Below are 144,179 nucleotides of genomic sequence, written 5' to 3'. Positions count from 1 at the left end.
GCGGTGAAAAAAAGAAATAAAAAAGTTAAAAATAAAAAAAACCTGTATACTCACCTCTCCGGTCTTCTCCCGGCCGCGTCCTCTCTCCTCGTTGTCCCGCGGTGTACTTGCAGAACCTGCGGTGACGTCATTTAGTCAGTTGATGGTCACGCGACTGCTGACGTCAGCGGTCGGGTGATGGTCGCATGACCATCAGCTGACTAAATGACGTCACCGCAGGTCCTGCAAGTACACCGAGGGACGCCAAGGAGAGAGGACGCCGCCGGGAGGAGACTGGAGAGGTGAGTATACAGGTTTTTTTTATATTTTTAACGTTTTAATTATTTATTTTTTTTACTATAGACGCAGCATTTAAAGCATCTAAGTTGGTCACACAATATAAATCCATGCCAGTTGGCACATCAAATCTGCTACGTCTGTACATCAAATCTGCTACGTGGGCACATAGCCTAACTCCGAATGTGATGAACCTTGAATATAATCTTCTGCCATTTATCTAATAATGTTTTTTCTTATTTCAGCAGTGCCACTTATGTGTTGGATGCTTCCTTATTGTTGAAAAATTGGAGTGTGTAAGTTTATTGGTGCCATGACTAATCTGTATTCTTCAAAATTAATTCTTATTACTATTTTTTTCTCTTCTGGACTTATCTTTTTTTTGTATTGTAGGGTTTTAATATTCCCCATGTGATATTTTTGATATGATATGTCTATCATATGGTTACAGTGCCATGTGACGGTCATGATCAGTCTGATTATTATGATATACACTTTTTAGCCCCATATTGTATTTGGAACATGCCTGTTTCTATTTAATAAAGATTCTATATTAGTTGTTATAAATTTCTCTCTTATTTACTATTTACCTGCGGGGGCATAACTAACTTTTAGTCACAAGAGCACCATATTGACGCACCAGTATGCGCTATAGTAGGTGACATACCTGATACAGAACCTGGATGCATTTGCTACAACACCTTCATACACATCACAGTACACTTGTCACGTGGTACGCTGGAGTGTCTTTCTGGTCTTTTTTTTTCTCTTTTCTTTGCTGGGCCTGCGATTTTGCTTCCCTTGAGGGTGGATGCGGACACTCAGTAAGAGTGGCCTCATTTATATCAGCTGCATGTTATGGCTGACTTTTTGTAATTTTGGCTTGAGAAAGGCATATCATGGCCGAAATGTTGCTTGATTCATCTACCTCATTTGTAGCTACTGCCATATGCTTTTAAAGACAGAATAAAAGTTATATTTTATCCCTATGAGAAGTTCTCTGGTGCCTCGGATTTCCTTGGATTTTTGTCTCTCCCTTTAGCTCCAAGACACATCCACTCTAGTCAGCTTCCCCCAGCTGGCTGACTTAGGTGAACATCTAGCCTGGTTATAGTTAGAGCCAGCCAGTTGAAAATAATAAGGGCCTATATAGCTAGGATTTAACCATAGCCTACCTGGTTTTGCTGCACTATATATAACCATACATGGTCTGTCCACATTTACCACATGCATGAGCCTTTTTAAATTAATAAAAATCAAATTGCTAATGGGTTATTCCCAACATTAAAAGTTCTAACCTATCCACTTAATGGTTGAAAATGTATTGATCTCTGGGACCCCCAATAGTCCTTAGAACGGGTCTTTGATATGCACTGTAGAAATCGAGCAGTGGTCACATGTACACAGCACTGCTCCATCCATTGGGACTACAGGAAAAAGCCAAGTGCTGTACTAGGTTATTTCACATTCGCAGACACTGCTTATTTTATTTTTAGTCTGAGATGAAAAAAAGTTGGATGAAATCCAATTGCCTATAGTGGTGATTCTTTTGGCTACAATGAACAACCTCGTAGTAAAATCTTGGATAATGCCAGATCCTTGTGTAACAGAGGAAGGAATTTACATATGATAGATTTGATATTGTTAAATTGAAGACTATATTGCAATGACAAAACTGGTTTCATGGTTTTGTCAAATCTATTTTTGTTGTTAGTAATATGTCCTGTAATTAAATCGCTATGTTTTTGGTCTGAACTGTGTGTTCTTCTCTATCCAGCATCCAACGGGAATATCCCCTTTTTGGATAGCCTATTTCTGGATTCTCAAAGTTCCACAGTTTCTTTTGATTCTGGTGAATTCACCCACTGGGATCAATTTAATAATGTGCTTGGGGTGACTACTATGGGCATGCAAAATAGTGTTGCCCGAAATTGGTTTAATATGTGTGTCAGTAGAAATGATTTCATTATGTGCCCTTTAATTGCAAACCCCAAAATGAAATTTGTGATTTGTGTAATATGAATTCAGATTTGAGGTTATGATTATTAATGTACTTGATAAAATCTGGTATGGCAGAAACACCACCACTTCAAATGAAAAAAAGGTCGTCAATGTATCTGCCATACAAGACTAAGTGAGAAGAAAAAGGAATGTCAATAGAATAGAGGTTCTCCAATTCCCAAAATAACATCTCGACAATAATGTTCATCCAGGCCGAATGCGCTCCCAAGAAGCCAGTGAATACTGTGGGTATATATTCTTCAAACGATCTTTATTCCTAAAGTAAATACAACGCGTTTTGACAAGATTATGTCTTCCTCAGGTATATTCTCAGAAAATTTTAAGATACAACTGCTTCTTAAAGGAAGCAAAAGCACATTTTTGTGTGGGGGATGTGTTCCACACAAAGCAGACACACCCATTCCCTTAGACATCAGTAATACTATAAAATCCAGTTCATCAATCCACAAAAAGTCTTAAAAGTATAAAATATACTAGTTCATAACGCTTATGTTATGTTAAATACTTTGTTAAAAGATATGTAAATGAATATTGTCCAAACCTATAAAAATGAATGTCCCAAAAAGGAAAAAAAACAAACCACAATAAATACCTTACTTTTAAAACACTAGAAAACTACACTTATGAAAGCCTATTAAAAATATTTTTTATATATGAATATAAATATAAGACTTTTTTATTTCAGAATAACCTTTGCATGTTTTCTTATACACCTTCTATGATGTCATTCAGCCCGTCAGGGTACAACGTCCCTAGTCTAAATATACAGAAGGATTCTTTTCGGTTCAATCTTTCCAGATGATTTGAGCAATCAGCTGGTATTTGTTCGACTGGTGTCACAGTTATATGAAATTTTTTGTTATGTTTAAAGCATAAATGTCTAGATAGACTGTGCTTCAAGAATCCATTTTTTGCGTTGTGCCTGTGGCCATTCATATGTGTTCTGAGTGTCTGTGTGGTACGACCCACGTATTGAAGGCCACAGGTTCAAGTAATAACATATACTACAAAGTCGCTATCACAGGAAAGCCTTTGTGTAATTTGGATTCGTTCTCCTGTATTATTTGACAATATGGAGTCGGCATTATGATCGATAATTTTACAGCAGCAGCATTTTTTAATATGGCATTTAATGACTCCATTTTTATTATTAATATTAAGATTTTTTCTATGATCCATTTTTTGATGTCCCCCCTGACCAATTTGTTTTAGGTTGCTGGGGGCAATGATACCTTTTATAGTTTGTCCCCTTCGGAAAGTTATATTTGGCTTTTAGGGTAATATTTTTTTCAAATATACAACTCTTTTTATTAGGTACCAATATTTGTTCAAAATTTTTCGAATCTCTGTATTATTGCGATTATACGCTGTTACAAAATTATACCGCCATTTGTTATTTATCGATACACTTTCATTTTCACCTGTTTTATTTTCTTTATTTTTATTTTGGTTTTTAATCAGGCACTCATCCTGTGTTTTTTTCAAGTTTGCTGAATAAGCACTCATTACTAGTGTTGAGCCACCCCCGTAGTGTTCGGGTTCGGTTCGGTTCGTCGAACACCGGGATGTTCGAGGAACTGTTCGTCGAACTGTTCGTCGAACACCTTAGAACACCGTCGAACACCGTTAAAACCAATGGCAGGCAAACAAAAACACATAGAAACACATAGAAAACACCTTCAAAGGTGTCCAAAAGCTGACAAACTGCTCAGAAGACGCTTTCTTTAAAAAAGCCGGCCGGCAATTCAGCAGCGGCATACACCGGTACCCGACAATTTAGACAAGAAGGAATAGAGCCTCACACATAGATTAGATAGATAGAAACATGTCAGTCACATATATATGAAGTACAGTGACAGTGTTGCTTACTGTACTTGTCATTTAGTGTAAAGGATTTATTAAAAAATATAATAGTGTTTTCATGCACTGTCTCTTTAAAAAAGCCGGCCGGCAATTCAGCATCTGTACCTGACAATTTATAACAGACAGAATAGAGCTTCACACATAGATTAGATAGATAGAAACATGTCAGTCACATATATATGAAGTACAGTGACAGTGTTGCTTACTGTACTTGTCATTTAGTGTAAAGGATTTATTAAAAAAAATAATAATGTTTTCATGCACCGTCTCTTTAAAAAAGCCGGCCGGCAATTCAGCATCTGTACCCGACAATTTATAACAGACAGAATAGAGCTTCACACATAGATTAGATAGATAGAAACATGTCAGTCACATATATATGAAGTACAGTGATAGTGTTGGTTACTGTACTTGTCATTTAGTATTAAAATAAAGGATTTATTATTAAAAAAAAATTGGCGTGGGGTTCCCCTTAATTTTAGTCTCTAGCGGAGGTTAAGCAGACAGCTGGGGCAGATGTTTGAAGCCTGGGAAGGGGGTAATACCCACGGAGCTTCCCAGGCTACTAATATCAGCCCCCAGCTGAATACATAGCCTTTACTAGCTATTAAAATGGGGGACCCCCCCCAAAAAATGACGTGGGGTCCCCCCTAATTTAATAGCTAGCAAAGGCTAGGCAGACAGCTGGGGGCTGATATTAATAGCCCAGGAAGGGAGCCATGAATATTGGCCCCCTCCCAGGCTAGAAACACCAGCCGTCAGCTGCCCCAGAAATGGCGCATTCATAGGATGCGCCAATTCTGGCACTTAGCCTCGCTCTTCCACGCTGCCCTGTAGCGGTGGCAGGGGGTAATAGGGCTGGGGTTGATGTCAGCTTATAATGCCAGCTGACATCAAGCCCAGGTTAGTAATGGAGAGGCGTCTATAAGACACCCCCATTACTAACCCCATAGTCAAAGTTAAAAGAAAACACAAACACCCAGAATAAAGTCCTTTAATTGAAATAAAGACACAATCCTTTATTGTTCTAAATTAAACCATACTTACCATCACGCCCATTCCAGCTGAAGCCAACGATCTCCTGCAATAAAAGAAAAATAATAAAGCAACATCATCCTTACCTTTCCATGGTTCCCACGACAGCTTCAGCTCTGCTACATCGAGATGACAGGCTGGACCGCAGCAGAACGCTGCCATCCAGCCTGTCATCCCGCAGACACTGAGAAGCGCAGGCTTGCTTGCGCTCTGCAGTGTCTGGCTGTGACGGCATAAAGATGAGACGAGTTCATGTCCAATGAACTCGGCGCACCTCATGCACGTCACTGACAGCGTGGGAAAATTCTCACGCTGAAGCGCTGAGTGCAGGAGAATTCTCCCACGCTGTCAGTGACATGCATAAGGTGAGCTCATGTCCAATGAACTCAGCTCACCTCCTGCACGTCACTGACAGCGTGGGAGAATTCTCCTGCACTCAGCGCTTCAGCGTGAGAATTCTCCCACGCTGAAGCGCTGAGTGCAGGAGAATTTTCCCACGCTGTCAGTGACGTGCATAAGGTGAGCTCATGTCCAATGAACTCAGCTCACCTCCTGCACGTCACTGACAGCGTGGGAGAATTCTCCTGCACTCAGCGCTTCAGTGTGAGAATTCTCCCACGCTGAAGCGCTGAGTGCAGGAGAATTTTCCCACGCTGTCAGTGACGTGCATGAGGTGAGCCGAGTTCATTGGACATTAACTCGGCTCATCTGGATGCCCTCACAGAGAGACACTGTGGAGCGCAAGCAAGCCTGCGCTTCTCAGTGTCTGCGGGTTGACAGGCTGGATGGCAGCGTTCTGCTGCGGTCCAGCCTGTCATCTCGATGTAGCAGAGCTGAAGCTGTCATGGGAACCATGGAAAGGTAAGGATGATGTTGCTTTATTATTTTTCTTTTATTTCAGGAGATCGTTGGCTTCAGCTGGAATGGGCGTGACGGTAAGTATGGTTTAATTTAGAACAATAAAGAATTGTGTGTTTATTTCAATTAAAGGACTTTTTTCTGGGTGTTGTGTTTTTTTTAAATACTTTACTAGAAATTCATGGTGGTCATGTCTAATATTGGCGTGACCCCATGAATTTTGGGCTTAGGGCCAGCTGATAATGCCAAGCTGGCCCTAACCCCTTTATTACCCAGTGAGCCACCGCATCAGGGCCCTGGATGAGTTGGGTACAGCGCCAGAAGATGGCGCTTCTATGAACGCGCCATTTTCCGGGGTGGCTGCGGACTGCAATTTGCAGCGGGGGTGGCCCAGAAAGCTTGGGCCTCCCTGCGCTGCGGATTCCAGCCCCCAGCTGCCTAGTTGTACCTGGCTGGACACAAAAACAGGGCGAAGCCCCACGTCAATTTTCTTTAAATTATTTCATGAAATAATTAAGAAAAAAAGGGCTTCCCTATATTGTTGTGTCCGGCCAGGTACAAATAGGCAGCTGGTGGTTGGGGGCAGCCCGTTCCTGCCTGCTGCACCTGACTGGACACAAATATAGTGCGAAGCCCCACGTCAATTTTTTTTTAATTATTTCATGAATTTCATGAAATAATTAAAAAAAAAATACGTGGGGCTTCGCCCTATTTTTGTGTCCAGCCAGGTACAACTAGGCAGCTGGGGGCTGGAATCTGCAGTGCAGGGAGGCCCAAGCTTTCTGGGCCCCCCCCCCGCTGCAAATTGCAGTCCGCAGCCACCCCGGAAAATGGCGCGTTCATAGAAGCGCCATCTTCTGGCGCTGTACCCAACTCATCCAGGGCCCTGGTGCGGTGGCTCACTGGGTAATAAAGGGGTTAGGGCCAGCTTGGTATTATCAGCTGGCCCCAAGCCCAAAATTCATGGGGTCACGCCAGTATTAGACATGACCGCCATGAATTTCTAGTAAAGTATTTAAAAAAAACACAACACCCAGAATAAAGTCCTTTAATTGAAATAAACACACAATTCTTTATTGTTCTAAATTAAACTATACTTACCATCACGCCCATTCCAGCTGAAGCCAACGATCTCCTGCAATAAAAGAAAAATAATAAACCAACCTCATCCTTACCTTTCCATGGTTCCCACGACAGCTTCAGCTCTGCTACATCGAGATGACAGGCTGGACCGCAGCAGAACGCTGCCATCCAGCCTGTCATGCCGCAGACACTGAGAAGAGCAGGCATGCTTGCGCTCCTCAGTGTCTCGCTGTGACGGCATCCAGATGAGCCGAGGTCATGTCCAATGAACTCGGCTCACCTCATGCACGTCACTGACAGCGTGGGAAAATTCTCACGCTGAAGTGCTGAGTGCAGGAGAATTCTCCCACGCTGTAAGTGACGTGCATGAGGTGAGCCAAGTTCATTGGACATGACCTCGGCTCATCTTTATGCCGTCACAGAGAGACAATGTGGAGCGCAAGCAAGCCTGCTCTTCTCAGTGTCTGCGGGATGACAGGCTGGATGGCGGCGTTCTGCTGCGGTCCAGCCTGTCATCTCGATGTAGCAGAGCTGAAGCTGTCGTGGGAACCATGGAAAGGTAAGGATGAGGTTGCTTTATTATTTTATTTTTATTACAGGAGATCGTTGGCTTCAGCTGGAATGGGCGTGACGGTAAGTATGGTTTAATTTAGAACAATAAAGAATTGTGTCTTTATTTCAATTAAAGGACTTTATTCTGGGTGTTTGTGTTTTTTTTAACTTTGACTATGGGGTTAGTAATGGGGGTGTCTTATAGACGCCTCTCCATTACTAACCTGGGCTTGATGTCAGCTGGCATTATAAGCTGACATCAACCCCAGCCCTATTACCCCCTGCCACCGCACCAGGGCAGCGTGGAAGACCGAGGCTAAGTGACAGAATTGGCGCATCCTATGAATGCGCCATTTCTGGGGCGGCTGAAGGCTGGTGTTTCTAGCCTGGGAGGGGGCCAATATTCATGGCTCCCTTCCTGGGCTATTAATATCAGCCCCCAGCTGTCTGCCTAGCCTTTGCTAGCTATTAAAATTAGGGGGGACCCCAGGTCATTTTTTTGGGGGGGTCCCCCATTTTAATAGCTAGTAAAGGCTATGTATTCAGCTGGGGGCTGATATTAGTAGCCTGGGAAGCTCCGTGGGTATTACCCCCTTCCCAGGCTTCAAACATCTGCCCCAGCTGTCTGCTTAACCTCCGCTAGAGCCTAAAATTAAGGGGAACCCCACGCCAATTTTTTTAATAATAAATCCTTTATTTTAATACTAAATGACAAGTACAGTAACCAACACTATCACTGTACTTCATATATATGTGACTGACATGTTTCTATCTATCTAATCTATGTGTGAAGCTCTATTCTGTCTGTTATAAATTGTCGGGTACAGATGCTGAATTGCCGGCCGGCTTTTTTAAAGAGACGGTGCATGAAAACACTATTATTTTTTTTAATAAATCCTTTACACTAAATGACAAGTACAATAAGCAACACTGTCACTGTACTTCATATATATGTGACTGACATGTTTCTATCTATCTAATCTATGTGTGATTCTCTATTCCTTCTATTCTAAATTGTTGGGTACAGATGCTGAATTGCCAGCCGGCTTTTTTAAAGAGACGGTGCATGAAAACACTATTATTTTTTTTTGATAAATCCTTTACACTAAATGACAAGTACAGTAATCAACACTGTCACTGTACTTCATATATATGTGACTGACATGTTTCTATCTATCTAATCTATGTGTGATTTTCTATTCCTTCTATTCTAAATTGTCGGGTACCGCTGCTGAATTGCCGGCCGGCTTTTTTAAAGAGACGGTGCATGAAAACACTATTATTTTTTTTGATAAATCCTTTACGCTAAATGACAAGTACAGTAAGCAGCACTTTCACTGTACTTCGTATATATGTGGCTGACATGTTTATATCTATCTAATCTATGTATGAAGCTCTATTCTTTCGGTTCTAAATTGTCGGGTACCGGTGTATGCCGCTGCTGAATTGCCGGCTTTTCATGTTTCACTGTTGGCACTGTTCCCATCGATTTGGGCAATCACTGTAATGCCACAACCACCATGGCTGTGGCATTACAGTGAGTGGCAGACAATCCCTGCATGATTGGTGCTCTAAATAGCACCAGACATGCAGGACACGCTTTTGGTGCACGAACAGTTATCGAACATAACCTCGAACAGCCGAATTTTTTGCAAATCGTTCGGGTTCGTCGAACAACTCGAACACCGCCCAAAACAGCTCGAATTTGAGATTGGCGAACAGTTCTAGTCGAACACCGCTCATCTCTACTCATTACCAGTCTCTTTGGGTACTTTTTGTCCTTAAATCTATCAATAAGTATCTTCGATTCCTCTATATAGTCCTCTTTGGATGTGCTATTCTTTCTTATCCTGTGGAATTGGCTGAAAGGGATATTACATTTCCATTTCTTGTAATGTGCGCTGCGATAGTCTAAAAACCCATTTGTATCAGTTTTTTTTAAATGGGTTTTGCTAATAATTCTTTTATTGGCATGTGATAGCTCAAGATCCAGGAAATCAATTTTTTCCTTATTCACTTTCGCAGTGAAAGTTATACCCCACTTATTAGCATTCATTTTATCTATAAATTCTGCTGCTTTTTTCTCAGTACCTCTCCATATAATTACCAGTTCGTCTATACAGTGACGATATAGCACTACTGTTATGTTCTGCTACCAAAGCTAAGGAAAGAGAGGAGATCTTTCCCTACTATAGGACTCAGCTGAATCCCTACGATGTTACAGGGAACCTGATCCTGCGATCAGACCTGCTAAAGTCCTAATCTAGTCTGTACGGAGACCTATAGATGTGGGGAGGGAATCCCTACAAGTACTAAGGACTGGGAGGAATATGGGACACCTCCTAACAGAAATAGTAGCAGACAGACGAACAAACAAAATAGATAGAACATAGAGGTCCGTAGACCAAGCAAACTAACAGAGCTAGATACAGAGCACAGGCTAGCTAGAAAGTAGATATACAATGAAGTCCAGCAAAGCCAGAAGGGCGGAGCAGGATTAAATAGGCCAACAAGGTCATGTGACCAGCAAAGGAAAAAAAAACTAACAGCAAGGTTCTAACAACTACATGTGCACTGTATGGTCTTTGACAGATAGGCGATGAGGACTCAAATAGCCCCATAAATAGATTAGCGAAACTTGGGGCTACCCGAGTCCCCATCGCGGTCCCGAGCTGCTGCAGATACAACTGACCCTGAAAGGTGAACAAGTTGTGTTCCAATATAAACTTCAATCCAGCTAAAAGATTATTTTTTTTTTTTTTGTAATTCAGGCATATTTGTAATACCATTCAAATAGTGTGCTACGGCTTGCAATATGGAGGTGCCCGTGCAAGGTTGTTGCTTTGTGCTACTTACTTAAATTCAGCCCTCAGGTCCTCTACAAGTCAGTCCTGTCCGCCAGTCTGATCTTCAGTCCAGTCCACCAGTCTGACTACTATTCAGCCCAACAATCTGTCTACAGTCCAGTCCGCCAGTCTGTCTATGGGCTCTGCCCGTCTGCTTACCTGGAAGCACCTGCCTGTTACCTGCTGTGCCTGCCAGCCGGCTTTACCTGGAAGCACCTGCCTGTTACCTGCCGTGCCCGCCAGCCTGCTTACCTGGAAGCACCTGCCAGCTATCTGTTGTGCCCGTCTGCTTGCTTATCTGGAAGCACCTGCCTGTTACCTGCCGTGCCCGCTTGCCCGCTTACCTGGAAGCACCTGCCAGCTACCTGTTGTGCCCGCCAGCTTGCCTACCCGGAACACTCGCCTGACTATCAGCCTAATCAGCCTGCTTGTCTACCCGGACCACCCATCAGCCTGCCTGCCGAGCTCATCTGCTGTACCGGTCAGTTCCTGCCTTCTGACCCATGGGAGTCACCTGCTCTCATACAATGTCGGTCCCAGAGTGGCACCTGGTCCCTCTGCTCTGTTCCTCCCTGGTTCACGGAGTTGACTGAGCCACCGTGCGACCTTGGTCGGGCCGAGTAGATACTTAGTCATGCCCCTCTGGCCCCTCCTTGCACCGCAGCACAGAGGTTCCACCACCCGGATCCATAACAGTTTGCATGGGCCATGGAACCCGGTGGCCCCCAGGCCCCTTCGCTTTCTGACCTGTACCAGGAGGTTTCTCATCAGAGATCCCAACAGGAAACTATCCTGACCTACCTGCGGTCTGTCAACTCGAGCCTGGACACACTGTCTATTCCTCCTGTGTCCGCCTCGAGCCGAGCTGCACCCGCTCCGGCAGCGCCTCAGCCTATTAGTGCCATGGCATCCAGCTCTGGACCCCGGCTCTCTGCGCCTCCACATTTTGGTGGTGACCCCGTCTTATGTCGGGGTTTTCTGAACCAGTGCCCACTGCACTTTGAACTCCTGGCACATCAGTTTCCCTCCGACCGGGCCAAGGTGGCATTCATGATGTCTCACCTCACCAGGGAAGCATTGACATGGCTAAACCCTCTATGGGAGAGAAGGGATCTCCTGGTGTCCGATCTTCCGGCTTTCCTCTCTGCCTTCTAGAAGGTCTTCGATGAGCCTGGACGAAGGACTTCTACTGCCTCCTCACTGCTCCGTCTCCGCCAAGGGAGTCTCACCGTGGGCCAGTATGCCATACAGTTCTGTACCCTCGCATCTGAGCATGCCTGGAACACCGAGGCCCTGGTGTCTACCTTCTGGGAGGGTCTTTCCAGACGGATCAAGGACGAGCTAGCCGGCCTGGACATTCCTTCCACCCTGGACGACCTGGTGTCACTAGCTACCCGGATTGACATCCGTTACTTGGAACAAGTTAAGGAGAGAAGATTTCCTCGTCTTGCTCCTGTTTTCCAGAAACCTGCCTCGCAACCAGCAATTCCCCGGGCACGCTCGCTCGAACCCATGCAGGTTGACCAGACCAAGATGATCAAGTCTCGCCAAGAGACGCGCCGAGCCGAGGGGACCTGTTTCTATTGTGGCAGTAAGGAGCATCTGATCCGTTCCTGTCTGGTGAATCCGGGAAACTCCAGTGTCTAGGACCGCTCGGAGAGGTTGGCCTAGGTAAGAGTAAATCCTCTCCGTCCTTGACTTTATCCGTTTCTATCTCCAGTGGTGTGACCCGCTTCTTTAAGACTGCCCACCTGGATTCCGGATCAGCTGGGAATCTCATTTCTCAATCCCTTGTGGAGCAGTATCAGATTCCCATCAAACGTCTGGCCAAACCTTTGGGAATTGCTTCCGTGGATGAGAGACTCCTTCCGGTGACCATCTTGCTCGTCACAGAACCTGTAACCCTTCAGGTGGGAATGCTGCACTCAGAGAGGATCTCCTTCCATGTGCTATCCGGTCTCTATCACTCCCTTTTGCTAGGTCTACCCTGGCTACAGAAACATGAACCCGTCCTGAATTGGCGATCTGGTGAGGTGCTCCGTTGGGGGCAGGATTGCCATGAGACCTGCATGGTTCTCGTACGCCAGGCTTGACCTCTGTCTACTCCGGGTAATCTACCTCGTCTGCCGGCACCCTACTGGTCCTATGCGGACGTCTTCGACAAGAAGGAGGCTGAGACACTACCACCTCATAGGCCTTATGATTGCCCCATCAACCTGGTACCTGGTGCTTCTCCTCCCCGCGGGCGTATCTGACTCGCCCCCTGGGCCGTGGGGCACTCGGATCCGGGCAGTAGGGGAACGATGGGGGTAGTAGTGGCAACCCGGTTCCGTGGCTCAGGGTGGTCAGGCCAGTGGTAGTCTGCTAAGTGCTGTTGATAACGTCCGACTACGCCACCCGTGGATTTGCGGTCATTAGGAACCGCCGCTGCTGGGCAGACCGCTGGGGCTGATGGTGTATGCAGCTGAGGTGGTGTGACTCCCCACGGGAAGAGTGCAGCCCCAGGGCAGTGTAGTGGATGGTGGGAGTGATGGTGGTGAGAGTCCCAGTGCTGATAGTGCTGGAGGAGCAAGGAGCACACAGACAACAGGTTGCAGTCCAGGGTCTTTACTAAAACAGATAAACTGACCCACAAACAGTCCCGGCTAGGAGGGGACCTGGATGTCTGAGAGCAATTGGAAAATTGGCCCTGGTCAGGGTGAGGGTGTAGGCCTACCGTGCTTTCTGTGCTCCTTCTGGCTATCTCCTCCTTATAGGGTAACAGCCCACATTTCCGAGCTTTCCGTGTACTCTCGCCTGTATGGCCTGCGACGTGGGTTCCTTTCTGCTCCCGGCCTGGTACAGCTTTTCTGGTCCCTTCTGTTGTGGCAGGGCCTCCAGGCTTCTTAGGCCAAGGAATAAACAGTCCCCTGCGGACTGGTTATCTGCTGTAGGATGTGGAATCCTCACAGCCTCAGACACCAAAGTCTGGTAAATTGCGTTCTTTGTCTGCCAAGACAGGCTCACTTCGCCTCTTGTCTCTGGCTTGTGGCTCTTCTACTGCCACACTTCCTCTTAGGGTGCAATACAACTGTCCCTCTCTGCTCTGGGACACTTCTCAGTGCTGAGACAGGTCGTCCAGTTCTCTCTAACCCTGCCCCCAGTTCCAGCTTTTATAGGGGCAGCCTGCTCCCCCTACTGGCCTGTGACAGGAGGTACTGCATGCTAATGTTCCCCTGACTAGAGAACCTCCCCCTTGCTCTCAGACACAGCTTTATTATACTTGTGGCATCCAGGCCAGGGTGACACATTCCCCCCTAGTAAAATGTAGTACTCCGGGACAAAACAGCAAACAAAGACAATATACATAACCATAAAACATTAACAGACAGACGACGCACAGATTGAGTTCTTAAGGTCACAGTGTGGTCTGTGACCGGGTGTCCATATCACCAATACAACGGGGAGCCTTAACCAGGTGGGGGTCTGTCCTACCCCAAGTCCTTTACAGTCTTAGTTCATTCCTTGGCTAGGCTCCGAACGCAGTCCATACAAGGTCCCGGTTATAAAAAAGTCCATAACCTTTGAGTCCTTACGGTAACTGCAAGAAACTGAAACACAGAATTACCAAACATGCATGTAACTTTGCAAACATTTCAACATTTGGCAACAGGGTTATTTACAATTTTAGTGCACCCTATATTCTCCAGCGAGCGGGTATCTGTCCCTTTGTGCTCCTGGTTGACCTCCTTTACCCACTGTCTGGTGGTGGACTGACCTGGCTTTCCCCACTAGCATTAGGGGTACAGCTACCAGCTGGACATACAGGCAGGGCAGGCAGCCGTCTGCGGGTCCTTTGGCTTACCGCAGGCATGGCAGGCTCACTGTCAGCAGAGGTTTGACTCTCCTGGGCTGCTGGTACAGGCTCTTCTGCCTCTGGAACTGCTTGCTCCTCTTCACCTTCCGGCTCTGGTGCAGGTTGCTGCGCAGTCGGTTGCAGGACGGGTACCACTATGGCATCGTTTATTCGAGTCCAGGACTGAGGAAACTCTCCGAGAACGGTGCTGATCATTTCTTCCTTGTCCTCTGCGGGTTCAAGGTCACTCTGATCCTCTTCTGCACTACGGAGTTGCTCGGGGCACCTTTTGAGGTGGTCTCTGGAGACGGTACTAGTGGTTTCTCCTCCGTCCTTGGTGATCACGCACACCTTCGGGTTGTCGTGATCAGACTGCAGTACGGTGTAGGGTTCCCTTTCCCACTGGTCATCCAACTTATGTAGCCTTCTCTTCCGCTTCAGGACCTGCTCACCAGGTTCTAGGGGACCAGCAGGGGCGTGTTGGTTGAAGAGTCTTTCTTGCCGTTCTCTCACCTGGGCCAGGCTCCTCTCCACACTCTCCTGTACCTTCTTGTACTGCAGTTGCCTTTCCGTATCCCAGTCCGCATCCGGGGAGGTGTCCTCAGGCGTCAGGACTCCCATCTCCAGGTTTACGGGCAGCTTACTTGGTCTGGCTCGCATCAGGTAAGCCGGGGTGCAGTTGGTAGCATTCACCGGGATATGATTCTATAAGTCTATCAGGTCCGGCAGTTTTTCTGGCCACAGGCTGCGTTCCTCCAAGGGCAACGTCTTCAGGAGATCAATGACTATATTGTTCATTTTCTCACACATCGCGTTGGTTTGTGGATGGTAAGGTGTTGTCCGAATCTTCTTACAGCCTTAGAGGTTGCAGAACTCTTGGAAGATTTCAGCCTCGAACGCTGGACCCTGGTCTGTCAGGACCTGTTCCGGATACCCGTGTGGACGGCAGAAGTATTGCTGGAAGGCTCTGGCCGCTGTTTGGGCTGTCAAGTCCTTTACCGGGACCACCACTAGAAAACGGGAATAGCGGTCCACGATTGTCAGGGCATAGATGTATCCTGACCGGCTTGGAGCCAATTTGACGTGGTCCAGAGCTACCAGCTGAAGAGGCTGCGTGGTGACGATGGGCCTCAAGGGTATCTTCTGGCTATCACGGTCCTTCCTCCTTAGGTGACAAGGGCCACAGTATCTGCACCACTTCTCTACAGCCCCTCTCATGCCGACCCAAAAGAACCGTCCTCTTAGCAGGAACTCCAGTTTCTTCCAACCGAAGTGCCCCGCTCTGTCATGGTAAGCCCCCAGGACCATAGCTGCATCCCGCCTTGGGACCACGACTTGCCAGGTCTGCTCGTGCGTCCGGTGATTGACAATCCTTCTGCACAGCTTGCCTTCGTAGAGGAACAGCTTGCTCTTCTCTTTCCATAGCTGCTTGGCTTCCTCTGGAGCATCCGGATCTATGCGGGCATCTTCCTGGGTCAGCAGATCTTTCACCAGGCGGGTGGCAGGGTCACTATCTTGGGTCTCGGCCCAGCTGAGGTGAGGTAGGGGATTGATCATCACGGTTGTTAGATCCTCCTCCTTCACGCGGTGGGAGTATTGAGCGGCTCCATACCAGTGAAACGCGGGGAGTTCTACCTCCTCCAGCTCTTCTGGGTCTTCGTCACCTTCAGGTAAGTGGGGCATTCTTGATAGGGCGTCAGCGTTGGCATTGGTTTTGCCCGCCTGGTACTTGATCACGAAGTCATAGTTGGAGAGACGGGCCATCCACCGCTGTTCCAGGGCACCCAGTCTCGCATTGTCCAGATGTGTCAACGGGTTGTTGTCCGTGTACACGGTGAACTTTGCGGAGGCCAGGTAATGCTTGAAGCGTTCCGTTACGGCCCACACCACCGCCAAGAATTCTAGCTTGAAGGAGCAGAAATTCTCCGGGTTCCTCTCGGTGGGCCTCAGCTTCCGGCTGGCGTATGCGATCACCCTTTTTCTGCCCTGTTGGTTTTGGGACAGTACAGCTACCAGTCCCACATTACTGGCGTCTGTGTGGAGAATAAAAGGCTGGCCATAGTCAGGGTAGGCCAGGATCTCATCCCCCGTGAGGGCCATCTTCAACTGGCGGAAGGACTTCTCTTCCGGTTTATCCCACTTGAAGGGTGGCTTTTGACTTCTGGACTTACACTGTCCGATCAGGAGGTCCTGCATAGGAGCTGCCATCTTAGTGAACCCAGGGATGAACCTTTGGTAGTAGCCTACCAACCCGAGGAACTGTCTCACCTCTTTGATGTTCGAGGGGCTTGGCCAGCTCTTGATTGCCGTGACCTTGTCAGGGTCGGGGACCACTCCTTCCGCACTTACCACGTGCCCTAGGTACTGGACCTTCGGTTTCAACAGGTGGCACTTCGATGGTTTCACCTTCAGGCGGTAGCCTGCCAGGGCTTCGAACACCTCGGCCAGATGCTTTAGATGGTCCTCGTAGGTCTTTGAATAGACGATCACGTAGTCCAAGTAAAGGAGGACCGTCTCGAAGTTTCGGTGCCCTAGACAGCATTCCATCAGCCTCTGGAAGGTCCCTGGTGCGTTGCAGAGTCCGAAGGGCATACAGTTGAATTCACTCAGTCCCATCGGGGTGGTGAAGGCGGTCTTCTCCTTGTCAGCCTCTGCCACAGGAACCTGCCAGTACCCGCTAGTAAGGTCCAAAGTAGAAAAGAAGTTAGCTGATTTTAGTGCGGCTAAAGACTCCTCTATTCTAGGCAGCGGATATGCATCTTTGTCGGTGATACGGTTGATTTGTCTATAGTCCACGCACATTCTCATGGTGCCGTCTTTCTTTTTTACCAGAACCAGGGGGGCTGCCGAGGGGCTACAGCTATATCTAATGACCCCAGCTTCTTTCATTTCCTGCAGCATACCCTTGGCGTTCTGATAATGTGCAGGGGGTACAGGCCTGTGTCTCTCTTTTATTGGTGGGTGGCTCCCCGTGGGGATATGGTGATCTATCCCTTTTACTCTGCCGAAGTCTAGAGGGTGCTTACTAAAAATTCTCTCGTACTCCTGGACCACCCGGTAGACTCCTTGTTTTTGGTGGAGTCAGCACCCACATGGAGTTTCTGGCACCAGTCCTCCTTTTGTTTCTGGGAGCCATTACCCTCCGCCTGAGGAGATGGAGGCAAGGGTTCCATGGCCCTGATAGCTTTGTGTTCGACAACAAACAGTTTGGCAAGTGTAGCGTACCTGGGTAAGTGTACCTCCCTCTCCCCAATGTTGAGAATGCGAATGGGCACCCTCCCATGGTGGACATCAACCACCCCCCTGGCTGTCAAAATGGTGGGCCTGCTGTCTGAGTACACGGGTTCTACCATGGCTTGGTAGTCTCTACCTCTCAACCCGATTGCAGTCCGACACCAGATCATCATTTCACTTTTGGGAGGCATGGAAATGGGGAATGGGTCACTCAGTCTTACGCTACCGATCTCACCACCAGACAGTTCTACCTGCTGCCGTCTCATCAGGGCTTTTATCTCCTTGTTGAGGACTCTCTGTTGGCTGGAACTAGCATTCACCGCCACCTGTTGTAGAATTACAATTACCTCTGAAAGACAATTTTCAATCACGTTAGTACCCACAGTTATTTTAGGGTGACTTTCACGACGGTCAATGTCCACAATAATTACTCCCTGTGCCGGCAGTTCAACTTTACCAATCTTAATGGTCATCTCCTTGAACCCCATCTGTGGCACGGGTAAGCCATTACTGGCGATGATGCTCAAGTTACTGTCTGGATACCGTGTGATATCAGCATCAGTCCAATACTGCTTAAAAAGTACATAAGGGATAGTGGTTACTTGCGACCCAGTATCCAGCAAGGTGCTCATGGGGATACCGTCCAGCACCACGGGTAAAACCGGGCACCCCCCAACGTACTTATCACGCCAATTATAAGGGCCTGGTGATCTTATGCCTGGGGGTTGGCCCTCTGCTCCAGGTTGGACCCGTTTAAATTACAGTACCTGGAAATGTGTCCGGGCTGGTTGCATCGACCGCAAATGGGCTGTCCATCCTCTGCGTAGCGGTCTGTGGGCCTCCCTCGGAACGACGGGATCCTCCTCTGTCGACACCACGGGACATCCTTTGGACTTGAAATCCAATGGGGTCTCCCCGCGCAGGTTCGAATCCTGCCGACTATGCCAAATCTGACTCGCCCCCTGAGCCGGGGGGCACTCGGATCCGGGCAATAGGGGAACGATGGGGGTAGTAGTGGCAACCCGGTTCCGTGGCTCAGGGTGGTCAGGCCAGTGGTAGTCTGCTAAGTGCTGTTGATAACATCCGACTACGCCACCCGTGGATTTGCGGTCATTAGGAACCGCCGCTGCTGGGCTGACCGCTGGGGCTGATGGTGTATGCAGCTGAAGTGGTGTGACTCCCCACGGGAAGAGTGCAGCCCCAGGGCAGTGTAGTGGATGGTGGGAGTGATGGTGGTGAGAATCCCAGTGCTGATAGTGCTGGAGGAGCAAGGAGCACACAGACAACAGGTTGCAGTCCAGGGTCTTTACTAAAACAGATAAACTGACCCACAAACAGTCCCGGCTAGGAGGGGACCTGGATGTCTGAGAGCAATTGGGAAATTGGCCCTGGTCAGGGTGAGGGTGTAGGCCTACCGTGCTTTCTGTGCTCCTTCTGGCTATCTCCTCCTTATAGGGTAACAGCCCACGTTTCCGAGGTTTCTGTGTACTCTCGCCTGTATGGCCTGCGACGTGGGTTCCTTTCTGCTCTCGGCCTGGTACGGCTTTTCTGGTCCCTTCTGTTGTGGCAGGGCCTCCAGGCTTCTTAGGCCAAGGAATATACAGTCCCCTGCGGACTGGTTATCTGCTGTAGGATGTGGAATCCTCCCAGCCTCAGACACCAAAGTCTGGCAAATTGCGTTCTTTGTCTGCCAAGAAAGGCTCACTTCGCCTCTGGTCTCTGGCTTGTGGCTCTTCTACTGCCACACTTCCTCTTAGGGTGCAATACAACTGTCCCTCTCTGCTCTGGGACACTTCTCAGTGCTGAGACAGGTCGTCCAGTTCTCTCTAACCCTGCCCCCAGTTCCAGCTTTTATAGGGGCAGCCTGCTCCCCCTACTGGCCTGTGACAGGAGGTACTGCATGCTAATGTTCCCCTGACTAGAGAACCTCCCCCTTGCTCTCAGACACAGCTTTATTATACTTGTGGCATCCAGGCCAGGGTGACACATATCTACCCCTTGTCACTGGCTGAGACCCGGGCCATGTCTGAGTACATCGAGGAAAATCTTGCTAGGGGATTCATTTAGAAATCTACTTCCCCGGCTGGAGCAGGATTCTTCTTCGTTAAAAAGAAAGACGACTCGGTACGGCCATGTATCGATTACAGGGGGCTTAACCAAATTACCATCAATAATAAGTATCCCCTGCCTCTCATCTCGGAGCTGTTCGACCGCCTTAAAGGCGCGAGGGTCTTCACCAAGCTCAATCTACGTGGGGCATACAATTTGGTCCGGATCCGCCAGGGAGACGAGTGGAAGACGGCATTCAACACCCGGGACAGTCACTATAAATACCGCGTAATGCCCTTTGGTCTCTGTAATGCCCCTGCCGTCTTTCAGGAGCTAGTTAATGACATTTTCCGTGACCTCTTGTATTCTTGCGTAGTGGTATACCTGGACGATATCTTGGTCTTCTCTCCGGATCTGCCCTCACACCGGAGGAATGTTCGTCAGGTTCTGCTAAGGCTCCGGCAGAATCGTCTCTGCGCAATATTTGAAAAATGTCTCTTCGAGCAGACTTCCCTTCCGTTCCTGGGATATATTATCTCCAAGACTGGTCTTCGGATGGATCTCGAGAAGGTATCTGCCGTCTTAAAATGGCCCTGACCGGAGGGGTTGAAGGCGATTCAGCGATTCCTGGGCTTCGCAAATTATTACCGCCTCTTCATTCCTCATTTCTCCTCCCGGACTGCTTCCATCTCCACGCTCACCCGTAAGGGAGCAAATCCCAAGGAATGGACTTCCGAAGCGGAGGAGGCCTTCATCTCCCTAAAACAAGCCCTCTCTTCCGCCCCTATGCTGCACCGTCCGGATTGCAACAAACAGTTCTTCCTGGAGATTGATGAGAAATCCCCGTCCAGGAGAATGGCAACCTGTGGCTTCTTCTCCAAGTTCTTCTCCTCGTCCGAGTGCAACTACTCCATAGGAGATCGTGAGCTGCTTGCCATCAAATTGGCACTGGAGGAGTGGCGCTACCGGCTGGAAGGGGCTCTGCACCCGGTGATCATCTACACAGATCACAAAAACCTGGCCTATCTATAAAACGCCCAGACACTCAATCCGCGTCAGGCCCGGTTGTCTTTGTTCTTTGCCCAATTCTGCTTTTCTCTACATTACTGCCCTGCGGACAAGAACGTTAAAGCCGACGCTCTATCCCGCTCTTTCCTGTTCTCCAACCAAGAGGAGGAGCCTCTGCATATCATTGACCCCTCAAGAGTAATGACTGTGGCCCCGTTTGACCTGTCTCGCCTTCCACCCGGTAAGACTTTTGTAGCTGTTCCAGATAGTAAGAAGGTTCTTCTTTGGGGCCATTCGTCCAAACTAGCCGGCCATGCTGGCCAGAGGAAGACCTTTCTGCTCATCGCCCGGCATTACTGGTGGCCTTCGCTACGCAAGGATGTTGCGGATTTTGTCACGGCTTGATCCTCCTGCGCCCGTAACAAAGTTCCCAGGCATCTTCCCTCTGGCCGTCTCCTGCCTCTACCCGTACCTTCCGCTCCGTGGCAACACATTGCTATGGACTTTATTATGGATCTCCCTGTTTCTGCTGGTTGTACGGTCATTTGGGTGGTCGCTGACCGCTTTTCTAAAATGGCTCACTTCATCCCTCAGCCTGGTCTCCCGTCCGCATCTGTGCTGGCTAAGGACTTCATCCATCACATCTTTCGTCTCCACGGCCCACCCCTCCACATTGTGTCTGATCACGGAGTCCAGTTCACTTCGCACTTCTGGAAAACTACAGTACGTGTAAGCTGCTGGATGTCACCCTGGATTTCTCCTCTGCTTATCATCCTCAGTCCAATGGTCAAGTGGAACGTATCAACCAGGTCCTTACCAGCTTTCTCTGGCATTTTGTCAATGCTCACCATAACGATTGGGTTGAGATCCTACCATGGGCCGAGTTCTCCTATAACAACCATGAGAGTGAGTCTTCTTCCAAATCCCCGTTCTTTGTGGTCTACGGTCAACACCCCCGGATCCCGTTTCCCGTCTCCGCTTCTGTGGACAATCCTGCCGCGGAGTCTCTGGTCAGCGAATTTTCTACTATTTGGGAAGACACTAGATCTGCACTTCTTTAGTCCTCTGAACGGATGAAGAAACATGCCGATAAGAGACGTCTGGATCTGCCTCTATTCCATCCGGGAGACAGGGTCTGGCTCTCCTCCAAACATGTTCGGCTCAAAATACCATCTTATAAGTTGGGTCCGCGGTTCATCGCCCCTTTTGAGGTTCTCAAGCAAATCAATCCCGTGGCTTACAAGCTAAAACTCTCAGCCATCTTACGGATTCCCAACTCCTTCCACGTATCTCTCCTCAAACCAGTTGTTCTAAATTCTTTTTCTGACGATCCAGGTACCACTCCAGCTCCAGTCTCCGCTGAGGATGTCTATGAGGTAGAGAACATTTTGGCCACCAAAAGCTTTTTTCTGGTGGATTGGAAGGGGTTTGGCCCGGAGGAGAGGTCTTGGGAACCCAGGAAGAACATACATGCCCCTTTCTCCTTAAAGAATTTCTTGCTGGCCTGAAAAAGAGGGGGCGTAAAAGGGGGGGGTATTGTAGCATCGGCGTCTCTGCCCTCTGCCAGGCAGAGACGCCGCCCCCCTTACCGCCGTGGTTCTGCTCCGGCATCTTCCAGCCTCCCTGCAGCTGTTGCTGGTGCACATGACTCGCCCCCTGGGCCGTGGGGCACTCGGATCCGGGCAGTAGGGGAACGATGGGAGTAGTAGTGGCAACCAGGTTCCGTGGCTCAGGGTGGTCAGGCCAGTGGTAGTCCGTTATGCGCTGATGATTATGTCCGACTACGCCACCCGTGGATTTGCGGTCATTAGGAACCGCCGCTGCAAGGCAGACCGCTGGGGCTGATGATGTATGCAGCTGGGATGGTGTGACTCCCCACGGGAAGAGTGCGGCCCCAGGGCAGTGTAGTGGATGTTGGGAGTGATGGTAGTGGGAGTCCCCGTGCTGATAGTGCTGGAGGAGCAAGGAGCACGCAGACAACAAGTTGCAGTCCAGGGTCTTTACTAGAACAGGTAAATTGACCCACAAACAGTCCCAGCTAGGAGGGGACCTGGATGTCTGAGAGCAACGGGGAAATTGGCCCTGGTCAGGGTGAGGGTGTAGGCCTACCGTGCTTTCTGCGCTCCTTCTGGCTATCCCCTCGTTATAGGGTAACAGCCCACGTTTCCGAGCTTTCCGTGTATTCTCGCCTGTATGGCCTGCGACGTGGGTTCCTTTCTGCTCCCAGCCTTGTACGGCTTTACTGGTCCCTTCGGTTGTGGCAGGGCCTCCAGGCTTCTTAGGCCAAGGAATATACAGTCCCTTGCGGACTGGTTCTCTGCTGGGGGATGTGGAATCCTCCCAGCCTCAGACACCAAAGTCTGGTAAAGTAAGTCTTTTATCTGCCAAGACAGGCTTGCTTCGCCTCTTGTCTCTGGCTTGTGGCTCTACTCCTGCCACACTTCCTCTTAGGTGCAATACAACTGTCTGTCCCTGCTCTGCTCTGGGACAAGTCTCAGTCCTGAGACAGGCCTTCAAGTTCTCCCTAACCCTGCCCCCAGTACCAGCTTTTATAGGGGCAGCCTGCTCCCCCTACTGGCCTGAGACAGGAGGCATTGCATGCTAATGTTCACCTGACTAGAGAACCTCCCCCTTGCTCTCAGACACAGCTTTATTACATTTTGTGGCATTCAGGCCAGGGTGACACATTCCCCCCTAGTGAAATTTAGTACTCCGGGACTAAACAATAAACAAAGGCAATATGCATACCATAAAACATTAGTATACAAGTGACGCACAGATTGAGTCCTTAAGGTCACAGTGTGGTCTGTGACTGGGTGTCCATATCACCAATACAACGGGGAGCCTTAACCAGGTGGGGGTCTGTCCTACCCCAAGTCCTTCACAGTCTTAGTTCATTCCTTGGTTAGGCTCCGAACGCAGTCCATACAAGGTCCCGGTTATAAAAAGTCCATAACCTTTGAGTCCTTACGGTAGCTGCAAGAAACTGAAACACAGAATTACCAAACATGCATGTAACTTGGCAAACAATTCAACATTTGGCAACAGGGTCATTTACAATCTTAGCGCGCTCTATATTTTCCAGCGAGCGGGTATCTGCCCCTTTGTGCTCCTGGTTGATCTACTTAGCCCACTGTCTGGTGGTGGACCAACCTGGCTCTCCCCACTAGCGTTAGGGGTACAGCTACCAGATGGGTGTACAGGTAGGGCAGGCAGCTGTCTGCGGGTCCTTTGGCTCACCGCAGGCATGGCAGGCTCACTGTCAGGAGAGGGTTGACTCTCCTGGGCTGCTGGTACAGGCTCTTCTGCTTGTGGAACTGCTTGCTCCTCTTCACCTTCCGGCTCTGGTGCAGGTTGTTTCGCAGTTGATTGCAGGAAATGCAGGACAGGTACCACTATGGCATCATTTATGCGAGTCCAGGACTGAGGGAACTCTCCGAGAACGGTGCTGATCATTTCTTCCTTGTCCTCTGCGGGTTCAAGGTCACTCTGATCCTCTTCTGCACTACGGAGTTGCTCGGGGCACCTTTTGAGGTGGTCTCTGGAGACGGTACTAGTGGTTTCTCCTCCGTCCTTGGTGATTACGCACACCTTTGGGTTGTCGTGGTCAGACTGCAGTACGGTGTAGGGTTCCCTTTCCCACTGGTCGTCCAACTTATGTAGCCTTCTTTTTCGCTTTAGGACTTGCTCAACAGGTTCTAGGGGACCAGCAGGGGCGTGTTGATTGAAGAGTTTTTCTTGCCTCTCTCTCACCTGGGCCAGGCTCTTCTCCACACTCTCCTGCACCTTCTTGTACTGCAGTTGCCTTTCCGTATCCCAGTCCGCATCCGGGGAGGTGTCCTCAGGTATTAGGACTCCCATCTCCAGGTCTACGGGCAGCTTACCTGGTCTGGCTCGCATCAGGTAAGCCGGGGTGCAGTTTGTAGCATTCACCGGGATATTGTTGTATAGGTCTATCAGATCCGGCAGTTTTTCTGGTCACAGGCTGCGTTCCTCCAGGGGCAACGTCTTCAGGAGATCAATAACTATATTGTTCATTTTCTCACACATTCCGTTGGTTTGTGGGTGGTAAGGCGTTGTCCGAATCTTCTTACAGCCATAGAGGTTGCAGAACTCCGGGAAGATTTCAGCCTCGAACGCTGGACCCTGGTCTGTCAGGACCTGTTCCGGATACCCGTGTGGACGGCAGAAGTATTGTTGGAAGGTTCTGGCCGCTGTTTGGGCTGTCAAGTCCTTTACCGGGACCACCACTAGGAAGCGGGAATAGTGGTCCACGATTGTCAGGGCATAGATGTATCCTGACCGGCTGGGAGCCAATTTGACATGGTCCAGAGCTACCAGCTCAAGAGGCTGCGTGGTGACGATGGGCCTCAAGGGTGTCTTCTGGCTGGCACGGTCCTTCCTCCTTAGGTGACAAGGGCCACAGTCTCTACACCATTTTTCTACAGCTCCTCTCATGCCGACCCAAAAGAACCATCCTCTTAGCAGGAACTCCAGTTTTTTCCAACCGAAGTGCCCCGCTCTGTTATGGTAAGCCCCCAGGACCATAGCTGCATCCCGCCTTGGGACCACGACTTGCCAGGTAAGCTCGTGCGTCCGGTGGTTGACAATCCTTCTGCACAACTTGCCTTCGTAGAGGAACAGCTTGCTCTTCTCCTTCCATAGCTGCTTGGCTTCCTCTGGGGCATCCGGATCCATGCGGGCATCTTCCTGGGTCAACTTATCTTTCACCAGGCAGATGGCAGGGTCACTATCTTGGGTCTCGGCCCAGCTGTGGTGAGGTAGGGCATTGATCATCACGGTTGTTAGATCCTCCTCCTTCACGCGGTGGGAGTATTGAGCGGCTCCATACCGGTGAAACGCGGGGAGTTCTACCTCCTCCAGCTCTTCTGGGTCTTCGTCACCTTCAGGTAAGTGAGGCATTCTTGATAGGGCGTCCGCGTTGGCATTGGTTTTGCCTGCCCGGTACTTGATCACGAAGTCATAGTTGGAGAGACGGGCCATCCACCGCTGTTCCAGGGCACCCAGTCTTGCATTGTCCAGGTGTGTCAACGGGTTGTTGTCCGTGTACACGGTGAACTTTGCGGAGGCCAGGTAATGCTTGAAGCGTTCCGTCACGGCCCACACCACCGCCAAGAATTCTAGCTTGAAGGAGCTGTAATTCTCCGGGTTCCTCTCGGTGGGCCTCAGCTTCCGGCTGGCGTACGCGATCACCCTTTCTCTGCCCTGTTGGTTTTGGGACAGTAAGGCTCCCAGTCCCACATTACTGGCGTCCGTGTGGAGAATAAAAGGCTGGCCATAATCAGGGTAGGCCAGGATCTCATCCCCCGTGAGGGCCATCTTCAACTGGCGGAAGGACTCCTCTTCCGGTTTATCCCACTTGAAGGGTGGCTTTTGACTTCTGGACTTAGACTGTCCGATCAGGAGGTCCTGCATAGGAGCTGCCATCTTAGTGAACCCGGGGATGAACCTTCGGTAGTAGCCTACCAACCCGAGAAACTGTCTCACCTCTTTGATGTTCGAGGGGCTTGGCCAGCTCTTGATTGCCGTGACCTTGTCAGGGTCGGGGGCTACTCCTTCCGCACTTACCACGTGCCCTAGGTACTGGACCTTTGGTTTCAGCAGGTGACACTTCGATGGTTTCACCTTCAGGCAATAGCCTGCCAGGGCTTCGAACACCTCGGCCAGGTGCTTTAGATGGTCCTCGTAGGTCTTTGAATAGACGATCACGTCGTCCAGGTAAAGGAGGACCGTCTTGAAGTTTCGGTGCCCTAGACAGCATTCCATCAGCCGCTGGAAGGTCCCTGGTGCGTTGCAGAGCCCGAAGGGCATACAGTTGAACTCACTCAGTCCCATCGGGGTGGTGAAGGCGGTCTTCTTCTTGTCAGCCTCTGCCACAGGAACCTGCCAGTACCCGCTAGTAAGGTCCAAAGTAGAAAAGAAGATAGCTGATTTTAGTGCGGCTAAAGACTCCTCTATTCTAGGCAGCGGATATGCGTCTTTGTGGGTGATACGGTTGATTTGTCTATAGTCCACGCACATCCTCATGGTGCCGTCTTTCTTTTTGACCAGAACCAAGGGGGCTGCCCAGGGGCTACAGCTGTCTCTAATGACCCCAGCTTCTTTCATCTCTCTTAGCATGCCCTTTGCGTTCTGATAATGTGCAGGGGTACAGGTCTGTGCCTCTCTTTTATTGGTGGGTGGTTCCCTGTGGGGATGTGGTGTTCTATCCCTTTTACTCTGCCGAAGTCTAGCGGGTGCTTACTAAAGACTCTCTCGTACTCCTGTACCACCCGGTAGACTCCTTGCTTTTGGTGCAGGGGAGTGGAGTCGGCACCCACATGGAGTTTCTGGCACCAGTCCTCCTTTTGTTTCTGGGAGCCATTACCCTCCGCCTGTGGAGATGGAGGCAAGGGTTCCACGGCCCTGATAGCTTTGTGTTCGACAACAAACAGTTTGGCGAGTGTAGCGTACCTGGGTAAGTGTACTTCCCTCTCCCCAATGTTGAGGATGCGGACGGGCACCCTCCCATGACGGACATCAACCACCCCCAGGGCTGTCAAAATGGTGAGCCTGCTGTCTGAGTACACGGGTTCTACCATGGCTTGGTAGTCTCTACCTCTTAACCCGATTGCAGTCCGACACCAGATCATCATTTCACTTTTGGGAGGCATGGAAATGGGGAATGGGTCACTCAGTCTTACGCTACCGATCTCACCACCAGACAGTTCTACCTGCTGCCGTCTCATCAGGGCTTTTATCTCCTTGTTGAGGACTCTCTGTTGGCTGGAACTAGCATTCACCGCCACCTGTTGTAGAATTACAATTACCTCTGAAAGACAATTTTCAATTACGTTAGTACCCACAGTTATTTTAGGGTGACTTTCACGTCGGTCAATGTCCACAATAATTACTCCCTGTGCCGGTAGTTCAACTTTACAAATTTTTATGGTCATCTCCTTGAACCCCATCTGCGGCACGGGTAAGCCATTACTGGCGATGATGCTCAAGTTACTGTCTGGATACCGTGTGATATCAGCATCAGTCCAATACTGCTTAAAAAGTACATAAGGGATAGTGGTTACTTGCGACCCAGTATCCAGCAAGGCGCTCATGCGGATACCGTCCAGCACCACGGGTAAAACCGGGTGCCCCCCAACGTACTTATCACGCCAATTATAAGTGCCTGGTGATCTTATGCCTGGGGGTTGGCCCTCTGCCCCAGGTTGGACCCGTTTAAATTACAGTACCTGGAAATGTGTCCGAGCTGGTTGCATCAACGGCAAATGGGCTGTCCATCCTCTGCGTAGCGCTCTGTGGGCCTCCCTCGGAACGACGGGATCCTCCTCCGTCGACGCCACGGGACATCCTCTGGACTTGAAGCCAGCTCGATGGGTCTTGACGGGTCCACTTGTAACGCCTGGACGGTCCTGGTCAACGCCGCGACGCTCCTGGTCAGCTCCTGGACTTGGTAGTGCAGGTCTTTCGACGGGGCTTGGTTCAGGGCCTGTGCATCAGCCCCCACGGGGTCCATAGAGGTGGGCACCGCCTCCTGGTGGTAGGTGAGAGCAGGGCGCCGGGAGTTTATAGCGCCACTGGTTGCAGATTCACGGAGCACCCTTATGGCCCTGTCCTTAAATTGGGCAAAGGTCAGGTCGGGGTTCTGAAAGAACATGAGGCGCAGTTGGGCCCTGTGGGCGCTAGACAGCAGACCTTCTATGAATTGTTCTGTTAGCAGCTTATCCGTTTCCTGCACACTGCCAGGGTCAGTTTGTTGAATAGCCCTCAAGGCTTCCTGCAGATTTAGGGCATAGTCTCTGATGCTGTCCTGTGCCCGCTGCTTACATCCATAGAACCTCATTTTAATCTCAGCGGAGGTACGTGTGTCAAAGGTACCCCGCAGCCGGGCCAGAATACCCTTCACAGTCCTTTTCTCCTCAGTGGGCCATGATTTTACCTCCCTTTGGGCTGCGCCAGTTAACTGCCCTGTTAGTATGCTGACCTTCTGTTCCTCTGTCAGGGGGTAAACCTGGAACAAACTGTACAGCCTTTCCTTAAAGTCAGTTAGGGCATGGGGTTCCCCTGAGTACTTGGGCAGCCAGGCCGCTCCAGGGATGTAGGGCAGGGAAAATGGCATCACCGCTGCTGCAGCTGCGTTGGTGGTAGTGGGCGCCTCCGTGTCCGACATCTTCCTCCCCCCTAGTTAAGCGTGGCCTACCTTCCGACGATCCTCTTCTGTAGGCCGCGGCTCCGCTGCTGCTGCTCTGGACGAGGACCTTGCGTCGCGTCCTGGTGACGTCAGCGTCGCTCTCTCTCCCTTCCAGGACCTTGCGCAGCGTCGGTGCGTGGGGCGGAGCTTCGGGTCTCGTGCGGTTTGGACGTCCACGCCCCTCTTCTTCCCGCGCGGCGTCCTGAAGATGGCGTCCGATGGCGGGAAAACGGCTGAAGATGGCGGTAACCGATGGAAGATGGCGGGAGACGGCTGGAAATGGCGGGAAACGGCTCCGGACAGCGGGAAACCTCTTTTCAGGTAAGTGCAAAGTCTTTCTCAGGCACGCAATACCCGTTTGTGGCGGGTTGGTTGCAATCCTGCCGACTACGCCAAAGCTGACTCACCCCCTGGGCCGTGGGGCACTCGGATCCGGGCAGTAGGGGAACGATGGGAGTAGTAGTGGCAACCAGGTTCCGTGGCTCAGGGTGGTCAGGAAAGTGGTAGTCCGTTATGCGCTGATGATTATGTCCGACTACGCCACCCGTGGATTTGCGGTCATTAGGAACCGCCGCTGCAAGGCAGACCCCTGGGGCTGATGATGTATGCAGCTGGGATGGTGTGACTCCCCACGGGAAGAGTGCGGCCCCAGGGCAGTGTAGTGGATGTTGGGAGTGATGGTAGTAGGAGTCCCCGTGCTGATAGTGCTGGAGGAGCAAGGAGCACGCAGACAACAGGTTGCAGTCCAGGGTCTTTACTAGAACAGGTAAATTGACCCACAAATAGTCCCAGCTAGGAGGGGACCTGGATGTCTGAGAGCAACGGGGAAATTACCGTGCTTTCTGCGCTCCTTCTGGCTATCTCCTCGTTATAGGGTAACAGCCCATGTTTCCGAGCTTTCCGTGTATTCTCGCCTGCATGGCCTGCGACGTGGGTTCCTTTCTGCTCCCAGCCTTGTACGGCTTTACTGGTCCCTTCGGTTGTGGCAGGGCCTCCAGGCTTCTTAGGCCAAGGAATATACAGTCCCTTGCGGACTGGTTATCTGCTGGAGAATGTGGAATCCTCCCAGCCTCAGACACCAAAGTCTGGTAAAGTAAGTCTTTTATCTGCCAAGACAGGCTTGCTTCGCCTCTTGTCTCTGGCTTGTGGCTCTCCTCCTGCCACACTTCCTCTTAGGTGCAATACAACTGTCTGTCCCTGCTCTGCTCTGGGACAAGTCTCAGTCCTGAGACAGGCCTTCAAGTTCTCCCTAACCCTGCCCCCAGTACTAGCTTTTATAGGGGCAGCCTGCTCCCCCTACTGGCCTGAGACAGGAGGCATTGCATGCTAATGTTCACCTGACTAGAGAACCTCCCCCTTGCTCTCAGACACAGCTTTATTACATTTTGTGGCATCCAGGCCAGGGTGACACACACACAGCTTCCCTGGCTCTGTGCTTAGGGCGCGCGCGCTCCCTCCCTCTTAAAGGGGCCGCGCGCGCCGTCGTAAAAAGTCCCCGGCCAATGGCCAGAGGACTTTCCCTATAAAAGCCACCTCCTCCAATATGGAGGTGCCCGTGCAAGGTTGTTGCTTTGTCTTACTTACTTTGCTTCAGCCCTCAGGTCCTCTACAAGTCAATCCTGTCCGCCAGTCTGATCTTCAGTCCAGTCCACCAGTCTGACTACTATCCAGCCCAACAGTCTGTCTACAGTCCAGTCTGCCAGTCTGTCTATGGGCTCTGCCCATCTGCCTACCTGGAAGCACCTGCCTGTTACCTGTCGTGCCCGCCAGCCTGCTTACCTGGAAGCACCTGCCTGTTACCTGCCATGCCCGCCTGCCTGCTTACCTGCAAGCACCTGCCAGCTATCTGTTGTGCCTGCCTGCTTATCTGGAAGCACCTGTCTGTTACCTGCCGTGCCCGCTTGCCCGCTTACCTGGAAGCACCTGCCAGCTACCTGTTGTGCCCGCCAGCTTGCCTACCCGGACCACTTGCCTATCAGCCTAATCAGCCTGCTTGTCTACCCGGACCACCCGTCAGCCTGCCTGCCGAGCTCATCCGCTGTACCGGTCAGTTTCTGCCTTCTGACCCGTGGGAGTCACCTGCTCTCATACAAGGTCGGTCCCAGAGTGGCACCTGGTCCCTCTGCTCGGTTCCTCCCTAGTTCACGGAGTTGACTGAGCCACCGTGCGACCTTGGTCGGGCCGAGTAGATACTTAGTCACGCCCCTCTGGCCCCTCCTTGCACCGCAGCACAGAAGTTCCACCACCCGGATCCATAACAGCCGAGAATACAGAAATAGCATTTCAGGAGTATAAAGACCTAAATAAGACATGTAAAAAATATCAATCTAGCAAAGTTATCTACGGAGCAACAAATCACCAGCCACATTAAAATAAATCCCAAAAATGTTTACAATTTTATAAATACATCTATGCCCCCAAAAAAAACAGATGGTTTCGGCCCCTTAAAAGATGATATTAACAAGATAATTATAGAATACAAAGAAAAGGCTGAGATATTAAACAGGCACTTGCCTGTGCCTGAGCAAATTAAACATTGACAAATCCCCCGACCCAGATGGTATTCATCCACGGATACTGAGGGAATTGAGTTCAGCAAATGACAGACCGCTGTATCTCATATTCTTAGATTCTCTTGTAAATAGGAGTAGTGCCACAGGATTGGAGGATATGTAGCGCCCCGAGGGTTCGGTCGCTACAGAGATATTGCACCTCACCCAGAGGTGTGATATCCCACTCCCGGGTAAGGATGATGTGTGGACCGGGACTCAGTTAACTGCATGCATCACACACACCCCATTTCCGGGGGACAGCTCAACGGTGCTCCCATTAGTACAGTAATGCAGGCACGACAGACCATGTCGCTGGCTGGAGTGGGGAGGAAAACCCAGTGATGTAGGAGCAGGAGGGGACGGTTTCTGGGCATAGGTAGGAGCTCATTGGTTGCTTGTCACCTGAGCTCGCACACTAGGGGAAGTTAATATAAGGTGGGCACCATCTTAGTTCTGGGTTGAGTACAGTGCAGAGAGAGGAGAAGTTCAGCCAGAGAGGGCTGACAGGGAGCTGTGGCTCAGTCTGGGCCCAGCTCCACGAGGCAGGCCTAGGGTGAAGGCCGGAGCCAGAAGGAAGGAACAGAAACAGAAAGGAACAGAAACGGAAAGGAACAGCAAAGAAAGAGAAGTACCCAAAGTATAGAAGGGCCCAGAGACACGAAGGCAGAAGGAACCCTAAGGACCCAGGAGATTGCGGGTGACGGGTTGGCAGAACAGGGTACCGGATCCCAAGTTGGTGGAGGTGACTAATCCTTAACCAAGAACCGGTGGTCGTGATCATTTACTGGTGCGACCCCTCACTACACCTACTAGGAAGGCACACCACATAGGGTCTGGGAAGTGGACACCGAGTCCTCCCAGGAGAAGACCCGAGGCAGCTGGACAGAGGTAGTGTCACTGGTGGGGCACGGCTGACGAAAGGACAGAAGGGAGTCCTGTGCCACACTCCGGAAATACCTGGGGGTTGGCCGAGCCCCCTGCCTGGTGGACGCAGCACGGCTTGGACGGTCCTACCTGTGCACAAGTGACCTGGATGAGAACTGTGAGTAAAGAACATGAACTGCAACACCTTGTCTCTGTGCTTTCTCACCGCGTCAGCACTACTAGTACTGGGACCCCCCGCATCACAACCACCATCATCACTCTACACTGCCCTGAGGCTATACTCCTCCCGTGGGGAGTTGTACTACACTCTGCTGCACCCACAACACCAGCCTCAGCGGTCTGCCCTGCAGCGGCGGTTTATCCTGACCGCAATCCACGGGTGGCGTAGTCGGACATTAAACCACAAAAACCCCATAAATAGACTGCCACTGGTTTGACCACCCTGAGCCACGGGACCGGGTCGCCGCCACGGTGACTACAACCCCTAGCATCCCACAAAAGGCCCGGTTCCAGGTTCCCCACGCGGCCCAGTGGGCGCGTCAGATAGCCGATGTGATATCGATATTTGAGAAAGGTAAGAAGGTGGAACCAGGTAACTACCGTCCAGTAAGTCTGACATCAATAGTGTGCAAAGTTTTTGAGGGCATCATAAGAGATGACCAGCAGAGTTATATCACAGAGAATAATATAATGAATGATAATCAGCATGGATTCATGAAAAATAGGTTGTGTCTAACCAACATTTTGGGGTTCTATGCGGAGATAAGTGCAAGCCTGGATGTTGGTAACACGGCCGATGTGATTTATTTGGACTTTGCAAAGACATTTGATACTTTACCACATAGCATTCTTATACTGAAGCTACAGAAGCAAGGACTTGGGGGAACTATATGCAGATGGGTAAGGAATTGGCTAAATGATAGGAAACAAAGAGTCATTATAAATGGGACATAGTCAGCAGTGGGGAAAGCAGGGATCTGTGCTAGGACCGATTCTTTTTAACCTCTTTTTTAATGACCTTGGGGATGGGATTAAGAGTAAAGTGTCAGTCTTTGCTGATGACACCAAACTATGTAGGATATTAAAATCTGATTTTGACATCACTATATTGTAGAACGATCTGGATAAGATGACTGAATGGGCAAACACTTGGCAGTTGAGGTTTAATGTAGAGTAATGCACCTAGGACGGAGTAATCCTATTGCTGCATACACATTAAATGGGAGTATACTCGGGACTACAGAACAGGAGAAGGACTTGGGTATTCTGGTTACGAGTAAGCTGAGCAGCAGTACTCAATGTCAGGCAGCAGCCGCAAAAGCAAACAAGATTTTAGGATGTATAAAAAGAGAAATAAAATCCCGCAATCCCAATGGTGGCCAGGGGGCACTCATTACGGGTGGAAGAAAGGCAATTCCGGCACTTAAACAGGAAAGGGTTCTTTACAGTCAGAGCAGTCAGAATGTGTTATGCCGACCACAAGAGGTAGTGATGGCAGACACTATAACAGCCTTCAAAAGAGGGCTGGATGACTTCCTCTATACACAAAACGTTGTGGGATACAGTTAAACCTGTACAGCTTTTTGTAATCTGTCCTCCGATAATTCAGACATAATACAATATACACTGTGTGCAGAATTATTAGGCAAGTTGTATTTTAGAGGATTATTTTTATTATTGATCAACAACTATGTTCTCAATCAACCCAAAAGACTCATAAATATCCAAGCTGAATATTTTTGGAAGTTGGAGAGGGTTTTTTTTAGATTTGGCTATCTTAGGAGGATATCTGTTTGTGCAGGTAACTATTACTGTGCAGAATTATTAGGCAACTTAATAAAAACCAAATATAATCACATCTCACTTGTTTATTTTCACCAGGTAAACCGATATCAGTGCACAAAATTTAGAAATAAACATTTGTGACATGCAAAAACAAAAACAAAAAAAATTAGTGATCAATATAGCCACCTTTCTTTATGATGACACTCAACAGCCTTCCATCCATAGATTCTGTCAGTTGCTTGATCTGTTCCGAGAGGTGTACTGTTTTCCCTCCCTGTGGATCTCACATTTTGTGATGGACCACAGGTTCTCTATGGGGTTCAGATCAGGTGAACAAGGGGGCCATGTCATTATTTTTTCTTCTTTTAGACCTTTACTGGCCAGCCACGCTGTGGAGTAGTTGGATGCAAGTGATGGAGCATTGTCCTGCATGAAAATCATGTTTTTCTTGAACGATACCGACTTCTTCCTGTACTACTGCTTGAAGAAGTTGTCTTTCAGAAACTGGCAGTAGGTCTAGGAGTTGAACTTCACTCCATCCTCAACCCAAAAAGGTCCCACAAGTTCATCTTTGATGATACCAGCCCATACCAGTACCCCACCTCCACCTTGCTGGCGTCTGAGTCGGAGTGGAGCTCTCTGCCCTTTAATGATCCAGCCTCTGGCCCATCCATCTGGCCCATCAAGAGTCACTCTCATTTCATCAGTCCATAAAACCTTTGAAAAATCAGTCTTAAGATATTTCTTGGCCCATTCTTGACGTTTTATCTTATGTTTCTTGTTCAAAGGTGGTCGTTTTTCAGCCTTCCATACCTTGGCCATGTCCCTGAGTATCGCACACCTTGTGCTTTTTGATACTCCAGTAACGTTTCAGCTCTGAAATATGGCAAAACTGGTGGCGAATGGCATCTTGGAAGCTTCACGCTTGATTTTCCTCAATTCATGGGCAGTTATTTTGCGCCTTTTTTGGCCAACACGCTTCTTGAGACCCTGTTGGCTATTTGCCATGAAACGCTTGATTGTTCGGTGATCACGCTTCAAAAGTTTGGAAATTTCAAGACTGCTGCATCCCTCTGCAAGACATCTCACAATTTTGGACTTTTCAGAGCCCGTCAAATCTCTCTTCTGACCCATTTTGCCAAAGGAAAGGAAGTTGCCTAATAATTAAGCACACCTTATATAGGGTGTTGATTTCATTAGTCAACACCCCTCCTCATTACAGAGATGCACATCACCAGATTTACTTAATTGGTAGTTGGCTCTCAAGCCTATGCAGCTTGGAGTAGGACAACATGTATAAAAAGTGATCAAAATACTCATTTGCCTAATAATTCTGCACACAGTTGTGTGTGTATATATATATATATATATATATATATATATATATATAACAGGAATCGTACTTCAACCTATAATGCTTTTTATGCAAAGTCAAGAATTTGAATCCTTTATGCTGCATGAAAATGAAATTGATTACATTTTTAAAATCACCTAGTATCACCTATCTACATGGGGAGATGAATTCAGATGCTGGAGGGCAACTTTTCCCTATGATGACAACATTAGCCTCCTGTTGTCACTCACAGTGTAGGAAAGACAAAGTGCGACACAAAGGGATGAGGGGAAGGGAGCCCAGACACTAGGGAAAGGGGGAAGTGGAGACCTTCTAGGCTGATCTACAATCACCCTATCTACCCCTACCGTCCCTATATTGGCTCCTCAGCAATCGCAGCACAGGAACCTATCCCTGTATTTCCTTAGCGCTTGGACCTAGATAGGGTAGGGGGGATGAGCGCTAGTATATCCCCACCGACAACTAAAGACAGCAAGGGGAGACAGACACGGGTGAAGTAGCTTAGCTTGAGTCGACTTCAGAGAGATGGCACACATGTCCTCTTAGCACCAGAGAGGAAGTTAGAACTGCACCTGCTCCAAGCCTTCACAAGGGGTCATGTGAATATCACCTGCGCCTCCCTATTGCAGACTGAAAGTATTTAAACATCTAGGCCAGGGTGTTAATTAGCAAGAGGAAGGTAGCCGCTGGGTCCTAGAGTGAGACAGATTTAAGAAGGTGTCTGTAATGCCAAAGAGATCTCCTTCAACCCACTGCAGGGCGACTGTCTGTTACATCTGACACACCCATGACACCTGTGTAGTTGAAAAAATACCATTTAGATCTTTAGACAGAGATGTATACTTTGATATAAGCATGCCTGGCTGCACATGTAGCATGTTTGCCCCTGATCATTAAAGGGAATCTGTCACCAGGTTTTTGTCTGGTAATTTGAGAGCAGCATGATGTACGAGCAGGGAGACCCTGATTCCAGCGATGCGTCACTTACTGAGCAGCTTATCAGCTGTTTTATCAGCAGGAGATTATCACTAGAGAACTAGCACACCTGCTGTCAGGTAGTCAAGCATATTCATGATCTCTGTATAACACTGCCCCCTCCACTGATTGGCAGTTTTCTGCCTGTGTATGGTATACAGAGAAAGCTACCAATCAGTGGTGTGGGCAGGGTTATACAGGGCTCAGCATTCAGAGAGACCTAGTGGATCAGCAGCAGATAAATCAGGGATTTTATCAAAATGACAGCAAGCAGCCCAGTAAGTGACACATCACTGGAATCAGGGTCTCTGCCCCTACATCTTACTATTCTCAGATGGGGTAGAAAAAACCTGGTGACAATGATAGAGCCCTCAGATATTTATCACCTATTCTGTGGATAGGTAATAAACATCTTATGCAGCATCTTATTAAGAGTAAACTGAAGAAGATACATTCTGAAGTTGTACTCTAAATAATGTAAACATTTTCCAATATGCTCCAAATTCAGCAGATTGGCACTTGAATAGCTGAAGCTGCTCTCATGCAAAGTGATAGGAACTGCATATTCTCATTATATATTTGCATAGTCCTGGTTTAATATATGCAGAAATATCGCACAATTCCTGACTTTTTTTTGCTATAGGAATAAGTCAGAGTTCCTTGCTAGGATATATATAAGTGAGGCCTGACTTCTGTGAACCTGCATTACCTCCGTGACTTCTCCTTGTTGCCGTAGAACTGAAGAGAGAGCTTTAATAATTCACATGGCAATGATTCCGTCTAGTTGCCTGGCAACCAGTTTTTTTCGTAACCAATTGCAAGAAGGATCTTACGGGAAAAAGGATAAAGTATGCCTGCCTTCCAGACACATAAAGTTTTAGGCACATATTGTACATTAAGTCACTTTAGCTTGCTGTTTTTAGGTTTGTGTATTTTGTTGTTTTTTGTTTTTTGTTTTCATTCTGTAAATTTCTTTCTTTTCTTTTTATTTTACACAACAGAAAATCAATCAAAATCTTGTTTCAATTGAGCATATCTAGTTCTGCATGCTGGCAACCTGTTCACAAGGTTATTGTGCAATTTAATATGCTTCTAGTGTAGTATTTTACACCAGAATTCTCTGAAGTAAACAGATAAATACCTAATGTCATGGAGAAAATAAAATTCCATGATAAAAGCCTATCTACTGGCTAACACGGTACAAAGATATATATTTTGCAGAGTTGCTGAGCAGAGATGGAAAAGATCCCAGTCCAAAGAGCACTTCATTGCATTCAAAGGCTATCTGCACACTGTGCGGTTTTTCTGCGTTTTCACAGCGTTTTTTTCCACGCGGAAATGCACCAAAAACGCTAGGTAATCCGTGTGCCAGTTAATGCAATGCCAATCCTGAAGTGCTGTGCACATGATCTGGAATTTTCCTATCAGGATTGTCATTGCGTTTAAATCTGCAGCATGTCAATTCTTTGTGCATTTCTGCAGCGTTTTTCACCCATTGACTTGAATTGAGTCAGTCAAATCCGCAGCAAAAACGCAGGTATTAATATATTTGCGGATTTGCTGCTGATGTTTGCTGTGTATTTGACTGACTCAGTTCAAATCAGTGAGTCAAAAACGCAGCAAAACCGCACAAAGAATGGACCGCGGGAGACTACTCCTCCCATCCCTCTGACAATAGCGAGAGCAGGCGCAGCTGAGGGGAGAATTAGTCTCCTCAGCCGGCGTCTGTGCGCTGTGTTAAAAAGAAAAGTAAAAATAAATCAATATTAAAATAAAAACACCTTATTCTCACCTGTCCACCGTCCTTCTGATGTCCCACGGTGACCTGATCACCTGGCAGCCGGCAATACACTGATGGGAGCGTGATGGTTTCCAGCAGTGTACATCGCTGCGCTGCTGGGACTGATTTCCCCGGAGTTCATCAGCTGAAGATCAGCTGATCAGCTCCGGTGCCCTCACTTTACGGCATTGGTGTTGCGGGGGAATTTTCCCACGCAACACTGATGCAGTAAGTGAGGGCCCTGGAGCTGATCTTCAGCTGATGAACTCCGGTGACTTTCATCTCAGCAGTACAGCACTATACATTGACAGGAGTGATTACACTCCTGTCAGTGGATACAATGCTGTCTTCTACAACAGTCACATCAGTGATTGCTGATGTGCCTGCTGTAGAAGTGACACGGATCGCCATGGGACACTGGGATTACGTCATAATGGCAAACAGGTGAGGGATATAGTTGTTTTTTTATTTTTGGTTTCTTACAGGAGACGAGGGCTTTGGGGATTGGGCGTTATACACAGTATACTGTGTTTTTTACTTTTAAATAAAAGATTAAAACCATGCGGAATTTTATTTAAAATAAAGGACTTTATTGTGACCATGTCTTTTTTAAAAAAAAACATCAAAAACCTTACTACGGGCTTAGTAAAGGGGGCGTCTTATAGACGCCTCTGCATTACTAACTCCTGGGCTTCATTCATGTCAGCTGCCAATACAAGGCTGACATGAACCCCAACCCTATTACCCCACTTGCCACTGCTACATGGCAGTGGGAAGAGAGGAGGCTAAGCACCAGATTTGGCATATCTTATGTGTCATAGAAAATATTAAGAATCTCTCTCCCCATGATAATCTTCCCCCCTCCCTTATCGACCATTTGTCAGAGTAAAAGAAGCTCTCCATGCAAATCCCAGCACACACAGGAGAGGTGGCAAACTCACATGTCCATTCAAATTAACATATGAATGTATTTCCTGGTGGCACAGGCCTGTGATAAATATACACCTAGGTGAGGAGGATGCAGCTCCCAGCTTCAAAAAGAATTTTCTCTCACTCTCAGGGCATCCCCATTTGGTCAACAGAAATCTGCAGTCTCGCTGGCACCGACATGAAATATGGAATATCGGAAGTTCTATACTTCTGATAATAATGGGACACATATTTTTAGTGCCAGGGTCAGCTAAGGAACAATATGCACATTTTTCCGTAACTGTATGCCCCTCCGGTGAGCTATAATGCAAAAGTACACAGATAACCAACCGCAGTCACGTCATGTCTAGTGTCTAAAGAAAGGTAAATTCATAATAAAAAATATGGCATCACTCGCGAGCTCCTGCGATCAACCAGCAAAAAGTTATCGTGGAAGTTAGATATTTTAATAAAACCATGAAGGGTGGAGCCCCGCCAACGTGATGTCACCACAGGGGTGTGTGGGCAGGTCCCCCCCTTCGGCATAAAAGACCCAGCTGAAGATGGGTCCATACTCATTGCTGAGAGGTATATATTATATAAGCAACAGGTCCCGTTCGATAACGGTCAAATAAATTGGAGCGTCTCCCCTCCAGATAAACTGAATAGTCTCTGCGATCTGTATAGTAAGGTCTTCTATTAATCCTTTTTATTTTGTGTAATTGTATACCCTGTATTGTATTGTCTCCTTTTGTAAAGCCTTTTGGATATTTTTCATAAACACTGACTCCCTTTTGGATTAAATATAAAATTTAATAGTCCTGTTTCTTTTGTTCTGTAATCATGCCCTCCCCGAAGCCATATGCTACCAGAAAGCAGGCGTCCGATCAGGCCTGTATAGTATTTCAAATCTGATCAGTGGTGGCAACGAATAATATTAATTGGGTTATCATGAGGCTATGAGTGATAGTACGAGGCATATACACATATTCCATGCATTGGAAGGTGGTGTATATGCCATACACTCACTGCTAGCTTGCCGATAACTACTTAGTGAGAACAGCCTGCAGCCTCCTATATTGATCGTCGGCCAATCGTGCAATTGTCCGGAGGATAGGGGGCAGCAGAGAGCTGTTTGCTCAAGAGATCACAGTGGGTGGTCTCTGTGAGTAATCGGGATCCTGTTAATCCCTGACATTATGGAGAGCTGATATTATTAGCCGCAGAGGGGGCCAGTATCCATGGCCCCTTCCCTGGCTATTAACATCAGCCCACAGCTGTCTGTTCAGCCTTTGTTGGTTAGATTTTATAGGGGGACCCTATGTCAATTTTTTTCTGGAGTCCCCCTGTAATCTAGCCAGTAAAGGCTAAGCAAACAGCTGTGGGCTGTTATTTATAGCCAGGGAACATTTTTGGCTAATGGCCCCTTCCCCGGCTACTAATATCAGCTCCCAGCGGTTGGCTTTCCCTCTACTGGTTATGAAAATGAAGCGGGAGCCCACGCCATTTTTTTAATATTAGTCTATGTGCCTACGATCCAGACGTAGCAGCGCTTTGGACACAGCATATTTTTGCTGCGTCCAAAACGCTGTGTCCTATTGAACACAGGTAAATGCGCATGTGTTCACTGAACCATGCAGATTTACTGCATTCAATACATTCTAGTGGTCAAATTTTTGTTGCAGAGACTAGCGACTCCGCAAGAGAATTTGACATGCTGCGATCCTGAAAGACGTGCCGCATGTCAGCGTCCTTGGGTTATCCGCAGCCTCAGATGCACGCATAGTGGACATGGAAATCCCATCCACTATGCTGTAACATCTGGCCACTGTGCGTTTGACACTGCATAAATATGCAGCTTCAAACCCGCAGCGGCTCTTGATCGTGGGCAGTTGCCTATACTCACCCACCGCATGTCAATTTCAGTACAGACCAGACATTCAGCGTCTCCCACTCACACACCACCTCCTCACCTCACCCCTTATCTGTAGGTGTCCGGCAAGGTTCAGTCCTAGGGCCCCTGCTCTTCTCCATTTACACCTTCGGCCTGGGACAGCTCATAGAGTCCTACGGCTTTCAGTATCACCTCTATGCTGATGACCCACAGATCTACTTCTCTGGACCTGATATCATCTCCCAACGATCCAGAATCCCACAATGTCTGTCCGCTATTTCATCCTTCCTTTTTGCTAGATTTCTAAAACTTAACATGGACAAGACAGAATTCATCATCTTTCCCCCACCTCACTCAGCCCTCCTAACAGATCTATCAATTAAAGTAAATGGCTGCTCACTCTCCCAAGTCCCACAAGCTCGCTGCCTCGGGGTAACCCTGGACTCTAATCTCTCCTTCAAACCACATATCCAAGCACTTTCCACTTCCTGCCAACTCTAACTCAAAAATATTTCCCAGATCCGTACATTCCTTACTCAAGAATAGAGATGAGCGTTGTTCTACTCGAACTGTTCGCCAATCTCAAATTCGAGCTGTTTTGGACGGTGTTCGAGCCGTTCGGCGAACACGAACAATTTGAGAAAAATTCGGCTGTTCGAGGTTATGTTCGATAACTGTTCGTGCACCAAAATCATAACTGGATTTTTTCTCAGTAATGATGAAAATTAATGTTAATACGCAGTTTGAGTGTACAGCGGGGTGGGGGGAGGGGCAGGGGATGGATCTCTGCAGGAACAATGAAGATCTCCATTTTTTTTTTCTCTTTCCCGCATTTACAGTGGGGAGGTGCAGTCTGTCAGCCTATCAGCAGCGCACACACGGAGCAAAGTGCTTTTTTTCACACAAGCAAGGGCATGTGTCATTGGCAGTGTATGTCACATGTCCTTGCCCTATAAGACCAAGCCATTTTCCCCGTCGCCACCATTTTCTCACTGCTGCAGCTGCGTGTTAGACGGCACCGCTGTTGCTGTGTGCGCTATACCTTGTTAATTTCAAGCCAATTTTTGCACAAATCTACAGATAGCTTGGGAGTAGGGAATAGTTGTGATTGCAGTCCTTTTAAGGACTAGGTTACAGCATTTCCTACGACTTTTATCAGGCAGGTCTGTGCTCTTAAATAGATAGATTGTGGGAGTAAAGACTAATTGTAATTGCAGTCCTTTTCAGGACTAGGTTACATCAGTTCCTATCAGTTTTTGCCAGGCAGGTCTGTGCCAGTGCTGTGCAAGTTTTTTTCACAGCATTTGGCTGAATCTAGCAAAGCTAATCCTTTTTGGCCTATTGCAGAGTGTGTTAGTCAGTGGAGTAGCCTATCTGTGTTGCAAGATATACCACCTGTGTATAGAATACCAATTTTTTTACTGCACCTAGTGAAGTAAAATCTTTTGGGCATAGCATCATTCTATTAGTTCATCTATACTGACCTCCATCAGGTTGCAAATTGAATATAATTTTTTTCTGCATCTAGCTCTGAAAAAATATTGGGCTTCTAGCTGTGTGTGGGACTTGTTGTATTAGTCCATCTATACTGACCTCCATCAGGTTGCAAACTGAATATATTTTTTTCTGCATCTACCTCTGAAAAAATATTGGGCTTCTAGCTGTGTGTGGGACTTGTTCTATTAATCCATCTATACAGACCTCCATCAGGTTGCAAATTAAAAATAATTTTTATCTGCATCTACAGTACCTCTGAAAAAATATTTGGGCTTCTAGCTGTGTGTGGGACTTGTTCTATTAGTCCATCTATACTGACCTCCATCAGGTTGCAAATTGAATATAACTTTTATCTGCATCTAGCTCTGAAAAAATATTTGGCCTTCTAGCAGTGTGTGGGACTTTCTCTATTAGTCCATCTATACTGACCTCCATCAGGTTGCAAATTAAAAATAATTTTTATCTGCATCTACCTCTGAAAAAATATTTGGGCTTCTAGCTGTGTGTGGGACTTGTTCTATTAATCCATCTATACAGACCTCCATCAGGTTGCAAACTGAGTATATTTTTTTCTGCATCTACCTCTGAAAAAATATTGGGCTTCTAGCTGTGTGTGGGACTTGTTGTATTAGTCCATCTATACTGACCTCCATCAGGTTGCAAACTGAATATATTTTTTTCTGCATCTACCTCTGAAAAAATATTGGGCTTCTAGCTGTGTGTGGGACTTGTTCTATTAATCCATCTATACAAACCTCCATCAGGTTGCAAACTGAATATATTTTTTTCTGCATCTACCTCTGAAAAAATATGTGGCCTTCTAGCAGTGTGTGGGACTTTCTCTATTAGTCCATCTATACTGACCTCCATCAGGTTGCAAACTGAATATAATTTTTTTCTGCATCTAGCTCTGAAAAAATATTTGGCCTTCTAGCAGTGTGTGGGACTTTCTCTATTAGTCCATCTATACTGACCTCCATCAGGTTGCAAACTGAATATAATTTTTTTCTGCATCTAGCTCTGAAAAAATATTTGGCCTTCTAGCAGTGTGTGGGACTTTCTCTATTAGTCCATCTATACTGACCTTCATCAGGTTGCAAATTAAAAATAATTTTTATCTGCATCTACAGTACCTCTGAAAAAATATTTGGCCTTCTAGCAGTGTGTGGGACTTTCTCTATTAGTCCATCTATACTGACCTCCATCAGGTTGCAAATTGAATATAATTTTTATCTGCATCTAGCTCTGAAAAAATATTTGGCCTTCTAGCAGTGTGTGGGACTTTCTCTATTAGTCCATCTATACTGAACTCCATCAGGTTGCAAATTAAAAATAATTTTTATCTGCATCTACCTCTAAAAAAATATTTGGGCTTCTAGCTGTGTGTGGGACTTGTTCTATTAGTCCATCTATACTGACCTCCATCAGGTTGCAAATTGAATATAATTTTTATCTGCATCTAGCTCTGAAAAAATATTTGGCCTTCTAGCAGTGTGTGGGACTTTCTCTATTAGTCCATCTATACTGACCTCCATCAGGTTGCAAATTAAAAATAATTTTTATCTGCATCTACCTCTGAAAAAATATTTGGGCTTCTAGCTGTGTGTGGGACTTGTTCTATTAATCCATCTATACAGACCTCCATCAGGTTGCAAACTGAATATATTTTTTTCTGCATCTACCTCTGAAAAAATATTGGGCTTCTAGCTGTGTGTGGGACTTGTTGTATTAGTCCATCTATACTGACCTCCATCAGGTTGCAAACTGAATATATTTTTTTCTGCATCGACCTCTGAAAAAATATTGGGCTTCTAGCTATGTGTGGGACTTGTTCTATTAATCCATCTATACAGACCTCCATCAGGTTGCAAACTGAATATATTTTTTTCTGCATCTACCTCTGAAAAAATATGTGGCCTTCTAGCAGTGTGTGGGACTTTCTCTATTAGTCCATCTATACTGACCTCCATCAGGTTGCAAATTCAAAATAATTTTTTGTCTGCATCTAGCTCTGAAAAAATATTGGGCTTCTAGCTGTGTGTGGGACTTGTTGTATTAGTCCATCTATACTGACCTCCATCAGGTTGCAAACTGAATATATTTTTTTCTGCATCTACCTCTGAAAAAATATTGGGCTTCTAGCTGTGTGTGGGACTTGTTCTATTAATCCATCTATACAGACCTCCATCAGGTTGCAAACTGAATATATTTTTTTCTGCATCTACCTCTGAAAAAATATTGGGCTTCTAGCTGTGTGTGGGACTTGTTCTATTAATCCATCTATACCAGGGGTCTCAAACACGCGGCCCGCGGGCCGCATGCGGCCCCTCAGGCTGCTTTATGCGGCCCGCAGGCATAGACCCCTTGACGATCCCGACCTGGTCCAGGAGGAGCCGCCGACAGCAGCGCAGCATTGCCGCACAGAGACTGTTTCCCAGCACTGCATTTCCAATGCCAGCCGCCGGCCAATCAGAGGCCAGCAGCTGATATCTGCGTGTCGGCGCAGCGAGTATGACGTCATTGCCATATGCAGATGTCAGCTGCTGGCCTCTGATTGGCCGGCGGCTGACATTGAAAATGCTGTGCTGGGAGACAGTCTCTGTGCGGCAATGCAGCGCTGCTGTCGGCGGCTCCTCTTGGACCAGGTCGGGATCGTCAAGGGGTCGGACTCTGTGGTGCCTGCGGGCCACATCTGCAGGAAGGCCGCCGAGGGAACGGAGGACAGGTGAGAATCATCTTTTTTTTTTTCTATTTTATGTGTGTGAAGAACAGGGGGCACATAGCCACAAGATGGGGACCTGGATGGGGCACATAGCCACAAGAGGGGACCTGGATGGGGCACATAGCCACAAGAGGGGACCTGGATGGGGCACATAGCCACAAGATGGGGACCTGGATGGGACACATAGCCACAAGATGGGGACCTGGATGGGGCACATAGCCACAAGAGGGGACCTGGATGGGGCACATAGCCACAAGATGGGGACCTGGATGGGGCACATAGCCACAAGATGGGGACCTGGATGGGGCACATAGCCACAGGATGGGGACCTGGATGGGGCACAGAGCCTCAGGATGTGGACCTGGATGGGGCACAGAGCCTCAAGATGTGGACCTGGATGGGGCACAGAGCCACAAGATGGGGACCAGAGCCACAACATGGGGACCTGGATGGGGCACATAGCCACAAGATTGTTAGAACCTTGCTCTTAGGTTTTTTCCTTTGCTGGTCACATGACCTTGCTGGCCTATTTAATCCTGCTCCACCCTTCTGTCTTTGCTGGACTTCATTGTATAACTACTTTCTAGCTAGCCTGTGCTCTGTATCTAACTCTGTTAGTTTGCTTGGTCTACGGACCTCAGTGTTCTATATATTTTGTTTGTTTGTCTGTCTGCTACTATTTCTGTTAGGAGGTGTCCCATTTTCCTCCCAGTCCTTAGTACTTGTAGGGATTCCTTCCCCACATCTATAGGTCTCCGTACAGACTAGCTTAGGACTTTAGCAGGTCTGATCGCAGGATCAGGTCCCCTGTTACATCGTAGGGATAAAGCTGAGTTCTATCGTAGGGACAGATCTCCTCTCTTTCCTTAGCTCTGGTAGCAGAACATAACAGTAAGTCCAGCCTGCAAATTCTCTAAGGAAAGATTTTTCTGTTCCATCATGGTGTCGGTTCAGGATTTGGCTCATCGCCTGCAGGGACTCTCTCTGGAGGTGGCCGAGCTCCGTCAGCACGTGAGTAACTGTCCTGGAGCACATTTCTTGGAGCCTAAGGTATGTTTGCCGGATTTATTTTTTGGTGAACACCGAGAATTTTTTTCATTTAAAAATGCTTGCTTATTGTATTTTCGTTTGAGACCCAAGTCCTCTGGGGATGAATCCCAGCGCATAGGGTTCATAATGTCACTTTTGCGCAAAGAGCCTCAGGAGTGGGCCTTTTCTTTGCAACCTAGTGATACATGCTTCAGATCAGTGGATAGTTTTTTTTCTGCTTTGGGGCTATTATATGATGATCCTGACCGTGTCTCATCAGCTAAGACTGAGTTGAGACGTTTGAGACAGGGATCAGGTAATGTGGAAAAATATTGTACTCATTTCCGTCGATGGTCTACTCAAACAGGGTGGAACGATTCTGCTCTGAAAAGTCTATTTCTTGCTGGGCTCAATGAAAGGGTTAAAGACCTGCTAATTGCTTATCCTACACCTGAAGATTTGCAACAGGCTATGCAATTAGCTATACGGGTGGATAGGAGACTGCGTGCAAGGGTTAATGAGAGCAAATCCTCTGCTATGTCAGTTTCTGGTTATGAGAATGTGTGTACTAACAGTGGTGAACCGATGGAGATTGGATCGGTGGCACCTCGCTCTCAAGTAAAAGACCGTAGATTTTTTGAAGGCTTGTGTTTCTATTGCGGAAAATCTGGTCATTTGATTAAAGGCTGTGAGCTTCGTATGAAGAAAGAAAAAAAAATGGTCAGTCATGCCCGTATTGCCTGTTTAAATTCCAAGGGTGTATTTTTAGCTGCTTCCACGATTGCTCAGGAAAAATTAATGGAATTTCGGGTGTTTGTCGATTGTGGGTCTACTCTGAATGTAATTGATGGGGGATTCTTGGAAAGACTCAATTTAAAACCCGAACCTTTATCATCCCCCATTGCTGTGGTTTCTGTGGATGGTTCCCCTTTGAAGAATATTACTCTCAAGGTCTGTGAATTTCCTCTCACTATTAATGGTGTTCACCATGAGAAATTGGATTTGGTAGTTTTGAATAACTTGCCTTCTCCAGTAATATTGGGATTGCCCTGGTTAAAATTTCACAATCCTGTACTGGATTGGTCTACCAGTGAAATTAAATCCTGGAGCCATAAATGTTATGACAAGTGTTGTAACGGGCGTATTGCAGCTTTGGATAGGGGAGAATTGCCTGTTCCTATTCAGGATTTTTGGAGAGTTTTTTCTGAGAAGGAATCGCAGGTTTTGCCTCCCCATAGAGACTATGATTGTTCTATTGAATTTGTCCCTGGAGCGACTCTTCCTAAAAGTCGTTTATTTAACCTTACTATTCCTGAGAGGAAGGCTTTGGAGGAATACATACAGACAAGTTTGGCCGCCGGTCACATTAGGCCTTCTAAGTCTTCTGTGGCGGTTGGATTTTTTTTTGTAAAAAAAAAGGACGGCGGTTTACGTCCTTGTCTGGATTTTCGTGAGATTAACAAAATTACTGTACGCAATCCCTACCCACTGCCATTGATTCCTGATTTATTTAACCAGTTAATGGGGGCCAAGTGGTTCTCTAAAATTGACCTTAAGGGGGCATACAATCTGTTGCGCATGAAGGAGGGTGACGAATGGAAGACTGCTTTTAACACTCCTGTGGGTCATTTTGAGAATCTGGTTATGCCTTTTGGTCTTACTAATGCTCCTGCATTTTTTCAGAATCTTATTAATGACATCCTTAGACCTTTGATCGGCAAAAATGTGGTTGTGTATTTGGATGACATTTTGATTTATTCGCCGGATCTGGAGTCTCATTGGCGGAGCGTACGTGAGGTATTACAGTTGTTAATGGACAATTCGCTTTTTGCTAAGCTGGAGAAATGTGAGTTCGCTGTACAGAGAATTAGTTTTTTGGGTTACATTATCTCCAGCGAAGGTTTTGAGATGGACCCGGTTAAAGTTCAAGCTGTACAGGAATGGCCTAGGCCTATTGGTTTGAAATCGATACAGAGGTTTTTAGGTTTCGCCAATTATTACAGAAAATTCATAAAAAAATTTTCTAGTATTGTCAAACCTCTGACCGATCTCACCAGGAAAGGTGCTGATGCGGTTCAGTGGTCTTCTGAGGCCATTGAAGCTTTTGTGTATCTCAAGGAGAGGTTCACCTCTGCTCCCATCCTTATGCAGCCTGATGTGACTAAGCCGTTTTTGGTTGAGGTTGATGCTTCCTCTGTGGGGGTTGGCGCAGTATTGTCTCAGGATAACGGGGATGGATTACATCCCTGTGCCTTTTTTTCAAAAAAATTTTCGGAGACTGAACTGAATTACAATATTGGTAATCGGGAATTATTGGCTATTAAAGTCGCATTTGAACACTGGCGCCACTTCTTGGAAGGTGCGGAATTTCCCGTTCAGGTTCTTACGGATCATAAAAATCTGATATATCTTGATGCTGCCAAGCGCCTGAATGCCCGTCAGGCTAGGTGGGCACTGTTTTTCTCGCGGTTTAATTTCTCCGTTACTTACATCCCTGGTACTAAGAATGTTAAGGCGGATGCCTTGTCTCGCAGTTTTTCTCCCATAGTCGGTGCTGAGAAAGAGGAGAACGTTTTACAAGAAGGTGTTGTGATAGCTGCTTTGGACTCCGTTTTGGAAGATGAGATTCTTAAAGCACAGGAGAATGCCCCATCTAACACTCCTCATGGGAGGTTGTTTGTGCCTGGGACCTTTAGGAGAGATTTGTTTGTTGAGTGTCACGAATCTCGGTTGGCAGGTCATCCCGGAATCTCTGAGACCAAGAGACTGGTGGGTCGCAGTTCTTGGTGGCCTGGATGGCAGAAGGAAGTCATTAAGTGGGTGCGTCAATGTACTATATGTGCTAGATCTAAGTCCTCACATACTCCTGCTGCGGGGTTGCTTTGTCCTTTGGAGGTTCCCAGTGCTCCTTGGACACATTTGGCTATGGACTTTATAACTGACCTTCCCCCCTCTGAGGGTTTTACTGTCATCTGGGTGGTCGTGGACCGTTTTAGCAAGATGTGTCACTTGGTTCCCTTCGTCAAACTGCCCTGCGCTAAAACTCTCGCTAAGGCCTTTGTCAAGGAAATTGTCAGACTTCATGGCGTTCCTACTGACATTGTTTCTGATAGGGGTCCTCAGTTCGTGGCTCGTTTTTGGCGTGCCTTTTGTGACAGGTTGGGAGTTCATTTATCGTTCTCGTCCGGATATCATCCTGAATCTAATGGCCAGACAGAAAGGAAAAACCAGGATGTTGAGCAGTTCTTGCGTTGTTTTGTGGCAGACAATCAAGAGGGGTGGTCTGAGTTTCTGCCACTTGCTGAATTTGCTCTGAACAATCATACATCTTCTTCTGCTGGTTGTTCGCCTTTTTTTTGTTGTTCTGGGAGACATCCGTCGTTTGGGTCGTTCTTCAAGTTGGGATCTGCCGTGCCTGAGGAGGAGAATTTTTCCGGTGATTTGGAGAGAGTTTGGACGGATGTGCGTGGTAATCTTCAGGAGGCCAACAGAAAATCTAAAGACTACTTTAATAGGAAACGACAGGAGGTTTTGTTCGCTGTTGGTGACATGGTTTGGTTGTCCTCTAGGAATCTGCGGTTGAGGATTCCTTCTAAGAAATTGGGTCCCAAGTTTGTAGGGCCCTTTAAGGTGCTTCAGGTTGTCAACCAATCTGCTGTTAGGTTGGAGGTTCCTACCTCCTGGAGAATTAATCCGGTATTTCATGTATCTCTGTTAAAAAAAGCTGTTGTGTCGGATGGTGACGCCTCTGCCTCTGTTCCTCCGGTGGTGGAGGACGGGGAATATGAAATTTCTCGCATCCTTAACTCTAGACGGTATAGAGGTAGTTTGCAGTATCTTGTGGCCTGGAAAGGTTTCGGACCCGAGGATAACTCTTGGGTGAGGTCAGATGATGTTTCCGCGTCCAGACTTATCAGAGCGTTTCACAGGAGATTTCCTGATAAGCCTGGTCCTAGGGGATCCGGAGGATCCTCTTAGAAGGGGGGGTACTGTTAGAACCTTGCTCTTAGGTTTTTTCCTTTGCTGGTCACATGACCTTGTTGGCCTATTTAATCCTGCTCCGCCCTTCTGGCTTTGCTGGACTTCATTGTATAACTACTTTCTAGCTAGCCTGTGCTCTGTATCTAACTCTGTTAGTTTGCTTGGTCTACGGACCTCAGTGTTCTATATATTTTGTTTGTTTGTCTGTCTGCTACTATTTCTGTTAGGAGGTGTCCCATTTTCCTCCCAGTCCTTAGTACTTGTAGGGATTCCTTCCCCACATCTATAGGTCTCCGTACAGACTAGCTTAGGACTTTAGCAGGTCTGATCGCAGGATCAGGTCCCCTGTTACATCGTAGGGATAAAGCTGAGTTCTATCGTAGGGACAGATCTCCTCTCTTTCCTTAGCTCTGGTAGCAGAACATAACAAAGATGGGGACCTGGATGGGGCACATAGCCACAGGATGGGGACCTGGATGGGGCACATAGCCACAAGAGGGGACCTGGATGGGGCACATAGCCACAAGATGGGGACCTGGATGGGGCACATAGCCACAAGATGGGGACCTGGATGGGGCACATAGCCACAGGATGTGGACCTGGATGGGGCACAGAGCCTCAAGATGTGGACCTGGATGGGGCACATAGCCACAAGATGGGGACCTGGATGGGGCACATTGCCACAAGATGGGGACCAGAGCCACAAGATGGGGACCTGGATGGGGACCAGAGCCACAAGATGGGGACCTGGATGGGGCACATAGCTACAGGATGGGGACCTGGATGGGGCACATAGCCACAAGAGGGGACCTGGATGGGGCACATAGCCACAAGATGGGGACCTGGATGGGGCACAGAGCCACAAGATGGGGACCTGGATGGGGCACAGAGCCACAAGATGGGGACCTGGATGGGGCACAGAGCCACAAGATGGGGACCTGGATGGGGCACAGAGCCACAAGATGGGGACCAGAGCCACAAGATGGGGACCTGGATGGGGAACATTGCCACAGGATGGGGACCTGGATGGGGCACATAGCCCCAAGATGGGGACCTGGATGAGGCACATTAGTACAAGATGGGCACCAGGATGGGGAACGTTGCTACAGGATGGGGACCTGGATGGGGCACATAGCCACAGGATGGGGACCTGGATGGGGCACATTAGTACAAGATGGGGACTTGGATGGGGAACATTACTACAAGATGTTTTCCATTATTACTATATGATGCTAATTGTAAGACAATATTACTGTATGTGGCCAATTGGGGGAAATAAAATTGTAAAAAAAATAAAAAATAAAATAAAGCATGAAAAAATATTGGGCACTAAAAATGCTGTTTTATATGTAAACTAAAGTAAACATAAAAAAGTGCACGTTTATTATCGCCACATCCATAACGACCCAAGCCATAAAAAAATAAACACGGCAAAAATGTTCAAAAGGTGTATACAAAAAAAATGGTATCACTAAAAATGTCACATTGAACAAAGAATGCGGCCCCCCAAATTCAAATTTTTTTCCATGTGCGGCCCATATACCCAGCCGAGTTTGAGACCCCTGATCTATACAGACCTCCATCAGGTTGCAAACTGAATATATTTTTTTCTGCATCTACCTCTGAAAAAATATTGGGCTTCTAGCTGTGTGTGGGACTTGTTGTATTAGTCCATCTATACTGACCTCCATCAGGTTGCAAACTGAATATATTTTTTCTGCATCTACCTCTGAAAAAATATTGGGCCTTCTAGCAGTGTGTGGGACTTTCTCTATTAGTCCATCTATACTGACCTCCATCAGGTTGCAAATTCAAAATAATTTTTTGTCTGCATCTAGCTCTGAAAAAATATTGGGCTTCTAGCTGTGTGTGGGACTTGTTGTATTAGTCCATCAATACTGACCTCCATCAGGTTGCAAATTAAAAATAATTTTTATCTGCATCTACAGTACCTCTGAAAAAATATTTGGGCTTCTAGCTGTGTGTGGGACTTGTTCTATTAGTCCATCTATACTGACCTCCATCAGGTTGCAAATTGAATATAATTTTTATCTGCATCTAGCTCTGAAAAAATATTTGGCCTTCTAGCAGTGTGTGGGACTTTCTCTATTAGTCCATCTATACTGACCTCCATCAGGTTGCAAATTGAATATAATTTTTATCTGCATCTAGCTCTGAAAAAATATTTGGGCTTCTAGCAGTGTGTGGGACTCATTGTATTAGGCCATCTATACCAAGCTCCACCAGCTTTGAAATTAATAATAATTTTTAGCTGCATCTAGCCCTGAAAATAATTTTTCCCAATAGTGGTAGCAATAGAAATATGGGGCGTGCGCCTGGCTAACAAAAATATACGCTTCATAACACAAAACACCAGCCTAGCGCACTGCATTAATAAGATGGCATCATCGTCTCTCCCAGTGCTAGGCCTACTACGCAGGCTAGTATTCCTGTGCCTAAAACACAATGTATGGGTCCGCGCTAGCCACTATGCTGAGGGGTATAAAGCTGCTGCTAACGCTTTATAACAATTCAATTGGCAGATTTTCACAGAGCTCTTCCACAACGCCCACCCATCGGGCAACAGTTGCCCACCCTCCCTATGGGATCTAGTGGCGAATAGTTGATGCCATTAATCAGAGCGTCAGTTGCCCCGTCAACGTGGCAAGCATACGGTAAGGCATGGGAAGAGTGGACACGACTAGTAGCAGGCAGACGGGTTGACCAATGTGAACAAGCCAGATCACAAGTCACCATAGAATTTCTTCACCAGCTAATGATGAGGGGCATATCAGGGGCGTCAGCGCAGCGGTGTCTGACCGGAGTAGCATTTCACTTCCAACTACTGAATTGGGGAGATGTGACAAAGATTCATCATCAGACAATCCATAAAAGGGTGGAAAAGGGGTCAGCCAAGTCAGGAATGTAGACGTCCCGTCCCGTGTCACTAAAACTGATTTCTCACATCTTATCCCTAACACCATTAACATGACACTCACAATTTGAAGCAACACTAATGTCTACTGCATTTGTGATCGCCTTCTTCGGGGCGCTATGTATAAGCGAATTAGTCCCTCAATCCAAAATTACCACCAGTGGACGCTTATTACACCAGGAAGTAGTCATAGCCAATAATGCAATACGTGTACGCATACACCAATCGAAAACGGTTCCAGCGGGCAGGGGTACTTGGGTACTTCTACAACCCACAAACGGTACACTGAGTCGGGTAACAATAGTAAAAACATATCTAACCATCAGATCACAAAGTAATTTCTTCGTATCACACATTGATGGAACGCCATTATCAAGATACCTGTTCCAAGCTATATTTAATAAATGCATAACATCGGCAGGGAACCACCCCAAAGATTACGGGACACACTCATTCCGCATAGGTGCGGCCACGGAAGCAGCAAGAGCAGGACTGTCAGAAACGGAAGTTCAGAGGATAGGGAGATGGCGATCCACGTGTTTGGCGAGATACATAAGACCGGACTTGTTATCCTAACGTGGTTTGTTTCTTTTACAGGTGACGCTAAGCCAACAGTGTGAGTGATAGGCCACTCGTATATATATTGGGCACAAAAAAGGGCGAAAGTCCGCCCAGGCGGGAGAAAATTAGAGTTTCATAACACATATTTCAACTGGAGAGGTATTAGAGGCCTGCTATGGCCACAGGTACTAATGGAGGTAATCAAGGTAGGGAGAGAGGCAAGAGGTCCGGTCATCTTAGTTATACAGGCCGGGGGAAACAACCTAGGTCATCACAAGAGAGCATAACTAATGGCAATAATGAAACTAGACACTGAGCGCTTCAGAGAATTTTTCACAAAATTAGCTATAGTATGGTCAGAGATTGTGCCGATAGCGGTATGGCAAGGTGCGCGAGACATCACGGCCATCGAATGGACAAGGCGGGTAATAAATATTCGGATGGCAAAATTTAGAAGAGACAGAGGCGGTGTAGTGATACGACACCGACAACTGGAAGGAGATAAAGCAGGCCTCATACGGCCGGACGGTGTTCACTTAATAGATATTGGACTGGACATATTCCTGTCAGGACTCCAGGACGGAGTGGAACAAGCGTTAAGAGTGATGGGTGGGGGTCAGAGTCCTGCATACGAGTACGCTGGATCCTCCGTGGCCTGGAAATAGAAAGGACATGTTGGAGAGTTACACTTGTTGGCCAACTTGCCGGAGTGGGGACCCAGGGCATGCTGCAACAAGCTGAATTATTTTAGAAATAAAATGCCTTTCTAATGGAATGAGTATAAAGAGTTAATAAAGCTGTGACCGATCCTCACCCATCCAGTTGTAAGAGTTACATTATTGGGTTGTCCATGAAAGGGGGGCGGTAGGGGGGCTGAGCATCTGGGTTTGGTTGGGGGTCCCCACAGTCTGCCTAGGCTAGATTAATTTAAAAATTCTTATTAGATACACAGGCGGTGCAGCTTGCTTCGCAGCTGGGCTACTACGCCCAAAGTATTGCCTAGGCTAGATGCAGTTAAAAATTCTACGCTGACTAGCAGACACTGAAGATTTGGAGCAGACCTCTGAGTAAACAGCTCTTCAGACTCAACCATCTGTGTTACCCCAAGCCATAGTGTATGTAGTTTCTTACAGTTAAAAGGGGGGGGTGCGACCCAACCCACCTGGAATTGACGATGCCAACGTCACGTAAGACACAGCAAGGGGACTCCCAAAATTGTGGCACAGACACCACTTAACCCTAGAAAGCATACCTGTGGCCTTGCAGGCCCGCCCAGTTAATTGTTTTCTATTTTCTGCAAGATTGCTTTAGTTAGAATTTTGAAACTCTAGGTATTCTTCATGTATATAGTTGTTTGTCATTTGAGTTTGAGTTATTCCATGTTATTTGCACACGGGCCTAAAGGGCCCCAGGTATGTGAAAGTGTAGATTTTTATGGTCATGCGTTCTAGGGTTAAGTGGCATCAATTGCCCCACTGTTGCTTAAAACGGTTGGTGAGGTGATTTTACCAAATCCCCAAGCTTTTAGTCTCCCAAGGATGACACAGGGGTAGAAATGTCCTTGCGAATCCATGATTTGATCATCTTTATGAACGTGAGTCTGTCTACATTCTCAGTGGACAGCCGCGTGCGCTTATCTGTCAGCACACCACCAGCAGCGCTGAACACACGTTCAGAGAGAACGCTGGCTGCATGGCATGACAAGATCTCCAAGGCGTGAGTGGCGAGCTCAGGCGATTTTTCAAGATTGGAATACCAAAATGAGCAAGGGTCCAGTGACACAGTCATGGCTTCGATGTTCACTTGGAGATTCTCCTGTACCATCCTCTCTAGGCATTGACTATGTGTCAGACTTCTTGTCTCCTGTGGCCTTGCAAAGGATGGTCTAAAAAAGTGGTGAAACGATTCCACAAAATTGCTGTTACCAGCAGATACTGTGTTACTGTTACTGTTTGAGTGATGAAGACTCGACAGTCCCACCGTTGGCAAGTTAGAACTGTGAGATTCACTACGTGCACCACTGGTGTTTTGTGGAAAAGCACATGTAAGATTCTGCAACAGATACTCCAGCATTCGTCAATACCTTTTTATGGCAGGAATTATTTCGGCAAATATACTTTTGTACCGGGGATCTAAGAGTGTGGCAACCCAGTAGTCGGGATTACTTCGAATTCTGACAATCCGGGGGTCATGTTGCAGGTAGTGCAGCAAGAAGGCACTCATGTGTCTTGCGCATCCAGAAGGACCAAGTCCTTGTTGTGTTGGTAGCGAGGTAAGACTCATGCTTCCTTCCTCTGCCCTCTCCCTCCAACCTCGCACAACAAAAATGTGATCAAGGTCTCCCTCATCTGATGAGTCTTCCATGCCCATTGCCACCTTCCTCAACAGTTTGGCTGCTACCATGCGCCCTGGTTAATCCCTCTCCCCCACCCTCCCATGCCTGCCGCCTTGGTGCTGCCAACCGTCTGGACCTTGGAGATGTTATCCCTTCCGCATACGACTCCTCCTCTACTTCCTCCACCTCCTCTTGTCCCACCACCTGACTCCGAATTCTGTTTAACATGTGCTCCAGCATGTAAATCACCGTAATAGTCATGCTGATAATGGCATCGTCAGCACTAAACATCTTCGTCGCCATTTCAAGACTGTGCAGAAGGGTGCATAGGTCCCTGATCTGAGACCACTCCTCCAGCGTGATTTGCCCCACCTCTGGATCTCGTTGGCCCAGGCTATACGTCAGAACGTATTGCACCAGGGCTTGTCGGTGCTGCCACAGTCGCTGCAACATGTGCAGAGTTGAATTCCACCGTGTCGGCACATCGCATTTCAGCCGGTGAACTGGCAGGCCCAACGACTTCTGTAGAGATGTAAGTCGTTGAACTGCGGGATGCGAACGGCGGAAGTGAGCACACAGCGACCGTGCACTCTGCAGAAGGCCATCTAGTCCGGGATAGTGGGCTAAAAATTGCTGGACAACCAGGTTCAACACGTGAGCCATACAAGGCACGTGTGTGACATTGCCCCGGCGAAGTGCCGCACCCAGGTTTGCAGCATTGTCGCACATGGCCTTCCCTGGTTGCAGGTCCAGTGGAGACAACCTTTCATGAAACTGGGTCTCCAGAGCTGACCAAAACTCCTCAGCTGTGTGACTCACATTTCCCAGACATTTCAAAGTAAACACTGATGCGTTGAGCCCTGCTGCCAGCATAGTAAGGAGGTGTGCAGGATTCCTTCTGCGCAGTTAGAAAGCAGGTGGCATTACCAGACAGGCTTTGGGTGCAGGTGGAGGACCGAGAGGAGGTTGAGGAGGCAGAAGCAGTGGAGGAAGTTTGAGATAAAGAGGATTAACACACAACTCGTGGGGACGGTAAGACTTGGACAGCAGCCCCTTGTCCTGCTGTTGACGCGCCCCTGGGCCTGTGTCGCGCTGCGTTGCGCACGCGGGAGCTTACCCGGAGCCGGATCTGTTGAGGGTTGTAGTCTCGTGGCGGTGATCCGGTCCGTGCCCAGGGAGTCAGACTAAGTGGCGCTGTTTTAGCGGTAGATGTTGGACGACTACGCCACCCATTGAGTGCAGCCAGGGAGCTGCTGCTGCAGGGCAGACCGCTGAGGCCGGTGGTAGGATTGTGCAGCGTGATAGTATAACCCCCAACGGGAGGGGTATGGCCTCAGGGCAGCCGACGTGGATGATGGGGGTAGCAGGAACCACTCGGAGACGGTACTGTGTAGTTCAGGGTCTTTACTGGTGACAAAGATAGACCCTCCCGGAGTACTGGCTAGCGATTGGGGCCTGGTCAGTCCTTGAGCAGATGGGATCTCCCCTGGCCAGGCGGAGTTGTAGGCCTCCCAAACTAACGATACTCTTCTGGCTACCTTGCTAGAGGCGGGTATAAGTAGCCCACGTCCCTGAGTGTACCGTGTGGTGCTCACCCGTATGGCCGGTGACTCGGGGCCTTCGGGTTTCTGGGCCAGAGGACCTGCAATCCCCTGCCGGTCGGTTTCTGCTGCTGGATAGGAGTTAGTCCCCACAGCCTCGGACTCCGGGTCCGGTGATAACTTCTCAGTCAGGGCGAGCTCTGCAGCTGCCAGCCCCTGACTCCTTGTAACACTGCTCCCACAGAGCTCCTGTTGTTTCTTCCTATATTTGCTTCTTTTCTCTGCTTCTTCTCTACTCACTCACCCTGCCTCAGCCCTAGGGTTATATAGGGGAAGTTCTTCCCCTCCCAGGACTGGGCAGGAGGTGTGGCATGCATAGGATCCCTGACCAAGAGACCTCCCACCTGCTCTCAGACATAACATTGCTGTTACTGTGGAAAACCAGACCCCTGGGGTGCCACATTCCCCCCTAGTGAAATTTAGTACTCCGGGACTAAACATATTTTAGAAAAACATAACAAGATATAACAATAACAATAAAGAAACACATAAAGGTGGTCACGGCATGTCCGTAACCGGGTGCAGTCTTTGAAGAAAGCAAGGTATCCATTTCACCAAAACAGGGAGACGTAACCAGGTAGGGGTCTGTCCTGCCCCGAGTCCTTAACAGTCTTTAGTCCGTCCTGGGTTACGCTCCAACTATGTACAAAGGATTCCCGGTAAATCCACCAAGGACTCCTAAAAATAACTAGAAACACATAATTATACACAAGCAACAATAAACAGGTAACCACAAATAAAACAATTTATACACTTCAAATCCTCCAACGTGCGGGTAACTGGCCCCTAGTGGCCCTAGTGGACCTACGGAGCTGACTGTCTGGCCCTGAACTACAGGGTGTAGGAGCTGTTAAGGGTAAACTGGGCAGCGGTCTACGGGCCCTTTGGCTCACTAGGGATATGGCAGGCTCACTGCAAGCAGAGGGTTGATCCTCCTGGTCTGCTGGTGTGGGGTCTTCTGCCTCCTGGACCGGCTGTTCTTCCAGCTCTACCTGTTGCTCCGTAGGTGCTTGGGATGCTGGTTGGAGGAAGGTGAGTACGGGTACCACAACTGCACCATTGACTTGAGTCCAAGACCGAGGGAAGTCTCCGAGCACAGTATTAACCATGTCTTCCCTTTCCTCTACGGGTCGAGGGTCTTCTTGTTCCTCTTCAGGGTTCCGTAGCTGTTCGGGACACTTCTTCAGGTGATCCCGGGATACAATGGTTGTGGTTTCCCCTCCATCTTTACTGATGGTACAGACCTTTGGGTTGTCGTGGCTTGAGGGCAGTACGGTGTACGGGTCCTTCTCCCACTGGTCGTCCAACTTGTGGAGCCGTCTTTTTCTCTTCAAGACCTGCTCTCCGGGTACCAGGGGAACAGCGGGAGCATACTGGTTGTAAGTTTTCTCTTGTCTTTCCCTAGCCTGACAGAGACTTCGCTCCACGCTCTCCTGTACTCTCCGGTACTGCTGCTGCCTCTCTGTGTCCCAGTCTGCTTCTGGTGAAGTGTCCTCAGGTGTCAGGACTCCCATTTCCAGGTCAACAGGTAACTTACCAGGTCTCGCCCTCATTAGGTAAGCCGGGGTACAGTTGGTGGAACCTACCGGGATGTGGTTGTATAGGTCCACCAGATCGGGCAGCTTCTCAGGCCACAGACTGCGTTCTTCCAGGGGCAACGTTTTCAGAAGATCCATTACCACCTGGTTCATTTTCTCACAAAGTCCATTAGTTTGCGGATGATAGGGTGTCGTCCTTATCTTCCGGCAGCCATACAGAGTGCAGAATTCTTGGAAGACCTCCGCTTCAAAGGCAGGTCCCTGGTCTGTCAACACTTGGTCCGGGTACCCGTGTGGACGGCAGAAATGCTGCTGGAAGGCTCTCGCTGCTGTTCGAGCTGTTAAGTCCTTGGCGGGGACGACAACCAAGAACCGGGAGTAGTGATCCACGATGGTTAGTGTGTAGACGTAGCCACTTCTGCTTGGGGTCAGTTTTACACGATCCAAGGCTACCAGTTCCAACGGCTGCCGGGTGACGATGGACTGCAGGGGAGTCTTCTGGCTGGCACGGTCCTTCCTTCTTAGGTTGCACGGGCCACAGTCTCTGCACCACCTCTCGATGGTTCCCCTCATGCCTACCCAGTGGAACCGCTCGCGCAGCAGGAACTCCAGCTTCTTCCATCCGAAGTGTCCAGCCCCGTCGTGGTATGCCTCCATCACCATGGCTGCGTCTCTTCGTGGCACCACTACTTGCCAGATTAGTTCATGCGTCCGGGAGTTAACCATTCTGCGGCACAACTTCCCCTTATAAAGGAACAGTCGACTCTTCTCAGCCCACAGTTGCTTGGCTTCCTCCGGAGCGTCTGGGTCAAGGCGAGCCTCTGGCCGAGTCAGCATCTCCTTCACCAGTCGGACGGCAGGGTCACTGTCTTGCGTTTCCTCCCAGTTGTAGTGAGGCAAGGGGTTAAACGTAGCGGCTTGCTTACTCCTTACCCGGTGGGAATACTGGATAGTCCCATGCCGGTGGAACGCAGGGAGTTCGACTTCTTCCAGTCCCTCTGGATCTTCTCCTACGTCCGGTAGGTTTGGCATCCTGGACAGGGCGTCCGCGTTGGTATTGGAGCGTCCTGCCCGGTATTTGATTGTGAACTCGTAGTTGGACAGATGGGCCATCCATCTCTGCTCTAGGGCACCGAGTCTTGCTGTGTCCAGGTGTGTCAACGGGTTGTTATCCGTGTACACGACGAACCAGGAAGAAGCGAGGTAGTGCTTAAAGCGTTCGGTGACTGCCCACACCACTGCCAGGAACTCTAGCTTAAATGAGCTGTAATTCTCAGGGTTTCTCTCGGTGGGTCGCAGTTTTCGGCTGGCGTAAGCGATTACTCGTTCTTTCCCCTGCTGGATCTGGGACAGCACGGCTCCTAGCCCGATGTTACTTGCGTCGGTGTAGAGGATAAAGGGCTGGCTGTAATCCGGGTACGCCAGGATTTCATCCCCCGTGAGGGCCATCTTCAGCTGGCGGAAGGACTCCTCTTCCAACTTCTCCCATCTGAAGGGCGGCTTCTGGTTCTTGGCCTTCCGGGACTGGCCTATCAGGAGGTCCTGCATAGGAGCTGCCTTTTTGGTGAAACCGGGGATGAACCTGCGGTAGTAGCCTACCAACCCGAGGAACTGCCGCACTTCCTTTACACTGGAGGGACTTGGCCATTCCTTAATTGCGGTGATCTTATCAGGGTCGGGAGCCACTCCGTCAGCGCTCACCACGTGTCCCAGGTACTGCACCTTTGGTTTCAGGAGGTGACACTTGGAGGGTTTCACCTTTAGGCCGTAGCTTGCCAGAGCTTCGAACACTTCCGCCAGGTGTTTCAGGTGGTCCTCATAAGTCTTAGAATATACGATGACATCGTCCAGGTACAACAGGACCGTCTCGAAGTTTCTATGGCCCAGGCAGCACTCCATTAATCGTTGGAAGGTTCCTGGTGCGTTGCAGAGTCCGAACGGCATGCAGGTAAACTCGCTAAGTCCCATCGGGGTGGTGAATGCGGTCTTCTCCCGGTCAGCCTCTGCTACAGGAACCTGCCAGTACCCACTAGTGAGATCCAAGGTAGAGAAGAAGTTAGCAGATCTTAAAGCAGCCAAAGACTCCTCTATCCTTGGTAAGGGGTACGCATCCTTGTGTGTGATACGGTTGATTTTCCGGTAATCTACACACATCCTCATGGTGTTGTCTTTCTTTTTGACTAAGACTAGTGGAGCTGCCCAGGGGCTACAGCTATCCCTGATCACCCCAGCCTCCTTCATGTCTCTAAGCATCCCCTTGGCGTGTTGGTAGTGTGCAGGGGGTACGGGTCGATACCTCTCTTTTATGGGAGGATGGTCTCCCGTGGGGATGTGGTGTTCTACCCCCTTGACTCGCCCGAAGTCTAACGGGTGTTTACTAAACACTCTCTCGTACTCTTGAACCACCCGATAGACTCCCTGTTTCTGATGTGAGGGAGTGGAGTCAGTACCCAAATGTAGTTGCTGACACCAGTCCTCCATTGTTTTCTTAGAGCCGTTACCTTCCTCCGGGTGAGATGGAGGCAAGGGTTCCACAGATTGTATAGCATTTTGGTTAATGGTATATAATTTGGCTAGCGTGGAATACCGGGGCAGGTACACTTCCCTCTTCCCGATATTGATTATGCGAACGGGCACCCTCCCATGGCGTACATTAACCACCCCCCGTGCTGTCAAGATGGTGGGCCTACTGTCTGAGTAAACTGGTTCTACCATTGCCTGGTAATCTCTACCTCTCAGACCAATAGCTGCCCGGCACCAAATCATCATTTTACTTTTTGGGGGCATGGCAATAGGAAAAGGGTCACACATTCTCACGCTACCAATCTCACCGCCGGAGAGTTCCACCTGTTGCCGTCGCATCAGTGCCCGGATCTCTTTTTGGAGCACTCGCTGCTCGCCGGAGCTGGCGTTCTTGGCAACCTGCTGTAAAAGGAAAATCACCTCTGCAAGACAATTTTCATTTACATTAGTTCCTAGAGTTATCTTTGGGTGACTCTCGTGTTTGTCAATGTCTACAATGATCAGTCCCTGTGCTGCCAGTTCAACTCTACCAATTTTAATGGTCACCTCTTTAAATCCGATCTGTGGCACGGGCTGACCATTGCTGGCGATGATACTCAAGTCGTCGTCAGGGTAGCGGGTAATATCCGAGTCATTCCAGTACTGCTTGAAGAGCACGTACGGGATGGTGGTGACCTGTGACCCGGTGTCCAGTAGGGCACTCATAGGAATGCCATCCAGTACCACAGGCAAGACTGGACGTCCTCCCACATATTTGTCGCGCCAGTTTGATGAGCCTGATGATCTTTTTCCTAGGGGTTGGCCCTCTACCCTAGGTTGTGCCAGTTTAAAGGACAGTACCTTGCCATATGTCCGGGTTGATTACAGCGGCGGCAGATGGGTCGTCCGTCCTTGTTGTATCGGTCGCTGGGTCTTCCTCTGGCCGGTGGGGTCCTCCTTGGTCGACGCCATGGGATGTCCTCCTGGATCTTCCCTGGAGTGGAAACCTGTAAAGACTGCACAGTTCGGGTTAGCGCAGCAACGCTTTTAGCTAGCTCTTGGACCTGATGGTGCAGGTCTGGAGCCGAGTCATTGTTCAAAGCCTGCGCATCAGCTCCCACAGGCCCTGCCGACAAGGGCGCCGCCTCCTGGTGGTAGGTGGTAGTGGGGCGTCTGTGGGTCACAACGCCACCTGGTGCCGGTTCTCGGAGCACCCGGATGGCTCTGTCCTTGAACTGTGCAAATCCCAGATGAGGGTCCTGTAAGGCCATTGCCCGCAACTGGGTTCGGTGGGCATTGCAATATAAACCCTCTATAAATTGTTCAGTTAACAGCCTGTCCTCGTCTCCCACGCCGTCAGGGTCGGTCTGCTTAATGGCTCTCAGGGCCTCTTGTAGGTTCAGGGCACAGTCCCTTATACTCTCATGTGCCCGCTGTTTGCACCCATAGAATCTAAGCTTGATCTCGGCTGAGGTGCGGGTATCAAAGGTGTCCCTCAGCCGGGTTAGTATCCCTGCGACAGTCCTCCCCCCAGGTGGCCAGGACTTTACCTCCCTTTGGGCTGCCCCGGTTAATTGGGCCACCAGGATGCTTACTTTTTGCTCTTCTGTGAGGGGGTACACCTGGAAGAGGCTATCCAGTTTTTCTCTAAAGTCCTGCAGGGTATGTGACTCCCCTGAGTACTGGGGTAGCCAGGCTGCCCCCGGGATATAGGGCATGGTGAAAGGCATGACCGCAACAGCGGTGGCGCTGGCGGGGGTTGGAGCGGTGAAGCTCTCCTCCGTATCCGACATCCTTCTCCCCCCTAGTGGACCGTGGCCTACCTTGCGATGATCCTCTTCCGTAGGCCGCGGCTCCGCAGTGGATCGTCAGGGTTGAGGACCTTCCGTCGCGCTCCTGTGACGTCGGCGTCTGCTGGGCTCCTTCCAGGACCTTACGCAACGTCCGGACGTGAGGCGGGGCTTCAGTTCTCGCGCGTTTTCGGAGTCCACGCCCCTCTTCTTCCCGCGCGGCGTCCTCAAGATGGCGTCCAATGGCGGGAAAACTCCACGGATGGCGGGAAGAAGGCCGAAGATGGCGCCGGATGGCGGGAAAACTCCACCGATGGCGGGAAGAAAGCGGAAGATGGCGCCGGACGGCGGGAATCTTCACCACGGGTAAGTTTTCACAGTCTTTTTCAGGCACGCAGTACCCGGTGGTTGCGGGCACGAGATCCTGCCGACTACGCCAAAAGTTGACGCTCCCCTGGGCCTGTGTCGCGCTGTGTTGCGCACGCGGGAGCTTACCCGGAGCCGGATCTGTTTAGGGTTGTAGTCTCGTGGCGGTGATCCGGTCCGTGCCCAGGGAGTCAGACTAAGTGGCGCTGTTTTAGCGGTAGATGTTGGACGACTACGCCACCCGTTGAGTGCAGCCAGGGAGCTGCTGCTGCAGGGCAGACCGCTGAGGCCGGTGGTAGGATTGTGCAGCGTGATAGTATAACCCCCAACGGGAGGGGTATGGCCTCAGGGCAGCCGACGTGGATGATGGGGGTAGCAGGAACCACTCGGAGACGGTACTGTGTAGTTCAGGGTCTTTACTGGTGACAAAGATAGACCCTCCCGGAGTACTGGCTAGCGATTGGGGCCTGGTCAGTCCTTGAGCAGATGGGATCTCCCCTGGCCAGGCGGAGTTGTAGGCCTCCCAAACTAACGATACTCTTCTGGCTACCTTGCTAGAGGCGGGTATAAGTAGCCCACGTCCCTGAGTGTACCGTGTGGTGCTCACCCGTATGGCCGGTGACTCGGGGCCTTCGGGTTTCTGGGCCAGAGGACCTGCAATCCCCTGCCGGTCGGTTTCTGCTGCTGGATAGGAGTTAGTCCCCACAGCCTCGGACTCCGGGTCCGGTGATAACTTCTCAGTCAGGGCGAGCTCTGCAGCTGCCAGCCCCTGACTCCTTGTAACACTGCTCCCACAGAGCTCCTGTTGTTTCTTCCTATATTTGCTTCTTTTCTCTGCTTCTTCTCTACTCACTCACCCTGCCTCAGCCCTAGGTTTATATAGGGGAAGTTCTTCCCCTCCCAGGACTGGGCAGGAGGTGTGGCATGCATAGGATCCCTGACCAAGAGACCTCCCACCTGCTCTCAGACATAACATTGCTGTTACTGTGGAAAACCAGACCCCTGGGGTGCCACACTGTCACCATAGTTACCCAGTGCCCAGTCAGCGACATGTAACGCCCCTGTCCATGCCTTCTCGTCCAAGTGTCTGTGGTGAAGTGCACCCTGTCACACACAGAGTTTCTCAAAGAAGCGGTGATGTTGTGTGCGACATGCTAGTGGAGCACAGGCACACCTTTCTTTGAGAAGTAGTGCCGACTGGGCATCTGGTACTGGGGCACTGTGACGGACATAAGGTCTTGAAAATCCTCTGTGTCCTCCAGGTGGAAAGGCAGCATTTCTGTAGCCAACAGTTTGCAGATGGTGAAATTCAACCTCTTAGCTTTCTCATGGCTAGGAGGAAATGGTCTTTTACTTTTCCACATCTGAGGGACCGAGGGCTGGCTGTTGTGCTTAGACGGTGTTGAGTAGGGTGTCCCCGGCAACTGCCGGTCTGTGAGGAAGATGCAGGCGGACATGTTAGGTTGCCTTGATCCAAAGGTGGTGCTCTCGATGTCGGAGAGCGCTCAACACTAGCAGGTGTTTCCACTTCCCAATGAACTGACGACCTGCCAATCACACTGGCTGTTGCGGGTAAAGAGGTGGCAGGTCTGCGTCCAAAAACATGTGTGACTGCTGTCCCCCCAGTCACAGAGGATGAAGAGGCTGCGGATGCACAAGATGGGGCAGACGGTGGTTGGCCCAGCCGGCTAGGCCGCATTGTAGCACAGTGAGCTTCCCACTGCAACTTATGCTTCATATCCATGTGACGGTACATGCATGAAGTACTCAAACTATGTATTTTTTGGCCTCTACTTAGCTTTTGCTGACAAATATTACAGATAACACGAGTTGGGTCATCCTTATCGATCTGAATAAATGCCCAGGCTATGCAAGGCTTAGAGCCCATGTGACCTGAAGAGCCACTACGACTTGTGGTCAGAGGCAGAGTTGTGGTTGAGGATGCAGTTGTTGACGTGCTTCCAGTACTCCGTCTCTGTTCAGGAAGGCGCAACCTAACCTCGTCGTCAATAGCATCTGTGATGCCCCGCTGCGCGTGGTATCACAGATCCTACAAGAGTGCATTGATGGAATCCTCCACAAGAGGCCCCCATAAACATTCACACATCTCCACCTTCCACCTCAGACCAGCAGAGGAAGCCCGTTAGGGATATAAATAGGGAAGGTGGAGCTAGGCAGTTCAGTTCCTCTGAAGAGTTCCTGCAGTAGAGAAGCCTAAGAGAGGTCAGTCTGCAGTGGAGCTCAGTCTAGTCTAGAGAACGCAGTTAATAGTTCAGCAGTGGAGCACGAGGCTCCTGCTTGCTAGATTCAGGGAGCCCAGATAGAGCTTAAGGTGTGCCGGTGCCGTAAGATCAGTGAAGCACGGCAAGCTGCCGTTAGTGTGTATAGCCTAGTGAGGGCCCGAGTAGGCCGAAGGCGAGTGGCGAGTTAGTACATAAGGGGCAGAGGAGCTTAACCAGCTCACCCCGAAGCATTTACCGGACACAGGATCCGAGCTTACCAGTATCTCTATGACCCAGTAAGGCATAACCGGAATCCCTGGAGAACTACAAGTCCCAGGATCGCTAAGGTGCTGATATGTAACAGAGCCAGGAGACGCTTAGGCCCCGCATACTGGGAGCGTGAACTCCAAGAGAAGGCCCTACCACAAGGTCAGCCAGCGCAGGACAGAGACAAAGTTAGGCCTAGCTCCAGGCAGGTCAGAAACTTACTACGCAGAGGCAAGAAACAGGAGGCCCTACACCCACTCATTGGGGAAGATCCTGATATGCACCCTTCACCCTACAGTGCTCCGGGATGTGCCTGAATTTCCACCAGTAAAAGGTACTGAAGTGACTACCGTGTCCGTTCCCGTTCTTGCTCTGACCCAGCTGGGTCTCGCCTGTCCTGCATTCCCCCTGCATACGCTGCCCTGAGACCTAGCTCCACCTGTGGGGAGCTATACCATCGAGCTGCCTTATCACCGGCCTCAGTGGACTGCTGCAGCGCTGGTGCTTGTCACCAGATACCACAGGTGGCGTCATGAACTCTTATAAAATTAACAATTATCCACCCTTTTAAAGAGACCCCAGGGTACGGGCCAGGGAGCCGACCACCGCGACATCCCCAAGGCCAGGCAAATGCCCGGGTACCGAGTCATCCCCATCCCCAGGGCTAGTCACATCCTCCTCCACCTCCTCTGCTGATCTCATCAACTGTCTGACTGTGGGTTGACAGTAAGTGGGATCTCCAACCTCGTCATCATCACCCTGTGTGTTATCACACCCGAAGCCCTCAGAGCCAACCTCTTCCTGCCCTGACCGAAAAGTCAAGTTGTCGCTCCAATCAGGTATTTGAGTCTCATCATCGTCTTCATCATTGTCTCCACCAACAGGAGTTACAGTTTTGGAACAAGGGTCTACATTATGCTCAGAACCTTCTTCATCTGGTCCTGGATCCAACTTATAAAGATTCTGGGCATCGGATCAGATCATTTCCTCATCTGGATTAACAGAAGCTCTGGAGCAGACCTCCGTTTCCCAGGCTATAGTATGAGTAAACAGCTGGGCAGACTCAGCCATCTGTGTTACCCCATACTCAGACGGACAGCTGGAGACTTGGGAGCTGTGAGGAAGCAAGTGCGATTGGGGTGACACCTCTGAGGACTGGAGTATTTGTGATGTTGAAATTGAGGTGATGGAGAGCCCACTTGAAGGAGCACTTGATATCCGTTGAAGCACCTGCTGTTTTTGTGCCTCATCTAGAATTTGTAGCGATGGGCGTGTCCGTAAGAATGGGATCGTATCACATTGTCCACGAAAAGAAGTCGACATCTTAGTTTGGCTGGAAGATGGTCTTTCTTCTGCAGATGTTACTCCCCCCCCCCACCGTGGGGGGCCTCGACCCACCGGCGGACAGGCACCAGTATTGGGATAGGGGGGCTGGCCGTCAGGGTCCACCGCGGCTCTGGCACAAACCCGGCGACACAGAGGTGGCACAGGCAGGAACGGACTGGCCGTGTCGGCTTCTCACTTTTTGGATTTTAGAAGGGCATGACATGCCTATATCGGTGTCTCCCCCTCCTTTTACTCCTCCACCTCTTTTCTTTTCACATGACTATATGTACTTGTCACTTTTCCATGTGTTAGTTGTGTCTTCTGAGCAGTTTGTCAGCTTTTGGACACCTTTGAAGGTGTTTTCTATGTGTTTCTATGTGTTTTTGTTTGCCTGCCATTGGTTTTAACGGTGTTCGAAGGTGTTCGACGAACAGTTCGATGAACAGTTCGGCGAACACACGGGTGTTCGACGAACCGAACCGAACTCGAACACTACGGGGGTGGCTCAACACTACTCAAGAATCGGCAAAAACCATAGTCCATGCCCTCATCATCTCCTGCCTCGCCTACTGCAACCTTCTGCTCTGTGGCCTCCCTTCTAAGACTCTAGCACACCTGCAATCTATTCTAAACTCTCCTACCCGACTAATTAATCTGTCCCCCCACTATTCCCTGGCCTCTCCCCTCTGTTAATTCCTTCACTGGCTCCCCATCGCCCAGAGACTCCAGTTCAAAACCCTAACCATGGCATACAAAGCAATCCACAACCTGTCTCCTCAATACATCTGTAACCCAGTCTCCCAGTACTTACCAACACGCAACCTCTGATGCTCACAAGATCTCCTTCTCTACTCCCCTCTTATCTCCTTTTCCCACAATCACATACAAGATTTCTCCTGTGCATCCCCCCCCACTCTGGAACTCTCTACCCCAACATATCAGACTCTTGCCTACCATGGAAATCTTCAAAAGGAATCTGAAAAAGTACCTCTTCCGACAAGCCTACAACCTACATTAACCACCGCTCCACCGGTATGACCAGCTCTACCCTCAGCTACTGTATCCCCACCCATCCCTTGTAGATTGTGTGCCTTTGTGGGAAGGGTCTTCTCTCCTCCTGTACCAGTCGGTGACTTGTATTGTTCAAGATTATTGCACTTGTTTTTTACTATGTATACCCCTTTTCACATGTAAAGCGCCATGGAATAAATAATAATAATAATTTTTCCTGTTAGAAAAGAGCTTACACTCGGCCGGCTGTCTTCAAATTTCATTTTGTGCAGCTGACTTCCTCCGTTGGAATTAGGTAATTATGGAAACAAACGTCTGATGGTTAATGGATGTGAGGCCCTGCTTTTCCAAATGTGAAGTAGATTTACGATCGAGATAAGAATTTTAGAAACGTAAAGAACTGGGATCCTTTGTCTGCTTACTAGAAAATTAAGAAGGGAGGTTTGCATGAACTGTGTCGATCCAATAGATAGAGAAATCATATTTTTGGAAACGTGAAGAAGTGGCTAATGCAAAGCATCGTTTCAAGTCGCTGAGCGATGATCAGAATCCTTTCAATTGAATTCGGACTTGATAGACGAGGCTACACCTGGCATATCTGGTCCCTATGTAAAGATAAAATCATGATACAAAATATGACGTCAATATCGAGCAAATGCAACTCTCCGGAGCAAAGATCTAGTCCATTTAGGGAATCTCATCATTTTCTGAAACTGAAAAGTCCAACCCTGTAAGGAGTCATGAAGGGGAGGTGTGTGGGTGTAACTTTGAAGCTAATAAAAGGCAAATGCAACTTTTTTGGTTGTCAGTAAGTGGAGGCACAGTTCACTATAGGTGCTGTCCATTTTTCCCTGGAGAGCCTCCCTCCATAAATCGAAAGCCATTGCTGTGACGACAGGTTTAGTAAGTTTCTTTGGTTTATCCTTTTATTTTATGTAACTGTATATGCGGTATTGTTTTGTCCCCTTTGTAAAATATTTTGTATATTTTTTATAAACACTGCCTATTGTTCTGGATTAAATATAAAATTTAATAGTTCTGTTCCTTTTGTTCTGTAAACTGAACCCGAAACCATACGCTACCAGAATCTGAACCAGGCATCCAGTCAGCTTGTATAAAACCTGACTGGTGGTGGCAGCTAATAATCTTTCTTGGGTTATCGTGAAGTTAGCAGTGATCATACAGGGGTATATACATATATTCCCTGTGTTGGAATCCGAAGGTGTATATACCATACTCTCACTGTTAGTTTTCCAATAATTGGACTGTTAATGCAAACAGCCTGTGGCCTCCTACATTAATTGACAGCCAATTGTGCAATTCTCTGGACAATAGGAGGCAGCAGAGAGCTGTTTGACACACAGATCACAGCGGGTGGTTCTGCGTGACCTTCCTGGCCTATGATAATCGTGACACCTAGTATCATGTTTACATACTGTAAAAGTGACCTCAGTACATAGAGAATGTATGAGTGAGTGTGTGTGTTATAGGCAGCCAACAGGGAAGATACTGGATGGAGTGTATATCTCTCCCAGAAAGTTAAGCTGGGCAAGCTATTAAAAGCCGGGTAGTACTGGTTGGTGCAGCAGCTTATCTGCTGAGCCGTTCTATCTATGGTAGTTCTGGGCTGGTTTTTATTGGAGTGATCAATAGGATTTGGCAGTGGGAATCATCACTCCCACTCCCGCTCCAGTACGGGTAGTACTGGAGGCTTAGCCAGCTCAGCTGAGAAAGGTTGTCTCATTACAGACACAGAAAAGCCTGAAGGGAAAAGCTTCCAGACTGAGGAGAGGTGTTCCTGAGGAGGAAACGCACAGCGGTTAAATGTGCTAAATCCTGAGTTGCTGAAAAGCCAAGTCCATATATATTCTTGGTAGCGTGAGTCAGAGGTATGGTATGTTAGTTAGCACCTAGCCGGGCAACTTTTTGTTGTTTTTTGGTTGCTTTATTGTTTTGCATTTTGGCTGAAAATAAAAGCCCCACATTTTCTTTATATAGACTATTGCAGTCTATATCACTACCATGCTGCCCTGCAACGCCTCTAGCGCGTCACATACATACATATATACACTGCTCAAAAAAATAAAGGGAACACTTAAACAACAAAATATAACTCCAAGTAAATCAAACTTCTGTGAAATCAAACTGTCCACTTAGGAAGCAACACTGATTGTCAATCAATTTCACATGCTGTTGTGCAAATGGAATAGACAATAGAGGGAAATTATTGGCAATTATCAAGACCCACTCAATAAAGGAGTGATTCTGCAGGTGGGGACCACAGACCACATCTCAGTACCAATGCTTTCTGGCTGATGTTTTGGTCACTTTTGAATGTTGGTTGTCCTTTCACATTCGTGGCAGCATGAGACGGACTCTACAACCCACAGAAGTTGCTCAGGTAGTGCAGCTCATCCAGGATGGCACATCAATGCGAGCTGTGTCAAGAAGGTTTGCTGTGTCTGTCAGAGTAGTGTCCAGAGGCTGGAGGCACTACCAGGAGACAGGCCAGTACACCAGGAGACGTGGAGGGGGCTGTAGGAGGGCAACAACCCAGCTGCAGGACCAATACCCCCGCCTTTGTGCAAGGAGGAACAGGAGGAACACTGCCAGAGCCCTGCAAAATGACCTCCAGCAGGCAACAAATGTGCATGTGTCTGCACAAATGGTTAGGAACTGACTCCATGACAGTGGTATGAGGGCCCGACGTCTACAGATGGGGGTTGTGCTCACAGCCCAACACCGTGCAGGACGCTTGGCATTTGCCACAGAACACCAGGATTGGCAAAGTCGCCACTGGCACCCTGTGCTCTTCACAGATGAAAGCAGGTTCACACTGAGCACATGTGACAGAGTCTGCAGACGCCGTGGAGAGCGATCTGCTGCCTGAAACATCCTTCAGCATGACCGGTTTGGCAGTGGGTCAGTAATGGTGTGGGGTGGCATTTCTTTGGACGGCCGCACAGCCCTCCATGTGCTCGCCAGAGGTAGCCTGACTGCCATGAGGTACCGAGATGAGATCCTCAGACCCCTTGTGAGACCATATGCTGGTGCGGTTGGCCCTGGGTTCCTCCTAATGCAGGACAATGCCAAACATCATGTGGCTGGAGTGTGTCAGCAGTTCCTGCAAGATGAAGGCATTGAAGCTATGGACTGGCCCGCCCGTTCCCCAGACCTGAATCAGATTGTGCACATCTGGGACATCATGTCTCGCTCCATCCACCAACGTCACGTTGCACTACAGACTGTCCAGGAGTTGGCGGATGCTTTAGTCCAGGTCTGGGAGGAGATCCCACAGGAGACCATCCGCAACCTCATCAGGAGCATGCCCAGGTGTTGTAGGGAGGTCATACAGGCACGTGGAGGCCACACACAATACTGAGCCTCGTTTTAAGGACATTACATCAAAGTTGGATCAGCCTGTAGTGTGTTTTTCCACTTTAATTTTGGGGGTGACTCCAAATCCAGGCCTCCATTGGTTAATAAATTTGATTTCCATTGATGATTTTTGTGTGATTTTGTTGTCAGCACATTCAACTTTGTACAGAACAAAGTATTCAATGAGAATATTTAATTCATTCAGATCTAGGATGTGTTATTTGAGTGTTCCTTTTATTTTTTTGAGCAGTGTATTATCGAGGAGTAGATCACACTCCTGGGGACCCATGGTGTAATGAGATCCTAGATCAACTGAAAACCCCCATAGCCTTTGTATGGTTGTTGGTGGAAAGATGCTTCAGCCTTGGCAGCCATCTCAGCTTGTGTGTTCTCTATGAGATAGCTGTCATCAGACATCTCTGCCAGTGACTTATCTCTGGGAGAACTAAGCAATCGACAGTCCAAAATCAGACATTTCCTCTGACAATCAGGACGCCGCGTCCATACACATTAGAATGTCGGCAGAAGCAATCAATATCAGAAGGTGCGGCCAACATTACTCTAATGTGTATGGGGGATTTACTCATTGTGCAGACCAAGCAGACTATACACATTAGGGCACATGCAGACAACTGTATTTTCAGTCCAAGTGTGATCCTACAAAACATCAGATCGCACATGGACCAATGTTCTTTTATGGGGTTGTGCACATAGAATAAGTTGCAGTATGTACGATTTGCATCCGGAATTGGATCACACTCAGCCATGCAAGTCAATGGGTCAGTCATAAAAATTGGACCGCACTTGGATGACATATGAGCGCAGTCCGCTATTCACAGACTAACAGAATGGCGAAGATGTAGAATTTTTTTTCCCATCTTCTCCACATCCGACAAAATTGGATCACTCTACGATCACACTCTGGTCAACCTCTAATCAGAGTGCGATTAGCATAATTGGCCCGATTTTCATGGATGAGAGAAAATTTGACTTGTGATCCTAGACTAAAGCTGGACTGCTGATATTGCTGAGCCTTACTGTACGTGGAAGAGTCGCCGGAGATGGCAGTCAGCCAAGTGATCGTCCAGTCAACAACTCTATAATGTATATGTTTACTTTAGATATCAATACTTTCTCTCTCTTCAAAAGGTTTTATCTCCTGCAGTCTCTCTATTTTTTTCTCCCCACTGTCCAAAAATATATTCAAATACTGATACCTGGCATATGTCAATATAGGGTTTCTCGGTCTTAGACCACAGCCCCACTATCAGTATTTGGTCAGTATTCGGTCAGTATTTTTTCTCAGGAGTGGGAGCCAAAACCAGGTGAGGAACAATCAGAGAAAAGATATAATAGAAACAAGTCACCAATTCAGCATTTATCACCCACTCCTGGTTTTGGCTCCCACTCCTGAGAAAAAATACTGACCAAATACTGATAGTGGGGCCGTTGTCTTAGAATCACAGATTTATCTGCTGCAAATCTAGCAGAGCTGGGAATGCTGGGCTGTGTATAACCCCACCCACACCACTGGTTAGCAGCTCTCTGTGTACACTGTAAAGCTGCTAATCAGTGCTGGGGGCGTGGTGGGACAACTAGGCAGCTTGTCCTCTAGTGATGATCTGCTGCTTATAAAATACTGATTGTATTGAAACAGGAAAACACAGACTAGTCGCTAGAATCATGGCTAGAATTTGCCATTTAATGACATTTTATAATGTTCTGAGATATTTCAAGACCCCAGAGCATAATAAACAAAGAGTAAAGAATAAGGGCCACACAGATGTGGATATTATAAATATTTTTTTACTCCTTTCTGCCCCTAAAAAAAATCCAGTAAAATGCAAGCCAGATGCTATTTTGTGGGATTCGACTAAATAGAATAACAAAAATTCAGAATTCAAAACTGGTGAATTTTTCAATTTTTTTGTGAAATTCGAAGTGAATCAAATTCACTTCAGATCTACTTGCTCATGTCTGCTCTTTTTTTCTACATCAGAATATGTAGCATTGCACTAAATGGGAACATTAGAACATAGCTTTTCATGGATAAATATTGATAAAACCTGGTCATATACAGTAGACTGACATTAACAAAATCCACCTTGTGTGTCAAAAATGGGACACCAAATACAACTTTGGAACGGGATGCCCATTTATTAATGAGCCTAGAGATATATAATGCAGGGACTGTCGTTATCACATTTGAATAACCAGGGATAAGCACCCTCATTTCACCCAACCACAAGAAAGAAAGTCACATGTTTATTAGTTGCATCCGTAGGGGTACAAAATAGTATATAGTCCCATGTAGGACTGGATTTAGAAGCACAATGGATTCAGATGGTATCAACATGGACATAGTAGAGCCCAAATGAGTTAAATGATCGTATGAGAGTACAAACAAAGAGAACATCCGGAGGGAGTTCACAGACCCAGCATCATACAGGAGGGGCATACCTGGTAACATAAGTGATGGGAGTAAAACAAACAGGGGAATAAGAGGTGGAATAGAGCATGGATAGATTGAACCCTAAGTTGTACTCAAAGTGGCACCTGCCTATCCGCAGAGATTGGCACCCTAAAACCTGCACGAAGACCCCATATTCGATGGCAGCTGTCATAAATTATCTAGCCCTAGGATATCCCTCAGACAAAGCAACTGAAGTATAATTGTTTATTCCCATCAGAGAGATTGCTTTTGGGTGGTAAATCCAATCCGTTTCACGCTTTAGGATTAACCTGTCCCAATCCCCTCCCCTTGTAGGTCTTTTGACCTTGGCTATACCCATAAAACTGATGCAAGATGGAGTGCCCTCAAAGGTGGAATTGACATGTTTAGCTATAGGTTTATCCCTTTTGTTAATGATGTCCTCAATATGTTCAGAGACTCTTTTCCGAAACTCACGCACCGTTTTGCCTACATAGTCAAGTCCACATGTGCAAATGGCTCTGTAAATGATACCTATTGTATGAAGTTAATAAAGGATCTAATGTAAAAAATCCTGTTTGTGACGAAGCTTACAAATTTCTTAGTGTTAAATATACATCTTTCGTTCATTTATTCAGGACTTCTTACCAGATGCGATGATCCAAAGAAAATAGTGAGATAATTAAACATTGTAGTGGTATTGTGCTCAAAAAGAATCATTGCAGCACAATTTGTGAATTAGCCCCATGTTTAGCTCATTAAATTGCTTGTGGTTTATTCATCCATCTTTCTCTGGATCCTGTTTTGGACGTTTTATCACCTGCTTGTCCATGAATGTCCGACCAAGTTACAGTAGGCCGCAGAAGCACGTGTCAGCTTCTGTTTGCGTCTAGGCCCAAAATACTATATTAATAGGAGCACGAGTCAGCTCCTGAACGTAGACCCTCTAAGTGGGGAGAAAGAAGAATGCCGCCTCACTGAGTGTCATGTGGTAATATAGCCGCACATAAACAGTTACTTACCTATAGGAGACGTCAAAATCTAGGAGATATTTTAGTTCACAATCGTTTAAGTTCTGAGTCAAGTAATTGGCTAGAAAAAGCATGCCCATTAGATAATTTTAAATGTGGCAATTGTACATTTTGTACATTTCATCTTATCCCAAATCCCTGGCATATAGGTTCTGTTGTACATTGAAGGTCCCAATGTATTTATTGTAAAACTAATTATGCTGTGTATATTATTTTTTGTCCATGTCATTTTTATTATGCCAGAAAAAACATCAGACGCCTTTATGTTAGGTTTCGTGAACATTATCGCTTAATTGACCCAGGCTTATTAAACACATTCAAGATTGCCATGAAGCTAATCTGCAAACATTGCGATTCACCGGCTTACAAAGAGTTAAAGAGGTTTTCCACTACTTTATCATTAATGACCTATCTTTAGGACAGGTCATCAATGTCTGATTGGTCGGAGTCTGACACCTGGCACCCCGCCGATCAGCTGCTCTTGGTCAAAACTGCTCGATTGCAAAACTGCTCCGTCTTCTGATAGTGGCCACAGCTGGGTACTGCACATCCTCCTCCTACTCAAATCAATAAGAGCAGGATGTGCAGTACCCTGCCGTGGCCATGAGCAGAAGACTGAGCAGCTCCTAAAGATAGGTCATGAATGATAAAGTAGTTGACAATCTCTTTTTACTTTCGGTCACAAAGAGACGATCATCATGAGTTGTTACTAAGAAGGAAAGCTAAATAGATTCCATTTAAATTCTCAAGATCCTTTAGGTCAGAATGATTAGAATGATCTATCTGTGTTTTTATGATGTATTTTTATATTTTATCAGTGCCTGTTATACTGTATAATGGTTATTGTGAGTGACGTATCGTTGGAGCGGTTTAAATAAGAAGTAGTTCTACATCACCTCCTATCAGGACCCGTAGAAGCCGTAGTCATCACTAGCAAAGGCTTTTACATGAAGTATTACATTTCAGTAAATGTGTTCAATACTTTTTTCCCCCTGTCATTTCTCATTATTAAACCTAACTTAATTTATGCACATTTATGATTTGATTTCTTTGCCCGGGTGGATAGGATGGGTCGTTACCGAAATCTGATGATAATTTCCTGTCAATAGCACCTTTAGAAACACTTAGAAAATTGGTGACACGTTCAATACTTATTTCACCCGCTGTGATACATACAGTACATACCAAAAGTTTGGACACACCTTCTCATTTAAATATTTTTCTGTATTTTCATGACTATGAACATTGTACATTCACACTGAAGGCATCAAAACTATGAATTAACACATGTGGAATTATATACTTAACAAAAAAGTGTGAAACAACTGAAAATATGTCTTATATTCTAGGTTCTTCAAAGTAGCCACCTTTTGCTTTGATGACTGCTTTGCACACTCTTGGCATTCTCTTGATGAGCTTCAAGTGGTAGTCATCAGAAATGGTTTTCACTTCACAGGTGTGCCCTGTCAGGTTTAATAAGTGGGATTTCTTGCATTATAAACGGGGTTGGGACCATCAGCTGTGTTGTGCAGAAGTCTTTTGGATACACAGCTGATAGTCATACTGAATAGAGTGTTAGAATTTGTATTATGGCAAGAAAAAAGCAGCTAAGTAAAGAAAAACGAGTGGCCATCATTACTTTAAGAAATGAAAGTCAGTCAGTCTGAAAAATTGGGCAAACTTTGAAAGTGTCCCCAAGTGCAGTTGCAAAAACCATCAAGCGCTACAAAGAAACTGGCTCACATGAGGACCGCCCCAGGAAAGGAAGACCAAGAGTCACCTCTGCTTCTGAGGATAAGTTTATCCGAGTCACCAGCCTCAGAAATCGCAGGTTAACAGCAGCTCAGATTAGAGACCAGGTCAATGCCACACAGAGTTCTAGCAGCAGACACATCTCTACAACAACTGTTAAGAGGAGACTTTGTGCAGCAGGCCTTCATGGTAAAATAGCTGCTAGGAAACCACTGCTAAGGACAGGCAACAAGCAGAAGAGATTTGTTTGGGCTAAAGAACACAAGGAATGGACATTAGACCAGTGGAAATCGTGTATATTCATGATTATGAACATTGGACGTTCACACTGAAGGCATCAAATCTATGAATTAACACATGTGGAATTATATACTTAACAAAAAAGTGTGAAACGACTGAAAATATGTCTTATATTCTAGGTTCTTCAAAGTAGCCACCTTTTGCTTTGATGACTGCTTTGTACACTCTTGGCATTCTCTTGATGAGCTTCAAGAGGTAGTCACCAGAAATGGTCTTCCAACAATCTTGAAGGAGTTCCCAGAGATGCTTAGCACTTGTTGGCCCTTTTGCCTTCCCTCTGTGGTCCAGCTCACCCCAAACCATCTCGATTGGGTTCAGGTCTGGTGACTGTGGAGGCCAGGTCATCTGACGTAGCACCCCATCACTCTCCTTCTTGGTCAAATAGCCCTTACACAGCCTGGAGGTGTGTTTGGGGTCATTGTCCTGTTGAAAAATAAATGATGGTCCAACTAAACGCAAACCGGATGGAATAGCTTGCCGCTGCAAGATGCTGTGGTAGCCATGCTGGTTCAGTAGGTCTTCAATTTTGAATAAATCCCCAACAGTGTCACCAGCAAAGCACCCCCACACCATCACACCTCCTCCTCCATGCTGGGAACCAGTCATGTAGAGTCCATCCGTTCACCTTTTCTGCGTCGTGCAAAGACACGGTGGTTGGAACCAAAGATCTCAAATTTGGACTCATGAGACCAAAGCACAGATTTCCACTGGTCTAATGTCCATTCCTTGTGTTCTTTACAAGTCTCTTCTGCTTGTTGCCTGTCCTTAGCAGTGGTTTCCTAGCAGCTATTTTACCATGAAGGCCTGCTGCACAAAGTCTCCTCTTAACAGTTGTTGTAGAGATGTGTCTGCTGCTAGAACTCTGTGGCATTGACCTGGTCTCTAACCTGAGCTGCTGTTAACCTGCGATTTCTGAGGCTGGTGACTCGGATAAACTTATCCCCAGAAGCAGAGGTGAATCTTGGTCTTCCTTTCCTGGGGCGGTCCTCATGTGAGCCAGTTTCTTTGTAGCGCTTGATGGTTTTTGCAACTGCACTTGGGGACACTTTCAAAGTTTGCCCAATTTTTCACACTGACTGACCTTCATTTCTTAAAGTAATGATGGCCACTCGTTTTTCTTTACTTAGCTGCTTTTTTCTTGCCATAATACAAATTTTAACAGTCTATTCAGTAGGACAATCAGCTGTGTATCCACCTGACTTCTGCAAAACACAACTGATGGTCCCAACCCCATTTATAAGGCAAGAAATCCCACTTATTAAACCTGACAGGGCACACCTGTGAAGTGAAAACCATTTCCGGTGACTACCTCTTGAAGCTCATCAAGAGAATGCCAAGAGTGTGCAAAGCAGTCATCAAAGCAAAAGGTGGCTACTTTGAAGAACTTAGAATATAAGACATATTTTCAGTAGTTTCACTCTTTTTTGTTAAGTATATAATTCCACGTGTGTTAATTCATAGTTTTGATGCCTTCAGTGTGAATGTACAATTCTCATAGTCATGAAAATATAGAAAAATCTTTAAATGAGAAGGTGTTTCCAAACTTTTGGTCTGTACTGTATATATTAGTTAGAGCCTCTTTTCTTCTAGTCATAAATTAAATGTAACACCTTTTCCTGGAAATATTGAGATGCCCATTATATGATGTAAATTACATAACATGTACAGTGTGCACTCATGTAGCAGATGTTCTTGAGAAGTCGGTCTCATATTCAGCCACTGCTGTAACCAGCATGAATGCTGCCTTTGATTAGCATGTCTTCATGCTCACTGTGTGTAATAGAGCCTGGCATGGATGAGAATTAATTAGGGAAATCGCACCATTTCGTATCATTTTAATAGCAAGTAGCAGCTATGGAAAATATGAGCTGATTAAATAATCAACCGATATAGTTTATAATGACATGGGATTCATGATGCTCATGAAAAACACTGTATTTAGCTTAAATTGACTGTATCGTGTATTTGGCTTCTACATAGGTAAATTCTGCAGTAAATTATTTCTACGGCCCATTTTCAGTGTATTGCACCCTGCAAAACATAAGAAGCAAATCTTTTCTGGGATCTTTTCCCCAGTTGGGCATTAGTCTTAAACTGACATGGTGCTGTTAAGGTCCTTGTACACAGCAATACTATACATGTGTAATATGGTATTTATTAAAATATATATGTATTTGCACAAGTGTACTTGTGCACGTCTGATTTTATAGGACATGTTTGTAGAATGTTGTATACATGTCTGCATTAATACACTGCAGTGTCAGCTGTCAGTCAGTGTCGGGGTGTGGTTTATACTGAGCGGTGACTGAAGTTGCATCAGTACACCTGCATGACTGAAAGCCGGAGGGTGCCGGGAGAAATAAAGTTAATTTCTTCCCAGTAGCCAGGCTTTTGATGCAGTGGCCGCATAGCTTTCAAAGACTATTAACCTGCAGATTAACCCCATATCTGCAGATTGATATAGTTTGTGGACATAACAGGTTCACTTTAAACCTAAAAACAGATGGGGACCTCATAGATCAGAGCAGCTGACAAGAGGATGCGGAAACCACTGTTGAAGAGGGGACACAGCACAGACAGGACTGCTACCAGCCTCCTGGTGCTGCCGTGCTGTCCCGTTCTGTGAGCGCTCCTCCCCTGCCTTCTACCCTTCGACCTGATGATGCTGAGATTGCTGGAGTAAGACGGAGACCGTGCCGGAAGCACAAGACACTTTTCAGTCCGTCATGTGTTGGGCAGCCGGCTTCCAACTTTATAGGTAAACACGATGCACAAATGCTCCGGATTTTTTTCCTGAGCGTTTCTGCATCTCCCTGGCAGAAAAAACACATGCAGATTGTACATGCGGATTGTACATGCGGATTGTACATGCGTTTTTCCTGCCAGGGACATGCGGATGTGAAGCGTTCTTCACATGCATTTCCGCATGCGGGTTGTCAAGCGCTTTCCAATCGATTTTAGCATCACTTGGAAAGTGCTTGACAACTTGGTCACACTATATAAATCCATGCAACCGGCATGGATTTATATAGTGTGACTGAAAGAATGGCAAAAAATAAAAAATAAATATTATACTTACCTTCTGATGGCCCCCAGTGCCCTTGTTTTGGCTTGCCAGCAGCTCACGGTAGACTAAAGGACCTGCCGACCTCAGCGGTCACGCGACCCGTCACATGACTAAACTACGTCATGGCAGGTCCTTTTTAAACCATCACGAGCTGCCGGCAAGCCAAGACGCATCGCTAAGGACACCGGGGGCCATCAGAAGGTAAGTATAATGTATATTTTTTTATTTTATTCTTTTTTTTACAGGTACTATGGTACCTAGGTCCGGAGGAGAGCCTCCTCTTCTCCAAACCCAGGTACCATCCGCACATTGAAACGCATGGAATCCGCATCTGCAGATACAGTGAAAAAAAATCAAATACTCACCTCCCTCCTCCTCACCTGCTGCAGCTGCTCGGGTCCAGACTCCAGAATCACCGGTATCTTCCCGCTCTGCGCTCCCTGTGACGGCTCAGGGGAGCGCGCGGTGGAAAGACGTCACCGCGCCCTCTGACCTGAGACGTCACAGGGAGTGCAGAGCAGGAAGACAGCGGATCTGCGGAGGCACGGGGAGAGGTAAGTATGCGGCTGCCGGGGCCCTGAGCAAGCGGGAGAGAAGGGCGGGCGCTGACACCGCTCTCATCCGCCCATAGCCCGGCGGGGTGCGCGACCGCCAGTGGGCCCCTCTGCCTACTCAGGGCCCCGGCACTTGCCCGGGTGCGCCGGGTGCTGACGCCGGCCCTGCCGCCAAGGCCCGAGTAAGCTGGACATAAACGTGGTCAATTGTGGGGTACGACAGGCCAGAGAAAGGACACACGAAGGGGGTCCTGAAAAGCATTCCAAAGGTACCTGGGAGTTGGCCGAGCCCCTCACTTGGTGAGCACAGCACGAGGTGGGTAGCCATTATCTGCAGAAGTGGCTTGGAGTGTAAAACTGTGAGTAAAGACCCTGGACTGCATCACTAGACTCTGAGCCATTACTGCTGCTCCCGCGCACCATCACCCCCACCATCCGCACTCACTGCCCTGAGGCTATACTCCTCCTGTGGGGAGTTATACTACCCTCTGCTGCACACACGACATCAGCCTCAGCGGTCTGCCACGCAGCGGCGGTTCTCAGTGACCGCAATCCACGGGTGGCGTAGTCGGACATTTACACTGTGTTCCAAATTATTATGCAAATAATATTTTCTCAGATTTTCCCAAATTACCTATATGAATTGCAGTCATTGTAATTTTCCAGTCAAATAACTATTAGAGTACAATTGAAAGGTTTTTGTACAAACTGCCTATGATAACAGTATATTTTTAAAAAAATGAAAAACTCAAACTGCACTCAAAATGCATGTTCCAAATTATTATGCACAGCAGAGTTTGCAACCTTTTCATTTTAATAAAGAACAAAAAAATGGTCATTTTTGAAATTATAAGCATTAGCAGGTTATTACAAACTGAAATCAAACAGTTTTCAACTCAAAACTTTATTCTAGGTGATGTTACATTTGCACATAGGACCGCTTATTTGAAAGGAGCTTCTGAACTCTCTCGTCCATTGAATTTGTCAGGTTTTGGATGGTTTCTGCTTCAATTGTTTTACATGAGGACAGAATACCCTTCCAGAGCTGTTGCTTAGATGTGAACTGCCTCCCGCCATCATAGACACTCCTTTTGATGATGCTCCAGAGGTTCTCAATGGGGTTGAGGTCAGGGGAGCATGGGTGCCACACCATAAGTTTGTCCCCTTTTATGCCCATAGCAGCCAGAGATGCAGATGTGTTATGTAGTGTTGAGCCACCCCCGTAGTGTTCGAGTTTGGTTCGGTTCGTCGAACACCCGTGTGTTCGCCGAACTGTTCGTCGAACTGTTCGTCGAACACCTTCGAGCACCGTTAAAACCAATGGCAGGCAAACAAAAACACATAGAAACACATAGAAAACACCTTCAAAGGTGTCCAAAAGCTGACAAACTGCTCAGAAGACACAACTAACACATGGAAAAGTGACAAGTACATATAGTCATGCGAAAAGAAAAGAGGTGGAGGAGTAAAAGGAGGGGGAGACACAGATATAGGCATGTCATGCCCTTCTAAAATCCAAAAAGTGAGAAGCCAACACGTTCAGTCCGCTCCTGCCCGTGCCACCTCCGCGTCGCCGGGTTTGTGCCAGAGCCGCGGTGAACTCTAACGGCCAGCCCCCCTCTCCCAATACTGGTGCCTGTCCGCTGGTGGAGGCATCTCTAAGTTTTTTAATTTAAATTGTCTCTCTAATTTGAATGAATACACTTTAAATCCATTTACAAGGATCTATTGGAGGGCAAGTCTCATGCCAGCAGCCGCGTAATTCCAGCTCCAGTAGCGTCCACTAAAGCTGCTGCAGTTAAAAAGCTTTTATAAGGATCGAGCTCGGCTGTCCACCGCAAGGCATCCTACTGCCAGTCCTAGCCCCTATGCCTTGGGGTGCCTCCTGATGCTCTTCAATGAGTATCCCGTGGTCCCGAAGCATTTCCTTTGAAAAAATTAAGTGTCCAAACTACAGGTGGTGTAGCTTGCTTAACAGCCGGGATAATCCGCTGACTAGCAGACACTGCTACTAGGCACAAAGTATTTCCTGGGCTAGATGCAGTTAAAAATTTGTAATTAGATACTCTCGTTGGATGCTGAGAAAGCATTCCATAGAGTCTCCTGGCACGCCATATATGATTCTCTTAAAAAGCTTGGGGTAGGGGTCTAGGGGACCCTTTTATAGCCAAAATCACGGCCCTGTATCGCAATACGTCACCTAGGCTGAAGATAAATGGAACTGTAACACCCTGAGGGCTCGGTTGCTACAGAGGTATTGCACCTCACCCAGAGGTGTGATATCTCACTCTCAGGTAAGGATGTAGTGTGGATCAGGACCCGACACCTGCATGCATTACACCACATTGCCGTGGGGCAGGGCGACCAATATGCCCCTGAGATGGGCACGACAGTCCCTGTCCCTGGCTGGAGTGGGGGGAGGGAACACTGAGGAAGGGGAACCCTGTAGTGCAGGAGCAGGGAGGAAGCAGTTCCTGGGTGCATTGAGAAGGGAGTATAAAAGGTGGGCACCATCTTAGTTCAGTGCAGAGAAGTCTGAGCAGAAGTGGCAGGGAGCAGGGGCTCTGCATGAGCTCTGCTCCGGAGGTGGGCCTAGTAACAGAGGCCCAGGCCTGGAAGAGGGAGAAGGAAGGAAGAGGAGCGGAGAAGGCTCCAGGAAGGAGGAACGAAGGGATCCCAGGGGTGCGGACGGGCGAGTCGCCACCGCACGCCCGAATCCACCTGCGTGGAGGGGTCAGGCCAAAGGGGGAGACCGGTCCCCGAAACTAGTGGAGGCAGGAAACGACCCTCAGCTAGAAACAGGAGGCTGTGACATTTTATGTGGCGCAGCCCCTCGCTACACCCGCTAGGAAGGCACCACATAGGGTCAGGGAAACTGGCGCCAAGTTTACCAAGAGGAGGCCCGAGGCAGCCGGACAGAAGGGTTGGTAAGAAAGGCCAGACAAAGGACACACAAAGGGGGTCCTGTGAACGGCTCCAAAGTTATCTGGGAGTTGTCTGAGCCCCTCACCTGGTGAGCACAGTACGACGTGGGCAGCCGTTACCTGCAGACGTGGTCTGGATAATAAGAACTGTGAGTAAAGGCCCTGGACTGCATCACTGACTCCGTGTCATTACTGCTGCTGCCCTGCACCATCACCCCCATCCTCCGCATACACTGCCCTGAGGCTATACTCCTCCCGTGGGGAGTTATGCTACGCTCTGCTGCACCCACAACACCAGCCTCAGCGGTCTGCCCTGGAGCGGCGGTTCACTCTGACCGCAATCCACGGGTGGCGTAGTCGGACATTTAAACATCAAAACCACATAAATAGTTCCGCCACTGGTTTGACCGCCCTGAGCCACGGAACCGGGTTGCCGCCACGGAGACTACAACCACCAGCATCCACCAAAAAGGGTCCGGCTCCGGGTGTCCCAAGGCCCAGGGGGCGCGTCAGAACATTTTCATCACCTTTCACAATCACCAATGGGACAAGGCAGTGATGTCCTCTGTCCCCTCTCTTATACATCCTAGTGACGGAGCACCTGCTCTCATCAATTCGCCATAACCCCAATATTAGGTGGATTGAGGTGGGAGGCACCGAGTACAAGTGCTCTCTATTTGCTGATGATGTCCTAGTATATATCACTCAATCACATATATCCATCCCTGCTGTTATGGCTGAAATAGATCACTTTGTTACATGGTCAAATTTTAAAATCAATGCAGCGAAGTCTGAGGCCCTCGATGTCTCCCTCCCCAAATCCATATAGGATTCCATCCAGTCCAACTTTCCCTTTGCCTGGCCCTCACAGGGTATCAAATACTTAGGAATTCCTATTCATAGAGACCTCTCCCATCTATGTTATCTTAATTTTGGGCCCTTTATTGAACAACTCCATACAGACCACGGTTGGCAAGTTAGAACTGTAAGATTCACTACGTGAACCACTGGTGTTTTGTGGAAAAGCACATGTACACTGTGTTCCAAATTATTATGCAAAAAGTGTTTAGGAGTGATAAGGGAAGAATTTGTTTGTTTGTCAGTTAAACTCATTGATGGTGATGTGTGTCAGGGCTCTTTATATCACTGTAAGCAATTGCAGACACCTGTGCTAATTAGTTTGGCAGGTGTGTCCAATGAAAGGCAAGACTACTTAAGAAGGCTGTCTCACATTATTAAGCAGCCTACATTTTCTGCCAAAATGGGAAAGAAAAAGGATGTGTCGGCTGCTGAGAAGCAACAAATTGTGGAGTGTTTAGGTCAAGGCATGACTACAATCAACATTGTGCGATGATCAGGATGAAGTGTCTTGGCAATCAAGAAGTATGTAGCTGATTCACAGTACACACGTGTGCGTGCTGATAAGGGCAAATTGAGGACTCTTTCCTACAGGCAATTACGTCAGGTTGAAAGAGCAGCGGCAAAAAAGCCTTGTCATAGCAGCAGACAAGTTTTTGAAGCTGCTTGTGCCTCCAACGTCCCCCGAACAACAAGATGCAGGGTCCTTCAGAGGTTTGCAGCTGTGCATACGCCATCCTGTCGACCTCCTCTATCCACTTCACACAAGCAGAAACGGCTCCAGTGGGCCAAACATTACATGAAGACTGATTTCAAAACTGTTTTGTTCACGGATGAGTGCCGTGCAGCGCTCGATGGTCCAGATGAATGGAGTGGAGGATGGCTGGTTGATGGACACCCCACGCAAACACGGCTACAGCGCCAACAAGGAGGAGGTGGAGTAATGTTTTGGGCTGGAATCATGGGGAGAGAGATTGTCGGCCCCTTTAGGATCCCTGAAGGCGCTAAAGATGAACTCCATAATGTATGTGGATTTTCTCAAACAGCACTTCCTGCCATGGTTCAAGAAGAAGAACCGTGTATTTCACAGCAAGATCATTTTTCTGCATGATAATGCACCATCTCATGCTGCACATAAAACATCTGCATCTCTGGCTGATATGGGCATAAAAGGGGACAAACTTATGGTGTGACCCCCATGCTCCCCTGACCTCTACCCCATTCAGAACCTTTGGAGCATCATTAAAAGGAGTGTCTATGATGGCGGGAGGCAGTTCACATCTAAGCAACAGCTCTGGGAGGGTATTCTGTCCTCATGCAAAACAATTGAAGCAGAAACCATCCAAAACCTGACAAATTCAATGGACGAGAGAGTTCAGAAGCTCCTTTCGAACAAGGGGTCCTATGTGAAAATGTAACATCACCTAGAATAAAGTTTTGAGTTGAAAACTGTTTGATTTCAGTTTCTAACAACCTGCTAATGCTTATAATTTCAAAAATGACCATTTTTTTGGTCTTTATTAAAATGAAAAGGTTGATCGAAAAGTTTGGGGGATCTAAGAGTGTGGCAACCCAGTAGTCATGATTACTTCGAATTCTGACAATGTGAGGGTCATGCTGCAGGTAGTGCAGCAAGAAGGCACTTATGTGTCTTGCGCATCTCGGAGCCCCAAAATTATTTTCCGGGCTAGATGCAGCTAAAAATTATTTTTAATTTTAAATCTGGTGAAGCTTATTATAGATGGCCTAATAGGATCAGTGCTGCACACTGCTACAAAGCCCAAATTATTTTCCAGTCAAGATACAGATAAACATGATTAGTAATTTGAAAGCTTAAAACGGTTGGTAGGGTGATTTTAACCAATCATCAAGCTTTTACTCTCCCCAGGATGACACAGGGGTAGAAAAGTCGTTTCGGATCCATGATTTGTTCATCTTTATGAACGTGAGTCTGTCTACATTATCAGTGGAGAGCCGCGTGCGCTTATCTGTCAGCACACCACCAGCAGCGCTGAACACACGTTCAGACAGAACGCTGGCTGCGGGGCATGACAAGATCTCCAAGGCGTAAGTGGCTAGCTCCGGCCATTTATCCAGATTGGAAGCCCAAAAAGAGCAAGGGTCCAGTGACACAGTCGTGGCTTCAATGTTTACTTGGAGATACTCCTGTACCATCGTCTCTAGGCGTTGACTATGTGTCAGACTTCTTGTCTCCTGTGGCCTTGCAAAGGATGGGCTAAAAAAGTGGTGAAATGATTCCGCAAAATTGATGTTACCAGCAGATACTGTGGTTCTGTTACGGTTTGAGTGCTGAACACTTGACGGTCCCACGGTTGGCAAGTTGGAACTGTGAGATTCACTACGTGCACCACTGGTATTTTGTGGAAAAGCACATGTAAGATTCTGCAACAGTCTCTGCTGATACTCCTGCATGCGTGCATCCCTTTCTATGGCAGGAATAATTTCTGCAAATTTACTTTTGTACCGGGGATCTAACAGTGTGGCAACCCAGTAGTCAGGATTATTTCTAATTCTCACAATTCGAGGGTCATGTTGCAGGTAGTGCAGCAAGAAGGCACTCATGTGTGTTGCGCATCCAGGAGCACCAAGTCCCTGTTGTGTTGGTGGCGAGGTAGCAATCATGCTTCCTTCCTCTGTCCTCTCCCCCCAACCTCGCACAACAGAAATGTGATCAAGGTCTCCCTCATCTGATGAGTCTTCCATCAGTTCGTCCTCCACTTCTTCCTGGGCTCCTGCACCTTCCTCACTAGTTTGGCTGCTACCATGCGCCCTGGTAAAATCATCTCCCCCACCCTCACATGCCTGCCGCTTTGGTGCTGCCGACCGTCTGGACCTTGCAGATGTTAGCCCTTCCGCATACAACTCCTCCTCCTCTACTTCCTCCACCTCCTCTTGTGCCACCACCTGACTCCGAATTCTGTTTAACATGTGCTCCAGCATGTAAATCACCGGAATAGTCATGCTGATAATGGCATCGTCAGCACTAAACATCTTCGTCGCCATTTCAAAACTGTGCAGAAGGGTGCATAGGTCCCTGATCTGAGACCACTCCTCCAGCGTGATTTGCCCCACCTCTGAATCTCGTTGGCCCAGGCTATACATCAGAACGTATTGCACCAGGGCTTGTCGGTGCTGCCACAGTCGCTGCAACATGTGCAGAGTTGAATTCCACCGGGTAGGCACATCGCATTTTAGCCGGTGAAGTGGCAGGCCCAACGACTTCTGTAGAGATGTAAGTCGCTGAGCTGCGGGATGCGAACGGCGGAAGTGAGCACACAGCAACCGTGCCCTCTGCAGAAGGCCATCTAGTCTGGGATAGTGGGCTAAAAATTGCTGGACAACCAGGTTCAACACGTGAGCCATACAAGGCACGTGTGTGACATTGCCCCGGCGAAGGGCCGCACCCAGGTTTGCAGCATTGTCGCACACGGCCTTCCCTGGTTTCAGGTCCAGTGGAGACAACCATTCATGAAATTGGTTCTCCAGAGCTGACCACAACTCCTCAGCTGTGTGACTCACATTTCCCAGACATTTCAATGTAAAAACCGCCTGATGACGTTGAGCCCTACTGCCAGCATAGTAAGGAGGTGTGCAGGATCCCTTCTGCGCAGTTAGAAAGCTTGTGGCATGACCAGACAGGCTTTGGGTGCAGGTGGAAGACCGAGAGGAGGTTGAGGAGGCAGAAGCAGTGGAGGAAAAATGACATAAAGAGGATTGACGCACAACTCGTGGGGACGGCAAGACTTGGACAGCAGCCCCTTGTCCTGCTGTCACCATAGTTACCCAGTGCCCAGTCAGCGACATGTAACGCCCCTGTCCATGCCTACTCGTCCAAGTGTCTGTGGTGAAATGCACCCTGTCACACACAGAGTTTCTCAAAGAAGCGGTGATGTTGTGTGCGACATGCTGGTGGAGCGCAGGCACACCTTTCTTTGAGAAGTAGTGCCGACTGGGCATCTGGTACTGGGGCACTGCGACGGACATAAGGTCTCGAAAATCCTCTGTGTCCACCAGGCGGAAAGGCAGCATTTCTGTAGCCAAGAGCTTGCAGATGGTGAAATTCAACCTCTTAGCTTTCTCATGGCTAGGAGGAAATGGTCTTTTACTTGTCCACATCTGAGGGACCGAGGGCTGGCTATTGTGCTTAGACGGGGTTGATAAGGGTGTCCCCGGCAAACTGCCGGTCTGTGAGGAAGATGCAGGCGGACATGTTAGGTTGCCTTGATCCAAAGGTGGTGCTATCGATGTCGGACAGCGCTCAAGACCAGCTGGTGTTACCACCTCCAAAGAAAATGATGACCTGCCAATCACGCTGGCTGTTGCGGGTAAAGAGGTGGCAGGTCTGCGCCCCAAAACAGGTGTGACTGCTGTCCCCCCAGTCACAGAGGATGAAGAGGCCGCAGATGCACAAGATATGGCAGACGGTGGTTGGCCCGGCCGGCTAGACCGCATTGTAGCACACTGAGCTTCCCACTGCAACTTATGCTTCATGTCCATGTGCCGGTTCATGCATGAAGTACTCAAACTATGTATTTTTTGGCCTCTACTTAGCTTTTGCTGACAAATGTTACAGATAACACGAGTTGGGTCATCTTTATCGATCTGAAAAAATGCCCAGGCTATGCAAGGCTTAGCACCCATGCGACCTGAAGAGCCACCACGACTTGTGGTGAGAGGCAGAGTTGTGTTTGAGGATGCAGTTGTTGACGTGCTTCCAGTACTACGTCTCTGTCCAGGAAGGCGCAACCTGACCTCGTCGTCACTAGCATCTTCCTCCACCTCCTCTGCTGACCTCATCTCTTGGCTGACTGTGGGTTGACAGTAAGTGGGATCTCCGACCTCATCATCATCACCCTGTGCGTTATCACACCCGTCGTCCTCAGAGCCAACCTGTTCCTGCCCTGACAAAGAACTAAAGTTGTCGCTCCAATCAGGTATTTGAGTCTTATCATCGTCTTCCTCATTGTCTCCACCAACAGGAGTTACAGTTTGGGAATGAGGGTCTACATTATGGTCAGAACCTTCTGCGTCTGGTCCTGGATCCGACTCATAAAGATTCTGGGCATCAGTGCAGATCATTTCCTCGTCTGGATTCACAGAAGCGCTGGAGTCGACCTCTGATTCCCAGGCTATAGTATGAGTAAACAGCTCTGCAGACTCAACCATCTGTTCTACCTCATACTCAGACGGGCAGCTGGAGATTTGGGAGCTGTGAGGAAGCAAGTGCGATTTGGGTGACACCTTTGAGGACTGGAGTATTTGTGATGTTGAAGTTGATGTGGAGGAGAGCCCACTTAAAGGAGCACTTGATATCCGTTGAAGCACCTGCTGTTTTTGTGCCTCATCTGGAATTTGTAGCGATTGGCGTGGCCGTAAGAAAGGGATCTTATCACATTGTCCGCTAAAAGAAGTAGACATTTTAGTTTGGCTGGAAGATGGTCTTTCTTCTGCACCTACCCCACGGACACAACCTTTTTTCCCCTTCCCAACACGCCTATTCCCCTTTCCACCAGCAGCAGGCCTTTTTCCACTCATTTTGGTGGTTAACTAATTCACAACTCTGGAGTTGTTTGCACAAAAAAACAATGGATGGTAACCGAGCAGAGCTGAGTGGCCAAACTGTGGTATTAGGCCAAAACTATTGGCTGGGTTAGATGCAGAAAAAAATTATTTTGAATTTGCAACCTGATGGAGGTCAGTATAGATGGACTAACAGACCAAGTCCCACACACCGCTAGAAGCCCAAATATTTTTTCAGAGCTAGATGCAGAAAATTTTTTTATTCAATTTGCAACCTGATGGAGGTCAGTATAGATGGACTAATAGACCAAGTCCCACACACTGCTAGAAGCCCAAATATTTTTTCAGAGCTAGATGCAGAAAAAAATTATTTTTAATTTGCAACCTGATGGAGGTCAGTATAGATGGACTAATAGACCAAGTCCCACACACTGCTAGAAGCCCAAATATTTTTTCAGAGCTAGATGCAGAAAAAAATTATTTTTAATTTGCAACCTGATGGAGGTCAGTATAGATGGACTAATAGACCAAGTCCCACACACCGCTAGAAGCCCAAATATTTTTTCAGAGCTAGATGCAGAAATTTTTTTTATTCAATTTGCAACCTGATGGAGGTCAGTATAGATGGACTAATAGACCAAGTCCCACACACTGCTAGAAGCCCAAATATTTTTTCAGAGCTAGATGCAGAAAAAAAATATTTTTAATTTGCAACCTGTTGGAGGTCAGTATAGATGGACTAATAGAACAAGTCCCACACGCTGCTAGAAGCCCAAATATTTTTTCAGAGCTAAATGAAGAAAAAAATTATTTTTAATTTGCAACCTGATGGAGGTCAGTATAGATGGACTAATAGACCAAGTCCCACACACTGCTAGAAGCCCAAATATTTTTTCAGAGCTAGATGCAGAAAAAAATTATATTCAGTTTGCAACCTGATGGAGGTCAGTATAGATGGACTAATAGAATGATGCTATGCCCAAAAGATTTTACTTCACTAGGTGCAGTAAAAAAATTGGTATTCTATACACAGGTGGTATATCTTGCAACACAGATAGGCTACTCCACTGACTAACACACTCTGCAATAGGCCAAAAAGGATTAGCTTTGCTAGATTCAGCCAAATGCTGTGAAAAAAACTTGCACAGCACTGGCACAGACCTGCCTGGCAAAAACTGATAGGAACTGATGTAACCTAGTCCTGAAAAGGACTCCAATTACAATTAGTCTTTACTCCCACAATCTATCTATTTAAGAGCACAGACCTGCCTGATAAAAGTCGTAGGAAATGCTGTAACCTAGTCCTTAAAAGGACTGCAATCACAACTATTCCCTACTCCCAAGCTATCTGTATATTTGTGCGAAAATTGGCTTGAAATTAACAAGGTATAGCGCACACAGCAACAGCGGTGCCGTCTAACACGCAGCTGCAGCAGTGAGAAAATGGTGGCGACGGGGAAAATGGCTTGGTCTTATAGGGCAAGGACATGTGACATACACTGCCAATCACACATGCCCTTGCTTGTGTGAAAAAAAGCACTTCGCTCCGTGTGTGCGCTGCTGATAGGCTGACAGATTGCACCTCCCCACTGCAAATGCGGGAAAGAGAAAAAAAAATGGAGATCTTCATTGTTCCTGCAGAGATCCATCCCCTGCCCCTCCCCCCGCCCCGCTGTACACTCAAACTGCGTATTAACATTAATTTTCATCATTACTGAGAAAAAATCCAGTTATGATTTTGGTGCACGAACAGTTATCGAACATAACCTCGAACAGCCGAATTTTTCTCAAATTGTTCGTGTTCGCCGACCGGCTCGAACACCGCCCAAAACAGCTCGAATTTGAGATTGGCGAACAGTTCGAGTAGAACAACGCTCATCTCTAGTCAGGGGAGCATGGGGGTCACACCATAAGTTTGTCCCCTTTTATGCCCATATCAGCCAGAGATGCAGATGTTTTATGTGCAGCATGAGATGGTGCATTATCATGCAGAAAAATGATCTTGCTGTGAAATACACGGTTCTTCTTCTTGAACCATGGCAGGAAGTGCTGTTTGAGAAAATCCACATACATTATGGAGTTCATCTTTAGCGCCTTCAGGGATCCTAAAGGGGCCGACAATCTCTCTCCCCATGATTCCAGCCCAAAACATTACTCCACCTCCTCCTTGTTGGCGCTGTAGCCGTGTTTGCGTGGGGTGTCCATCAACCAGCCATCCTCCACTCCATCCATCTGGACCATCGAGCGCTGCACGGCACTCATCCGTGAACCAAACAGTTTTGAAATCAGTCTTCATGTAATGTTTGGCCCACTGGAGCCGTTTCTGCTTGTGTGAAGTGGATAGAGGAGGTCGACAGGATGGCGTATGCACAGCTGCAAACCTCTGAAGGACCCTGCATCTTGTTGTTCGGGGAACGTTGGAGGCACCAGCAGCTTCAAAAACTTGTCTGCTGCTATGACAAGGCTTTTTTGCCGCTGCTCTTTCAACCTGACGTAATTGCCTGTAGGAAAGAGTCCTCAATTTGCCCTTATCAGCACGCACACGTGTGTACTGTGAATCAGCTACATACTTCTTGATTGCCAAGACACTTCATCCTGATCATCGCACAATGTTGATTGTAGTCATGCCTTGACCTAAACACTCCACAATTTGTTGCTTCTCAGCAGCCGACACATCCTTTTTCTTTCCCATTTTGGCAGAAAATGTAGGCTGCTTAATAATGTGAGACAGCCTTCTTAAGTAGTCTTGCCTTTCATTGGACACACCTGCCAAACTAATTAGCACAGGTGTCTGCAATTGCTTACAGTGATATAAAGAGCCCTGACACACATCACCATCAATGAGTTTAACTGACAAACAAACAAATTCTTCCCTTATCACTCCTAAACACTTTTTGCATAATAATTTGGAACACAGTGTACATGTGCTTTTCCACAAAACACCAGTGGTTCACGTAGTGAATCTTACAGTTCTAACTTGCCAACCGTGGTCTGTATGGAGTTGTTCAATAAAGGGCCCAAAATTAAGATAACATAGATAGGAGAGGTCTCTATGAATAGGAATTCCTAAGTATTTGATAGCCTGTGAGGGCCAGGCAAAGGGAAAGTTGGACTGGATGGAATCCTATATGGATTTGGGGAGGGAGACATCGAGGGCCTCAGACTTCGCTGCATTGATTTTAAAATTTGACCATGTAACAAAGTGATCTATTTCAGCCATAACAGCATGGATGGATATATGTGATTGAGTGATATATACTAGGACATCATCAGCAAATAGAGAGCACTTGTACTCGGTGCCTCCCACCTCAATCCACCTAATATTGGGGTTATGGCGAATTGATGAGAGCAGGTGCTCCGTCACTAGGATGTATAAGAGAGGGGACAGAGAACATCCCTGCCTTGTCCCATTGGTGATTGTGAAAGGTGATGAAAATGTTCTGACGCGCCCCCTGGGCCTTGGGACACCCGGAGCCGGACCCTTTTTGGTGGATGCTGGTGGTTGTAGTCTCCGTGGCGGCAACCCGGTTCCGTGGCTCAGGGCGGTCAAACCAGTGGCGGAACTATTTATGTGGTTTTGATGTTTAAATGTCCGACTACGCCACCCGTGGATTGCGGTCAGAGAGAACCGCCGCTACAGGGCAGACCGCTAAGGCTGGTGTTGTGGGTGCAGCAGAGCGTAGCATAACTCCCCACGGGAGGAGTATAGCCTCAGGGCAGTGTATGCGGAGGATGGGGGTGATGGTGCAGGGCAGCAGCAGTAATGACACGGAGTCAGTGATGCAGTCCAGGGCCTTTACTCACAGTTCTTATTATCCAGACTACGTCTGCAGGTAACGGCTGCCCACGTCGTACTGTGCTCACCAGGTGAGGGGCTCAGACAACTCCCAGATAACTTTGGAGTGCTTCACAGGACCCCCTTTGTGTGTCTTTGTCTGGCCTTTCTTACCAACCCTTCTGTCCGGCTGCCTCGGGCCTCCTCTTGGTAAACTTGGCGCCAGTTTCCCTGACCCTATGTGGTGCCTTCCTAGCGGGTGTAGCGAGGGGCTGCGCCACATAAAATGTCACAGCCTCCTGTTTCTAGCTGAGGGTCGTTTCCTGCCTCCACTAGTTTCGGGGACCGGTCTCCCCCTTTGGCCTGACCCCTCCACGCAGGTGGATTCGGGCGTGCGGTGGCGACTCGCCCGTCCGCACCCCTGAGATCCCTTCGTTCCTCGTTCCTGGAGCCTTCTCCGCTCCTCTTCCTTCCTTCTCCCTCTTCCAGGCCTGGGCCTCTGTTACTAGGCCCGCCTCCGGAGCAGAGCTCATGCAGAGCCCCTGCTCCCTGCCACTTCTGCTCAGACTTCTCTGCACTGAACTAAGATGGTGCCCACCTTTTATACTCCCTTCTCAATGCACCCAGGAACTGCTTCCTCCCTGCTCCTGCACTACAGGGTTCCCCTTCCTCAGTGTTCCCTCCCCCCACTCCAGCCAGGGACAGGGACTGTCGTGCCCATCTCAGGGGCATATTGGTCGCCCTGCCCCACGGCAATGTGGTGTAATGCATGCAGGTATCGGGTCCTGATCCACACTACATCCTTACCTGAGAGTGAGATATCACACCTCTGGGTGAGGTGCAATACCTCTGTAGCAACCGAGCCCTCAGGGTGTTACAGTTCCATTTATCTTCAGCCTAGGTGACGTATTGCGATACAGGGCCGTGATTTTGGCTATAAAAGGGTCCCCTAGACCCCTACCCCAAGCTTTTTAAGAGAATCATATATGGCGTGCCAGGAGACTCTATGGAATGCTTTCTCAGCATCCAACGAGAGTATCTAATTACAAATTTTTAACTGCATCTAGCCCAGGAAATACTTTGTGCCTAGTAGCAGGGTCTGCTAGTCAGCGGATTATCCCGGCTGTTAAGCAAGCTACACCACCTGTAGTTTGGACACTTAATTTTTTCAAAGGAATTGCTTCGGGACCACGGGATACTCAGTGAAGAGCATCAGGAGGCACCCCAAGGCATAGGGGCTCGGACTGGCAGTAGGATGCCTTGCGGTGGACAGCCGAGCTCGATCCTTATAAAAGCTTTTTAACTGCAGCAGCTTTAGTGGACGCTACTGGAGCTGGAATTACGCGGCTGCTGGCATGAGACTTGCCCTCCAATAGATCCTTGTAAATGGATTTAAAGTGTATTTATTCAAATTAGAGAGACAATTTAAATTAAAAAGCTTAGAGCTGCCTCCACCACAGGGGGGCTCGCTCGACCCACCAGCGGACAGGCACCAGTATTGGGAGAGGGGGGCTGGCCGTCAGGGTTCACCGCGGCTCTGGCACAAACCCGGCGACACGGAGGTGGCACGGGCAGGAGCGGACTGAACGTGTCGGCTTCTCACTTTTTGGATTTTAGAAGGGCATGACATGCCTATATCTGTGTCTCCCCCTCCTTTTACTCCTCCACCTCTTTTCTTTTCGCATGACTATATGTACTTGTCACTTTTCCATGTGTTAGTTGTGTCTTCTGAGCAGTTTGTCAGCTTTTGGACACCTTTGAAGGTGTTTTCTATGTGTTTCTATGTGTTTTTGTTTGCCTGCCATTGGTTTTAACGGTGTTCGAAGGTGTTCGACGACCAGTTCGATGAACAGTTCGGCGAACACACGGGTGTTCGACGAACCGAACCGAACTCGAACACTACGGGGGTGGCTCAACACTATTCTTTATTAAAATGAAAAGGTTGCAAACTCTGCTGTGCATAATAATTTGGAACATGCATTTTAAGTGCAGTTTGAGTTTTTTATTTTTTTAAAAATATACTGTTATCATAGGCAGTTTGTACAAAAACCTTTCAATTGTACTCTAATAGTTATTTGACTGGAAAATTACAATGACTGCAATTCATATAGGTAATTTGGGAAAATCTGAGAAAATATTATTTGCATAATAATTTGGAACACAGTGTAATCATAAAAAACACATAAATAGACTGCCACTGGTTTGACCACCCTGAGCCACGGGACCGGGTCGCCGCCACGGTGACTTCAACCCCCAGCATCCACAAAAAGGGCCCGGTTCCGGGTTCCCCACACGGCCCAGGGGGCGCGTCAACTTTGGGGTAGTCGGCAGGATCGAAACCAACCCGTTATCATCGGGTATTGTGTGCCTAGAGACTGTTTCACTGTATTGAATGTGGCGCCCGCCCCAGCAGAACGGACGCCATCATGTGCGCGCCAAAAGACAACAAGAAGCCACCTCCCATCGTGGGCCAGGTCCCACAATGGCGCCAAAGACGGAGCCCACCCCCAACAGCCATGAGTGCGGCTGTAGAGATGTCCATCAACGTGGGGGTGCTGCCCCTGAGAGTGATTGTCAGCAAATTGCCCTGGGACCACCCCTAACAGGGGCAGAAGGGAAAGAAAACCGAGGGGCAGGGTGTGGTTTGGATCAGGCTTGGCAGACGACACCCGGAGATGGCGAGCAGCACCAGCCCCAGTACCCGTGCCAGTGGCCTACTGCAGGCCGAAGCGGCTCCGTGCAGCCTCACGGAGCTGATGGCCCTGCTCCCCGGAGGGGACCCTGAATTCCTCCGGGTTGGACTGGAGGAGTTGGATGGGAGGATGGTCCGGGCGCAGCGGGAGGTCATTGCGGGGTGGAGAGAAGAGATGGGCCGGCGGGTCGCGGCCCGGCAGCAAGAGGCGCTGCAACCACCCATCAGTGAGCCTGCCCCTGAGGACGAAGGAGGACCGCCTGAGGCTGAGAGCGGTGCTGCAAAGGGAGCAGGTAAGGGGGACGCCCCTGATACCAGCCAGGACGCAACTAACCTGCCCCTGGACCCCGTCGCGGAGCCGATCGCCCCGGAAGTCGCTGCACCTCCTCCTCTGCTCCCGCCGCCTGCACCTAGGCCCAAAGTCCCAAGCGCAGCCGCTGAACCATGTCCCACGCCGTGCCCCTTGATCCCGGGTACAGCTGGAAGCAGCCCCCTCCAGGCCCGGTCGCAAGGCCTAATGCCCCCAGGCGCCTTCCAACAACGAGCGCCCCCGGTCCCAACACTACCATCCTTAGGGACAGACTTATACTGTCAGCTTGCCGGGCCTGATGGAGAGCCGATCCCCCTGCCACGCGGATGGGTTCACCCTTGTCATCGGAGGGACCTGTCCAAAGGAGCCGAAGCCCCGCTTGCTCCGCTCCTGTCCGCTCCACAGCCAGTCACCATCCCCCAGCTCCCGGATGAAGAGGTCCAGATAGATTGGGACCTGACCGGGGAGGACCTAATGGGGTTTTCACAGGAGACGCGGGCGGACGCAGCTCACAGGCAGGAATTCTGCCGCCGTGAAATAGAGCAGCTGGAGAAGGAGAAGAGGGCGCGGCGCCAAAGTCAAGAACAGCTGCAGGCCCGGAGTGCAGAAGAAAAGACCCGGACCCGCCGAGACCCTCAAACTGCACGCGGTCCCACAGTAACCGGGATCATGGTCAAATTCCACCAGGAGAAGGGGTGGGGTTTTATTCGGGACCCGACAACCAACAGAGACCTCTATGTTGATAGGAGGGATGTGGAGGGTCACCTGCCCGCGGGTAACCCGAAACGGGATCTGTTCCCAGGAGATCGGGTATCATACACCCGACATAGAGGACTGCGAGGGTGGTACGCTCTTAACGTCCGGAGGGTGGAGGAGCACCGCTATCCTGAACCCTACTACGCGGAGGACCCGGATGCGGATGAGCCTGAAGAGGATGAGGCGCAAGGATACCGCTACTGAAGCGTAGCAATAGAAACTGTATATAGTTGCCCGTCAGGGTGAAAGAGTTTCGTGACACGCTGTTTGCGGAGTATAAAAAGTTCACCCGGATCGGGATTGTTGTCAGTTCATTTGTTTGATTAAAGTTACCCGAAAAGGGTCTGTGAATTATCTGGCTGAGGACTGGGAGCAGCCAACCTTTCTATCTGGCTGAGGACTGGGAGCAGCCAAATTCTGTAAATAGTTGCACTTCTTAAAGTGCCCTCTATTGGTTTTATACACACCTACCTCAAAAGATACCTACAGGTGTTTGTTGCACTTAGAAGAATTGCACCTTGTTGGGTGACATGAACACCTGGTCGTGGCAAGGACTGGGGCCTGCTAAAGAGACTTCGTCGCAAGAATGCTGCTGAGAATAGTTTGTGTTTTCTACTGGAAAAAAAGTTTTATATACATATATCTGCCAAGAGTTAAATATTTAAAAGAAAATTTTATATATATTAAAAAGTAAAGTTTAATAATGTTGAAAGTAACAGGAAAAGTTGTCTCCCATAAAGGGAAAAAGAAAATGTTGAATTGCTTTTATATGGTTGCATTTAAAAATGTTTTTGCATGTCTTTTGCTCTGTTCCAGCCCGCGGACGTGCTGTGATTTACCAGGGGGGAATGTAGCGCCCCGAGGGTTCGGTCGCTACAGAGGTATTGCATCCCACCCAGAGGTGTGATATCTCACTTCCAGGTAAGGCTGGAGTGTGGCTCAGGACCCTAACACCTACATGCACTACACCACATTTCCGGGGGACAGGGTGACAATGCTCCCGGGTGTGAGCACAACTGACCCTGTCCCTGGCTGGAGTGGGGGGAGGGAACACCTAGAAAGGGGAAACCCGGTAGTGTGTGGGTGGGGAGAGTAGATCCAGGGTGCACTGTATAGAGGAGTATATATGGTGGGCACCATCTTAGAGTCAGAGAGAGAAAGAAGAGAATAGAAGATAGAGAGAGCAGGAGGCGGGGAGCAGAGGCTCTGCATGGGCTCTGCTCCGCAAGCAGGCCAAGACTTAAGGCCTGGGCCTGGAGGAGAAGAAGGAAGGAGGAAGAACGGAGGAAGCTCTAGGAGAAGACTGAAGGGACCCCAGGGGTGCGGACCGGCCAGCCGCCACCGCACGCCCGCCGCTACCAGAGTAGGGGGGTCAGGCCAAGAAAAGGGAACCGGATCCCTCATCTAGTGGAGGAGAGCAACTACCCTCAGCTAGTAACCGGAGGCCATGGCACTGTATGTGCACGGCCCCTCACTACACCCGTTAGGAAGGCACCACATAGGACCTAGGGAAACGGAACATACGTTTGTCCGCCAAGGCCCGAGGAAGCTGGACATAAACGTGGTGAATTGTGGGGTACGACAGGCCAGAGAAAGGACACATGAAAGGGGTCCTGAAAAGCATTCCAAAGGTACCTGGGAGTTGGCCAAGCCCCTCACCTGGTGAGCACAGCACGACGTGGGCAGCCATTACCTGCAGAAGTGGCTTGGAGTGTAAAACAGTGAGTAAAGACCCTGGACTGCATCACTAGACTCTGAGCCATTACTGCTGCTCCCGCGCACCATCACCCCCACCATCCGCACTCACTGCCCTGAGGCTATACTCCTCCTGTGGGGAGTTATACTACCCTCTGCTGCGCACACGACATCAGCCTCAGCGGTCTGCCATGCAGCGGCGGTTCTCAGTGACCGCAATCCACGGGTGGCGTAGTCGGACATTTAATCATAAAAACCACATAAATAGACTGCCACTGGTTTGACTACCCTGAGCCATGGGACCGAGTCGCCGTCACGGTGACTACAACCCCCAGCATCCACAAAAAGGGCCCGGTTCCAGGTTCCCCACACGGCCCAGTGGACGCGTCACGTACCATGCAGGAGGACAGAGACTCCTGCCAGTGAGCGCTTTCATCAGTCTGATGGGGAAAGTGTTCATTGGCCAGTGTTCCTCTCTTCCTGCATTACACCCCTCTTTTTCAGTGCCCACACCCGATGCAACGCCTGCGCACATTCTGTGTAGTTCTTTTGGAAAAATTGCACCCCCTCCAAGTTGACACCCTAGGCGGTCATCTACCCCTGCCTACACCTCATTCTGGCCTTGGTTGATGGTATGGTCTCCACAAGAATAGCAAAAATTAGCTGGTTTTAGAAGCTGGTTGCTGGATAGGAGCAGGAGCAACTGAGAAGATAATCAGGCACCTGGCTGATGCATGGGCAAGTGGAAAGTGTGGCTTGACTTCTGGAAAGCTTGTAGTAGTAACACTACTACCTGAATACTCAGGTAGCACTCAGTCACCCGAGCATGCCTTAAAACATTTTGTATGATGACATCAGAAGTGCATGTTGGGTTATCATAGTAATCTTATACGGAGTAGCACCGAGGGAGCTGGCCATGGGGGAAGAAAAGCATAGTTTGGCTCTGTAGCTGGGACAAATAAGTAACAATGTTGACTTGTGAAGCTGTTATTTTAGGGCAAAGTAAAAACGTGGTACTCTAGAACAAGGCTAATTATTGAGTTCCCAAAAAAGACATAGTAAGGGGATAAAATAAGATGATATTTCCAAATCATGATTTTAGTTTACTTTAAAAAGCATACAATCTTGCATCCAGTCGGGATCTATTGAATCCACAGTAATGTCTTACCAAGCCAACAGGGCAATAAAAAAAAACAATACACAGAGACAATTATGTTAAAAAATGTAATTGTATCAGATGCGTTTCATGGCAAAATGATCGATGCACTCACCATTAGGATGGAGATGTCTAGAGCAGCATTTGTAAGAGGTTTTACCCTCCAACTGACAATGGTGCAGCTGAAAAGCCGTATACTGAGAAGATATAATAGACGTGAACATGACAATAAACCCACAACTCTACGATGCAGTCATTTCTTCAGTTTTCAGTAGATCTACTGTTAATTCATTATTTTTAAAACTGCAAGCAGATATAAAAAAAAAAAATTGTAATATATGTCTTATCAAAGAAATATGCTTCTTTCTCCAATAATGATCATTTTCTCTCTCCTGTCCCCATAAAGTCAATGTTATTACTTTTAACTGTGTAGAGGCAGAACTGGGAGTCGTAATTGTAATACTTTTGACCATACTTATAGTCATCTGATTGTTGACTGCTTCCTCCTATTTAAAGAGGTATTTAAGTATGATATTTAAAGAGAATCTGTCATGTAAAAAACACTATTAACCTGTAGATATGGTGTTAATCTGCAAGTTACTAGGGTTCTAAAGCCATAAGCTGCCACATTGAGAGCCCCGCCGCCAGGAGGAAATGAACTTTAGGCTATGTGCGCATGATCAGGAATTGCTTGCAGAAATTTCTGCAGTGTTTCTGCAAGTTTCTGCACCTCTTTGTACCAAAAACGCTGGGGAAAATCTGCAGCGTTTTTTATGTGCTTTTTGTGCGTTTTTGCCTGCAGATTTGCCATGCGTTTTTTCCAATGCATTGTATTGGAAAAACGCAGGCCAAAACGCACAAAGAATGGACATGCTGCTTCTTTTTCTGCACATGTAATTAAGTCAGGAAAAATCCTGATCATGTGCACAGAACTTGCAAAATGTTATAGGAAATCATGGGATAAGGTTTGCAATGCGTTTTTGGCCCATTTCTGCATGGAAAATACGCACTAAAAATGCACTGTGAGCACATAGCCTAATTCCTCCTAGAAGACTCGGGCTTTCAGTTATAGAGGCATGGCTTCAGTCATCGCTCAGTATATAGTGAGCAGTGGTGACTATGCACTGAGTGGTACCTGAAGCCCTGCCTCTATGACTGAAAGCCCGAGGCTGCCGGGAGGAATAAAGTTAATTTCCTTCAGGCAGAGGGCTGTAAATGTGGGCACCGCCCAGCTTTAGAACGGTATTAACGTGCAGATTAACCCCATATCTGAAGGTTAATAGCGTTTTTTTACATGACAGGTTCCCTTTAAATTACTATACATACTTAATAGGGAGATACTGTGTATACTCAATTGAAACTGGCAAAAACGCAGACACACTCCTCAACATTGGAATTGCAACACCAAAAAGGAAAAGTCATTGAATGATGATAATCACAGGATGGATAGACGTATTAATGATATAGATGAGATGAAAAAATGTAAACAAAATGTTAGACATCTTGATGTATTTAGTATCAAAGTAAAAAATTGCCGCACTTACACATCTTGGCTGCTACCAATGAGGTTATTAATGGTTCTCTGAGGAATGTTCTGCCGCTCTGAATGCACTTGGGCAAATCATCAAGATCCACTGCTGGCAGCTCCCTTTATAATTGCCGACTAATGAGGTCATAGATGTGCTCGATGGGAGACCAGTCTGGAGACGCAGCAGGCCATGGTAGGATGTTTAGGTCACGCAGGCTGCTCTCATAAACCCCAGCAACATGTGACCTGGAATAGGTGTTTCTTAAAATCGGCTCCTGGAACACTTTGGAAAATGGCCATACCACTGGTTCCACAACCGAGTCAATGTAACAGCAAGCTACTAATACACCTGGAATGAAGAGTAGAGGGTTCCGGCTACCATATATTATGCCACTTCACACCATAATCCTGAGAGTACGATCATTGTGATGTTCCCACATGAAGACCTCTTTGCTCTTTGCGACGTTGCCCATGTGATCTCCAGACCAATCTCCAGCTATCATTGCATCCTAGACAAAATCAGGACTCATTGCTGAAGAGGATAGACCTCCATTCCAGCTTCTATTGTTCCATTCCAGCCTCCTGTCACCTTCTGGAGACAACGGCAGCAATGCCATGAAGAGACCTTCACGAGAGAATATCACACTGGTTCTACTCCCAGGATTATTGCGTGCAGAGGAACAATGCACAGCAGTGGGAACCCTCTAGCCGACACTAACAGTTCAGCGTTACATGGATTTGGTGGTAAAACCAGTGGTACAGCAATTTCTCCATAATGTCCCAGGAGCCGTTTTTCAACACGACAAAACCATGCTGCATGTTGCTTGCGCTACTTTGAGTAGCCTGTATAACCTAAACATGCTACTATGGCCTGCAGCGTCTCCAAACTTATCTCCCATTGAGCACATCTGGGACGTCATTGGTCAGCAATTGCAAAAGGAGCTGCCAGCAGCAGATCTTGATGATTTCCCAAAGTGGATTCAGCGCTGCAGAACATTCCTCAGAGAACCATTATTAACCACATTGATAGCAGCCAAGGTGTGCAAGTGCGGGGATTTCTGCACATGGTGCACATACTTGATACTGAATAAATGGAGATGTTTTGAATATTTGCACATCATTATCATGTCTACCGATCCTGTGATTTCCATAATTCGATGACTTTCTCTTTGATGTTGCAATATCATTGTTGAGAAGTAAATAATATAAATATTATAAATTATGTAAATGAGTATCTTAATTTATTCAAAATAACATTAGTTACAGATTTCCTATTAAGAGTAATAAATAAAAACAGTACAAATAAATAATAAATAATGAGTATATCCATTAGCTACTGAGCACCAAATGCTCCCTAACTGACATCCTCCCAAGCTTCAGCATTTCTATATCTTACCTCCCACTGCATGTAGGTGACACTGAAATAATGCAGAAGATGTAAACGTTTATGGAACAGATAGCAGGCATGATAAATGAGAGCTTGCAGCGCGATTGGATCCAGGAAGGGTAGCTTGTTGTGACAGCTTTTAACTTGCAATAAATCTGTTCTAACATCCCGGAATAAGGTTACGCCAGTTGTCGCTTTGTACCGTAACACAGCAGAGTATTTACATGGGGATGCTGTGCTGGAGATATGACAGCTCAGCGTTTCATTTCCAATTACTTTTTAAAAAATAAGACAGAAATGTAACGTTATTTGGTAAACTGGCAACATACTTCATATTAAGCACTGATGTTTGGCATTGGGTTAGGTAATGTTTTAACATATATTGCTCATCTATGGCAGAGACATACTCCATGGAGGGTGGATGGTTTCATGTCACATACACATAGACAGTAGAAAAAAAGTTGGGTGGGTCAGTCAAGGAATTTGCCCCATGGGTTGGAAGCCTGGAGTGGCACCAACAAGCCTTTCTGCCTTGTCCAGAGTATTCAGATAAAAGCAGGGGCGGACACTGACAATTTTGGACCCTTGTGCAAGAAATGTGGCTGGGCCCCCCTCCCCGCCCGGCACAGTGCTTATAATGAGGGCAATCTAGTCATGGGACTCTCAGAGCCTCGGGCTCCGAGTAACAAGCCGGGTTGCCCTCATTGTTACCGCCCTGCAAGCAGGGGCGTACATAGAAATCACAGGGCCACATAGAAAAAGTTCTATCTATAAAATTTCCTTTAAGATTCAGCTCTGCTGGATCCAGTGCAGCCGTACATGCAGTCAAGTGGCAACTTGAGTGTCAGCCATGTCGGAATAGAACATTGCAAGACGTGGCTGACTCTCTTGTTGGCACATGAAGGCAAGTGTGCAACCAATCTGGAACCAGCAGAGCCCAACCATTTATATATTATATTAAATTGTATGTCTGATATCTGTATACTACAAATAAAAATATGGACCAGTTTAGTAGACTGCACTATTCCATACAACAGTATGCTGTATATGACATACTACAGGAAGAGCCCCCACATCTCTCCCTATATACAATATGTGCCCCCACATTGCCTCCCTATATTCAGTATGAGCCCCTAAATAGCCTCCTACATGCATTATGAGCCCCCACATAGCCTCCTATATACATTATGAGCCCCACATAGCCTCCTATATACAGTATGAGCCCCCACATAGCCTCCTATATACAGTATATACAGTATGAGCTCCCATATAGCCACTATATACAGTATGAGCCCCCACATAGCTCCCTATATACAGCATGAAACCCTCACATAGCCTCCTATATACAGTATGAGCCCTCACAAAGCCCCATACATACAGTATGAGCCCCCACATAGCTCCCTAAATACAGTATGAGCCCTCACATAGCTCCCTATATACAGCATGAAACCCTCACATAGCCTCCTATATACAGTATGAGCCCGCACATAGCCCCCTGCATACAGCATGATCCCTCACATAGCCCCCTATATACAGTATGAGCCATCACATAGCCCCCTATATACAGTATGAGCCCTCATATAGCCCCCTATATACAGCTTGAGCTCTCGATACACAGGAACAAATACTACACACATTAAAAAAGAAAAAAGCAAAAAAACACACTCACCTCGCTCCCGTTCCCCTCGTCTCTCAGCTCCGGTCTTTGCTTTGTGCACTGACTCAGTCTCACACGCTGACTGGTGGAAAGAGTTGGTGGTTCCGTTCTCCACCATTATATTCTTGAAGATGCAGATAGCGGTGAAATATGGAGGCAAGGCAGCCGTATGGTGCGGCTTGTGGACCAGTGTTTTTGGGCCTTTGGCTATCTCGGTCCGAGGGCCGCACTTTGCCCAAGTCTGTTTTATATGAGCTGTATAATAATTTGTGTACTGGGTGTTATGTACTATACTATGTGCACATATATACAGTGTTATATGCACTGACTGAGCACTCCTGGACCAGGCTGCAAGACCTCACACATTATAATGTATATTTGATATATTTGATATATAGTGCAGGACGTCCTGGAGCAGGTTCAGGGTCAGACACTGCAGGTTGACTCTATTTTGGTGCCTGCAGTCTCTATCTGAAGATCACTGTGAGTTATTGCAGCTTGAACTTGCATACAGATCAGTGATGCTGGTGTGGCGCCCCTGAGGGTTCAGTTGCCGCAGAGATACTGCACCTCACCCAGAGGTGTGGTGTCTCCTTCTCTCAGGTAAGGAGGGAGTGCTGCCAGGAACCCCAACACCTAAATCCAACACTACACTACTCCAGGCCGGCTGGAAGGGCAAGACGCAATGTATATTCCTGCTGAGCCCTGAGACTGGCTGGAGTGTAGGGAACCAAAGGTAGGGGGAACCAGTAGTGGGTGTGGGTGGAGGAAGTAGTTAGGTGGAGCACTTTGGTAGGAGATATAAATAGGGAAGCCATCTTAGGGTGGCAGGTCAGAACAGAATGGTTAGTCAGAGAGGACAGTTCAGAAGAGCAGTCTGGGAGCAGAGTCTCAGTAGGAGCTCTGCTCCACAACTAGGGCCTAGTGTTAGAAGCCCAGGAGGGGAGCAGGGAGTAAGTTCCATTCTGTTGAAAGGATCCTAGGGGGTGCGGTGAGTGCAGGACGGCACCCGTACGCCCCGCATCTGTCAGAAGACAGAGGGATCATAGGCCGCAAGAAGGGGACCGGCCCCTGGCCCAATCGTGTACTTCAAGTCCCTGCCGGAAAAAACTGAGGCTTCTGTCTTATATAGTCAGTTGCCGGAGCCGCATTCTAATCCCCGTGAGGGTCAAGCAGGTCTGTGAACTCCGACGGACAGGAGGGACTTCAGAGCGCCCGAGCGGGATTGGGAGTGGGCAGCGCGAGGCGGGAGGGAGAAGGACCCAGCGTGAAGTCGGTCTAGCTGGCAACACGAGAAAGTGGGGTTCTGCCAGGTACTCCTAATCTGCCTGAGGAAGAGCTGAACCCCTGCTTGGTGAATGCAGCCCGACGCGGGAGGCTGTAAGCTGACAGTACACCCTGAGGAACTAAAGAACTGTGAGTAAAGACTCGGATGACTGCACCGCACCGCCTCTGTCCATTATTTCATCTGCGCCATCTTTCCCCCTGCACTACAACGCCCAGCACAACCTTCACCGCCTTCCACTGCCCTGGAGCAAGCTCTACCTGTGGAGAGCCACACCATCCCTGCTGCCGTAACACCAGCTCCAGAGGACTGCTCTGCAGCAGCGGCTCCCTTTAGCCGCAATCCACAGGTGGCGTCACGAACAATCGCAAAAACCCCATATAAAAATATCCCCCTTTTTGCACTGACCGCCCTGGGTCACGGACCGGGCCAGCCACCGTGATATCCCCCACCATCATACGCAGATGCCCGGCTGCCAAGTACACCCACGGCCCAGGGGGCGCTTCACTGGAGCTGATGCTTCCCACTAATAGAGCGACCTGATCTGTATGTAGGTTAAGATGGTTCAATAAATCTCATAGTGCCTCAGATAAAGCCTCAGCAGAAACTAGACAAGACGCAGGAATCAGAAGAAGCCCTGTCACATACCTGCTGCATGGGCCTCGGTTCTCTGCTGACCTACCTCATCTCTCCCCTCATCTCTCCTCTCATCTCTCCTCTCCGGCAGATTGAAACAGGCGTGGAGGTGACGCAAGATCAGCAGACACGGACACACACACACAGCCTGCAGTGTCTGCAATACTTGGGTGGCCGGGCTCTTGTACACATTTAAAGTACAGTGCCGTGCCGACACCAGTCTAGTGTAGCAGCAGAAAGCCGGGTCCATGGCAGTATGCCTCTGCCTGCATGGGCCCCCGTCCACCTCTGGGCCCGGGTGCAGCTGCATCAGCTGCACTGGTGGTATGTCCGCCTCTGGATTAAAGTCTAGAGCAGTGTTTTCCAAACTCCAGTCCTCATGGCCACACAACAGTTTTGGTCAGACACTCCTGATTCATGAAGAAGTGCACGCCTGCTGTTTTTCTGGGTTTCGGATGTAAACCCCAATGGAGCCACTGAATGTAGTGGCAATAGTAATGCAAACCCAGCTGTCGCCGCACTGATGACTGATATCCCGGGACCAGGGGCTCCTTCCCTATCCCTAACGCTAGGGGCGTCCTAGCTATCCCTGCTTCCCGGATTACTTCTAATGGTGAAGATGCCGGGGCCAGGGAAGTGGGGAATAGTAGTACATAAGAATACACAAACCAGACTAACAAGGGAAGACATACAGAAGTAAATAAAAATACCAATCATACAAATGTGCACTCACAAACAGAGTGGACCACTGGGGAGTAAAGGAAGGAAAAAACAAATAGGAGAAGATAAGAATATGCACACAGATGAATCACCAAGCAACAGTCTTTAGAATAACACACCAAATGCCTCCTCAAACAACCAAAACCTCAGACTCCAGAACCAGGCAGTATGAAACAAACACTGACAATCTCAGATTGCTAGAGGCGAGTATATATAGCAGAGGGGAGTGGCCAACACTGAACAGCTGAGCTCATCAAAGCAGGAAAGCTCCAGAAGCTCTCAACTGAACAGATTAACCCCTGTACTACTAGCAGAAACCTACACTGTTTAATATGATGGTGAAGTGCTTCTAATCAGTACAGGAGTACATGAAATCAGACTCTGCGGTCTTTTTGCCCCTCTGTCACGGTAAACCCGTGACACCAGCCTTATAGACATTATTGCAGCTAGTCTCCCCTCACTAACTCAGAGACAGCTGAAAATTAGAGCGCGGGGAGAAAACTGGTGAAGATTGCAGGATAGATGTCTAACAAATGGCCAGAAATAATGTTATTCATCGTGTACATACTTATGACAGCTTATTCTGAAAAATTACCTGAAAACCCAGTGTATCTGTGTTTTGTTTCTGTTGTTTTTTCACATCTTGTGATTCTAAGAGAAATCTATGAATCAAGTGATCTATGAATCATGATTTATAATGTGAAAAAAACACTGAGAACATCACCCAAAAAAAAGCAGGAATAAAAACATCTTACTTTAGAAAAATACCCCAAAGATTCTGAAAAAGCACATGTTGGCTTTCTTACGTACTTTTTTTTTCCTTTGCAAAATACTTGCTATACATGATATCACTTCCATTAATAGCATTGGTTTTCCCATCCCTGCATTAGACCAGGGGAGGTCAGCTCTTCATTCTCTGGTGTTATCGATGAGTAACACAATGGATAATGACGACGCTGAATTAATTGACCGTCCTTATCAGAAATACTTGTTTTGAACTGAGCAAATCCGAGTGCTATTTTCCTGACACACACACACTCCGGCTGAGTTTCTATGGTAATAAAGCCGGCAGTTATCATGGTAACTAAGGTTTCATGAGTCTCTTCCATCCATTTATAAAGCACTTTGTAAAATACATTCTGAAAAAAAAAACAGAATATTTTGGAAAAAGTTTGATTCATGATGACTACATTGGTCCAAATCTCCCACCTCTTTCCTGTATTATTAATGCCGGTCATGGTCCAATCAGTTGTGCTGCGGACAATGGGCGGGCATGATCCAAGGATGCAATTTCGTGGGAAAACACAATCATACTGTGCAGACAGGTAATTTGTTTTTTAGCTTTATGTTTTTGTTGGATTTTTTTTTAACATTTTCTAACATGTTTTAAGTGGAAAATAAGTTGAGATTGGAGTAAAAAAAAAGTGAAACTCAAAACCAGAGAATAAACTATCTATGGCCGCGGTATACAGGCTGAAGGCCAAATCTGATGCCTACATAGAAGCGCCGCTCTCATTATATAATATGGCATCCAGCAAAAAATAAACCTCCCTCTGAAATTGGAGGCACCTGAGAAGCACAGTTGAGCCCTATATATTCCTACAAAGTCTGGCATTGTCTGCACTTATTCCACGGATGGCACTCGTACCTTGGATAGTCTATGGGGCTGTGTCCATGTCTGGTCTTTTCCTCAGATCGAGTGGTCGGCGGAAAAAAGTGGTGACATGTCTGATTTTGATCCGAGTGTTGGATCAAAATCGTCAATGAAGTATATGGGTCCATGAAAAACAGCGAACTGCACTCGGGACATCGAAGTGAGGACAGATTTTCACAGACTGACAGAATGGAGATGGTGGAGAAACTTTTTTTTTTTTTTGGTCACTCCACGTCCAAGAAAAACTGATACCACACTGATCAAAATCTAACCAGAATAGTCAGGCTGTTTTTCTCGGATGTGGAAAAATCTGTTGTGTGACCCTACCCTTAGGCCATGCCCCTACTATCAGTATTTTGTCAGTATTCGGTCAGTATTTTTTCTCAGGAGTGGGAGCCAAAACCAGGAGTGGGCGATAAATGCAGAATTGGTGACTTGTTTCTATTATACCTTTTCTCTGATTGTTCCTCACCTGGTTTTGGCTCCCACTCCTGAGAAAAGTACTGACCGAATACTGATAGTGGGGCCGTGGCCTTAAAGTGAGTTAAGACATGCCACATTGACAAAGAAAATGGTAATGCCAAATTTGTTACTTTTCCAGGAGGAATAACCGCAGAACAAAACAATACAGAGTTGTATAAATGCTGGGAGATTTTTTTCACAAGTATTTATAAGTTGTCAGGAAAACTGAAATGTGTTGTTTAGGCCACGTTCACACATTCAGTATTTGGTCAGTATTTTACATCAGTATTTGTAAGCCATAACAAGGAGTGGGTGAAAAATGCAAAAGTAGTGATGTGCTTCTATTATACTTTTCCTCTGATTGTTCCACTCCTGATTTTGGCTTACAAATACTGATGCAAAATACTGACCAAATACTGAACATGTGAATGTGGCCTTAAAGAGAACCTGTCATCATGATTTTATACCCCACACTAATGGCATGTATATAAAAGCATTTTAATGCTGATTAAATCCTCACTTTTCTTATAGAAATCCATTTTGCTGTGTTAGAGGAATCCATAGTTGAAATTGTATGCTAATCAGTTGCAAGTGCAGTGGGCGGGCAATGCACTTATAGCTCTCCTCTTTCTCTGCCTATTTCGCGCCCAGAGAGGTAGAGAGAAGTAGAAGAGCTGTGAGTGCATTGTCCGCCCACTGCACTAGCAACTCATTAGCATACAATTTCAACTATGGATTTTTCTAAAACAGCAATATGGATTTCCTCAAGAAAGGTGAGGATTTAATCAGCTTTAAAGCGCCTTTATATACATGCTATTAGTGTAGGGTATACAATCCTAATGACAGGTTCTCTTTAAGCAAGCATTTACTTAAAATATATGTGGCGCCCTGCTGCGCATTGGTGCCACAGATCCCAGAGGGGTGCATGGACGGATTCCTCCACAAGAGGCCCTCGTAACATTCACACACCTCCACCTTCCACCTCAGACCAGCAGAGGGAGCCCGGATAGGGATATAAAAAGGGAAGGTGGAGCTAGGCAGTTAGTCAGTTTAAGTCTGGAGTCCACAGAGAGTCAGTCTGTGAGAAATTCAGTCCAGTACAGACTCAGGGAGCTCAGGTTAGTGAGCCTAAGGCGTGCCGACGCCATAAGAGCGGTGAAGAGTAGTGAGGCCTACTGCCAGTGTGAAGCCTAGTGAGGGCCCTGAGCGCGGCCGAAGGCAAGTGGAGTAAGCGAGCTACATATAGTTCATATACCGGACACCGGGTCCGCGTCTGCAGGGATCTCTATGACCAGCAGAAACTACCGGAACCCCTGGCGAACTACATGTCCCAGGAACACCTAAAGCTAACTGATATACCAGGGTCAGGAGTCACTGAGGCCCAAGAGACCAGGGAGTGTGATCTCCAACAGAAGGCCCTACCCCCAGGTCAGCCGGTGAAAGACAGAGACCAAGTTAGGCCTAGCTCCAGGCAGGTCACAAACTTATCAGGAAAAGGCAAGAAACAGGAGGCCCCACACCCGCTCACTGGGGAGAGTCCTGAAATGCACCCTTCACCCTACAGTGCCCTGGATCGTGCCTGAAACACCTCCAGTAAAGGTACTGAAGTGAACTGTTGTGAGTGTGCCTATTCTTCTTTCGACCCGGCTGGGTCCCCTCTGTCCTGCATCCCTTTTCCTACGCTGCCCTGAGGCCCCGCTCCACCTGTGGGGAGCCGCACCAACTAAGCTGCCAGATCACCGGCCTCAGAGGACTGTAGCAGCGCTGGTGATCCTCACCAGACATCACGGGTGGCATCACAAACTTTCCCTATCCCATACACCTTTTCCCCATTATTCCTTGCTTTTAAGAGTGACCCCAGGGTACGGGCCCCCCAGCACCCCCCCAGCACCATCAACAAGGCCCGGGCGCCGAGTCGTCCCCATCCCCTGGGCGCGTCATCTCTTCCTGGCGTCACGAACAAGATTCCGTGCCCACTGCAACGACGGAGTGTTGTGCCCGTTTCCACCGGGTACTGTGCTCCTTTAATCAGAACTATATATTCAACTGTGGCGAAGATCGCCGCCATTGTTGTGCCGCCGAGCGGGAAGAAGGGCATAACCGCGGGAAACTGAGGGGCGTACCTGCTGAAGCGCACAAAGCCCCGGACACGCCCCACGCCTCGACGCCCAACTAGGAAGCGACAGGTCCTGGGAGGAGCGCTGGTGAACGCTCTGACGTAGGACGCAAGCGACGCAAGGTCCTGAAGGAAGGCCGTCACCTGCGGAGCTGCGGCCTACCGGAAGAAAAGAAAAGAAGGTAGGCCATGGTTCGCTAGGGGGGGCGCCAGGTTGTCCGAAGAACAACACAACGCCGGAGTACCGGTTAACGGCCCCGCGCTCGGCGCCGAGCAGGCCGAAGCAGCCGCTCCACCAGCAGGGCTTGAAACCCCTGTCATACCCATGGCCCTACCGTACATCCCTGGAGCTAAGTGGCTTCCCCAGTACAGCGGCAAACCAGATACCCTGTCTGGATTCAAAAAGAAAATATGCGGTATACTGGACATGTACTCTATGACAGGCAAGCAAAGAGCAGCTGTTGCATTGGGACAATTGACTGGTGCTGTGGAGCGAGAAGTAGAAACATGGTTGGCCGCAGACCAGGAGTCAGTGTCCGCAATCTTTAAAAAGTTACAGAATGTCTTTGAGAATCGTACTGAGACAGACCTCCGGATGAGGTTCAACAACTGCTCTCAGCAACCGGAGGACAGTGTTCGGGACTATGCCTGGCGTTTACAAGGGGCCCTGCGAGCTCTAAAACAGGTTAGTCCAACCAGCATCAATGATGAAAATAAGATGCTGAAGGAACAGTTTATCCGGGGACTGAGGTCTCAAGAGGAGAGCAGGACTGTGCGTTTGTGGTTCCTAGATCATCCAGATGCCACCTTTGACACCCTTAAGGACATGACTATAAAAGGACTGCAGCCCCTGGAAACAACAGCTATCCAATGTTACCAGGGTGGGGCTGCCCCAGTGCCTGCAGCGTCCACCTATTACCCGGTGGCTGCTGAAGCCAAGGTTCCAGCAACGTCCCCTAGTGAGCTGGACAGCCTGCGCTCTGAAGTGCGTCAGTTGAGCAAAACCCTGACCACTGTACTGAGTGCCCTGCAGCTGCGGACGGAGCCCGAGGAGGAAGGAAGGATCCTGCTAGCCCACTGCCCGGAGGATGTCCCCTGGATGAGAAGGAGGAGGAGGACAACGCCAACCCCTGGGAGGACCAGCGACCAACGCCACCCGCTGAGGGACCCTGTCTGCCACCGCTGCCAAAAGACAGGTCACGCCGTCCGGAGCTGTCCTTTAAACGAGAAAACCCTGGGGCCGAGGGCCGACACCCAGGAGTAGACCCCCCAGGCACATCAAACTGGTACTGCAGGTTCGTGGGAGGAAGACCTTTCCTGTCCATTGTGCTGGATGGCATCGCGACACCCACTCTGCTGGAAACAGGATCTCAGGTAACCATCATGCCTGATGTCCTCTACAAGAGGTTTTGGTCCATAGATGAACTTCACCCACCAGATCCAAATCTTTCCGTTTATGCCTCAAATGGCCTCCCCCTTGACCTAGTTGGGGTTAAGAACATGGCAGTAAAGGTGGGAAGAGTGGAACTGAAGGACCAGGGACTAATTGTAGTAGAGACTAATCCTGATGATACAGACTTGTATATGGTACTTGGCACTAATATTGTTAGTAACTGTTTGGGAGAAGTGTTGTTCTTGCTCCAGCAGATAGCTGACACTGCCAGACCAGGGCAGAGAAGGGCGCTCCAGAAAGAGATCCGAGCCCTTATGTACCAGCAACAGGTAAAGCTAACCGGCGGTGAAATTGGTAATGTACGGGTGACAGACCCGGTACCCAATGTGATTCTGTAGCACCCCGAGGGCTCGGTTGCTACAGAGGTATTGCACCTCAACCAGAGGTGTGATATCTCACTTTCAGGTAAGGATGGAGTGTGGGTCAAGACTCCGACACCTGCATGCATTACACCACATTTCCGGGGGGCAGGGCGACCGATATGCTCCAAGCAGAGCACGACAATCCCTGTCCCTAGCTGGAGTGGGGGGGGGGAACACCGAGGAAGGGGGGACCCTGTAGTGCAGGAGCAGGGAGGAAGCAGTTCCTGGGTGCACCTAGAGGGAGGTATAAAAGGTGGGCACCATTTTAGATCAGAGTTCAGTCCAGCTCAGTCTGAGGGGAGGTGACCGGGAGCGGGGGCTCTGCATAGGCTCTGCTCCAGAGGCGGGTCTAGTAACTGAGGCCCAGGCCTGGAGAGGAAGAGAAAGGAAGAGGAGCGGAGAAGGCTCCAGGAACAAGGAACGAAGGGACCTCAGGGGTGTGGACCGGCTAGTAGCCACCATACGCCCGAATCTACCTGCGTGGAGGGGTCAGGCCAAAGGGGGAGACCGGTCCCCGAAACTAGTGGAGGCGGGGAACTACCCTCAGCTAGAAACCGGAGGCTGTGACATTTCATGTGCCGCAGCCCCTCGCTACACCCGCTAGGAAGGCACCACATAGGGTCGGGGAAACTGGCGCCAAGGTTTACCAGAGAAGGCCCGAGGCAGCCGGACAGAAGCATGGTCACTGGTGGGGTATGAACGGCCAGAGAAAGGACACACAAAGGGGGTCCTGTGAAGCGCTCCAAAGTTATCTGGGAGTTGGCCGAGTCCCTCACCTGGTGAACACAGTGCGACGTGGGACGTTATGACCAGCTGAAGTAACTTGGATAAAGAACTGTGAGTAAAGACCTTGGACTGCATTACAGAGACTCTGAGTCATTATTCCCGCGCACCACCATCCCCCATCTTCTGCACTCACTGCCCCGAGGCTATACTTCTCCCGTGGGGAGTTATACTACACTCTGCTGCACCCATAACACCAGCCTCAGCGGTCTGCCCTGCAGCGGTGGTTCATCCTGACCGCAATCCACGGGTGGCGTAGTCGGACATTAGTAAATAGACTGCCATTTAGTTTGACCACCCTGAGCCACGGGACCGGGTCACCGCCACGGTGACTACAACCCCCAGCATCTACAAAAAGGCCCCGTTCCGGGTTCCCCACGCGGCCCAGGGGGCGCGTCAATTTCCCCGATGAGTGAAATGCTGATCTGGTGTAGAGCAGCAATAGGTTTTAAAGGACGGAGCTACCAGGTGGTAGTAGAGCCCCTTAGCTCGGAACATAGGCCTACACTCTTGACTGCTAGAGGGGTAGTGGATGTACGCAATGGGAGGGCGCCCGTACGCCTCCTAAACTATGGGGAGGACGAGGTTAGATTACCACGCTACGCCACTGTTGCCAAATTGTACACAGTAAATAACAACTCCATACACACGGCGGAGTCCTTAACCTCACCAGACGAAGTGGAGGATAATGACCCGGCAACCAAGGTGGAGGATTGGTGTCAACAGCTCCGTGTTGGGACAGACACCACTCCTGTCCATCAGAAGCAGGGTGTACAACGGGTGGTTCAAGAATACGAGCAGGTATTCAGTAAGCACCCACTTGACTTTGGGAGGATTAAGGGGGTCCAACACCATATCCCCACAGGTGACCATCCACCCATCAAAGAACGTTACAGGCCTATACCACCAGCACACTACCAGAAGGCGAAGGAGATGTTGCACCACATGAAGAAGGCAGGGGTAGTAAGGGATAGTTGTAGTCCCTGGGCAGCTCCCCTAGTTCTAGTCAGGAAAAAGGATGGAAGCATGAGAATGTGTGTAGATTACAGACAAGTAAATCGCATTACACATAAAGATGCATACCCTTTACCCCGTATAGAGGAATCCCTGGCTGCCTTAAAGTCTGCAAATTACTTCTCCACCCTTGACCTCACTAGTGGGTATTGGCAAGTAGCTGTTGCTGAGGAGAATCGGGAGAAGATGGCCTTCACCACCCCGGTGGGACTCTGCGAGTTCAATAGTATGCCGTTTGGACTCTGCAACGCCCCTGGAATGTTCCAGAGTTTGATGGAGTGCTGCCTGGGACACCGCAACTTCGAGACTGTACTACTATACCTGGACGACGTGATAGTGTACTCCAAAACGTATGAGGACCACTTGAAGCACCTGGCAGAGGTATTTGAGTCGCTGTCCCGGTATGGGATGAAGCTGAAGCCCTCAAAGTGCCACCTGCTCAAGCGAAAGGTACAATAGCTGGGGCACATCGTTAGTCCAGAGGGAGTAGCACCAGACCCGGAGAAGATCACTGCCATCCAGAAATGGCCGGAGCCGAAGAGCCTCAAGGAGGTACGTCAGTTCCTGGGACTAGTCGGGTATTACCGGAGGTTTGTGAAGGACTATATCAAGAAAGTGGCGCCCTTGCAAGATCTCCTGGTAGGACAGTCCGGGAGAGGCAGAAACCCCTCGCTCCAGTGAGGTAAGGAGCAAGCTGAATCCTTTAAGGTGATGAAGGAGATCCTGACCGGCGAAGAGATCCTAGCCTACCCTGACTACAGCCAACCGTTAATGCTGTACACTGATGCCAGCAACGAAGGATTAAGAGCTGTACTAAGTCAGAAGCAGAATGGCAGAGAGAAGGTGATCGCTTATGCAAGCAGGAAGCTCCGCCCGACCGAGAGGAACCCAGAGAACTATAGCAGCTTCAAGTTGGAGTTCCTGGCCCTGGTCTGGGCCATCACTGAGCAGTTTAAGCACTACCTAACCTCCAGTAAGTTCACTGCCTACACTGATAATAACCCCTTGACTCATCTAGAAACAGCCAAGTTAGTAGCCATGGAGCAGCGATGGATGGCTCGGCTGTCAAACTACCAATTCACTATTAAGTACCGGGCGGGCCGCAAGAATGCCAACGCTGATGCCCTGTCCAGGATGCCTCACCAGTCGGACACTGAAGAAGAAGTGGATGACCTGGAGGAGATTGAACTACCTGACTTTCATCGGAATGGAATGGTCCATGAGCAAAGAGCCTCCAGGAGGCCTCGGGGTAAGACATTAAACCCCCTGCCTCACCACAGCTGGAAGGAGACCGAGGATAGCGACCCGGTTGTCAGCCGTATCAAAGAGCTGATAACCCAGGAAGGTTCCTCTCTGGAGAAGGAAGCGTCTCTGCAAGCCAAGCAGCTGTGGAATGAGAAGAGCCGGTTGTTCATCTATAGAGAGAAACTGTGCCGGAGGTGCGTCAACCCTAAAATCCATGAGATGGTATGGCAGATAGTGGTGCCCAAGACAGACATCCAGATGGTGTTGGAGGCCTACCACGATCAGGCGGGGCACTTTGGCAGGAAGAAGCTAGAAACCCTGCTGAAGTGTCGGTTTTATTGGGTAGGAATGCGCAGTTCCATTGAAAGGTGGTGCTGGAATTGTGGACCCTGTAGCCTCAGAAGAAAAGACTACAGCAGCCAGAAGGCACCCCTGCAACCCATCAAGACAACTTGATCTTTGGAGATCGTGGCCCTGGATCATGTCAAGCTGTCACCCATCAGGTCAGGATATTCCTATGCCCTGACCATGGTGGATCACTACTCCCGGTTCCTGGTGGTCGCCCCCGTCAAGGACCTGACGGCAGAAACTGCGGCGAAGACGTTTCAGGCGTACTTCTGCAGGCCCCATGGATACCCGGAGCAGGTGCTGACAGATCAAGGCTCAGCCTTTGAAGCCGAACTGTTCAAGGAGTTCTGCCATTTGTACGGGTGTAAAAAGATCCGGACTACACCGTACCATCCCCAAATCAACGGTCTCTGTGAAAAGATGAATAACATCGTCATCGACCTGCTGAAGACATTACCACTAGAGGAGAGAAATCAGTGGCCAGACCTACTACCTGACCTGGTAGATCTGTACAACCACATACCTGTGAGTTCCACCAATTGTACTCCAGCATATCTCATGCGAGCAAGACCCGGGAAGTTGCCCATGGACCTGGAGCTTGGTGTAGTAGAATCGGAAGCAGATATGTCCACTGAGGACTGGGACACGACCAGACAGGAGCAGTACTGAAGAGTACAGGCCTGTGTCGAAGACAGTCTCACTCGGGTAAGGTTCAAGCAGGAAGCCCACTACAATAAAAGTGCGCCCGCAGAACCCTTCACACCAGGAGAAGTGGTGTTAAAAAGGAAAAGGAGAAACCACAAACTTGATGACCAGTGGGAGAGAGAACCCTACACTGTGTTAAATTCAAGATTCGATAATAGGAAGACCTGCCTAATTAGTAGAGACGGAGGAAGAACGACTGCAACGGCGTATAGAGACCATCTGAAGTTGTGTCCAGACCTGATAAAGCCCCAAGAAGAAGTGCCTCTCACGTACCGGAGGAGCCGAAAGAAGCAGTACTCCATACTGACTTAGGAGATTTCCCGGAAGATTAGCCTCAACTAGGAGAAGCAGTAATAATACCTGTGATCCACTTCTTTCAACAGCCAGAAGATCCTCCACAGCAAGTAGAGCCTGTAAGTGCTTCAGAAGAGCCTGCTCAAGAAGAATCCCCGGAAGAAGGATCCCCGGTTGGAGCAGAGCAAGAAGGCCCAGCCAATGGTATACTTGCCAGTCCTGTAGAGAGGTTAAGGCAACCCTGCAGTTCCCCAACACTTAGAACTGACAGAATGGGAGGTAGTGCAAATACTAGTGCCTCACGCATCCCAGTACCACGTAGGTCGACACGTAGCACACGAGGTCAGACCCCTGTCAGATACAGAGAATAAAGAAGGAAACTCTGACAGTGTAAATAGTTGCCCCTTGGGTATTATATTGTGTATTTTCATGTATATGTATTTATTAACTTGTGTTTTGCCTTATAATGGACAATCTAAGTGAAATGGACACTTTTCTTGTTTACCTCTAGTTACCCGTCTGGGTACATAAAGAACTTTGTGGCTGAGGACTATATGCAGCCCAAAAACTGCTTCTTGTAAATAATTGCACTCCCTGGAGTGCCCCTTTAGGTGACCTTAGAACAAAAACCTGTCTGCTGTGGCACAAGTGGAGGTCCAAATCAGGATTGCCATGCCCTGCAGCCAACCCAGGGCCTACGTGGAGAGTTTGATTTGGACAGGTCCCTCAAGCTACCAAGTACTCTACCCTGTGAGATGGACATTCTGTTGGGGAACCTCACCGGAAGAGACTTGAATTCTGAGGTTGCTTATTGAATTGTACATATCTATTTATTATTTATAATGTTTTATATGTAACGTTCAAGCCAAGTGCCTCCCATAAAGGGAAGAGTTATTGTTATTGTTGTTATAAAAAGTACTTCAGACCGGGAGTACTGAGTTTTGCTAGGGGGGAATGTGGTGCCCTGCTGCGCATTGGTGCCACAGATCCCAGAGGGGTGCATGGATGGATTCCTTCACAAGAGGCCCTCGTAACATTCACACACCTCCACCTTCCACCTCAGACCAGCAGAGGGAGCCCGGATAGGGATATAAAAAGGGATGGTGGAGCTAGGCAGTTAGTCAGTCTAAGTCTGGAGTCCACAGAGAGACAGTCTGTGAGAAATTCAGTCCAGTACAGACTCAGGGAGCTCAGGTTAGTGAGCCTAAGGCGTGCCGACGCCATAAGAGCGGTGAAGAGAAGTGAGGCCTACTGCCAGTGTGAAGCCTAGTGACGGCCCCGAGCGCGGCCGAAGGCAAGTGGAGTAAGCGAGCTACATAGGGGGCAGAGGAGCTTAATCAGCTCACACCAAGTTCATATACCAGACACCGGGTCCGCGTCTGCAGGGATCTCTACGACCAGCAGAAACTACCGGATCCCCTGGCGAACTACATGTCCCAGGACCACCTAAAGCTGACTGATATACCAGGGTCAGGAGTCACTGAGGTCCAAGAGACCGGGGAGTGTGATCTCCAACAGAAGGCCCTACCACCAGGTCAGCCGGTGCAAGACAGAGACCAAGTTAGGCCTAGCTCCAGGCAGGTCACAAACTTATCAGGAAAAGGCAAAAAACAGGAGGCCCCACACCCGCTCACTGGGGAGAGTCCTGAAATGCACCCTTCACCCTACAGTGCCCTGGATCGTGCCTGAAACACCTCCAGTAAAGGTACTGAAGTGAACTGTTGTGAGTGTGCCTATTCTTATTCTGACCCGGCTGGGTCCCCTCTGTCCTGCATCCCTTTTCCTACGCTGCCCTGAGGCCCCGCTCCACCTGTGGGGAGCTGCACCAACTAAGCTGCCTGATCACCGGCCTCAGAGGACTGTAGCAGCGCTGGTGATCCTCACCAGACACCACGGGTGGTGTCACAAACTTTCCCTATCCCATACACCTTTTCCCCATTATTCCTTGCTTGTAAGAGTGACCCCAGGGTACGAGCCCGGGAGCCGGCCACCGCGGCATCCCCCAGCACCATCAACAAGGCCCGGGCGCCGAGTTGTCCCCATCCCCTGGGCGCGTCATATACATGACTCGCCCCCTGGGCCGTGGGGCACTCGGATCCGGGCAGTAGGGGAACGATGGGAGTAGTAGTGGCAACCCGGTTCCGTGGCTCAGGGTGGTCAGGCCAGTGGTAGTCCATTATGCGCTGATGATTATGTCCGACTACGCCACCCGTGGATTGCGGTTATTAGGAACCGCCGCTGCATGCAGACCGCTGGGGCTAATGAGGTGTGCAGCTAGGGTAGTGTGACTCCCCACGGGAAGAGTGTGGCCCCAGGGCAGTATAATGGATGGTGGGAGTGATGGTGGTGAGAGTCCCAGTACCGGTAGTGCTGGAGGCGCGAAGGAGCACACAGACAACAGGTTGCAGTCCAGGGCCTTTACTAAAACAGGTAAACTGACCCATAAACAGTCCCGGCTAGGAGGGGACCTGGATGTCTGAGAGCAATGGGGAAATTGGCCCTGGTCAGGGTGAGGGTGTAGGCCTACCGTGCTTTCTGTGCTCCTTCTGGCTATCTCCTCCTTATAGGGTAACAGCCCACGTTTCCGAGCTTTCCGTGTTCTCTCGCCTGTATGGCCTGCGACGAGGGTTCCTTTCTGCTCCCGACCTGGTACGGCTTTACTGGTCCCTTCTATTGTGGCAGAGCCTCCAGGTTTCTTAGGCCAAGGAACATACAGTCCCCTGCGGACTGGTTATCTGCTGTGGGATGTGGAATCCTCCCAGCCTCAGACACCAAAGTCTGGTAAATTAAGTCCTTTATCTGCCAAGACAGGCTCACTTCGCCTCTTGTCTCTAACTTGTGGCTCTCCTCCTGCCACACTTCCTCTTAGGTGCAATACAACTTTCTATCCCTGCTCTGCTCCGGGACAAGTCTCAGTACTCAGACAGGTCATCCAGTTCTCCCTAACCCTGCCCCCAGCACCAGCTTTTATAGGGGCAGCCTGCTCCCCCTACTGGCCTGAGACAGGAGGTACTGCATGCTAATGTTCCCCTGACTAGAGAACCTCCCCCTTGCTCTCAGACACAGCTTTATTACATTTTGTGGCATCCAGGCCAGGGTGACACATTCCCCCCTAGTAAAATTTAGTACTCCGGGACTAAACAGTAACAAGAACAATATACCTGACCATAAAACATTAGTATACAAGCGACGCACAGATTGAGTTCTTAAGGTCACAGTGTGGTCTGTGACCGGGTGTCCATATCACCAATACAACGGGGAGCCTTAACCAGGTGGGGGTCTGTCCTACCCCAAGTCCTTCACAGTCTTAGTTCATTCCTTGGTTAGGCTCCGAACACAGTCCATACAAGATTCCGGTTATAAAAAGTCCATAACCTTCGAGTCTGTACGGCAACTGTAAGGAACTGAAACACACAATTACTAATCACGCAGGTAACTTGGCAAACAATTCAACATTTGGCAACAGGGTTATTTACAATTTTAGCGCGCTCTATATTTTCCAGCGAGCGGGTATCTGCCCCTTTGTGCTCCTGGTTGATCTCCTTAACCCACTGTCTGGTGGTGGACCGACTTGGCTTTGCCCACTAGCGTTAGGGGTACAGCTACCAGCTGGGTGTACAGGTAGGGCAGGCAGCTGTCTGCGGGTCTTTTGGCTTACCGCAGGCATGGCAGGCTCACTGTCAGCAGAGGGTTGACTCTCCTGGGCTGCTGGTACAGGCTCTTCTGCCTCTGGAACCTCTTGCTCCTCTTCACCTTCCAGCTCTGGTGTTGGTTGTTGCTGTGCCGGTTGCAGGAAATGCAGGACGGGTACCACTATGGCATCATTTATTCGAGTCCAGGACTGAGGGAACTCTCCGAGAACGATGCTGATCATTTCTTCCTTGTCCTCTGCGGGTTCAAGGTCACTCTGATCCTCTTCTGCACTACGGAGTTGCTCGGGGCACCTTTTGAGGTGGTCTCTGGAAACGGTACTAGTGTTTTCTCCTCCGTCCTTGTTGATCACGCACACCTTCGGGTTGTCGTGGTCAGACTGCAGTACGGTGTAGGGTTCCCTTTCCCACTGGTCATCCAACTTATGTAGCCTTCTCTTCCACTTCAGGACCTGCTCACCAGGTTCCAGGGAACCAGCAGGGGCGTGTTGGTTGAAGAGTTTTTCTTGCCTCTCTCTCACCTGGGCCAGGCTCTTCTCCACACTCTTCTGTACCTTCTTGTACTGCAGTTGCCTTTCCGTATCCCAGTCCGCATCCGGGGAGGTGTCCTCAGGCGTTAGGACTCACATCTCCAGGTCTACGGGCAGCTTACCTGGTCTGGCTCGCATCAGGTAAGCCGGGGTGCAGTTTCTAGCATTCACCAGGATATGATTGTATAAGTCTATCAGATCTGGCAGTTTTTCTGGCCACAGGCTGCATTCCTCCAGGGGCAACGTCTTCAGGAGATCAATGACTATGTTGTTCATTTTCTCACACATCCCGTTGGTTTGTGGGTGGTAAGGCGTTGTCCGAATCTTCTTACAGCCATAGAGGTTGCAGAACTCTTGGAAGATTTCAGCCTCGAACGCTGGACCCTGGTCTGTCAGGACCTGTTCCGGATACCCGTGTGGACGGCAGAAGTATTACTGGAAGGCTCTGGCCGCTGTTTGGGCTGTCAAGTCCTTTACCGGGACCACCACTAGAAAACGGGAATAGTGGTCCACGATTGTCAGGGCATAGATGTATCCTGACCGGCTTGGAGCCAATTTGACGTGGTCCAGAGCTACCAGCTCAAGAGGCTGAGTGGTGACGATGGGCCTCAAGGGTGTCTTCTGGCTGGCACGGTCCTTCCTCCTTAGGTGACAAGGGCCACAGTCTCTGCACCACTTTTCTACAGCCCCTCTCATGCCGACCCAAAAGAACCATACTCTTAGCAGGAACTCCAGTTTCTTCCAACCGAAGTGCCCCGCTCTGTCATGGTAAGCCCCCAGGACCATAGCTGCATCCCGCCTTGGGACCACGACTTGCCAGGTCAGCTCGTGCGTCCGGTGGTTGACAATCCTTCTGCACAGCTTGCCTTCGTAGAGGAACAGCTTGCTCTTCTCCTTCCACAGCTGCTTGGCTTCCTCTGGAGCATCCGGATCCATGCGGGCGTCCTCCTGGGTCAGCAGATCTTTCACCAGGCGGATGGCAGGGTCACTATCTTGGGTCTCGGCCCAGCTGTGGTGAGGTAGGGGATTGATCATCACGGTTGTTAGATCCTCCTCCTTCACGCGGTGGGAGTATTGAGCGGCTCCATACCGGTGAAACGCGGGGAGTTCTACCTCCTCCAGCTCTTCTGGGTCTTCGTCACCTTCAGGTAAGTGAGGCATCCTCGATAGGGCGTCAGCGTTGGCATTGGTTTTGCTGGCCCGGTACTTGATCACGAAGTCATAGTTGGAGAGACCGGCCATCCACCGCTGTTCTAGGGCACCCAGTCTTGCATTGTCCAGGTGTGTCAACGGGTTGTTGTCCGTGTACACGGTGAACTTTGCGGAGGCCAGGTAATGCTTGAAGCGTTCTGTCACAGCCCACACCACCGCCAAGAATTCTAGCTTGAAGGAGCTGTAATTCTCCGGGTTCCTCTCGGTGGGCCTCAGCTTCCGGCTGGCGTAAGCGATCACCCTTTCTCTGCCCTGTTGGTTTTGGGACAGTACTGCTCCCAGTCCCACATTACTGGCGTCCGTGTGGAGAATAAAAGGCTGACCATAATCAGGGTAGGCTAGGATCTCATCCCCCGTGAGGGCCATCTTCAACTGGCGGAAGGACTCCTCTTCCGGTTTATCCCACTTGAAGGGCAGCTTTTGGCTCCTGGACTTAGACTGTCCGATTAGGAGGTCCTGCATAGGAGCTGTCATCCTAGTGAACCCGGGGATGAACCTTCGGTAGTAGCCTACCAATCCGAGAAACTGTCTCACCTCTTTGATGTTCGAGGGGCTTGGCCAGCTCTTGATTGCCGTGACCTTGTCAGGGTCAGGGGCCACTCCTTCCACGCTTACCACGTGCCCTAGGTACTGGACCTTTGGTTTCAGCAGGTGACACTTCGATGGTTTCACCTTCAGGCCGTAGCCTGCCAGGGCTTCGAACACCTCGGCCAGGTGCTTTAGATGGTCCTCGTATGTCTTCGAATAGACGATCACGTCGTCCAGGTAAAGGAGGACCGTCTCGAAGTTTCGGTGCCCTAGACAGCATTCCATCAGCCTCTGGAAGGTCCCTGGTGCGTTGCAGAGCCCGAAGGGCATACAGTTGAACTCGCTCAGTCCCATCGGGGTGGTGAAGGCGGTCTTCTCCTTGTCAGCCTCTGCCACAGGAAGCTGCCAGTACCCGCTAGTAAGGTCCAAAGTAGAAAAGAAGTTAGCTGATTTTAGTGCGGCTAAAGACTCCTCTATTCTCGGCAGCGGGTATGCGTCTTTATGGGTGATACGGTTGATTTGTCTATAGTCTACGCACATTCTCATGGTGCCGTCCTTCTTTTTCACCAGAACCAAGGGGGCTGCCCAGGGGCTACAGCTATCTCTAATGACCCCAGCTTCTTTCATTTCTTTTAGCATGCCCTTTGCGTTCTGATAATGTGCAGGGGGTACAGGTCTGTGTCTTTCTTTTATCGGTGGGTGGCTCCCTGCGGGGATGTGGTGTTCTATCCCCTTTACTCTGCCGAAGTCTAGCGGGTGCTTACTAAAGACTCTCTCGTACTCCTGTACCACCTGGTAGACTCCTTGTTTTTGGTGCAGGGGAGTGGAGTCAGCACCCACATGGAGTTTCTGGCACCAGTCCTCCTTTTGTTTCTGGGAGCCATTACCCTCCGCCTGTGGAGATGGAGGCAAGGGTTCCACGGCCCTGATAGCTTTGTGTTCGACAACAAACAGTTTGGCGAGTGTAGCGTACCTGGGTAAGTGTACTTCCCTCTCGACAAATGTTGAGGATGCGGACGGGCACCCTCCCATGACGGACATCAACCACCCCGCGGGCTGTCAAAATGGTGGGCCTGCTGTCTGAGTACACGGGTTCTACCATGGCTTGGTAGTCTCTACCTCTCAACCCGATTGCAGTCCGACACCAGATCATCATTTCACTTTTGGGAGGCATGGAAATGGGGAATTGGTCAATCAGTCTTACGCTACCGATCTCACCACCAGACAGTTCTACCTGCTGCCGTCTCATCAGGGCTTTTATCTCCTTGTTGAGGACTCTCTGTTGGCTGGAACTAGCATTCACCGCCACCTGTTGTAGAATTACAATTACCTCTGAAAGACAATTTTCAATTACATTAGTACCCACAGTTATTTTAGGGTGACTTTCACGATGGTCAATGTCCACAATAATTACTCCCTGTGCCGGCAGTTCAACTTTACCAATCTTAATAGTCATCTCCTTGAACCCCATCTGCGGCACGGGTAAGCCATTACTGGCGATGATGCTCAAGTTACTGTCTGGATACCGTGTGATATCAGCATCAGTCCAATACTGCTTAAAAAGTACATAAGGGATAGTGGTTACTTGCGACCCAGTATCCAGCAAGGCGCTCATGGGGATACCGTCCAGCACCACGGGTAAAACCAGGCGCCCCCCAACGTACTTATTACGCCAATTGTAAGGGCCTGGTGATCTTATGCCTGGGGGTTGGCCCTCTGCCTCAGGTTGGACCCGTTTAAATTACAGTACCTGGAAATGTGTCCGGGCTGGTTGCATCGGCGGCAAATGGGCTGTCCATCCTCTGCGTAGCGGCCTGTGATCCTCCTCTGTTGACGCCACGGGACATCCGCCGGACTTGAAGCCAGTTCGATGGGTCTTGACGGGTCCACTTGTAACGCCTGGACGGTCCTGGTCAATGCCGCGACGCTCCTGGTCAGCTCTTGGACTTGGTGGTGCAGATCTTTCGACGGGGCTTGGTTCAGGGCCTGTGCATCAGCCCCCACGGAGTCCATAGAGGAGGGCGCCGCCTCCTGGTGGTAGGTGAGAGCAGGGCGCCGGGGGTTTATAGCGCCACCTGTTGCGGATTCACGGAGCACCCTTATGGCCCTGTCCTTGAATTGGGCAAAGGTCAGATCAGGATTCTGAAAGAATATGAGGCGCAGCTGGGTCCTTTGGGCGCTAGACAGCAGACCCTCTATAAACTGTTCTGTTAGTAGCTTATCCGTTTCCTGCACGCTGCCAGGGTCAGCTTGTTGGATGGCCCTCAAGGCTTCCTGCAAATTTAGGGCATAGTCTCTGATGCTGTCCTGTGCCCGCTGCTTACATCCATAGAACCTCATTTTAATTTCAGCGGAGGTACGTGTGTCAAAGGTACCCCGCAGCCAGGCCAGAATTCCCTTCACGGTCCTTTTCTCCTCAGTGGGCCATGATTTTACCTCCCTTTGGGCTGCGCCAGTTAACTGCCCTGTTAATATGCTGACCTTCTGTTCCTCTGTCAGGGGGTAGACTTGGAACAAACTGTACAGCCTTTCCTTAAAGTCAGTTAGGGCATGGGGCTCCCCTGAGTACTTGGGCAGCCAGGCCGCTCCAGGGATGTAGGGCAGGGAAAATGGCATCACCGCTGCTGCAGCTGCGTTGGTGGTAGTGGGCGCCTCTGTATCTGACATCTTCCTCCCCCCTAATTAAGCGTGGCTTACCTTCCGACGATCCTCTTCTGTAGGCCGCGGCTCCGCTGCTGCTGCTCTGGACGAGGACCTTGCGCCGCGTCCTGGTGACGTCAGCGTCGCTCTCTCTCCCTTCCAGGACTTTGCGCAGCGTCGGTGCGGGGGGCGGAGCTTCGGGTCTCGCGCGGTTTGGACGTCCACGCCCCTATTCTTCCCGCACGGTGGCGTCCGATGGTGGGAAAACGGCTGAAGATGGCGGGAACCGATGGAAGATGGCGGGAGACGGCTGGAAACGGCGGGAAACGGCTCCGGACGGCGGGAAACCTCTTTTCAGGTAAGTGCAAAGTCTTTTTCAGGCACGCAATACCCGTTTGTGGCGGGTTGGTTGCAATCCTGCCGACTACGCCAAAGCTGACTCGCCCCCTGGGTCGTGGGGCACTCGGATCCGGGCAGTAGGGGAACGATGGGAGTAGTAGTGGCAACCCGGTTCCGTGGCTCAGGGTGGTCAGACAAGTGGTAGTCCGTTATGCGCTGATGATTATGTCCGACTACGCCACCCGTGGATTGCGGTTATTAGGAATGCAGACCGCTGGGGCTGATGAGGTGTGCAGCTAGGGTAGTGTGACTCCCCACGGGAAGAGTGTGGCCCCAGGGCAGTATAATGGATGGTGGGAGTGATGGTGGTGAGAGTCCCAGTACCGGTAGTGCTGGAGGCGCGAAGGAGCACACAGACAACAGGTTGCAGTCCAGGGCCTTTACTAAAACAGGTAAACATAAACAGTCCCGGCTAGGAGGGGACCTTAATGTCTGAGAGCTTTCCGTGTATTCTCGCCTGTATGGCCTGCGACGTGGGTTCCTTTCTGCTCCCGGCCTGGTACGGCTTTACTGGTCCCTTCTATTGTGGCAGAGCCTCCAGGTTTCTTAGGCCAAGGAACATACAGTCCCCTGCGGACTGGTTATCTGCCGTGGGATGTGGAATACTCCCAGCCTCAGACACCAAAGTCTGGTAAATTAAGTCCTTTATCTGCCAAGACAGGCTCACTTCGCCTCTTGTCTCTGGCTTGTGGCTCTCCTCCTGTCACACTTCCTCTTAGGTGCAATACAACTTTCTGTCCCTGCTCTGATCCGGGACAAGTCTCAGTACTCAGACAGGTCATCCAGCTCTCCCTAACCCTGCCCCCAGCACCAGCTTTTATAGGGGCAGCCTGCTCCCCCTACTGGCTTGAGACAGGAGGCATTGCATGCTAATGTTCCCCTGACTAGAGAACCTCCCCCTTGCTCTCAGACACAGCTTTATTACATTTTGTGGCATCCAGGCCAGGGTGACACATATACCTTTAAAGAGGTTATGCAGTGACTCATTTGCACACTGCGAGGTGAGAGGCAATGCTGATGTGGTGTCTGGTAGCCGCTTGCCTGGTTTCATGCATCTGTTCTATTAATTAGAATAGGGCAAGTGCACAATATCTGGTAATGCTGACAGGCGCAATGTCAGTAATGCCTCTCTCCTCCCAATGCAGATGGGAAAGGTGCTGGATAACTCCTCCCTACATGACCAGGCCATTTCTCATTTTTAACCGAGGACAAAAACAAAATGAACAAATTCCCTGCAGTAAGTAATAAATAGTAATAATGCACGTAAATAACATAGGGTACTTAGTTAACACTGTTTTGATCAAAAAAGCGTAAAATTCATCCCACCGTGACAAGGTGTACCTAATCAGGATGGTCCCTAACTCTAATGTAAAACTTCTCTGCATGTCAGTAGGCCTCAATCGATGTAGTAGCGTAGGACCCAAACATTTCTTCGGTTTTGCTTTAGTTTTTTGTACTTTGTAGTTTTTGGTACTTTGTACATACATATAGCTTTCCACGGGAAGATGTTCAGACAATCAGGCCAGGATCTTGCTCTGCCCCATCTATTGAGGCCACAAGAGGTGGGGGAAAGTGATAAATGTAATGTAATGCGACAAATCAAACATGTCTGTGTGTTACGCTCTACAGATGCAAGTTCTAGATGACAGTAGTTGTTATAACGGTCTGGGCAAGAAAAGGAAAAATGAACAACTATGGTCAGAGAGAACATCACGGGTCACTCACTGGATTTATTTGTACATTGTACACATTTAAAAGGGTTTTTCACCCTAGGGCAAACTTTTGACAAGCAGTGCTGCTTGTCGAATACTAACAGTGTATAATATCATGTGCTGACTAGTTTATCATCCAGTTTTCTCAGTCCGCGGATCTATGTTATTCAATTGGGCTGTTTAGATGAGCATATTTTTTGTTACTGTAATGCTGGGTGATGGTGAAATGAACCACTGCTAACCAACAAGAGCAGTGTGTCGGTCACACTTGGCGCTAGCTGTCGTACTGCCGCGCACCCTTGAGGGACGGGTATACTCTTCACCCCCTCCCGGTCCAGCAAAGGGGGAACTTTAGCAGATCCCTTCCCAGGCAGAGAGCAGCACGGCGGCTGGTGACCAAACACAAAAGCAGCAAACAGGGCACACAAAAGAGAACCAAAAACCGCAGTGCAACTGCATTAACTAAGGTGAACAATGATAAACCCAGCACAGGCCCCAGAGCATGAACCACCTCAGAAGCACAGCAACACCGACCTTAACCACCCACCAGAACTGAAATAATCAGCAATGAAAAGGAGGAAGTGGCAGGTTTATATCTGCCTCCCACTGGTCACCTGACCACAGTGGGGCAATGCCCAATCTCCACTCTCAGACCACAGAGACACCGGAGGAGGGGAGAGAAGACTGGAGGGAACCTCCCACCATCTGACTACCTCTGCAGGTACGACGTCCCGCACCCGCTGGCAGCAGCTAACAGCGTCCCGCCTCCCAGCTATGCTAGGAGTGTATCTCCGAATGCGATATCCGGACTGAGCGAGCACCCCCGCAAGCTACGCCACCAGAGGTGTCACCCCACCTCCCATGGCCAGTGAAGGGTGACTTGCCGGAGAGCCGGAGCCCACCCAGAGACACAAGGAGTCCACTCAGGTACGGAGCAACCATTCCTGACAGTTATGGACTGAATGTACAGGAGAGGTAAAAAAGATCGCAGCATGCTCTAGTTTCTTACATATTTCGATTGAGACTCGCCTATTCAAGTCTATGGGTACGCAAAAAAATCGAATCCCATACAGATCATCCATATAGCATACAATTTTTATGGATATATTATAAATCTTTAACTTTGGAAACTGTATTGGGTCTTGTAAATTTTACTAACATTTGATGTATAAAAACAGATGCCATACGGATGACAATTCAGATGAAAACCGCCCTTTTATCTCTGGATGCAACTCAGACGATTTATAGGTTCGTGTGAGCCTAACCTTATAAACATATAAGAGGCTGTAAATTTGAGTCGGGAGATTCTCGGTCAGTCCGGCCTTTGCGGTTCGTATATGGACCGTGAAATATGGAAGTGTGAATACAGCCTTACAATCTAGCCTCTGCCCTCAGACGCTACTTGTGTGAATGAGTGATAATGACCAACTCTTACCAATATGTACCGTACGTACAGGAGTATTTTTTCGAGGCTGGATGATGAGCTCTATAACTTCAGATGGGCATTATAAGACGTATCGCTCTTTGATAAATCTAGGCCATCGACAGACAGGACTTACTCACAAAAGCCTCTCCTTTCTCAGTTCTGCGGTAACCTACTTATTTTAATGAATGGAACTTTTGCCATAAACTACTCAAAAGAAGAGAAGTCATTACATTAAAGATTAATTGTATTTTCCAAGTCTGATCAGCGTCACATCCCGACAATATTAAGTTTGTATTATTAATATAAACTAATTGAAGCAATTTGGCCTCGGCCGGCGTATATCCATGGTGTCTGTATTACTGGGTTTCAGTGAGTCACTTCCCAGGTCAGAAAACGCTGACAGTGTCTCAGCCTGTGCACGTCCTACAGAGCAGACATCCCTCTGAACCACAGGGGGCATCTTTCTGGCCAGCTGTAATTACCAACACTTCAGGGGAATAGGTCGAGCAGAACGCTGGGGGTTCTGTCATGTGCCATCCCACCGCAGCTGTACGTGGAAGCTTGTCTCTTATGTCTGACCTGCCATATGTTTATCCTCCTCATTTTGTTTTATGCCGCCTGGTGATGTATCTGCGATATTGACTAGTAAATGATACCACTCCAGGCAAGCAGTAATCATTTCTTGGGCAACTAGAATAAAGGAGCACAGTAGATTTTTCCTGCTACGTCTATTTTTTATACCACGTGCTAGAAAAAGACAATTTTCTAAAGCATCTTCTTTAATTAATCCGCCACTGAAAATCACCACCATTCATCTTATAGGGTCATTTCTTCATCATGTACATAGATTTCAGCAAGGGTCGTTCAGATCAATCGGATAGTCTAAGAAATTCAAAAGAAGATTTGCCCCTACATTTTTGGGCTGTGCATCTTGCCTATATGGCTTTTCAGAGGGAGGTGATCACTGTTTTTATCTAGGTTTTGAGTGTCAATATACCCTTAGGCTATGTTCACACATCATGTTTTTTTTTCTTCAGCAAAACCTGATCTCTTACCAGGAGGTTGTTCAGGATTTTTGTTGCTGTTTTCTTGCTTTTTTGCAGGTGCGTTTGACGCGCCCAGGGGATGGGGGGGCGACTCTGCGCCCGGGCCTTGTTGTTGCCTGATCTTCTGGGATGTCGCGGTGGCCGGCTCCCGGGCCCGTACCCTGGGGTCACTCTTAAAAGAAGGGGGAAAGTTATATGGGATAGGGGAATGTTCGTGACGCCACCTGTGGTGTCTGGTGAGGATCACCAGCGCTGCGACACTCCTCTGAGGCCGGTGTTCAGGCAGCTTAGTTGGTGCGGGGTCTCAGGGCAGCGTAGAGAGAGGGTGTAGAATAGAGCGTCAGTGGGTGCAGAGCCGCGGAGGACAGGACAGACAGAGGCGGTAGTTGAAGTCATCCAAGTCTTTACTCACTGTGGTGTTTTGTCAGCTCAGAGCTTCTCTCTGCTGTCACACGGCGAGCTGCGGCCGCCAGGGTGGGGTTCAACACATTCTAGTGTGTTCCTCTCCTGATGACCTTCTCCAGCCTTGTGTCCCCCACTGAGTCCCGTACGGGTACAGTGATGTCCCTTGTGGGTAACATGTAGCTCCTGGGCCGACTGGGTGCCCTTTATGGTGACTTGTGGAGAGAACGTGGCGTAAGGCCGGGTCCCTCTGGATAAACTCGGATTAGGGCATACAGGTGGCGACTCCGCTCCGTCCGTATCCCCCTGGGATCCACATAAGCCTCCGGACTTTTCCGACAGAGACGTGAAGTGCAAAGTCAGATAATCGGGGACTGGTACCCCCTCTTGCGGCAGGGTCTCTCTGGCCAGGCCAAAATAAGGTCTGCAGGTGGCGACTCCGCTCCGTCTGCACCCCCTGAGACCCTTTCACCTGTGGAGCCTAACTCCTCTGCTCCCCTCCTGGGCATTCTTGCTTGGACCCTGACGGGGACAGAGCCAGTTATAACTCTGCCCCGACCCCCCGTCTCGACGCCTGAGACCGGGAACCGTGGACCCTCAGCCGGCTGCAGCTTTGTGCTGACTTGCCGTACCAAGAACCCACGACCAAAGACCTTGTTATAAAGATGGCTCCAGTTATATATGATTCTAATTAAGTGCTTAGGTAAAATGCTTCCTCCACCCTCACTCACTATGTGGTTCCCCCTAACTTTGGTTCCCCCCAACTCCTCCATTCAGGCCCGGGGCAGCACTATGGTGCTTTAGGCCCCCTTAAGAACTGGAGTGGTGTAGTGTTGAGTGTGTGGTTGGGGTCCTGTGTAGTACTCCATCCTTACCTGGGAGAGGAGATACCACACCTCATTCTGAGGTGCAGTACCCCTGTGGCGACTGAACCCTCAGGGGCGCCACATGTTTTTTCAGCATTTTTTTCACTGTCCTTTTGCCTCTGTTATGCATGTACATAAAGTTTATTAGAAAAAAAATCTCATTCTGGCTTAGGCTATGTTCACACATCATGTTTTTTTTTTCTGCAACAAAACCTGATCTCTTGCCCGGAGGTTGTTCAGGATTTTTGTTGCTGTTTTCTTGCTTTTTTTATTTCTTTTTGTGCGTTTTTAGTGCATTTTTTCAGCGTTTTTGTCCTTTTGTCTCTGTTATGCATGTACATAAAGTTCAGTGAAAAAAAAAATCTCATTCTAGTTTAGGCACAATAAAAGTTGAAAAAACACTGAAAACTTGACACCTGCATTTTTGGTGCGTTTATTCAGCGTTTTTTTCATCACCCATTACTTTCAATGACTGAAAAAACGCTAAAAGAAGTGGCATGCTCTATTTTGCAAAAATACATGTGTAGCGCCCCGAGGGTTTGGTTGCTACAGGGGTATTGCACCTCAACCAGAGGTGTGATATTCCACTCCCAGGTAAGGATGGAGTGTGGACCAGGGCTCAGTTAGCTGCATACATACACTTACACACTTCCCATTTCCGGGGGACAGCTCGACGGTGCTCCCATATAATTGCAGGCACAACTGACCATGTCCCTGGCTGGAGTGGGGAGGGGAGAGAGAACCCAGTGAAGTAGGAGCAGAAGGGGACGGTTTCTGGAGCATAGTAAGGAGCTCATTGGGTGCAGGTCACCTGGGCTCAGACACAGAGAGGTAGATAAAAGGTGGGAGCCATCATTAATGAGTAGTCAGTTCAGAGGTTCAGTGAAGTGGAGTAGTTCAGCCAGAGATGGCTGACAGGGGCTGGGGCTCAGCCTGAGCTCAGCTCCACGAGGCAGGCCTGGGGTGAAGGCCGGAGCCAGAGAGGAGAAGAGAAGAAGGAGAAGGAAGGAAAGAGGAGAAACAGAGGAGTAGAAAGGCTCCAGAAACAAGGAGGCAGAAGGGACCCTAAGAGAGAGCAGAACGGACAGCAACCGTTGCAAACCCGCGTTATATCGGGTGAAGGGTCAGGTCGTGGAAGGGTACCGGATTCCCAAGTTGGTGGAGGTAAATTATCCCTCAGCCAAGAACCGGAGGTCGTGATCATCTATTGGTGCGACCCCCCGCCAAACCTGCAAGGAAGGCACCATATAGGATAGCGGGAAACGGGGGCCAACGTTTGCCCGCAAAGATCCGCGGTAGCTGGACAGAAGTTTGGTCACTGGTGGGGCACGAGAGGCCAGAGAAAGGACAGAAGGGAGTCCTGTGCCATACTCCTGAATTGCCTGGGGGTTGACCAAGCCCCTCACCTGGTGGACGCAGCACGGCTTGGGCAGTCATTGCTGACAGAAGTGACATGGATAACAACTGTGAGTAAAAACCCTGGACTGCATCATTGGACTCTGTGTTATTTATGCTGCGCCTGCACCATCACCCCCAGCATCCTCTTACATTGCCCTGAGGCTATATTCTTCCCGTGGGGAGTTATCCTATCCCTGTGCTGCACACTAACACCAGCCTCAGCGGTCTGCCTTGCAGCGGCGGTCATCCTTGACCGCAATCCACGGGTGGCGTAGTCGGACATTCATAGCTCTAAAAATAGACTGCCTCAGCATTGGGTCTGACCACCCTGAGCCACGGGATCGGGTTGCCACTACTACCCCCATCATCGCACTGAAGCCCGGTTCCGGGTACCCCATGGCCCAGGGGGCGAATCACATGCAAAGTACAAAATCCTGAACAAAAAAAAAGCATGATGTGTGCATGAGATTTCTGGAATGTCATAGACTTTGCTGGTATTGCAATACGCAGCTGAAAATAATAAAAAAACACATCAAAAAACGCTGAAAAAACAATGATGTGTGAACATAGCCTTAAAGGGGCTATCCAGTCCAATGTAAATACACCTTACTTCTTGTCAAATAAAAAGCTCTGCAACCTAGTAATTTTTAACACATTTTTGTGAGCTCTGCTTGTGTAACACGCTGGAGCGCAGGGCAATGGGAAACCCTCCAGTACGCCGGACTTGGTTCGGATCCTCTGGGTCCTTGCTAACACAGTTGGTGGTGGCCATGCCCAGCGCTTGGTTCTTCAGAGGTCGCGGTGATAAGGACACACGGCAATGGGTGTGCGGGGGTTACACATCATTCCGGACTATCCCCAATGATCGTTTGTGATTTTGCGGACGTTCGACATGCCGTTGATGCGGAGGGAGACGGGGGATACAAGAGGAGGCAAAGGCAGATGTGCTTTTCAAACAGATGGAACTTTTTACTTCTTTAACACAGCCAAGAAGGAAAAACAGCCTTAGGTGGTACAGAGAAGACATGTACAGATTACAAGTTTCCTCAGACGGGCGTTTAGCGATGGATACAGGGAAAACGGCAGATGAGGTGTGAACAGAGCCTATCTTGTTCTCCAAACTGACACTGTGGCGCCCTGCTGCGCATTGGTGCCACAGATCCCAGAGGGGTGCATGGATGGATTCCTCCACAAGAGGCCCTCATAGCATAAACACACCTCCACCTTCCACCTCAGACCAGCAGAGGGAGCCCGGATAGGGATATAAATAGGAAAGGTGGAGCTAGGCAGTTCAGTCTGTGAGGAAGTCAAGCCTGGAGCCGCAGTCTACAGTTAGTCAGTCTGCTGCAGCCAGAGAGGTTGGCAGTCCAGCCCAGACTCATTCAGCTCAGGTTAGTGAGCCTAAGGCGTGCTGAAGCCGTAAGAGCGGTGAAGAGTAGCGAGGCCTACTGCCAGTGTGAAGCCTAGTGTGAAGCCCCGAGCGTGGCCGAAGGCAAGTGGAGTAAGAGAGCTACATAGGGGGCAGAGGAGCTTAGCCAGCTCACCCCAAGACCATATACCGGACACCGGGTCCGTGTCTGCAGGGATCTCTACGCCCAGCAGAAACAACCGGAACCCCTGGCGAACTATATGTCCCAGGAACACCAAAAGCTGACTGTCATACCAGGGTCAGGAGTCACGGAGGCCCAAGAGACCGGGGAGTGTGATCTCCAACAGAAGGCCCTACCACCAGGTCCGCCGATGCAAGACAGAGACCAAGTTAGGCCTAGCTCCAGGCAGGTCATAAACTTATCAGGAAAAGGCTAGAACCAGGAGGCCCCACACCCACTCACTGGGGAGAGTCCTGATATGCACCCTTCACCCTACAGTGCCCTGGATCGTGCCTGAAACACCACCAATAAAGGTACTGAAGTGAACTGTTGTGAGTGTGCCTATTCTTCCTCTGACCCGGCTGGGTCCCCTCTGTCCTGCATCCCTTCTCCTACGCTGCCCTGAGGCCCCTCTCCACCTGTGGGGAGCCGCACCAACTAAGCTGCTTGATCACTGGCCTCAGAGGACTGTAGCAGCCCTGGTGATCCTCACCCAACACCACGGGTGGCGTCACAAACTTTCCCTATCCCATATAACTTTCCCCCTTTCCTTTCTTTTAAGAGTGACCCCAGGGTACGGGCCCGGGAGCCGACCACCGCGACATCCCCCAAGGTCAGACAACAACAAGGCCCGGGCGCCGAGTAGTCATCCCCATCCCCTGGGCGCCTCATCTCTTCCTGGAGTCACGAACAGGATTCCGTGCCCGCTGCAATGACGGAGTGTTGTGCCCGTTGCCACCGGGTACTGTGCGCCTTTAATCAGAACTGTGTATTTAACTGTGGCGAACATCGCCGCCATTATTGTGCCGCCGAGCGGGAAGAAGGGCATAACCGCGGGAAACTGAGAGGCATACCTGCTGAAGCGCGCGAAGCCCCGGACACGCCGCACGCCTCGACGTCAAACCAGGAAGCGCCAGGTCCTGGAAGGAGCGCCGGTGAACGCTCTGACGTAGGACGCAAGCGACGCAAGGTCCTGAAGAAGACCGTCACCTGCGGAGCTGCGGCCTACTGGAAGAAAAGAAGGTAGGCCACGGTTCGCTAGGGGGGCGCCAGAATGTCCGAAGAACAGCACAACGCCGCAGTACCGGTTAACCGCCCTGACCATCAACCCGCGCTCGGCGCCGAGCAGGCCGAAGCAGCCGCTCCACCAGCAGGGCTTGTAACCCCTGTCATACCTATGGCCCTACCGCACATCCCTGGAGTGAAGTGGCTCCCCCAGTACAGCGGCAAACCAGATACCCTGTCTGGATTCAAAAGGAAAATATGCGGTATACTGGACATGTACTCTATGACAGGCAGACAAAGAGCTGCTGTTGTATTGGGACAATTAACTGGTGCTGCGGAGCGAGAAGTAGAAACCTGGTCGGACGCAGACCAGGAGTCAGTGTCCGCAATCTTTAAAAAGTTACAGACTGTCTTTGAGAATCGTACTGAGACAGACCTCCGGATGAGGTTCTACAACTGCTCTCAGCAACCGGAGGACAGTGTTCGGGACTATGCCTGACGTTTACAAGGGGCCCTGCGAGCTCTGAAACAGGTTAGTCCAACCAGCATCAATAATGAAAATAAAATGCTGAAGGAACAGTTTATCCGGGGACTGAGGTCTCAAGAGGAGAGCAGGACTGTGCGTTGGTGGTCCCTGGATCATCCAGATGCCACCTTTGACACCCTTAAGGACATGGCTATAAAAGGACTGCAGCCCCTGGAAACAACAGCTATCCAATGTTACCAGGGTGGGGCCACCCCATTGCCTGCAGCGTCCACCTTTTCCCCGGTGGCTGCTGAAGCCAAGGTTCCAGCAACGTCCCCTAGTGAGCTGGACAGCCTGCGCTCTGAAGTGCGTCAGCTGAGCAAAACCCTGACCACTGTACTGAGTGCCCTGCAGCTGCGGACGGAGCCCGAGGAGGAAGGGAGGATCCTGCTAGCCGACAGCCCTGAGGATGTCCCCTGGATGAGAAGGAGGAGGAGGACAACGCCACCCCCTGGGAGGACCAATGACCAACGCCGCCCGTCGAAGGACCCTGTCTGCCACCGCTGCCACAATACAGGTCACGCCGTCTGGAGCTGTCCTTTAAACGAGCAAACCCTGGGGCCGAGGGCCGACACCCAGGAGTAGACCAACCAGGCCCATCAAACTGGTACCGCAGGTTCGTGGGAGGAAGACCTTTCCTGTCCATCGTGCTGGACGGCATCGCGACACCTGCCCTGCTGAACACAGGATCTCAGGTGACCATCATGCCTGATGTCCTCTACAAAAGGTTCTGGTCCATAGACGATCTTCACCCACCAGATCCAAATCTTTCAGTGTATGCCTCAAAGGGCCTCCCCCTTAACCTAGTCGTTGTTAAGGATGTGGCAGTAAAGGTGGGAAGAGTGGAACTGAAGGACCAGGGGCTAATTGTAGTAGAGACTAATCCTGATGATACAGACTTGTATATGGTACTTGGCACAAATATTGTTAGTAACTGTTTGGGAGAAGTGTTGTTCTTGCTCCAACAGATAGCTGACACTGCCAGACCAGGGCAGAGAAGGGCGCTCCAGAAAGAGATCCGAGCCCTAATGTACCAGCAACAGGTAAAGCTAACAGGCGGTGAAATTGGTAATGTATGTGTAATGCAGGTACCGGAATGCAACGCACAGAGACACAAGGCGAGAACAGTCAGAGATGTTTGTAAACAGTTTTATACAACAGGTATACTGAAACAAGGGATTAGCAACAAGGGTAATGAACAGTGGTTTGAAATATCAGAAAAATACGAAATTTCTCAAAGTAAGGCGCAGTCTCTTAAAATAAGGCGCAGTCTCTTAAAGTAAGGTGATGCCCTCAAGCATGAGAAGCACCACACAAGTTCTTTAACAGTGAATTTGGCCCTAGCGGGGGTCACCGGTTATTCCCGCTAGGCCGTGAGTCTCTTTCCGGATGAATTCAATTAAATCACGTTGTGCTACTTTAGCCCCAACCGTCCCCCTCCCAACCTGAGTACTTAAACCCAATTGTCCCCGGTACCGTGGGTGAGCAGTGGAAGTGACGGTCCTGCTCACGTATGCAGCTCCTCTCTGCTTGGCTGTTGGGGGCAGTCTCTCGAGCCTTGGATAGGGGGGTCCAGGCCTCGTCTGTCGGCGGCCGACGTCGGGTTCCGCGAACTCACTCAGCTCCGCGATCAGGTTCCTAGTATCCTCAGCAGGCACAGCACTCAAGTCACAACTGTGAGGGATCCGGAGCTCTTTTACCGGTGCCCGGCTGGAGCACCTCTCAGGCCTCTGGATTTGGCCTGTCACGCGGGGTTTCTCAGGACGCAGGGAGCACGTCTGCTCCTCTCTGCTGCTTGGCGCCAAAGACCCCTCAGGTTTGGCACGCTGGCCTCTTATCTCTCTCAACTCCTTCCTGGAAGTCACCTGATCGGGTCCAGCCTCTGAATCTGCCCTCCCTGCAACTTCCTTTGTATATTTTGGTTCCGCTTGACTGTCTCTGGCCAGTAGATGGCAGTCTCGCTCCATCCTTGAAACGTCATGTTGAAGTTCTTTTACAAGCTTTTTTGCTCGTTCTACATACGGGTGACAGACCCGGTACCCATTGTGATTCCCCCGATGAGTGAAATGCTGATTTGGTGTAGAGCAGCAATAGGTCTCAAAGGATGGAGCTTCCAGGCGGTAGTAAAGCCCCTTAGCTCGGAACCTAGACCTACACTCTTGACTGCCAGAGGGGTAGTGGATGTATGCAATGGGAGGGTGCCTGTACGCCTCCTAAACTATGGGGAGAACAAGGTTAGATTACCACGCTACGCCACTGTTGCCAAACTGTACACGGTAAATAACAACTCCATACACACGGCGGAGTCCTTAACCTCACCAGACGAAGTGGAGGATAATGACCTGGCAACCCAGGTGGAGGATTGGTGTCAACAGCTCCATGTTGGGACATACACCACTCCTGCCCATCAGAAGCAGGGTGTATGTGGCGCCCCTGAGGGTTCGACCGCCACAGAGATGCTGCACTTCTCTAATGGGGTGTAGTGTTCCTCCTCTGAGGTAAGAACAGTGCGATGGTCAGGACCCTTCCTTCACATCCAACACCACACTTCTCCCACCAGAAGGGGCTAAAATGCACTAGGTGCTGCCCTCCTGGTTACCGGGAGACTGGGGAACCAAGAGACAGGGGAACCATTTAGTGGGTGAGGGTGGAGGACTCACATTTTACTGATGACGCGCCCCCTGGGCCATGTTCAGGGGATACCCGGAGCCGGATCTGGGTAAGGGTAGTAGTCCTTGTGGCGGTGACCCGATCCGTGCCCAGGGTGTCAAACTAAGTGGCAGTCTAAGGCAGTAGATGTTAACTTGATCGACTACGCCACCCGTTGAGTGCGGCTTTGAAGCCGCCGCTGCAGGACTGTCCACTGAGGCCAGGTGTATAAGGATGTGCAGCGTGGTGGTAAAACCCCCAACGGGAGGGGTATGGCCTCAGGGCAGCAGGTGAAGATGAGGGGGGTTGTGACGGTGCAGTAAGAAGAGTCAGAGTCAGGAGATGCAGTTTCAGGGGTTTTACTCACAAGTGTTCTCTCAGTCACTCTGGCCTTGAGTGACCACCCGAGCCGTGCTGCGTCCACCAGGTCCTGGACTCGGCTAACCCCCAGGCAGTTCTGGAGCGTGGTCCTGAGCTCCCTTCTCCCTCTCTGTCTCTGGCCATTCCCACCAGGGATCCACCTTTGGCCGGCTCCCTCGGGTCTCTTAGTGGTCAAACCTCCTCTGGGTTCCCTGACCCTATGCTTGGTGTGCCTTTCTGGTGGACTTGGTGAGGGTCGTGGCAAAGCTTGCCCACGACCTCCGGTTCCTGGCTAAGGATAAGTGGCCTCCACCAGTTCGGGTTCCGGTACCCATGTCCGCCAACCCTTCACCCTTTTTGGTCTGATTCTGGGTTCTTAGGGTTCCCTCTGATCTTCCACTCTGGGTCCTTCTTTCTCCTCTCTCCTCTGCAGGCTTGGCTCTGGAGATGGGCCCAGCCGGAGCCACAGCTCCCTGTCAGCCCTCCTGGCTGAACTCTTCTCCTCTTCTCCTCCTGCCTGAACTGAACCCTGATCTAAGATGGTGCCCACCTTATATACCTCCCTCTATGTGTGAGCCCAGGTGACTAGCACCCAATGAGCTCCTAGCTTTACCCAGAGTACTCCCCCTATCTGCCCCTACACTACTGGGATGTTCCACCCCCCTCCCACTCCAGCCAGGGACAGACGCTGTCGTACCTGCACATATACTTGGTGGGAGTACCGTAGTTCTGTCCCCCGGAAATGGGATGTATGTAGTGCATGCAGCCTACTGAGCTCAGTCCCACACTCCATCCTTACCCGGGAGTGGAATACCACACCTCTGGAGTGAGGTGCAATACCCCTGTAGCAGCCGAGTCCTCAGGGTGCTACATTCCCCCCTGGTAAATCACAGCACGTCCTCGGGCTGTAAAAGAGCAAAACATAATAAAACATACAAAATTTTTGCAAAAACATACACAACAGGTATAAAACACTATAACATTATCAGACTTAAACAAGATAAACTTTTTCTTTCATATAAAACTCTTTCATAATAATGTTCTTTGAGTTACTGGCCACTGTGCGCTTGTGACCAGGTAAAAGTGCAACAGTCAGTTTAAGAAAAAAACAGTTTTCCTATAAAACCAGTAGGGGGCGCCTTAGAAAGCGCAACTATATACAAGGGGAGGTGGCCGCTCTCAGTCCTCGGCCAGTGGGGAAAAGGAATGGCTGTTCACAGTCCTCAGCCTGTTAAGGGATAGGGACACACGGGTAACAGTTCGCTGGTCCCAACGGGGACTATATTTTAACTAGCAGCAGTACTTATAACAGTTCTCATACCCCGACGGGTAACTATATACAGTTCTTTTTTACCGTACTCTAATAACGGCGTCCTCCTGATGCTTCCTCCCTGTATTCTTCAGACCCGTCCGGGTCCTCTTGCTCCTCCTGACACCTCAGCTCTTCCTCTGTCAACCGGTGTACATGAAGGGCATAGGGTCCTTTGGCACATTGGTGCCGGGTAAAGGTGACCTCGTCACCCAGGTATAGGTCACGACCTCTGTGTCCCTCCGGTAGGTGGGACTCGACATCTCTGCGGGTCACGAAGACGTCGCCTGGCGTGTGGTGATCCCGGATGAAGCCCCAACCGTGCTGCAGTTGGAATTTGATTACAGTCCCGGTGGCACGGGGACCGTGAGCTGCACGGGGGTTCCGTCGGGTCCGGCTCTTCTGCTCTGCACTCTTCACTTGCAGCCGCTCCTCGCGGACCCGCCTCTCTCGCCGTTCCCGGTCGAAAGCCTCTAACTGCTGCCGGCAGCACTCTGCACGCTCCGCTGCAGCCGCCCGGGTCTCTTGAGTGAACCCGATGAGGTCTCCTCCAGTGGGGTCCCACGCAAACTGCGCTTCCTCCAGCGGGAGTGGGGTGATCTTGGCGGGCGCCGGAGCCGGGATCAGGGGCTCATCCAGGGGCCTTTCCTTCCAGAGTCGGGGATGGTAGTACTCCGGTGGCCACTCAAAAGGCTGCCCATCCGGGCAAATATGCTGGGTTACCAAGTCTTCACCCAGGTGCGGCACTGTGGAGGTTGAGGGCGCGGTGGTGGCAGCGGCACCCGGGATCACTAGGCCTTGCGACCAGGCTTGGGGTACCCTGAAGGTAAAGGGCACCGTGAAGACGGCGGCGCCCGGGGGTACTCGACTTTGCGACCAGGCCGGTGGCTCAGTAGAGGGCGCTGTTGGTACTGCGGCGCCCGGGGGTACTCGACTTTGCGACCAGGCCGGTGGCTCAGTAGAGGGCGCTGTTGGTACTGCGTCGCCCGGGGGCACTCGGCCCTGCGACCAGGCCGGTGGCGTCTCCTGCTTGGCCGCGCTCAGGGTTGAGGCGCGTGACGTCACAAGGGGCGTGGTCGCGGCTCCTGCTTGGGGCCTAGTCTGGAGCGGTAGCGGTGCGGCAACGGGCACGATCGGTGGGATTTCGGGCTCTGCGACGGGGAGCGGGGGTAGGCTTACGGTGGCTGGGCTTGGGGTAGTAACGTCCCCTTTACTTGCCTCCGTCTCTTCAGCTCCCTCTGCGGCGTCGTCTCCGGCCTCCGTCCCTTCTGCATCCTCTTCAGGGGCAGGCGTGCTCCTCGTTGCGGGTGGTGTGCTCCGCTGGCGGGTTCCAGCCTGCTGGGCCATCTCCCTGCTCCACTCCGTCAGCGTTTCTCGCTGCACCTGGGCCATCCTCCGTACGAGGCCATCCAGCGCGGTCTGTGCACGCTCCCGGTCTCGGGGGAGCTGTGCCAGGATCTCCACCAGGTCTTGTGGGGTGGTGGCTTGCATCAGGCTCCTGACCACAGGGTCGGTGCTGCCTGCCTCTCCCTCCATCTCCGGGTACGGCTCCTCCAGACTCCTCCAGGCTGCACCCATCTTCGCTCTTTTGTTCTGTCTCCGCCCCCATTGAGGGCGGTCCTGGGGCAACTTGGTGATTGTCAGTTCCAGGGGCCGACCCCCCACGCTGATGGACATCTCAATCATTGCAGTCTCTGCTGGTGGGGGCGGTCTTCGTTTTTGGCGCCATTCTTGGTCCTGGCCCACGATGGGAGGTGGCCTCTTGCCACCCTCTGGCACGCCCATAATGGCGTCCGCTCTGCCAGGGCGGGAAATCTTCCCAGATGGCGGGAATCGTCTCCCAGTGGCGGGAAACTCTGTGGATGGCGGGAAAAAGCTGCAGATGGCGGGCAACCGGCGGGAAACGACCCGTGATGGCGTCCGATGGCGGGGACCCTCCGGAATTGGCGGGAGACTTCTTTTTACGGTACAGATAAACTTTTCTTCAGGCACGCAGTACCCGGTGGTTGCGGGCACGTTATCCTGCCGACTACGCCAAAGTTGATGCGCCCCCTGGGCCATGTTCAGGGGATACCCGGAGCCGGATCTGGGTAGGGGTAGTAGTCCTTGAGGCGGTGACCCGGTCCGTGCCCAGGGTGTCAAACTAAGTGGCAGTCTAAGGCAGTAGATGTTAACTTGATCTACTACGCCACCCGTTGAGTGCGGCTTTGAAGCCGCCGCTGCAGGACAGTCCACTGAGGCCAGGTGTATAAGGATGTGCAGCGTGGTGGTATAACCCCCAACGGGAGGGGTATGGCCTCAGGGCAGCAGGTGAAGATGAGGGGGGTTGTGACGGTGCAGTAAGAAGAGTCAGAGTCAGGAGATGCAGTTTCAGGG

The sequence above is a fragment of the Phyllobates terribilis genome, unplaced genomic scaffold, assembly GCF_046119375.1.
Source record: "Phyllobates terribilis strain yellow unplaced genomic scaffold, ASM4611937v1 Scaffold_8__6_contigs__length_399053987, whole genome shotgun sequence".
In the NCBI taxonomy this organism is placed as follows: Eukaryota; Metazoa; Chordata; class Amphibia; order Anura; family Dendrobatidae; genus Phyllobates; species Phyllobates terribilis.
Note: the sequence above shows the minus strand (reverse complement) of the source record.